The 144,179-nt window shown below is 41.5% G+C and overlaps 6 protein-coding genes and 1 long non-coding RNA gene across 12 annotated transcripts; 4 read left to right on the top strand and 3 right to left on the bottom strand.

The window, feature by feature from the left end:
- The first annotated feature begins 21,702 nt into the window (after positions 1-21,702).
- Positions 21,703-27,222, top strand: LOC119902435 (kidney mitochondrial carrier protein 1). The gene is made up of 9 exons (XM_038718619.1): positions 21,703-21,903; positions 22,016-22,163; positions 22,576-22,670; positions 22,957-23,042; positions 23,801-23,896; positions 24,029-24,153; positions 24,571-24,694; positions 25,284-25,364; positions 25,954-27,222. The coding sequence occupies exons 1-9, from the start codon at positions 21,840-21,842 to the stop codon at positions 25,993-25,995; spliced, it is 861 nt and encodes a 286-aa protein (XP_038574547.1). The 5' UTR covers positions 21,703-21,839; the 3' UTR covers positions 25,996-27,222.
- Positions 27,223-50,357: 23,135 nt separating this feature from the next.
- On the top strand, positions 50,358-56,785 carry ednrba (endothelin receptor Ba). Its single transcript, XM_038718620.1, has 8 exons — positions 50,358-50,612; positions 51,203-51,682; positions 52,488-52,600; positions 53,539-53,743; positions 54,328-54,477; positions 54,892-55,025; positions 55,156-55,264; positions 55,845-56,785. The coding sequence occupies exons 2-8, from the start codon at positions 51,269-51,271 to the stop codon at positions 55,974-55,976; spliced, it is 1,257 nt and encodes a 418-aa protein (XP_038574548.1). The 5' UTR covers positions 50,358-50,612; positions 51,203-51,268; the 3' UTR covers positions 55,977-56,785.
- A 10,699-nt stretch (positions 56,786-67,484) lies between these two features.
- Positions 67,485-69,006, bottom strand: LOC119902438. Its single transcript, XR_005444328.1, has 2 exons — positions 68,870-69,006; positions 67,485-67,898 (listed from the first exon to the last, which is right to left on the bottom strand). It is a non-coding gene; the product is annotated as an uncharacterized LOC119902438 (long non-coding RNA).
- On the top strand, positions 67,795-74,011 carry LOC119902437 (ETS-related transcription factor Elf-1-like). 2 transcript variants are annotated; one of them, XM_038718622.1, is made up of 7 exons: positions 67,795-68,067; positions 68,183-68,312; positions 69,464-69,568; positions 69,751-69,906; positions 70,012-70,086; positions 71,367-71,562; positions 71,677-74,011. In XM_038718622.1, exons 1-7 carry the CDS (start codon positions 68,008-68,010, stop codon positions 72,263-72,265), a joined length of 1,311 nt encoding a protein of 436 aa, XP_038574550.1. In that variant the 5' UTR covers positions 67,795-68,007; the 3' UTR covers positions 72,266-74,011. The 2 variants fall into 2 exon arrangements, with proteins under 2 accessions (XP_038574550.1, XP_038574551.1); XM_038718623.1 differs by lacking the exons at positions 67,795-68,067; positions 68,183-68,312 and adding an exon at positions 68,528-68,685.
- A 2,778-nt stretch (positions 74,012-76,789) lies between these two features.
- On the top strand, positions 76,790-99,268 carry sugt1 (SGT1 homolog, MIS12 kinetochore complex assembly cochaperone). Of its 5 annotated transcripts, none has more exons than XM_038718627.1 (13): positions 76,790-76,935; positions 77,033-77,081; positions 78,897-78,987; positions 79,333-79,402; positions 80,299-80,369; positions 81,944-81,997; positions 83,234-83,262; positions 83,485-83,510; positions 83,760-83,856; positions 85,243-85,350; positions 93,293-93,383; positions 94,347-94,519; positions 98,441-99,268. In XM_038718627.1, the coding sequence occupies exons 1-13, from the start codon at positions 76,922-76,924 to the stop codon at positions 98,540-98,542; spliced, it is 975 nt and encodes a 324-aa protein (XP_038574555.1). In that variant the 5' UTR covers positions 76,790-76,921; the 3' UTR covers positions 98,543-99,268. The 5 variants fall into 5 exon arrangements, with proteins under 5 accessions (XP_038574555.1, XP_038574556.1, XP_038574552.1 ...); XM_038718628.1 differs by having other exon boundaries at positions 76,791-76,935; positions 77,036-77,081; XM_038718624.1 differs by having other exon boundaries at positions 76,804-76,953.
- Positions 99,269-100,195: 927 nt separating this feature from the next.
- On the bottom strand, positions 100,196-109,895 carry LOC119902440 (leukocyte cell-derived chemotaxin 1-like). Its single transcript, XM_038718629.1, has 7 exons — positions 109,782-109,895; positions 109,296-109,436; positions 107,948-108,088; positions 107,329-107,442; positions 102,363-102,513; positions 101,852-101,958; positions 100,196-101,173 (listed from the first exon to the last, which is right to left on the bottom strand). The coding sequence occupies exons 1-7, from the start codon at positions 109,851-109,853 to the stop codon at positions 100,949-100,951; spliced, it is 951 nt and encodes a 316-aa protein (XP_038574557.1). The 5' UTR covers positions 109,854-109,895; the 3' UTR covers positions 100,196-100,948.
- Positions 109,896-111,216: 1,321 nt separating this feature from the next.
- LOC119902442 (protocadherin-8-like) lies at positions 111,217-115,283 on the bottom strand. The gene is made up of 3 exons (XM_038718630.1): positions 112,568-115,283; positions 112,202-112,427; positions 111,217-112,107 (listed from the first exon to the last, which is right to left on the bottom strand). Exons 1-3 carry the CDS (start codon positions 115,022-115,024, stop codon positions 111,755-111,757), a joined length of 3,036 nt encoding a protein of 1,011 aa, XP_038574558.1. The 5' UTR covers positions 115,025-115,283; the 3' UTR covers positions 111,217-111,754.
- Positions 115,284-144,179: the final 28,896 nt, after the last annotated feature.

Consider the following 144,179-nt stretch of genomic DNA (forward strand, 5'->3'; position numbering starts at 1 on the left):
ACCTCAAGATATCTGAGGGCAACTGACAACTCTACGAAATTGTTGCAGCACAAAAATATGCCGTATTGCACAGCAATGATCAAAATCTTTGATCAGATCTATATCTTTCATCAAGACCAGCAATATCCAGTTGCTGAGAGGTTGAGCAATCTACATATGAATGATCTGCCTTGGGGAATAATTCTCATGGCAAAGTTAAGATGGCCTAATAGAGACAGCAACCAAAGGTTAGTAGAAATATACACTTTATTTCACCATTTGATCTCAAAAAGGTGCCACTGCGACGGATGGAGCTGCATGACCTTGAAGGGGTCTGTTACATCAGCTTTACCTAGCCATGTGCCTTTCCTGGCAAGCTTGATGAACTGAATTGCATTATAAACAGTTGCATAGCATAGGGATAACGGCGCAAGAGGTGTGAGGCTATTAATACTTGAAGCACTATCATCATGAGGGGCTAACAAGAGTTGAGTTGCTATGCGGGCAGGATTTATGTGGAATATGAATAAGGAAGAATTATCATGAGGCCCAACCATGTACCCCTTCTCAACCTCGTTAGCCAGTAACTTGTCCACTGTTTCTGGTTCTGTCAGAGCAGATTTAAGGTTATTACAGAGATGGGATTCTTTTGGAAGAAAACTTAAGCAGGCAAGAAAATCTTGTACAAAACCTGTAATTATATAATTAACAAAGCAAAAACGATTTGGATGATCCTTCAAAGCATTGGCAAGCTCAGAGAAGTTGTCTCGCTGAGTAGATGACGTTGTGTAGAAGGGTTATTCACACAAGGACACACAGACCTTTGTTTCTCAGTTTTTTGAAAGAAGTGGAGAGACTGTCCAGGCCGAGATTGCTTCTGAGTCACAGTTTAATGAAACAAAAAAATGGGGGGGGTCTCCAGAGTGCACACTGTCCTACCAGGAGCTTTTTGACCCCTGAAGTCTGACAATTTGTTGCAAACGTGTAGCATTCATTAAATGTTGCTTATGTAAATTTGTTCTGCTTCATCCTGCCAAAATAAATGGCCATTAATTTATTTCATCATCATAGGTCTACTATACAAAGAGGTCAGACAAATATACAGGATACCTTTCATGCATGAAAGCAGAAATAAGCACACCCAGTTTGGACTTCAATGCTTGCAAAAGATGACAAGAACCTACATTTTGAGCCAGATATTTTTTCCATTTAGCACACAGACTGAGGCTGGGTTATTCTAACCCTGTAATTACTCATTACAAACTCACACTCTGCAGCAAGACATTGTTTAAAGCCGCAGAAATTAATTTTATATTCTAGTGGAGATCCCAGTTTCTAAAGACACACATTATGGTAGACTGTATTTTGAGTAAATGCGTAAAACAAGATTGAGAGATGTCTAGAATATTTTCATTTTGACTGAACGCTGTAAACATATGGAGCCTTGGATTTGAATGTTTCCTTTTTTCAAGACATTAGATTTACTCATTTGGCAGATGCCTTTATCCAAAACGACTTATATTTGAGTATCAACTTACGAGCATCAGTAAATTAAGAGATCTACGGGTAACAATTGATACTAGTAAGAGCAGCAATAATACTAGTAAGAGCTATAGACTCTAATGGCATCAATAGGATAGATACCTAGGGGAAGCAATGAGAGTTAGTGCAATCATGACAAGTGAGTTGGAAGGTGAGTTTTTAAGAAAAGCATAGGAAGTGCATGTAAGAGGTTAGAGGTTAGAGGTGTTATGAGAGAAATTGTTCTCAGAAGAGATGAGATTTCTTGAAGATTGAGAGGGACATCCCTGCTCTGATGACATGTGGCAGCTTGTTTTAACCATTGTGGTGTCACAAATGAGAACAGTAGTCATTCTGTATGCAAGCATTAGATTTGATTAGACTTGGATTTGATTCGGGAGGCCATGTGTAGGCATTGGAGCTCACTGAGTACTGGAGTGACATGAGTCTTTTGGGGGTGATCGAAAACCTACCATGCCGTTCTGGACTATTTGTAGGGGATTCATTTCACAAGCTGGAAGACCTGCTGGGAGGGTATTGCAAAAGTTGAGGCGAGAGATAACTATGGCCTGTTCCAGAGTTGGATATAGTGCCTGATTTTTCTTAGTTTGTAGTAATGATAGTTAGACTGCTTGGATGGGATGACCAAGAGTTCAGTCTCAGAGAAATTTAGTTGAAGAAGAGAAAATCCGTGATACACACTGAGACAGTCATCTGGCGGGAAGGACATGTAGAGAAACCATGCAAGCAAATTATCGGCACCAGTGTGGTGGTGTAAATTGAGAAGAGGGGGCCGTAGAGTGCATAGTGTGCAGATAACAGAATGCTGTGGTTGACTGTGTCAAAGGCAGCTGACAGGTCTAGCAGGATAAGGACCGAGCATTGTTGAGGATTACATTTTTGAAAGCTGTTTGGAAAATTCCCGAAGCCAGAGAATTATATATCACTGGAGTGATAGCACTACGGTCAGAGATATGACTTCGAGGAGATTGGTAGGAATCAGGTCCAGCGGGAATGTGGTAGGACGGCTGCAAGCCAGGAGTTTCGATGCCTCTCTCCCTGTGAGAGGAGTAAATGAGGAGAGTGAAGTGTACTTTGACCAGGGAAGACAGAGGAGGCGATGTAGTACGACTGCTACATGTTAGGCTTGCTCACAGAGCAGGAGCTGGCCGGGGAGAATGCAAAGCCAATGACCAGAGAAGACCAACTGTTTTTGAGTGGTTTAGAGAATTGGCTAGTCAAAGCCGCCACTTTGTCTGTCAAGAAGGAGGCAAAGATATCGGTAGGCAGGTTTGTGGCACGTGGAGGTCGGCAAAGGTCTTTGGTTTGGAAATAATTGCATTTTTAGATGTTATTAAAGCCCCTGGTTTTCAATCAATTAGTACTGTATGTTCTGTAACATTACATATTCATGATAAATAAGCAACAATTAGTATTAAAGTTTTGGTGGGGGGGGGGGTTACCAGTATTCATTATTTCTTGCTAAACTGATTGGTGCATGGAAATAAACCCTGCCCACTTCCAGCCAGTGAAAAGAGCACAGAGAAAACAAAAAATAAAGAAATGTCTCATATGAAATAACCAAAACCATTGTAACTTTGGCAGAAAAGCTTGTCTTCATTTAGGACCCCATTGCTCACGGTGAGGAGCTATTCAAGAAAATAGGTTTTCAGGACCTTTTAGAGCCTGTTAAGATTGATGAATTAACTTCCTTCATCTGAACCATGTTTCCCATCCAACCAGTTGTATCAGATCTGATTTTACAGCAATTTAGCAAATGAGTCTCTTGAAGTCAAATGACAAACACCAAGGTGGAACATGAGCTGCTAAAGCTGCTCTGACACTGTCACCTTGTTTTTTAATGGAGACCCCCTCTAACTCCTCCTGCACAAGAACACACACACACACACACACACACAGCACCAGCTGCCCAACAGGCACACACAAGCACACCTACCATATAAGCTTGATGGGAAAATATATTCCACACAGACAACATGATTACAGAATCATTTCACACTTCAGTGATCCTCGGCACAATCTACTTGTGTGTGTGTGTGTGTGTGTGTGTGTGAAAGCTTCAGCAGGAACATCTGCTAGTGTGCACGCGGGTTGTATGTACTGTACGCGCCTTGAGAGACTCTGAAAAGGGACAAGGAGACAATGCAATCCTTCAGGACATCACAATGTGGAATATGAAGAGTGTTTCTGTGATGAAACGGCACTGCACATACTGTTCCCACTGTAGCATCATTAACAGGGATCAACATTAACAATATCATGCTGTCATCTGTGGTGCATGTATGAGGGGGGGCAGTCCCTATTTGCCATAAGTTTATATGGATATCTGGCACACTAATCCTCGTGTTACTGTGTCCTCGGGCACACGTGTTCATGAAGCATCTGTGCAGGTCTGTCAATGTGATGTGGCGTATGACGAACCATCCTCATGCCTCACAGCCTCTGGCAGGCTGAAGGCTAATAATAAATGCAAATTACAATCAGAGGAGCAGATCGGAGCTAGAGAGGATAATTGCTCCATTATGGCTGTGTGTGTTAGTGTGTAGATGGATGTGTGCATCTTGTAATCCGGGGTGGGGGTGGGGTGGGGGTGCCAGGTGTTGACGTCACACAAACAGACTACATAACAGGGCATCTGAGGTGTTACAAGTATTGATTTATTTGTTGGACAAAGTTTGCTCTTCCAGTACGAGGGCCAAGTAAGGCTAATTAAAGTGTGTGATGTAACTGCAATTCGCACATGTATAATATCTAAATGACAAACCTGTGTGAATATTGTGTGAATTCAGTGTTATTTACAAAGAAAGCTTTTGTCTTTCTCATTGACATTCCATAATTTCCCAGTTCTTTTAATTTAATTTATATGGATATCCAGTAGCTTCATTAAAACAGAGGCTAGTAATATTCTTCTTGGGGTCCACACACCCCACACACTAAAATACAATACTCTACAAGTAAGGCCTAATATAACTCTCATGGGTCTTTGTTTTCTGTTTCCTGTTTTATTTTGAAAGTTTTTTCTCTGTTGTGTCTTGTCCCACTTAATTTCCTGTCTGTGTCTTCCCATTAATTACCTAATGTGTCTCACCTGTGTTTAATCACCCTGCCTGCTTGTGTGTGTGTGTGTGTGTGTCTGTGTTAGAATTTGTTTTCTTCATTCTTCGTGGTCTGTGTCTTGTGCACCTACCTATCTTTTCACATGTTATGAGTTTTGGATTTATGTTTCACTCTGGATTTTTCCCTTTTTCTTTTGTTTGATGGATTTCTGATTTGAACTGCTTTATTGGATTATTGCTTTGGTTTGACACTGCCACATTGACACCTTTCGTAAGTTTATACTTTTTGTGTTTTTCCTTTAATAAATTGTATCCTCGTGTTTCTGCGGTCCTAAAATTATTTCCCTGCCCTGGCACTCAGCACCATTACTGACAATAAAATTGTTAACTACATTTTATGTGACTGAAGGACATCTATAAATGAACCCAACTCCCTGTTACATAAATAATTAAAAAAAAACAGTTCGACTTTTAGATGCAAAGATTTATATCACTTTGGTGTCTGTATGGGAAATAGTGACCCAAGAGAAGGATAGCTTAATGTATCATAAAGGCTCTATGCAGGGGGAAACAGCCTAGCTCTGTACAATAACAAAATCCAGCTACCACAACCTCTAACATTATCTAATTTTTTATTTTTATTTTACATGAACCAATGTGTAAAAACAAAACTTTGTGTGTTAATTAATGAGGCTTCTATGTGAGCTAGCTGAGGTGGATTTTGTTACTTATGAATAGAGCCAGGCCAGCTCTTATTCCCTGTTTTCATTCTTTGTGCTAAGCTAACTGGCTGCTGGCAGTAGCTTAATACTTAATGATAATACCTAATTTTGTTTTGTTTCTATATAAAATTAAATGATGAGAAGGGAGAGTGTGCCAGGAGATGAGTTACATGCAAAAGCAAGCGAGTGCATTTGTTCCTGGTTTTGGTAATATGAATTTACTAGGGGTATGACGAGACAGGATATTGGGTTCACGAGAATGAGACAAGATGAGATTTTAACACTATTTTTAAGAAATCTTTCATGACAAATTATATGAAACTGTTGAGCATTAAACACTTAATTTCCTGAATTCTGATGAGTTTGTTTGCCCCAATTTCTGCCTTTTCTGCATCAATTTATGGTGGAATGTTTTTATTTATGTAATGAGAAACACCTGGAAGGTGACAATTCACAATAGAAAATAATATAATGCAGGAAGGCCCTCAAGGATCCTGTATTGCTTTCAGATATGTTTTCTCCTGTAGATCAACTTTTCTCATGTAATATCACACCTGCTGAGTCAACACACATGCAGGCATGATTTAGTCTGGTAATTTGTGTCCATAATATCACTTACATTTGTCATGTGTTTGCTCTCAAATAGTTTCCAAACTGAAACTGCTCCTACTGCAGAATATCATATTCATGTTTATCATTTAATTTCCTCCATTTGATGCCCAGAAGATCGTCCTCAGCTCTCTGTCTTCTTTCCTTCATTCATTCACAGCGTTGGTATGCACGCACACACACACACACACACACACAGTAGAAACACATGCTGGAGGGACACATCTGTTTATTGTATCAGTTCTATTAAATCACTCACTTGTTTCTGTCCTCGTAACACAAGCCAAGGGGTTTTACTGCTAATATTTATGTCATTACACATGCTTTGCTTTTTAATGAAATCTATTTAAGCGGATGGCTCCAGCCTCTGGGTGTGTGTGTGTGTCATCATCATAATCATCATCATCTTTGACTTTGTAAGCACTCACTCTTTCCATTTCTCTGCCACATGGCTCACTGATGGAGCTGGCCCATCTGTCTCTCTTTTAGCCCATTCATCATTCCCTCACTCATCAACTGTGTATTTCTTCATTTTCTTTCCTCACTCCATCTCTGTCTCTCCCTCACTCATCACCCATTTCAGGTTTTTTCTTCCATTCCACCTCTTCCGTTCCATCCATCTGCCTCCCACTTTTAAAGTATCCTTTTCCTCGCTTCATTTTCTGCCTCTGTCATTTCTGCCGGCCGTCCATCCATAGAGGGAGATATTTCCCTGAAAGAGCCTACACAGGCTCACCTTATGAGGGTTGCCTGATTACCAGAATTTTTTTTTATGTCAAAAAAGTTCAGTCCTGCACTCAGAAAGTGGAACTGATCAGTTAATCTGTAGTGCTGATTGTGCAAGAAGAGGCAGTCTGACATCCAGACCAAGATGCTCTGAGCTGGGAAATTAAACAGTAGTGCCTATGCTTTAAAAATGATCATAATAAAATTATATTAACCGTAAAAAAGACACACAGACACATATTCACACCATTTGAATGAGTGCGAGAGCCCCTTAAAAGTGGCAACATTTGGTTTAAGGGTATAAAGGTGTAGTGAAAAGATGATGCTCCATTAATCAGATCTAACAGAGATCCACAAGGATTTATACCTTAGGGGGATTTCTCAGAAAGAAGACTGAGAACTTGTGAAATTAAAAGTCCTTTCTTTCTCACACCTCTATGCCATAGCACCTCTATGTGTGTGTGTGTGTGTCTCTCTCACACACACACACACACACTGTTAAAAGCCTTTAAATCTTTTTGTACAGATAAGGATGTTTTATTTTTTTACTTTGATTTGATTCAATTGATGCTTATTTAATAAAAAATAACTTTAAAGCTGCCTGAATAGTTGGGTTTTTTTGTTGGCTGATTAGTGGAATAAGCTGACACACAACACTGACATATTATCACCTTTATAAAGTTGTTATGGCAATTGTGTTAGCAACAGTTTTATATTTACATATTCAGCAGGTATGGAGCAACATTAGCATTCATTTGGAATCTGTTCTGGCCACTGAGGATCCAACATTCACTTGGCTTTGGTATCAGCCAAATCCTGAGGGAGTTTACTCAGGAGCCTGTAGCTTGTAAGTGCTCCACTTTGTTTACCGGCTAGTTGCTAACTTGTGGGTTACCTGTACAGCGCCATGTGGCCATGTACAGGTAGCCCACAGTGTTTTTATGACAGCGTTTTTAATGAAAAAAAGCTGCCTGCTGTTGCTGGAAACACAGCTGATGGAAATCCAAAACAATGATCCAATAGAGGCTAAAACGGCTCTATGGAGCTGCTGATTCAGCTAGTTTTTCATCATGGGTGCATCACATGGTTATTTCATCAGTCGTTTCCATCAATTATGGATTATTGCAGCTTTAAAGGGAAAAACATTCATACCACCAATGCTTGAACGTGTTAACATTTGTCTTCAGAATGCCGTCACTCACCAGTTTCTGTAGTCTGACAGGTGAGGTGAATTGAGGAAGAACACCTTCTCCATCCTTTCTCTCCTCCTCCTCCTCCTCCTCCTCCTCCTCCTCCATGTCTTTCACTCTAACTCTTTCCGTCCATAACGCAGTTGAGCGATGAGGTCATTTGAGTGACAGCCGCGGTGGTCATTCAAAACTGCTTGAAGGAGACAGAGAGGCCTGAGCAGTGGCAACAGCTCAGCTGCACCTACCCTGGCGCGTCATGCAGTGGGGTGGAGATTATAAAGATTTATTCCTCTGGTGCTCCAGTGGCTCTGGCATGATTATGATACCATAACACAAGGGGCCATAAAGAAAATGCTGTCAGCTAAATGAAGAGCAGAGCACTGAAATGTGCTCCCCATTATGTGATCAATCACACCTGTCAAGCTAGTAGCTGTCCATCAAGAAAGCTGTCACTGTCATCTGTTGCCCCTTTCTCCCTTGTCGCCAGCGTTCTTTCTCATTCGTATGTGTTCTGGTCATCTGTAAGTGTGTGAGTGTGTTTCTAGGTCATTTTGCCTCTTTTCCCAGGTGGCCACAAGTCTCCCACCTACAATACCTCATGTGAGCGCTGATAAGAGGTGAGGAATTACCAAACATGTTGGCCACATGCTGGCTGAGATCACACACACAGGGCCCCCCTCTAATATTTCATAGCGAGGAAGAAAGGGAAGCATACATCATTCTGACAGAGCCAGAATGGAGAGAGACATCCCTCTGTTATCTCCACACACACACGCACTGTCAGAGATTTATAGTACAAGGCTTTAATGGTGGCCCTACACACCTCTCTCCCTCTCTCTCTCTGTATACCTCTCTCCTCGCTCGCACAGACACAAACACACATCCATCCATCATTCAGTCTCTTCTTCCTCTGTTTTCCTCCTCTTCTCCATGGTTCCACTATCAGCTGTCCATCTCACATCTTCCTTTACTTCTCATTTCTCTCTTCCATCTCTCTTCCATTTTCCCTTTTCTTCCTCACTTCTCCTCCTCCTCCTCCTCTCTCCGAAGGCAGCCCCCGGTTTCTCTCTTCCTTCGCTCAGTTAATTGAAAGTACAGTAAAAATAAAGATGTCAAAGTCTGTTTCGGTTCAAAGAGAAAAATAAGGTTCCCATTATCCAGGGGGTGAAGAGGAGTCTAGATGCTGGCAGGTGAAGAAGAGGGAAAAATACTCACACTGGAATACCAATGTGTTTTTATAAATAGCTTACTGTTTCCAATAAACACCATGCTGACAGACATACATGTCTCTCTAACAGAGAGTGGTTAAACCTTAAACACAGACCATTTACCCATGTGATTTATAGAGCAACGCTTGCAGCCACTAGGCAATGCTGATCTCCTGTTTATCCCCTGTTAAAATGCTTGTTGTGTTGCTCATATCATGCACACATGTAATGTCTCTGGTTTGCAGGTCTCCCACAAGTTTAAATCTGAGATGCAATGTATGCAGGCACTTTACATTAAGGTACTACAATCAATGAAATCGATTCATAGAGGTAAAACACAAGAAAGGCAGAATAGGTAATGTAGTTTAAAGGTCCATCTGCTATGATGATAGTTTACAGGAAAGCTGGCAAACCAAGTATGATGACAAAATTAGAGTAATAACTGTCTTGCTTGAACTGAAAACTTGATCTGGTCCACTCAAAGTGGTTGAAATACGAGAAGTCTCCACGTCTTGTTAGTGTCTCTTTGCATTGTATTGTGTTTCTGTAAATAGTCAATAGTAACTAAGTTATTGCATATAAGATATTGCATATCAGATTTTTATTTGACCTGTTGATCAAATGACAATGTGTCATGAATCCACAGAGAATTATCACACAACTTTGCAGTTAACTTTCACTCTGATAAGCATTTTAGTGTTTTAGCAGCAGGCAACTTTTTTCAGCCAAAAAGCTCTGATTTGATTAGCTCTCTGCTCAAGTTTATGTTGGATGGAGCTATGCAGAGAATTGTGCCACCATCAGTTTACCTATATGATGACATAATAATAATAATAACAATAATCTTTGTTTAAACCGCACCATTCAAAACAAAGTTACAAAGTGCTCTACACATGAAAATCAAGTTCAAAACATTTAAACAATTCTTTACGATTAAATAAAATTAGGCATATAAAAGTAGAGATGAATGAATGGAATGAATGTTATGCCCTAATAGGCTAAGAAAACAATGAGTGAAATAAAGAAATCAAAGAAGTAAGACATGCTACAAATGGAAACTTGAAAGGTTTATACTGTCTCATCTTGACATACTCACACAGTCTTGAGAAGAGGCCTAATTAGCCAATGAGTAAAAACACCTGTGAACAATTGGTGTCTAGGGAGAAATGCAACACCAACACAAATACCATCATATGAAGCAAACAACGACACAGAAAGTCATGTAACTACCATTAGTTAATTAGTTATTTTCAGTGCACACACAGAAAGGACAGCTAGCAGACAGTAAGGAGATATTCGATATTTGCTTACCCTCCCTTTAAGTCAAACTTTGGGTGTGACACTTCACTTGTAAAGGAGATCCTTCGTCCACCATACCCATGATTTTTACACTGAAAAATATTGTGACAAATAAATTCCTGTAAATTCTTGAAAATGAATGACAATATCCCTAAATGCCAAATATAACTATTTATTAAATGTGTGTTTTAAGTGTGTGTGTGTGTGTATAGGTACATGTACATTATGATAATGATTAAGTCCATCGCCCAGTGCTGCATGCTGCTAAAATGACTGGAAGGGAACAATCATTTCCTCTTGACCTTCTTTCACAGGGTTTATGTAACAGGGAAGGAGGAGTGTGTGTGTATTGAAAATCAATGTGATCCCCAACATCTCCACATGGGAACAGTATCATCTGAACCCCACTGCTCTCTCTGTTTCTCTTCATACCTGTACACCCTTCATCAGTGATGGAGATGAGAGGTTATTGCAAGGTCACCGGAGACATCATCTCTCTCGCTCTCTCGCTCTCTCTCCCTTTCTCTCTTTTCTGTCGCTGTCTCCTTTCATTCGTCCACAAAAAAAGTCATAAAACATCAGTATAGATAGCTGCCCTCTGGGAGGACAACATCTTGATGCACTCTGCGTTTTAGAGGCTAATAACTGGTAATAATGATCCAGGTTGTGTGTGTCTCTTTGTCTGCTGTGTGTGTGTGTGTGTGTGTGTGTGTGTGTGTGTGTGTGTGTGTGTATGTGTGGGTGTGTGTGCATGAGTGTGTGAGTGCTGTCATATCTGATGTCAATTGACTGCAAAAATCATAATCAATCATCCATTTCTGCTTTTCATTTTTACCTGAACATTAGTTTTTTGTATGCAGGAGAGGTTCGCACTCTCCTACAATCAAACATACACATATTGGCACACATACACACACACAGGCACACTCACGGCAAAACACTCTTTACACTCTCACGTACGCACACACTCTCGCCCTTCAATACAACCCTATAATTTGCCAGATGCAGCGAATCGCTGGTTACTATGGCAACTACAGCGAGGAGAGTTTTTCGTTTTTCTCAATTTTGGCAATAGGGCTGAACACAGACACACACACACACAAATACACACAGGCATCATGGGATCATTAGCTGAGGCGATGAATGGAGGAATGAATCAAACCAGCTCTGCATCTGCTGCCAATGGGTGTTGACTTTTGATTTTGATGTCAGTGGTGATTGGTCATGTGAAATCATCCCATAATGAAGTGGTGAAGGGTGATCATTTTCATGTGCAGGTGGACTGTTGTGATTTTGCTGAATGGAAACACACACACAAACACACACACTTATACCATGGAGGGTATCACGATACACATATGGATGAGGAAAGCAGATTCTCTGGAAGAGCAGGCTGGTAAAAACAGAATGAGCTGAACTGACACTAACACTCTTAGACAAGCTCAGTGAGTCACTGTATACCAATACAACACACACACACGCACACACACACACACACACACACACAAACACACATTGATGCTCTAATACAGTCAGCGGATATGAATACAAACTGATTAACCAAAAGTTAAGAGTTTATAATGAATTTTCTGAAATGCCACACTAAGATGTTTCATGCTGTAATTACTGCTGTGCCATTTAAAAGACACAACCTTTAAAATGCTAAATGAAACGCTGCTTTTTCAAAAATGAACCTCAAGTCATCAGCTACACCAAAAACGTGTTTGTGCTGAGCCAATAAAATCAAGGCAAGGGATTATCCTCACACACACACACACACACACACTCACACACACACGCACAGTGCTGCATCTGGTTGGGGCTGATAAGAGGAATTTTCCTCCCCTCAGGGAATCAAGCCAAAGGAAAACACAAGGGAAGGTGATGTGGAGTGAGAGGTTGGTACGCGGGGGAGGAAGAGAAGGAGGGGACTGGTAGGCGGTTGGAAGTTGAAGCGTGTACGTGAGTGGCGTCCCCGTCATCACCTACAGTAACACTAGGTCAAACGTGTTGTTGTGTTTTAAACCCCATGAGTGTATCAGTCTGTGTGAGTAGACGTGTGCTTGTGTGATCCCCGGCTGCTTCGAGCCATCTGTATACTTTATGCTTCAGGGAAATGGCGGCTAATCAATAAACAGCATGTAGACACACACATACAATGTAGCACCCTACAGCTGGTCAGTTTATTGAGGAGCTACAAGTTATCTACAGTGACCTGAGTTAAAAAAAACAAATTTTTTCCAAGTGGGTCTTGGTTTTAAAAAAAGGCCAGAATGGGGTCAAATCTAGAAAGATTTACAAAAATGTGCGTTGTGCTCAAGTGGAAACCAAAACAACATTTCATATAGCTTTGGATTTCACCTTGGGTGACTATTTTAAGGCTTTAGATGAGTCTTTAAACTAAACTATTCTATAATTTAAGACATTTCTTATTGTCTGCGGAAACACAACTGAAAAATTTAGGATGCTCTGAGGTCGTCCTTCATTTACCCTTCAGAAGCCATGTCAGGGACTCAAAGCTTATGCTGCCCATGCGTGTTTTTATCTGTATCATGTGTGGGTGTCTTACGTATGTCTACTGACTGCCGACCGGGTGATGTCAGCTGACAAAACCATTCCTTTCTGCCTCCCCTTTCACTTCCTGTCAAGCTATGCAAATTTGGATTTAAGCCCCGAGTGTGCTTTGCAGGGGTGTAAAGCTCTGGCCAATCAGAAGCAAAACTCTGTGACAGGAATTTACATAAATCTGCATGGCTAATGTACTGTGCAAATTGAAGGAGTGACACTGTGACTTCATCTTTTCTCTGCAATAATATAATACAACAACTGACCTTAAACTAAAAAGCGTAATTGCCTGCTAAATCCATTCATTTGCCTTCCAGTCGGACAGAGTGGAAAACAAACTGCATTTGTTTGTGTAATTGCCCATGAGCAGAAAGAGATGAAGGGAGAAAGAGATGGAGAGAAAGTGTGTGTGAGAGGGAAACTAGTGAATAAACAGAGGAGATGGATGAGTCTATTAAAGCAGTGGCTAATCCAGGCTATTAGGGAGCAGAGTGAAAGAGTGTGGGAGAAGAGGATACATACATTGGGTTAATGGCTCTAAATACAGACCTAAACGGAGTAGAGGAGTGTTAGAGATTATTATAAACGTACCCAGGGGTGTCACTTGGAATTATGGGATTTCTGCACTGGAGATGGCTCTGAACCGTCCCCTTCGTTCCTCTTAATCGTAGTCTTCCATATATGGACTACGCAACTTCACACATTCATTAGTGATCAGTTATAACACACACACATAATTGAAAATGCCCTGATCACATGAGTTGGCTTTTGGATCATCTTGGTTTAGTCAGTGACGGAAAATACAATCAACTGTTCTTCATTGCCGCATTTGCTGTATCGTATTTTTATTTTAGATACGTCGAGTCACTTTGAAACAGAACAACTGGCTTTGACTTCAATGAGAACACAAGAACAAAATCTGTCTCTGCAACATGCACACGAGTGATAAAACACAGATTTTCTCTCCTTTGCGTTGCCTTTAAAGCATTTCATTGCTTCTGTAAAAATGTCCACATTTTAATTCAAACAGTTTACAGAAAAATCAAAAATGTATGTATTACTAAATATATTTTATGTGTTATCTGCTATGTTCTTCTTCTGAGGCTTGAGCTTTTCATGTATCACTCCATAGACTATTTAGAAATGTCTCTGGTGCCTCTGGCCTTTTGCTTGCATTTCGCTCATAGAAAATAAAATGTTGTCTTTGGTCAACTGTCATTTTTAGCTGTTTTCAACTATATTGTGTATTTCATCTATAAAAATGGAAATTTTAAAAGTTATGTTAAGTTTTTCTTTCAAATTAAGTGAAGTAAAATATTTTTGCTTGTATTGCTGAGGATCTCTCGATCTCTCATCGAACATTTAATTCCTCAGAACTTCATCTGCAAAATTCAGCTGTATTAAATTGTGGCTATTTTTGGTTCTTTCACAATCAGAATTATTGATCACATGCACTTGTCTGTAAGATTTTCTAGTGTCCACAGTCTTTGTAGCAGTTGTTGCCCAGTGATAACCTTAGAATAATAAACCTCTTTATGTTTGTTATGTCACGATGTGTGGTGAGGCAGGTAGGTGGACCCAAATGAAGGACACATTGTGCGGAGCAGGTATAATTCAAAAGTTTAATTAAACAAACAAAAGGCGAGCGCACTTACAAGCAGTGGCTGAGTCCCAAGAAGAATCCAAAAGGGAAAACACAAAATCCAAAAACACCACAAGCAAACAGATCACAAATAAACACCAACAAGGAACACAGACTGAAGCAAGGATAAAACAAAACTCAGAGCAGACATGGGCAAAACACAGAAGTACACAGACCAGGAGTAAACACTAAAGACATGAACTAAGGTACAGGACTAAGAACTAAAGACACAAACTAGGAACTAAGATACGAGACAAGACAGATATGAAGTAACTAGAAAATGCGGGGGGGAATGAAATAATAAAGGCTAACCAGAGACTCAAGCCGAATGAACAAAATCATATTAATTAATGAAACTGGTAGAGAACATAAATGACACCTAACAAACAGACGGAACCCACACACAGAGAAACCAAAATCAAAACACAGAGGAGGCATGGCCAAAATAATATAACCCAGACCAGCTCAGGACAGGATCGTGACATGTTATCTTAATGTTCCCTTACCCAGAACATGTAAACTCAGCATGTTGTGACTCACAGTGCCTTTCTTGTGTTCCACATTTCAAATCCAGTCCACAGAATCATACTGCTGACCTCACTGTCACAAGTCCACTCCTCTTTCCTCTTGGCAACAACAAAAACTCTTTGTTACAGGCAGATCAAGGAAAAGTAAGTCAGCTGTTCTTACTAGTAATTAGTTGAGGGTTAAGGTCAACTTCAAAGTTGAGCTTCCATCTTTTCAACAGTTTCTCCAGTTTGAGAAATCTTAGAGAATTTTTTATCAGTTAGCATCCTTCCACCTTCAGCTCTTTGGCGGCCTTGATAGGGGAATCCTGCTGACAGGGCAGTAACCCTGAGGGCTGGTGCCTCGTGGACAACCAGGAAACTCAAACCAAAGTAATCACACACATACACACACACACACACACACTTGTATACTTCTGTAGGTGTTCAGGTGTTGTACTTTATATATGAAGAGCCACATATTAATGTAACCTCACAGAGGGGACATTAACAGGTGGCGTATCAGTGAATCATGGAGATTTGTGATGACGTCTTATGAGAATTCCTTGTATGGTGTGACTGTAAAAATTTAGGTCTGGAAAAACACTGTTATTTTTGCGTCATTCTAATGTCAGGGTTTTGTATAACTGAGGCTCACCTCTCACATCCAGTCTGGATGCAGATTGGAGGAGCGGGTAAGTCACAGCTCATGTCCAGCCAATCAGAATGCAGAATGTCACATTTATCGTCATAGTGATGAGTCCACACTCTCGGAGCTGGAGGGTGTGAGGAGCAGAGTGGGAGGGGGTATGGTAAACAACTAGGACACACACACACACACACACACTAACCATAGTGGACAAGCCTTCGCTTCCCATTAAGTTCAGTGCTGCCCTGAGGACGGGGTAAAAATACTTCACCACAAAGAGTGGGACCAAAACATCACACGTGTGTGTGTGTGTTTGAGGCTGTGTTCATCAGTGTAGTCTCACCTTGCACAGATTATCCCCTGCAAATAATTATTTTCATTGAGGAAACATCATTACTTTAATGTTGATGGTTCCAATTTAATGCTGTAAAAAAGGCTTAGGCTATTAATTTCTGCAAGAAATTAAAAATATAACACAAAACCTGAGATAAAACTGTAACCAGAATGATCAGTATGATTGGTGGGAAGCCTTTGAAAGCACACTGGTTTAGTCATGTAATCCCTTACAGTATATCAACAATTATTGGGTGCAATTAGGATTTCCAACCATCTCTGAGCCTATTTCCCATATATGGAGTTAAGTGTGTGTATTTCCTGGAGGAAAACGGGAGAAAGAAACAAAAGGAGAGATGGTGGTTTCCTCTATCTAGGACATGTGTGGGTGTTTAAACCCTTCAGCATGAAAAGATGAAAACTCGTGCCTTAACACTTGCCTTGACTTCTACAAGTGTCACACTATCGATGTATCATGTGCTTAAAGTAATAGCCTAGTTTGAAATTTTGTGAAATGAGAAGGTTGATACTACGCTCTTGTTTGAGCGGTAAATATTATTTTACTCCCAGCAGCCAGTTAGCATAGCTTATGCAGATGGAAGCAGGGGGAAATAGCAAGCCTTAGCATGTTATATCTCATAGTTAGGTTAGTGAAACCGCAACTTGTCAGTACGTCATTGGACAGTCATTGGACTGACATGACATTTTAAAACTTCATCTCTTTTTTATATGGATTAAACTATAAATAACATATATAACATGTTAATTAGTGAGCTTTAAAGGTGGTGGTAGATTTGACCTGTTTCCAGTCTTTGTGCTAAGCTGAGATGGCTATCAATCTTCTCTTCTAAATGGCAAGACAGTGAATGTGTATGTCCAAAAAACTATTACTTTAGGGTAGTTCATACAGGTCCAATGTTGCGTGTGTGTGTGTGTTGGCTATAGGGGTCTTGTGTTCAAAGCTCAGGGTTATGAAACTACATACTATCTAATTGACTCCACATACATCCTCGGTCACATATTGTACCGTGTTGTCTTGTGACCACCAGTCACCTACTTTTCTGTCATGTATCTTACATTAACACATGCACACACGTTTTTTCTGCAGAGAAATTTGCTAGTGTAAAACACCAGTCAAGTGATGCTCAGTGACATTAGTACGATGTTCCCGCAGTCACTCATGGTGAGAACAAAACATGCTATTTAGCTGACACAATAGCATCAGTACTGCAAACCGGTGTGGTTGTATAATACCATGAACAAATGAAATGCTGATTTTGGCAGCAGTCATACACATTTTCCCATGTATGCCTCACTTTAGTAAGCATCAAAGCTTTTTTCCCCACAATTATAAAACAAATATTTCTGAAGATCATCAGGAGATGATCAAGAGGGGACTGTGCAAACAGGTCAAACTAATGATGAATAGGGGGCTATGTACACTCACTTCCTTCTCCTATATAATACAACTGTATTCATCCTTATTTTGTTCTCCACCTAACACAGATATATCCCCTCCTCTTCTATCCCAGGTCTTTTCTCAATCTCCTTATGACAAATTACCACGTTAAAATGTGGCCATACCACACTATTGGTTTCAGATAAAACTGCAAAATTTCCATTCATCTATTTCCGGTTGTCATCATACACACACCTCTTTCTCCTTCAGTCATTAATAATACTGATGGCAATGCTGAGGTTACTGACCCATAGCCAACCCATTAATCAAACCATACAACTAGCATATGATCATAATAAACATGATCTAGACAAATGTCTTGCAGTCAGGACAATAGAACCAAAGCTCCCCAGAAGATGAGACCAGAAGGACAAATATGATAGAAAACAAATAAGACAAAGCTGAGGTATTTACACAAGCAATACATTCATTCTGTAGAAATCTGTATTGATAAGCAGAGCACACTTACATCCAGACAAGCATGTCATCCATTCAAAATCAAATCCTATACACAGTCTCACTGTATGTCGCTCACTATCTGTTGTACATGCATATTGTTATTCAAACATATCTGTATTTCATATTTTACTATGTATATAGTGTCCACTCATAAGTAGGAACTGACTGACCTATATGTAATATGTAAGAGGTTGAGTCTCCATCTCAAGAGACTGAACTGCTACTTAGTGCTGTCAATAATCTGTGCAATAGGCCTCGACGTTGGAGGAATATTACAATGGTGTAGTTCTGACCTCTAGTGGTATTATCATAGAACTACAGTACGATGCAGTCTAAATACATGTCTCCTCCTTGTGGCATTTATGTATAAAAGCTTTAACTTTGACTTTTTCACCATGTTTATATTCCACTTTTTTTAAATTGGAAACTGAAGCCACTTTTTCAAAACTCTTCATACAGTCTGCATTGCCAACATGCATCTTGGACAAACAATTAAACTCACCTTAAAAACTCATTCAAACCACCAAAAACACATCATACGTGTCTCAAAATAAACTTGTACACCCAAACGCTGGCAACAATTCTCACATTTAGAGAGCAAACATTGTCACTCATTATTCACTACCTTAAAAAACACTAACAGGAAGCATTACATAAATGATTAATTTTTATCTTTGAATTTCGATTGATTTTTCACATAAATTAGTATTTTTATTATCAAATAAGATATTTTCACTTTATCAACTGTACTAAAGAATATGTCACAAGAAATAATCAGAAATGCAGAAATTTCCTTCAGTATCCTTTATTTTTTCTATATCATTGCATATACTTGTTTACTTGTGAAAAATAAAAAGTTGAAACAAAAAACAAATTTCAGTGCTGCAATAGTTTTTCTTAATCGATTTGGCACATTTACTGAAACAAACATCCAATTGTTAAAACTTAAGTACCTAAAAGTACAATCCTCTCACCACGTTGTACATTCAGCACACCACTAGATGTGACCTGCAAAAGGTGATTACTCAATCAAAATAATTAAGTCGTGTTTCAAATATAAATAAATCAATGAATAAATATGATTTATGATTGCTCAGACCAAGTCAAATGCAAAGACATCTTGTCAAATGACTCTGGAAGTGTGACAGTTACCCGCTATATAATATTGTCCAAATGCTAACATTGTATATTTAGGCAGCAGAATAATATTGATGTCAGCCATGGCACATACTATACATTAAACAAAACACTTATTTGACGACACTGTGGACCGGCCCAGATTAGGCTGCACTCTCTGACTAGCCTCTGTCATACTTAGGCCATAGTTGATTATATGGTCTATAATAGTTGCCTGTATCTCATTTAAGATTTCTCTGTGCCTTTCTCCATCTCATCCTCTGTGCCCCCCTCTCCCTTTGCCTCTCCTCCTCACCATACCACCCTGCACTGTAATGCCCCTTCATCTTGCACGGGCAGACTCTTGCCCCTGTCTGTCTCCTGCATGCTCCATTTTCCAAAGCTGTAACACCGAGTCTTACCCTTGCAACATAAATGCATTTGAGATCTGATTAGTTAGAGTTTTTCTCAATCGCTTTGGCACAATTGTCGTGACAGACTAGCACTGGTACTTGAAAAACAATGAACCAAGTCTGCCAAAATACAAGCACATTGCCTGCTTTACACTCAGACTGTAGTTCTAAACCACACTTATTTTCAAAACACTGGGCACATAGACATAAACATAAAACTTACTGTAAATGTTCTGCTGAGATTTTCTTCATGTCTCAATCTGGTTAGTGCTGGTAAGTGTTTTTAACAGTTTTGGAGACAGCATTTGAAAAATGTTCTGCAAATATATAGTGTTTAGCAGGTGGTAAAGTAGTAATGAGAAAAGAGATTGTGGATTTTGGATAAAGTTGTCACTAAATGTATTTTGTGTGAAAGCAATGAAAAATGATTAACATTCGCTCACTGTGTGAAGAGTTTTGACAATGTGACTTCTGTTTTTACCTATATTGGTTAGCAATCGAAAAAAACTGTAATTCACAAGAGCAGTCACATATTGGCAAAATTACACATTGGTTTATTGGCATCATGTTACAATAGCATGAGGGCATATTGACATGATGGCTGTATAGTACAATAGCTTATTGGTATCATATTAACATAATAAACTATTGGCACATGATATTCTTATTAAGACACAATGACATATTGATTCAGTGACAGAACAAAGAGGCGAATGGGTGGACTGAAGAAGCATTGGGAGAGAAAAAAACAAAACAAAGTGTAGTTACTGTTTGGGGGACTGTATAGTCCTCAAATAATGCCTGAAATCTTTGTAATCATGATAGTAGCAATTAATGAAAACCTGGAATTCTCCTCTACACTGTGGTGGTATGAAGGTAATACTTGTCAACAGTTTTTCATTACAAGTAGTCTCATATTCAGCCCTTGAGAATAGTAATTTATACCTGTTAAAGAGCTTCTTGGCCTGCACTGAGTCCAGGTTAATCCTAATGAAAGTGCCTGCACACATAATCTGAATTAATCTTTCTCCACAGAACAAGGCATCAACATTGAATATGACAACATGACACTGACCATCGAGGCTTGTAGGCAAGAGTGCAAGAGGAGAATGAGGCTTGTTGAACATGCACACAGACATCTGCTTTTGGGACATTCCAGGTTCCCTCGTGGACTCAAGGCAAATACTGACTACAACACTTACAGCCCTAGACAAATGGTGTTAAGGGTCAGTGCCCTCAACGTCCACCCTCATATTCATCTTGCACTCTTGCCTGTGACTGAAGGAAAATACCCTGTGGTCATAACACACAATACACTTACTGGGAAGAGCAGGAAGCAGGTGACACAGGAGTCAGCCTCTACTAGGTGCCTCCGATCCAAGCACATCAAACCGGACTGGTGGGGGTTAGCAGGCATCATGGGCAAAGCTCAGTAGGTACACAGCTTGTTGGTAGTTGTTTATTCTTCAACTTATTTAATTCTTTACGTCTTACATTGATTAGAATTACACTTTTGTCAATAAGCAATAGGAGTTTATCTCAGTTTACTTTAACAAAGTTTCCTTTTGGACCTCTGCACTGCTAAAAGAGACTGAATCACTTGTGAACTCCATATGTTCTCTGACCTCTGACCTCTCTGCAGACTGGCCAAAAGAAAAATTCTATTTTCTCATTTGGATCAGATGTCATCTTAACCTATGGGAGACAGAGTCCTTAAAAACGTCACTTTCAGCGATATACTATACAACTTAAAGTCTACTGTATGACCTACAGAGTATGTTTGTAGACTTTTTTGTGTTTCTCCATACCACAGGGGGTGGTGATGGAACAGCAGATAAGACGCATGCCTTTGGTGTAAGAGACCCGGGTTCAACTCCCCCAATGTGTCCCTGAGCAAGACACTTAACCCCTAATTGCTCCAAAGGTATATGACCTCTGACATAAATAGCAATTGTAAGTTGCTTTGGATAAACACGTTAGCCAAATGTTAAACATTTTAGAGACCTAGTAAAAACAGTAGACTAGGCTGATCACATTAAACTAAAAATAAAATATGTAAAAAGTATTGGTTTTGGCATCGGCAATACCAGCTTGGGTTTTAGGCTACTTGGTATTGGATCATAAAGGAAGTAAGTGGTATCGCACATCACTACTAGCCTACTCACTGGCTCACTGAACAATCCTTGTTGCCAGGGGGGCGATGGGCGGAGTTTCGGCAGGAGAGGGCGAGCTGGGCTGGACTTCTCAAACGCCGGCAGGGATTGAAACGCGCCTGCACCTTTGGAAGTATTAGCTGCAGACTTTAATATCGGTTTACCTGCTTCGCCGGGAGGTTTTCACTGTGACTCGGTGTAAGGCTGGAGAAAATGTCTAACGTCAACTGGAAGCCCTTTGTTTTCGGCGGGCTGGCTTCTGTGACGGCGGAATGCGGTGAGTGATGAGTGGAGCGGCGGAGAGGCCGAGCTGCGTGGATTATTTAAATGTATGCTCTGATTTACTGTCTTGTAAGAAAGTAGCCTATATCACATTGTTTGTGTTGCAGGAACCTTCCCGATCGACCTGGCTAAGACCCGTCTTCAAGTACAAGGCCAGGTGGGCGACAGCAAATACCGAGAGATCCGCTACAGAGGCATGCTCCATGCTATAGTCAGGATATGCAGAGAGGAGGGGCTCCGGGCACTGTATTCAGGGTCAGTATGGTGGATTCATGAGCCTTGAGTGTTTTGTCTTTATGCATTTGTCTTCCAAACCCTGTGTTTACAACGTAGGCTAAGTATTGGACCTATTCTTTGATTATTGGTATTATTTTATAAACTTACACACTCATTTTATTTTGTACACTTCCTGTTTGTGTAACAGCAATTATCCCACTTACCTTTACCTAAACCCTTTTGCACCCAAAGACCCCCTTTGAATCTGGGGGTCTTTGAATCTCTTCAAATCATTAGATTTGTCTATGCCCCCCACCAAAAAAGTCTCTTTCTGAGGGGGTCCTTGTTTTCGTTTAGGGCATAGGGTGGATCAGGATGCACATTTGTGGGTCTGTAAAGCCCACTGAGATATTGTGGTGCTAAGTAATAAAAATAAACTTGACTTTTACAGAATAGCTCCTGCCATGCTGCGGCAGGCTTCCTATGGGACCATAAAAATTGGCACATACCAGAGCTTTAAACGACTGCTGGTTGATAGACCCGAGGGTGAGTCCCAGTTTCTCTTTTTCTCTCTGACACACACACAAACATATTTCGACAGGCAGTGACCTGCCCCCACTGACACATGAATATTCCTCTTGAAGGGAGAGGTGCAGGTGTGGGTGGGTGTATGTGTGTCCTATTTAAAAATGTCTCTCAGTTTCATACAGAGAGCTAATTAAAATTGTAACTACTTCTGTAAAATACTGTAAGGATAAAACTGTCTGAGGAATGCGATCAGATGCTGCTTGTTCACAGTTACAGTGTGCCTCCCACTCTTCTCCCCTTTCAGATGAGACATTGCTGACTAATGTGATGTGTGGTGTTCTCTCTGGAGTCATCTCCTCCTCCATCGCCAACCCCACTGATGTACTGAAGGTAGATATTTGCACACATGAAGACTGTGTTGATTCTCCTGGTCCTGTCTTAATTAATGTGCTGTCAGTTATTATCCAAAGCAATAGACCAGGTTTGACAATTTCTGCAGCAAAGCGTGCAGGAAAATTCCACTGACTTCTTTAATTGTGTATTGTTAAGTTATACAAATAGATATATGCCTTTTCTAGATGAGTCTGTAACAGCTCCAGGTTTTAGGTGTGCTCACTTGATAGCATGCCAAGTAGAGTGAAGTGCATCTTGGTGCTATCAATCCCAATCTTGTGGATTATTTATAGACTAAAGTTTCTGGGGTTTAACATACTGTCCTGTAAACGATATGGGTGGATTAATATGATGTGCTTGTGTGTGTGTGTGCACACATAATGTTTTACCCTGCCACTTATCGCCATGCCCTTTTTGGCACACTCCTGTCCACCGTGTGTGTTAAGAGTTAACAGAGTCATTAATATGGCTGCAGCTTTGGAACATTGCGTTTCATCACCGTGTTTTCTCGCTGGGCCCGCCAAATCTTCACAGAGCCAGGCAGTGAACCAAGGCTGATCTGTAAACAGCAGCCATTGTAAACGAAAACAAGTCAAGTAGGGACTGGAAAATACCTGGAAACAAGGACAGAAACCCTACTGTAGGACACCGTGGTTGACAAAAATCCCTACCACCATGTTTCCCCCCCTCTTTTTTTTTGTTTGCATTTTGACGGTAGCCGGGTTAATGCATCCATATTACGTCTGTCTATCCAGATCCGCATGCAGGCTCAGGGAAATGTGATCCAGGGCAGTATGATGGGCAACTTCATCAACATCTACCAGCAGGAAGGAACAAGAGGACTGTGGAAGGTACAGTAAGACTGAAAATGCTCCATTAGCTTTGATAAATGACCTCGGTCTCCACAGGTTTCAAGTAGCACAGCACTGTTCTATAATGCTCAAATGTTCAGTATTGTAATGTTCCCTCTCCTTCTGCATCAGGGTGTCTCTCTAACGGCTCAGCGGGCAGCCATCGTTGTCGGGGTTGAGCTACCAGTCTATGACATCACCAAGAAGCATCTGATCCTGTCGGGTTACATGGGGGACACCGTGTACACACACTTCTTGTGAGTTTGCCGAGTCATCTGGATATCTTGTTGCTGTCTCATGTGATGGGAGAAAATTTCTTGTCGGGGCAAGACATGTTAAGGTGGATCTATAAAATGATGAACTGCCCTGTTCAACAAATGGATGTGTTGACCCACATCATTATATTGCCCACTGATTCTTGAAATATGCTTGTTATATTCTCTCAATGTTCACTTGATATAACAATAGTTTTTCCCATAGACAATTATTTTTTAATAATTCTTCTAAACACTCAATGTGTAAGTTAAATTGTCAACCTTGTGTTTTTTCTTTTTTTACAGTTGTTATCAGCAGCACACGCACCACCACGGCAATGTTTATTAAATAATTAATTAATAGACGAAAATATAGAATCTACAGATTATCACTTGAACCTGTGTATTGTCATCCCCCAGGTCCAGCTTTGTGTGTGGTCTGGCGGGGGCTTTGGCCTCCAACCCTGTGGACGTAGTCCGGACACGCATGATGAACCAGAGAGGAGGAGCTCTCTACCAGGGAACACTGGACTGTGTATTGCAGGTCCGTCACAATCCCCAAAATGGAGAAAACAAACATCCTACACTTGTTCCAGTTCAGATTGTGTTTGTAGATGACTATGTTAAAGAAGCACTCCACCATCAGGTTACTCATTATGGGTGCTACGCAGCCCATGAAAACAGTTGCATAATGTTGTCTGTGGCTCTAGAGGGAGAAAATAACTCCCGATAAATATGTGTGCTAGGTAGGATGGTACTAACAAAGATACTATTGGTTGCATTCTGGGAAATGTAGGATCCAGTGTTTTGAAGCTTGAACCACTATGGACTAAAGGTCTGCATATTTCACCCCCAGCTACTTCAAATTTGACTTTTCTACTTTTTTATCTGTCTCTTGTGACTCCCACAGATTTTTAGAAGTGCAGTAGTACCTTACTGAAGTATTCCTTTAAGTACAGGCTTCTTCATGACTTATCTGTGAATGAGAAGAATCTGTGTGTGTACGTTTGATTTTTGCCTCCTGTGATAATGATTATTTAATGTAGTTATGTTGGACACACAGAGAACTTTAGAACGACCATCAGAGGATAACAAGATAAAATGGGTTTTAAACATGTTTGTTTTCTTTTCAGACGTGGCGCTCCGAGGGCTTTATGGCCCTCTACAAGGGTTTCTTTCCCAACTGGCTCCGCCTGGGCCCGTGGAACATCATTGTATCCTTTAACTATCTCATTAGTGCACCAGTCTGTTTACATATATCCTCTGTGATGCAATATCTTTTGAGCTGGAGAAATCAGCAGGAAAAATTTTTAAATTCTGTTATGCATTCAGTGACGTATGTATGTGATTCCAAGCCATGCTCCAGTGGAGGAAAACTTAGCTTAATGCTGGCTAACTCTCTTATGTAACTTTGTCAAACTACTGCCAGAGGAACCCCTGGTTAGAGAGGACGTATGGCCTTCAGGGGCCTCATTGGGGGGTGGGGGTGGGGGGGTAAGAGGAAGAGGGACAGGTGGGGAGAGAAAAGGAAAGAGTGAAAGACGAGGAAAATCTTTCTGCAAAGGCCAAAGAGTTACAGGGGGGAAGAGAAGCGCAGACGGTTTGTCATCGTGCTCCAACTAGGCCTCAACAATGCAATGAGATTATTGACTTGTTACAACAGTGTAGACTGAGGTAACAAGGAAACGTTAACAAGGGAAGCTTTGAGCTGAAATACAGACAGAGCCAAAATCTCTGAGTCTCACATTCTGCTAAACAAAAATGTCTACTCCTCTTGCCTGCGTTCCTTTACTCTCTATCCAGTTCTTCCTCACATATGAACAGCTGAAAAAGATCAACGTATGACTGACAGAATGAGACACAGAAGGACAGACAAGTATGTATCACACGCTCTGAGATGAGCTGATGGGACCAAAATCGGGAAAAGGCTGGATATGGAACCACCGAACGGGGGAAGACCCGTATAGGAGTGGCGGCATGATTGCCTGATTCCTGTTGGGGCTACATGTCTCCTAAAGCCTGTGGCAAGTGTGGAAGACACTCCTATCTGATGTTTTAGCTCATCCGAATGCTATGCTAAGCTTAACCGCTCATTTAATTTTAATATTGGCCCCATGGATTCACGTAAATGTCACCTAAATTATTGACAGGTAAATGGGAGAGAAGTGTCTAATACTGTTGTTTATGAAGCTTTATTGTCAGTCAGAAGCTGCTTTAAAAAGGACCCCAATGTCATGTGGAATACACATGAGGGGTTTTCTGCCTTCTACACTCCAAATTGAGTGCCTTAGTTTGTCATACAGACAGCCTGCACCAGAGTTGCATAAAGACTGTGACTGTCATATATAGCAAGCAGCGATCATTCCCTTTTGAAAAGAAAAATGCTTGTGTGTTGTGAGTCAACAATTTGGACTAGAATCTGGCAGGTTTTCTAATTTGGGAGGTGTGTGCATGTGAGGACAGGTGAAATTATTTATTCTCCCTGGAGTATTTACAGAGCCAAGAATACATCATGTTGTACTGTAATAAATAAGTCATTTAAACATCCTGAGGACCAGTGTGGGTGCTTAGACAGGGCGCGCACACACACGCACACACACACACACACACACATCACATGCCCATATGTGGCGAGACTAGTGGTCCCCCATGTAAGTGCAGACAGTAAATATAACCTGGGGCAGCTGCGGGTTGACTCTGCGTTCTTGTGTTATTCTATACGTTGCTGTAAAGATTATTTACATAAGTTATGTAAGCCTCGGTATTTTATCCCACACAGCTGTAGATTTAGACCACTGGGTCAGATTAGGCCATCCAAGGTGAGTCATTTGACAATGTTTATTGCTTGAAGGCAATAAAACCACTCCACATAATCCATAGTCAACTCTAGGTATATTTTCATGTACTGTATTTGCACACTGTATGCTTATCTGTGAGCTGTCTTTGTAAAGAATAAATATGTTGCTGGCTGTCGCATGTGTGCGATGCCACAGTGTAAGCCAGTGTATTTTTGTCATACATTTTGATGTTGATTTAAAGGCTGTATATTTGAAATAAAAGCGACAAACCTACTATGTGCTTTGCTTTGTTTTCACCACAGTGTGGTGCTGTGTAGCTACACAAACCAAACCAACTCAACCTGACCCAGTTGAAACCAATAACTGTTTGAGTCTTCTTATTCCCAACCCTCAACTTTGAGGCTATAAATCTAGCACAGTTGTGTTGTTTCTGAGGGATTGCCCAGTTTCTTTCAAACACATGTTCATGCAGCATCCCACAAACAATGACATGAATTATTCAGAGGAATCTAAGATGTAATTGCTCTTTTATTTCTGTGGGTAAATTCCCAGTTTTCCCTCATCAGAGCTGTTTTGAGGAGGTGGTGGGAGCTCGAGGGAGTGCAGCAGGAAACTTTGCAGTGAACTCGCAGTCTCTGTGTACAGGCATGCCTTGTTCCTTTATTTAGGGAGCATCACCATGGGACTTATTACTTGTGTGAGAACTGTTATTGTTGTATCTGCTTCATCTAAGCCACCATGGGTTGCACTGCCACATTATTGTTGGTGTGACAAGCATGGTTGTGTTGAATAACAATCAATTCTAAACAATGCCACAGAGCGTGATGGAGGAGACTAGGGTCTGTATGCTGGTTTAAACACTTGTGTACAGTATATACATTTTAGACCTTAAGGGCACCTTGTTTTCCAAGACAGGCTGACATCTATGTCAAATAAAGGCACATAAACACCCCGCCCTGTCCATAAGGCAAGATGAAGGAGAGAATAAGAATAATGTGTGGCTTGTGCCAGGAATTGGCATCTATAGATAGGCATTATAGGCTGCTGCCTGGCATCACGTCTCTGGCACAGTCCTCTAAAAGCTGGACAACTATGGCCACGGGGGATTCCGGCAGTCATAGACATGCTGCATTATGGGTATTATTTGCTGCCTGGCCCAAGGGTGCAGGGGGCTGGCTCTATTGTGTTCCAGGGATCAGAGTGAGCTTTTGTGTCAGAGGGATAAGGCTCTGCTCCAAACACCCTGCCCTTTTTCTCTCCTTTTTTTTTGTTCTTTCAGCCGTTTCTCAGATGAAAACGCTGCTCGCTGCAACACACGGGTGAATAAATGGACGAGCTGATGGAAATGTAGACGAGACAAATCTACCGTAGTCTGTTGATCCATTCGTAGTCTGATGATCCATTTGGAATAAGGACTGTGCTGCTTCTGGGCTGCACAGTGCTGACACAGAAAAGAAATTACAGGCTTATTGCCATTTTTTTTTGCTCAATATTGCCTTTGAGATATGGGCTGAAATACAACAGAATAGTTTTTGAAAGATGCTCAGAAAATGCCTGGGTGCTTAGTTTGAGTAAAATTAATGATTTTCCCTTCTGAAAATACATTGTTTACAGGCCACAGATTCTGCATAACATCAAACTACCTTGCTTAGAAAGCTGTCTGAAACATCTTTCTCCAGGAGAAAAAAAATTGCAGCCTTCTGCAATTTGAAATTGTGCCTGTAGTGAATATTGTGATAAATTGTACAGCTGGTGTGTGAACAAAAAGCTGACAAAGTGAGGATTTCAAACAAGGGGAGACAACAGATCCTGCAAATATGTAAATGATGCTTTAGGAACTCTTCCCTGACAAAGATTAGAGGTATTTCTATAGTGAATCTCAGAAAGAGACAAATATCACAGCAAGACTCTACAGGGATAATATTACAAAAATGACTAGAAGATAATACAAAAACAAGAAGTGTCACAAGATCAGTATTAAAGGAATAGTTTGACATTTTGGGAAATAGCCTAAATTTATTTGTTGTTTTGCAAAGAGTTATGATACCACTCTCCTGTCTGTACACTAAATGTGTCGTTGGAGCCAGCAGCTGGTTAGCTTAATATAAAGACTGGAAACAGTCAAATATGTACAAAAATGAAGTGAACTGGGAGTTAAGCAGCTTTGACTTGTTTTGGCCGGGAAAATAAAAGCCAAGACACAGTCCAGCATTGGTTGTTTTACAGGGTGTTATGCCCCCTGTAAAACCCTACTTCTCACTTGATTTATTACCACAGTCAACATTTGGGTAATGAGTTTATGGTCTCAATTGCTAGTTTCAAGTCTTCTTCAATCCAGCATGATGTTCATTCTGTAAATTATGGTCTAGTTTAGAGGAAAATAGATGATAAAGCAGGGTATGCATTAGGGCTTGGTGACTTTGTGAATGACAAGTCACTATCACAGCAACCTACACCTATCCACTGCACTGTGTAACCTCAATGATGGATGGAAACTTTAGGAGTCCCCACTATACACTGTAGCATCTGAACTTTGTCAGCTGGCTGTCTATCATCATCAATAAGAGAATATGAGAAAGTTGCCTTCAGTTCTTATCTGTTACACCCATAAAAATGCTCAATTGCCTAAGTCGATGATTCATCTCGACTAAAACTCTTCATCCAAACAAACAACAGGCCCTCTAAATCACAGCGCAGTCGACCTACATTTATACACCACTGGAAGGGGACTGGGACCCCGGGGAGACAGGATCACAAGGATGAGCCGCTGGTAATGCTGCTCCATTGTTCCATTAAGACGGGAATAGGCCAACAGAGTGAATGTTAAAGGAGATAAAGGGAGGGGAGATTTGTTCCACATGTTGGCTTCTTTGACTCTGTGACACCGAGAGTCAGGGAAAGTGAAGTTGTGTCACTTATGAAGACACTTTAATGTTCCTGTGACATCTATGTATAGTTTAAATGATATTTTAGTGTTTTTTAAAAGAAAGTCAGACATTTTGGCAATTAAATAAAATAAAATAATTTCTTGCCAAAAGCTAGATGAGACGATTGCCACTCATTGTGTTTGTCAATTAATTATGAGGCCATAGCAAGGAAATGGTTAGCTTACCTTAGCTTAGTTTAAATGCTGGACACAGGGGGAAGCAGCTAACATTAGTCTGGCTCTGTCTAAAGGTTGAGAAAAATCCACCTTCCATCACATTTAAAGCTCACTAATTAACACACATTACACCTCATTTGTTTAATCTGTATAAAAACTAAAGTGTACAAATAATGTTGTGGTTTTACTTAGCTGGGCTAACCATCTCCTGGCTGTAGCTTTATATACGAGAGTGGTGTCACATTTCCCAAAATGTGGTTATACTGTAAGTCCACACACATTTAAAGTATGTCTCTGGTGCTTAGTAGTGACTTTACAGTAACTTTTTTCTACTCATGGTTGGGGGGGGGGGGTTCACCTCTGTAACATAGCAATATTTTCATAGCTCTTTCTAAACATTGTTGTAAGAAAGCAGGTTTTCCCTTCTTGTTCTTGTTTTATCTTCCTTATTGCTCGAGACTACATCCCAAAAATTAATACACAGCAGATGAGCGAGGAATACTGCCATCATAACATTATGTCCCGGTTAGACATATTCACTCTTATGTAATTCCAGAGGACAAACACTAGGCAGAGCTCATGTGCTTTCTTACAGCTATAAAACATCAAAACCGAGGAGTAAACACACCATCTGCCTGTCTCCAACCGCCAGACTCTGTCTTGCTCTCTATGACCCGCTCAGTCACAGCTCGCTCATTAATATCCCAGCTTCTGATAAGGAATAAATATTCAAATATTCAGCAGTATCAGTTTCCTTGGACGCCTAATTTAAAATTCCCTGCCCTCAGGCACAGCATGCACAGCATGCACAATCCATACAAACACACACACACACACACACACATACACACAGGCCTCTCATGTGTGTTGGTGGCGTTAGTGGGATTGCTCACTGACACTGGAGTCCTCCCACATACACACTACAGTCTGAAGCTGCTGTTCTCCACTTCTGTTTATCTCTCGCTCTCACCCTTTTTTTTTTTGAAAAGAGGGAGAGGCATGGAGGTGGGAAAGAGAGGTGAAAGACTGAGGTGTGGAGCCAGGATAAAAATTAGGTGAAGGAATGAGATGTTAGATGGAGTCAACGGGGAGATATGAGAAAACTTTATTGGAAGTCAGCTGCCGTTAAGCCAAGGATGAGTGCCCGGAGAAAGAGAATAGAAGATGACAAGAAAAGAAAGGATTGGTGGAAGAGAGGGTAGGATGCAACACACGTCCTGATACTCTGCTGCGCTCCAATTAGCATCCATATGATGCCTCTACGACAGTGGTTGTCAACGACTCAAGACACAAATGGGCTGCGAGACATAGGGTTACTGGCCCTGACTTTATATCACTTGAGAACAGTCTAAGAACTAGGTAAAAATGGAAAATGTTTTTTTGTGATGCCAGATGCCAGCAAATACTAACCAGTGCAAATCCAAATCTCCAAATCTGAAAAACCCTGAAGGTACAGAGAAAAAAGGTGAACTGATCTTCATTTTACTAATGAAGGAAATTTTACCTAGCACACCTCATTAGGGTCATTTTGGCTTAAGACTGGAGATATATCTATCACTGAGCCTGCGTTGCAAACTGGGGGTTTAGAGTGTATAAAACCTGGGGTTCACCAGGTCAGACAAAGACAAGTTGTTGGTTATATTATGGGAAATGTAGGATCAAGGATTTTGTTTGGAGCTTAACTCACAGTAGGAACTACAAGAACAGTCAGGATATCTCCACCTCTACCTGCTGCTTTAATATTGATCATTCTGCTTTTAATCTGCCTCTGGAGTACCACTTTAAACATGAAATGATTTACTGACCTTGGAAATAGCAGATTGACACAACAATCCCAACACAAGAGCCACTTACAAGCTTTTTCCAGATCTTTCAACAAGGTCCTCATCAACAGACTTGGCTCAGTTGGCTCAGATGCAATGGAGATGGAATTGCTGACATGCAAGCAAACTGAATGTTATGGAAAAAGCTAGTATATGGACCTTGAGTTGTGTTGTCAAGGAAGAAAGTTTTTGAATTGGTGAAACCTAATCAATACAGATACTTCCATTCAGGGAGGTTGCTAAATGGTCTGGGAGAATATACAAATAATGCAAATCACATGCCTTGGCCTTGTGTTAGACAGTGTTTTCCACCATCATCAACAAAACACCAAATTGGATAAAATCTTTTTTCAAGAATGGTATTATCTCTCTGGTAGATTTCCACAGACTAGGCAGAGAATCTAGGTGGCTGAACACTTCACAGCACTTAGTTACGTTTACTTTTCCTTTCCTATATTTCTCCTGTTTTATCTTCTCCGCACTGGCTCAACAAAATTTAAAATTCTTGTCCTCACCTACAAAGCCCTTAATGGTCAGGCACCATCTTATCTTAAAGAGCTTATAGTACCTTACTGCCCCACCAGAGCACTGCACTCCCAGAATGCAGGGTTACTTGTGGTTCCTAGAGTCTCCAAAAGTAGAATGGGAGTCAGAGCGTTCAGCTATCAAGCTCCTCTCCTGTGGAACCAGGTCCCAGGTGCGACTCGACACCAACTCCTTGCCTGTGTTGCCAAGTGCTTGCTCATGGTGGGAATTTTTGTCTCTGTTAATAATATTACAAAGAATTAAGTCTAGACAAGATCAATATGTAAAGTGTAATGATATCTTTGTTATGAAATGGCGCTATATAAATAAAGTTGAACTGAATTTGTCACCCAGGTGTAATTCCACAACTTCTTATAGTATTTTAGAAAGAGATAGATTGATGATTGAAAGGAAATTTAACTGTTGAATCCAAACATTTGGTGATCCAAGTTTGCTGCTGATTGTCTTCATCTGTGTGCTACTGCTTGTACAGCCTTAATACCTAGAGTGAGAGTTAGATTCTGCACTGTACTTGATGCATTTAAGAATTTCTCACTAAATCTGTCTGAGCTCCATGTCATCTGTGAGTTAAAAGGAAAAAAATGTCTGTGAGGACTCACCGCTTCTGTGTGGATAAGCAGCCACCTGACTGCCACCAGTGGAGTTAGTACGCCTCTCGAACACTCTTAAATAATGTAGGAGTTGAGAACACATTCTCAAGAAACATTTCATGCAGAAGTCTCAGTCTCACTGCTAAAATTAGCAGTATATTTGTGTCACTTTCACAATTTTCTTGCAGTCAAGAAGACATTTTCACACTAAGTGGCTTCACAGGTTCAACCATGAGTTCACCTCACCGTGGCAAATTAGCCAAGTAGGCCAGGCAACTTAGGGATTTACAGATCAATAATAACACACACCACACATTTGTTCCTCTATCCCTGTAGGGACATCTAATTGGCATAATGCATTCCCTAGCTCCTTACCCTCATCTTAACCATCACAACTACATGCCTAACCTTAAACTTACTGTAATCTGAGCCCTAAAACTAAGTCTTAACCCTCACAAAGCAGTCCCGATCGCTTAATGTGCATTCAGGTTAAAGCTGCCACCAGGATATAAAAACATGAAACACACACACACATAGTGTACACGTTGAAAGAGAAAGAGAGAGAAACACAGTAAAACTCTTCTCCTATCTCAACCAAATAAGAGTCACATGTCTTCTGGAGGCATGAGGCTTCATATCACACAGTAATCTGCTGAGGGAACAATCGTACCACTGTTGCTGCAGACTGTCAGAGGTGAGAAGCCTATCTCTCTTCCTCACACTCTCTCTAATGAGATACACACCCCGCCACACAGGTGCAGTCTGACACGATCACTGGCAGTGTGGCAAGAAACTCACATTTCAAAGAACATAACAATGTGTAATCTTTGCAAACTATCTTCTGATCACATCCCAGATAACCTACTTATTCTACACAGATTTTGTGTGTTATGTAGACATAGTAGACATCTGAGTAAATACCAGCATTACCAATAATGTGACAATAGAGGAAAATCAGATTTGGGCTATTAATAGGGAACATTAAGAAGACTGATCTTTTCTTTTGTAAAATGGTGATCAACAAAGAAGACAAGCCCCTGCCCTCAGGACTTCGCAGCTCTAAGAAAAAAAGTCCATTCATTTATTTATTAGTACCTTTCAAGACAGAGTTACAAAGTGCTTTCCAAACAAGGTATACAGTTAAAGGAGTAAAAGACAGCAGTGTACACAGTGCAGTTATATAGCAATAGGGGAATCAAGGGGACCTTAAATATATACCAATACATTGAGAGCAATTGGATTTATTTGAACTATTTTCCAATAAGGTTGCATAACCAGTTAAAGTCAAACAATTACTGTCCTTACCAAGCTTAAGTATTTGACCTCTGCTTATAACCAGGGGTCAGTGTATATTTTAAAGAGGATGAATGCTTGCTCTTTTACTGTTGAGACACACACACAAAGATCCATCTGTCATGCACGCTACATGTGATATGTTAAAATTTATGAAGGCTGCAGAAGTCAAATTAAGGTCTTATTTCTGTTATTAGGTCATTAGGCTACTTGTGTGTTTTGTGATTTTGTGACAGTGTATGTATGACAGGTTTCCTACAACTTCTTTATTTCAAATAGTTTTACCCCCCAAATTTTAAAGAGTTAGATTTGTTGTATGTTTGATAAGTTAATGCCTTCGTTAAGACAGCACAATCCTAACTGACTTTGAAATTTGGTTGTGTAACGCACATATGAATAAACTTCACTGATGTTCTCTCTAATCTCAAACATGCACACAACAAGATTTGAAAAATAATGGCGCATCACACACTACAGGATAATATTAAAATTATCGTGCCAGAGAAAGCAATGGCACCACATCACGTGATCTCGGGTGATCATGGGGAAGCAGATGTTTTTGTAGAAAAAAAACAAAGCAGCAGGCATGAGTCTCTATAAGAAAATGGTTGTGTAGACACGGTCAACGCGGTTTGAATTTCTTCAGCAAGAAGTGGAGGTGAAATTCAGCTTTAACATCTGCAACAATACATCCCAGTACAGCACTGGAAAGCAATCAACAACAAATATGTGCAACGTGCCAGGTCTGTGCACGACACGAGATGAAACAGTATTTACATGTGCAGAGACATTTGTATGATTTACAAGGGGGGAGTGTCAGTGGGGGGCCCGGCCTTGTTAATGAGGCTAGCTGCAGACAGGTAGAAGCTGCTTTTGTGGAGAAAGGTTTTGGTCCTGATGGACCACAACCTCCTGCCAGAGGGGAGTCTGAAACAGTTTGTGTCCGGCGTGGGAGGAGTCAGCTGCAATCTTGCCTGCACGCCTCAGAGTCCTCGAGGAGTACAGGTCCAGAAGAAAAGGAAGATTGCAGCCAATCAATCACCTTCTCTGCAGAGCGAATGATGCGCTGCAGTCTGCCCTTGTCCCTGGCAGTGGCAGCAGCGTACCAGATGGTGATGGAGGAGGTGAGGATGGACTCAATGATGGCGGTGTAGAAGTGCACCATCATTGTCTTTGGCAGGCTGAACTTCTTCAGCTGCCGCAGGAAGTACATCCTCTGCTGGGCCTTCTTGGTGAGGGAGGTGATGTTCAGCTCCCACTTGAGGTCCTGGGAGATGATGGTGCCCAGGAAGCGGAAGAACGCAGGGGAATTGGTGCTGATGGTCCTGGAATCAGAGACATGTTTTCCCAGCTTCACGTGCTGCTTCCTGTCCATCAGGAAGTCTGTGATCCACCTGCAGGTGGAGTCAGGCACGCTCAGCTGGGAGAGCTTGTCTTGCAGCAGGGCCGGGATGATGGTGTTAAAAGCAGAGCTGAAATCCACAAACAGGATCCTGGCCTAGGTTCCTGGGGAGTCCAGGTGCTGGAGGATGTAGTGAAGGGCCATGTTTACTGCATTGTCTACAGACCTGTTGGCTCTGTAGGCAAACTGCAGGGGGTTCAGGAGAGTTTCTGTGATTGATTTTAGGTGGGACAACACAAGGAGTTCAAAAGACTTCATAACCACAGAGGTCAGGGCAACGGGTCTGTAGTCGTTTAGTCCTGTGGTCCTTGGTTTCTTGGGGACAGGGATGATGGTGGAGGCTTTGAAGCAGGCTGGCACATGGCATGTCTCCAGTGACGTGTTAAAAATGTCTGTGAACACCGGAGACAGCTGATCAGCACAGTGCTTCACGGTGGATGGGGAGACAGAGTCTTGCCCAGCTGCTTTGCGGGGTTTCTGCCTCCTGAAAAGACCGTTGACTTCCCTCTCTGTGATGGAGAGAGGAGGGGAGAGGGTGGAGCTGGCCAGCTCTGAGGAGGGGTGGGGGAGAAGTGGTGGACTGAGGCTGAAGCTGAGCAGAGGAGTCCCATGGGATGGTTCCCGATTGACTCTCAAAGCGGCAGTAGAACTGGTTCAGCTCATTTGCCAGGCGGGAATCATTTATGGAGTGGGGGACTTTGGGTTTATAGTTTGTGATCTGTCTGAACCCCCTCTAGACAGAAGTGGCGTCGTTTGCAGAGAATTGGTTCTTTAGTCTTTCTCAGTACAGTCTTTTAGCTTCTCGCACCTCCTTGCTAAACCTGTACTTTAACGCCCTGCACCCAGCCCTGTCACCACTCCTAAATGCCTCCTCCTTTTCCAACCTTAGCTGTCCGAGTTTAGCTGTAAACCAGGGTTTGTCATTGTTATAACTCACCCTGGTGTGTGTTGGTATACATGTGTCCTCACAGAAGCTGATGTAGGACGTCACAGCCTCTGTAAACTCATTCAGATTATTGGTAGCCTTCTTGAAAACGTCCCAGTCAGTGCAGTCCAAATGTTATGTTGTTTGCTCTCCCTCCTATTGGATTCAGCACACAGAGATACAAACACATGTAGATTGGTGAACTAATACTGATGAATACTTGTTGTATTTCTGTGTCTCTCTTCTTCTCACTAGTCCTCCAGATATGCACTGCACATGTGTTTTATCCTGGTGTTAATTTAGAGTGGCATTTCAGTACAGACACACACACACACACACACACAAGCACACACAGAGCCACTCCCCTGGTAGATTTTTGTCCTCATGGAGAGAAGCAGTAATAGAAGGAATGCATCAACATTCTTGATGTTGCACATAGTGTGTCTGTCTTTCTCTCTGTCTTGTCAATCACTCTCTCCTTCAGATCAGACACTGAACTTTAAAAGTTATGTCTCTTACAATATGTAATAAGAGCACAGACAGTCAGGAATTAACTGAAAAAGGACTGGCTAGCTAAGCAAGAGCAGCATTAAGGACATGCAATATTTCAGTAAAAGTAACCACTTTAGATGTGCTCACTGCATTAAAATGTAAGGTCTTTGTACACCAAGTCTGTATTTTTCTTATGCGTTTTGTTAATCCAACCAAAAACCTTGCACACTGAATCCGATGTGTTTTATTAGTCTTTATTTAGTATTTGTTGCAAAAATTCCCAATAAGAGACAAAATGGAGTCCTCAAGCAGTGAGGATGATTTTGTGGACACCTCGTCTTTCTCCACCTCCTGCAAGTCCTGACGCTGCTGTCGCCCTGTCTCTCACTCCTTCTCTCTCATTTCCTCCCGTGCTTCTTTCCACTGGAGGAATCTCCTGAGGCTGATTCCACTGCCCTCATCTTGCATCTGGCACTGGGGCTACCTGAAGGGCTCATTCTCAATTTCATCCGCCTCCAATTTAACATCATACACCTGAATATTACTATCTGTAATGTTGAAAGTAGGCTATCAGTTATGAAATGATACTGTGCTTTTAATAGATGCGAAAAATACAGAGAATGAAACCTAAGGCCTGCAGTGATGCTTTAAATCGTTTTTCTAACATTGGCATGCTAATGTGCTCACAATTACAATGTTAACATGCTAGCAGGTCTAATGTTTACCATGTTTACCATTTTCCGTGTTAGCATGCTAGTATTTGCTAATTAGCACTAAACACAAAGTAGAGCGGAAGTTGAAGGTAATGTCAGTTGTTTCACAGATATTTGGGAAAAAGTTTAACATCATGATGGATGAAAAGTTAAGGGATACCAAATTATTACAATTCATCCTGAGGGGAGCATCGCTGTCAAATGTCTTGGCAGTCCATCCAATAGTTGTTGAGACATTGCGCTTAAAACCACAATTGTCAACCTCAAGGTTGCACTAGAGGAAAGGTCAGGGAATCACTAAGTGTTTTATTGGAAACCATAAATGTACAACATGTTGTGCCATTACATCCTCTGGATGTTAAGACATTTACAACACTTTGACATGCTGGTTGTGTGAGATGACAAGTCAGAGATCACCAAAGTCAGTAAGTCAGCCAATAGTTGTTGAGTTATGTAGTTCTGCACCAAAGTGATTAACTGAATGACTGATTAACATTACCATACCTACAACCATGACGCTAGTGTAGCTATTAAAACATTTTGAATCCTCTCCAGCATCCAGCAAACTAGAACTGCCAACAAACAAAAGGTATTTGTCCAATGTAACTATCTACTCCCTTCATCTTAGGGAAATGTAGGACATTAGGCTACCGTGTAATGTAATTTATAACATTAGAATTTTTTAAATCATCGTATGAATATACTGAAATTGGTTTTCATGTAGACTATTTTGGACCACTAACCTGATTGTTTTGGATTGACAAGTCAACTAGATTCATAATGGCAAAACAACTTGGGTCATTCCCATCCCATCTGAAACATGTTACACTTGTAGTAATTACCCTAAATACTTAGCCGGTCCAGTACAGGCCACAATCCCAAATGTTTCCAACTGTATCGTTTACCCTGTGGGCCTCCCTTCAGCTAAAACTTGGGAGACAGCTGAGATGCAGCTGCTTTTGCACAAACAAATCAATATCAGAAGGATGTTCCTGATACTTTATGCATTCGGCATATTGAACTCCCCCAAAAGGAATGCAGAACAGTGTAAGACTACCAACATTTGGTTTCTATTTCTTGTTTGTCTCAGTCACCATCTCTGCTCTTCACCCAGGCTTAAAATTGTGCCCAAAGGATGAATCTTAATGACCTTGATGATCCCCTGAATTTTCCTCTTGTGCCACCATGAGTTAAGAATTAAATTAAATGTCAAACTGTTGTTTGGATTATCATGAAATTTGGTACAACTTTATGTCCTTCTCATAATTAATTATATCATAATAATCACTTTGATAATCCCTTAACTTTTCCTCAGGACAAACTTTGAACCTGTCTAGTACTTTGGTTGATGACCAAATACCTGCACAACCAGTGACATTCCCATCGGCCTCAGCTGTACTTTGCATTTAGCGCTAATTAGCAAACGTTATGCTAATAGACTAAGATGGTGAACACGGTAAGCAATATATCTGCTTAGCATGTTAGCATTACAGACATTAAAATTTAGCTCAAAGCACCACTGTGCCAAAGTACAGCCACTAGCATGCCTGTCACTCTTGTTTATTACCTAAAGTTTTGAGTAAAAAATACAAAGGCTATCTGCTTTCTGGCATCTCTGAGCATAAGCTAATTTTTTTCTAAATTAATGTGTGTTGGTTCTGCTTTGGGTGGGTTTCACTTGAGATTAAAAGCAAGCAATGGCAATATGACATTTAGCCACGTTAGTAGCCTGCTCTAGGGATGGCAATGTTTGTTGTTCGGTCCACCTCTTTGGTCAAGACTGAAACATATTAGCTACTACTGGATGGACTGCAATGAAACTGTTGCGCTTACAGACTGCTCTGGTCCCACAGTCACACAGACCACTGCAGCCAACTCAGCATAGACTCCAGCAACAACAGCAGACGAAAGACAGCTGTAAAGCTGATGATACACAGAGCAACTTTTAGAGCAATCGTGCAGGGCAACGTTATCAATGGTCATGAATAAAGATTACTACCGTAATCCCCTTCGCCGCTATCTGTTCAAAACATAGTCGGACTTGCCCCTAGCAAGATTGCCCAGCAACATTGCTCAAAAAGTTGCCCCGTGTATCATCAGCTTTAGATTTTCGTACAGCTATTCTGTCTTAACATTCGGAGTAATGTTGAAATGTTTGCATCAGCCACTATTCTGCTTTTAATGTGAGGTCTCCGGGTCGGATTCAGCTCTGTGCGCGCTCCTCTCTCGTACTACAGCGACAACACGGCAGCTAACAACATGCAGTCCACTAACACCATAAAACAACCGGCTCACAGCAAAACAGAGGCTCCATATGAGGATACAAAACTACAATAAAGGTTTATGTTCTGAAGCCAATCAGACCAAACATGTTCAGATGATGTCGAGTAAGAACAAAGTGAGCATTAGTAAAGCTGGAGAAACACAGACAAAGTCCGGTGCAAAGTTATCCACATTAATTTACCAACTAACACGACCCATATTACTATCCTGTGTACCAAAGATATTATGTCAAAGTGTCAAAGCCTGCAAGAAATAATGTAACGATAAAAAGCAAAACAGCAAAAAAGGAACGATTTGTTTACTATCCTATAGTGACGCAGCCAGGTAACGCTACATTAGCTCGGACCTGCTGCTGTTTGCTTCGTAACGTTCAATTTAGATGTATTGCCTTTACCAATACTCAGGTACACAGCTTCTCCACCTCTCAGTCGCTGTAACTAAAATGACCCACATAATATACAACCCAGAGGAAGAGCCATCCACTGACACTACAGTAAATTTACTTACTGCAGTCTAACTGTTATAAAGTGTGACACACTCTTATTATAATATTCAGCCCAGCTCACTACCCGTTTCGTTATCATCCAAAACATTTAGCTGTGCTGACATTGCTGAGCCTCCGGTGAATGATACACAGATAATAAAGATAGTTACTGAAAGCAGCAGGCGAGCTAATGATGTAGCACGTAGGCTAAATGCAGTAAATGTACCGTGATCATGTATGATCATGGGTCAACCTGCAGCTGATTAAACTATTACTGTAAAGTTGCAGTAGGGGTTTACCTGAGTTTCCAGCATGTTGTGTGAAGCTGTCTCCCTGCCTGTCTATAGCCGCTGTTGCTCTGCCTTTTTTCCAGGAGGATTATGCCGATATGCGGCTGGCTGCGCTGAATTAAGTAATGTTCCAGAGCCGGTGTTGAGCATGCTGGTGTTTCTGCATTTATTGCAGGATTTCTGTATGAAAGCGGTTGTGTTTCGGATTATGCTCGCTCATGAGTTCAAGCGAGCACGCATACGAGTACACGCCTGGTTGCAATCTTAAAACCGCACCGCTAGTGGCCGCTGGAAACTCCATAATGCCCCTTTAACTTTTCCACTTGTGCCATCATCAGGTCACATTTTTTTGCTCAGTGCATTGATTTAGAATCAGAATCAGAAGGAGCTTTATTGCCAAATAGTGTTTTACACATACGAGGAATTTGCTGTGGTGATAAGGTGCTACATGTAGACAAACATACAGTCAACATAAATAAATGTAGAAATATATAAATATGGAATGGAAGAACAATGTTGCAGATATATACATGTGCATTATTCTGGGTCTGTGCCTTGCAGAAGTAACGCAACGGAAGAGAATATTATAATGTAATAATATAATATAATGTACATATAAATATATAAAATGACAACATAAAAATATACAACAACAAAGATCAACAATCCACAACAAATATGTGCGACGTGCCAGGTCTGAGCCCGACACGAGATACCGAAATACCTGCAAATGTAATAGGATCATCAGCTGTCCTTCACATTTAATGCTATTTAGCAAATGTTAGCATGCTAACACACAAGAATAAGATGGTAAACATGGTAAACAACTCCTAATAAACACAAGTATGTTAGATTTGTCCTTGTGAGCGTGTTAGCATACTGACATTAGCATTTAGCTCAAAGCACGCCTGTGCCTTAATACAGCCTCACAGAGCTGCTAGCATGGCTGTTGGTCTTGTTTATTACATGTTTACTGTTTATTTAGCTACAGTGAGCAAACTAGTTTATTTCACTCTAACTACCCATCTCTAGAACATGGTAGCAAGTAGAATTTGGCTTGGTTTTGCTATGGGTCGGTTTAATTTAAGAGTAGAAGCAAATAATGGAGCATGTTGTTTGATGATTTGATGAATAAAAGCAACACAAATAACTTAAAGTTGAATAAGTCTGTCACGAGAAGCTTTGCTGTTTGTGTGGAAAGATTAGCAAATATGTTCTGTTTTTTCAAATGCATTTTACATGCACTAAGCTGCTCTATTGCTGCTTACACCATATGAAGACTATCATGCGGTAAGTTTTGATGCTAGGGGGATGAAAAGTGTAATAATTATTTTTGAATTGGTTTAATTACTTTGAGGTTTTTGCTAAAGAACAAGAGACAGAGGGGGAGAGAGGGGGGAAAATTGAATTAGGAAAAGTCACATTCCTTCATAGCGAATCCTTTATTGCTCTCTTCCTTGCAGTCTCTCAAAGTCCAGAACATTGACACTGAAGCAAAATTTCTGTTCCACTGCATTCTCCCACCGGATGAGACTACATTATTATATAAGCACGGTGGCGATCCTGACCCCATCCAAGGTGAAAATGTGTCTTCAATCGATTTACACGCTGGTGGTGCTGTGTGTGTGTGTGTGTGTGTGTGTGTGTGTGTGTGTGTGTGTGAGGCCACATGTCAAAAAAACACAGCAGCCTTCCGGGGAGGAGGAAGGAGAGCAACAGAGACAGTAAAGATTAATCTTTCCTTTCAGAAGGGAGGAGGTGTAGAAGAAATAATATACACATAAGGGAGGTATTTATACTTCATGTTGAGAGTCCAAAGGATGGTCGAAACATGGAGTGGAGGAGAGAAGCGAAAGAAGGAGAACGTTTGTGCAAAAAAGTTTTAATCACTGCAGACAGGTTCTGTTTCAATGGTCACATGGACATTTAACATCTGTTAAATGTTTATCAAAGCATATATACAGTACACATGCACGCATAGCACACATGATGTGAGAGATGGCAACGTGTTATTATAGCTTTCTATCATAGTCCACATTATGTCTCTATTCTGCATACATGTGTGTTTGTGCATGGTACTCATAGCAGATGTGTATACCAACCAGCATGTACAATATGTGGAATATTTCAGCTTGACGCCCTAATATCTGCTGGAAAAATACACATGTATCCAAGCAACAGCACAATATTTCAGATACATACCAGACTTGTTAGAGAAATTTCCTCTCCGCCTTTTCTTCTCTCTTTGTGGTGCTTGTGAAAAATCTGCAGGTTTTCTCATATTAGCTGTGTGTGTTCTGTTACTCCTGCATATTTGCTCTTTTGAAGAATTGAGAAGTACCTTTAGACAATAAACACACACAAGAGTGTATTGTGTTGATGTCATGAAGGGCTCAGTGTTAATGGACCATTATCACAAGAGCACAACCAGAGAGGGAAAGAGAGAAAAGAAGATGGCCTAAGGGGGGATAAACATACACACACACGAGCCCATGCAGCGCTGCATCCTGGGTGCAGGGGTAGCCCGAGGGCTGCAGTTTAGTCATTTCATCAGTGTGTAATGTTGATGTGAGGAACGAGGGGCACAACCTCTCCTTTCTGTCTCTCAGTAAAAGGGAAAATCAAACCCCGGAGATGGCTAGAGGGGGTAAAGGACATAGATGGGGGCTGTAGAAAAGACTGAGGGAAGAATGATGAGAGAAAGGGTGCCAAGATAAAAGGGGAATGGAAGAAGTAGAAAAGAAGGAGATAGACAGACGGCACATTTTACAACAGGCGCCTGTGAAACAAGGCTTTCTGTATGACAACTGTAACAGCAGTGAGTCCTATCATTGCGGAAGACCCTTGTCATTACAATATGTCTGCTCGCCTTTCCAGTTAAAACATTTAGAGAGGAAGGGATGGGCTCTGGTTCTGACTGTGATTGTGACATATTTATCACATGGAAGAATGTACCAAAAGTTGGTTGAGCATTCCTGTGGAAGTACTAAAGGTCTCAGTGCCATATTTGCCAACTCCTGATTTCCCCAGGAGACTCCCATTTTTCAACTGTAAACAAGAAGTTCACATTGTGTATTCAAAATATGTATTTGCTCCTGCCTCATAACTGCCTAAAATGATGACTCTTTTGTGAAGCAGTTTACTCGAACAGTAAAAGGAGTATATTTCACCCCAAGATTTAATTTGGATAAATCATGGTGATTTTAGCCACTTTCTGTCAGTGCTGGCACTGTGCTAGCTTAGTATGTTAGTCAGAAACCTTTATAAGACCAGATATTTTTTCCTTAGCCTGTCTTGAAATATGAAATACATGTAAATGTAAGAGTGCAAGCAAGTACAGTATACAGGGCCATCGGGTGGCCTCCCACCTACTTGTTTGAGAAGTAGTACACTGTAGTACACTCTGTACAATATGTACTTATTTGCCCAGTGCATGAATTTTGACAGGGTTGTGTTGTCAAACACGGTCATTTTCATTTGAGCGCTTCTCTTTTCTTTTTAATGGCAAATTATCTGCCAGCTTGTTTGCTTACTTGACTTCAATTAAATTTTATTTAAAAAATCACACACTTTCACTTGCTTGTGTGTGCAATCGCAACCGCTGCAGCATCCTCTGCCACCATCTTCAAAAGTTCGAAAATAGGTTGGTGGTCCCTCCCTTTCCGCATTGTAGTCAAAGCCGTTGAGGGTGTTATGAGTACACAATCCAGGTACTCATAGTGCACTGCATTTTGCCATATTTGTCAGTGTGAACACAATTATGCACTCAATTTATGGAAGGGGGTGAATTGGGACAGCGTCAGACAACCTCTATCTATGCTAAAGGCCTCTCCATGCCGGTCATTATAAGCATAACCAGTAAATGATGGAGGCATAGTAAACACTACCAAGTACATATTACTCAGTGACTAAGCACTCAAACATTATTCTCAATGAGATTACCTGATAAAATCCTTTTTAAAAGTTTAGAATTTACATACTAAGCTAAGATAAAATATCACAACAAATTATCTACAAAAAAACCTCTTTACTAGTATGTTTATGTTGAAGGAATGGAACCAGGACCAGGGCACTTAAGGAAAAAACAGAGAGGACAAATAATTGATAGAGGGAAGAAATTACTCAACCAAGAGATGCTGATATTTTATAGATCAAATAAAGTAAGAGCAAATTACTATCTATTAACCTACTAGCCAGTTCACAAGGCTGCAGGACAAAGGCCAGTCAGCCTGATCTGACTCTTAGACATACTCGAGAGATATGTGTAACAACACGACAGTGGGCATAATTCAGCTGTAATGTCAGTATGTCCTGCTTCTACCAGAGTGTGATCTGAGGGTGTATTGTGTGTTAGGTAAGGTGTCCTCTTATTGACACCGAAGGCAATAAATCTCTGTTTGTTCAAAACAAGTCAGGGCTTTGTTCTGCTCTGGTATATCTGAAGACAATTTTCTGCTTTTAAAGGAACCGTCTTTGAGAGATGGGGGGGGCTCTCTACATATTAACCAGTGCAGGATGCTCCTATAAATAACACAGACAATGCTGAGAGGAAAGAGCAAGCCCCTCTTTGCTTTAAATTGTAAATCTGTTTATTGGGACATCAGTCACTGTCAGACAAGAGTGGTAAAAGTCTGTTAATATGGGAGATAGTAAAACATGAGCTTGACTGACTCATTTTTTTAATCATTGATGTCAGGGCGTCTTTCAAAGTAAAAGGCCATACACTAGTGGAGTCACGCAGACTATGTAAGCACTTGAAAGATTCCTGCGCAGTAACTTGGGCAAGTCACTTGAAAAGTATAATCACATATTATTAAAATGTAAAAGTAATTACATTATTAATTAGTCTATAACAGTTAGTTAGCAGTTCTCGTTACATTACTTTCTCTACTCAGCCCAGTTCCATCAGAAGTGCCTTAACTTCAAAGCTTCTATTTAACACATGGCTTAATAAGTAGCCAGCTGATGGTTTGGAGGTATTTACTGACCATCAACAGATAGCTTAGCATTAGCCCCAGTGACTGCATGAAGTCCCATCCCCCACCTTTCAAATATAAATTAAACCAGGTGATTACCAGATATGTCCATCCATCCATCGTCAACATCGTCTTATCCTGCATACAGGGTCGCGGGGGGGCTGGAGCCAATCCCAGCTGACATCGGGCGCAAGGCGGGGTACACCCTGGACAGGTCGCCAGTCCATCGCAGGGCCACACATAGACTGTACGCTCACACTCACACCTAAGGACAATTTAGGGTAACCAATCAACCTAGCCTGCATGTCTTTGGATGGTGGGAGGAAGCCGGCGCACCCGGAGAGAACTCACGCAGACACAGGGAGAACATGCAAACTCCACACAGAAAGGCCGGGGCAACCGGGGTTTAAACCCACGACCTTCTTGCTGTGAGGTGCCCCTACCAGATATGTGTTTATCAAATATTTTAAAAAGCCTTTGAGGAGATTTTTTGTGCTAGATGTCTTTCTGTATTTACAGTATGGGGTTATATATATATATTTTTTTGTTCCCATTGTACTGTTAAGTTTACCCAAACTATGAAATTCCTCTAAACCCAGATTTTTCTAAACCCTTTTTTTCCTTTGGATTTTGGTGGTGGTGGTTAATGTGATAAAATTCATGTTAATTATTCCCAAGAACATTTCTCTCTTCGTTAGAGACCCAAGTTATTGAGTCATATAGAGTTTCAGTGTTCGGTGCTTGTTGCCTCGGGGTCTTGAATCGGAGCCAGATGACTGTCTCCCTACTCACAAGGCTCACTTACTGCTCCTCGCATCATAGGCATGATAATGTGATTGCCATCACATGGCATGTTGTACATTTCACTGTTTGAAACGGGAACAGGAGCACACATTCTAGATTCTCCAAATCTTAAAAACTGGATGGATAAATAAACAGAACATAATTAATATGTGAATGAGTGGAAAATCTGATAGCACTACATTACTGCTTGATAATAATAGTCTGGTAATAGATTCATAATAAAGTGTTAATAATTAAGTAAGCAATGACATGTAATTACCAAAGTAATAACCAGGTAATAGCTTGGTATTAACAAAAGGTATAGGTGGGTAATATTAGACTGAAATGTATGTAAAAGGGTAATAAGAGGGAAACACATTTAAATATAGCGAAACACATTTAAATATAGCGATGAGGCAAAACTATTAAGTAATATATGAATATTTTGGTAACAATATGGTAACTACAAATACTACATATACCAATAATATGGTTATATCAATGCAATATTTGGATTAAAAATGGGTATATGGTGACATTATTGACAATATTATAGGTTACTAATAGTGTAATACTTTCAAAATCACATGAAAAGTCTTCAAGGAATTCAAAATTGGTAATTCACTGATTCTTGAGATTTTGGCAAAAACATGTCCCACTAAGAAAACTGCTAATTCCGTTGAAAATTTATTTTCTTATTTAAAACAACCAGGGTTGATCATCTGCACAAATGTAGTTTATTTTCATATACTTGTTTTAAAAATGATAAATTGTATGCTTGCGGCGCGTTGGTGCAGTGGTTAGCACTGGCACCTCTCAGCAAGACGGTTGTGGTTCAAACCCCGGTTGCCCCGGCCTTTCTGTGTGGAGTTTGCATGTTCTCCCCGTGTCCACGTGGGTTCTCTCTCTCCCACGACATGCAGGTTAGGTTAATTGGTGTCTCCCAAATTGCCCTTAGGTGTGAATGTGAGTGTGAGTGGTTGTTTGTCTATGTGTGGTCCTGCGATTGACTGGCGACCTGTCCAGGGTGTACCCCGCCTTTCGCCCAATGTCAGCTGGGATTGGCTCCAGCCCCCCCCTGTACGCAGGATAAGCGGTTGACAATGGATGGAAATTGTATGCTTTTTTGACAGCCCAGTACCCACAACATCCATTGTCCTCAGACAAGAGATTTCATTTCAATTTGATAAAAAAAAGGATGAAAATAATATTTTAAATGTATATTATATAGGCCAAAACTCTTTAAACCTAGAAGCAGTGAATTTTCAACAATATTTACTCTTATTTTTTGATTGCTCAAAATGTGTCCCAAGTTTTTGTCAACACCGTCAGATACTTATTAAAGAGTAATAAAATCAGGCAACTATATGGTCAACTATATCCCCGAGGACCCCCTTTCCAACCTCCACATTTACTAAATGCAATGGTCGAACAAGCTCCTGTAATTTGCATTTTTTAATATTTATATAACAAATTTACTGATGTTGCTTGTGTCAACCATAATGTGTCAACACCATCTCTTTTGTATAGAAACACCGTCAGACGTCAACACCGTCAGGCTTTATGTCAGACGGTGGTAACACATAGTTTGAAGGTGTTGACAAAAACATCCAAATCATCCTCAAAGGAGGCTTAAATACGATTTATGATCATAATAAATAGTAACATGGCGTGAAATGTTTCATTGACCTCTATTTATAATATACATCATTTCCCCTTTTGTTTCTTCAACACAGACTGTAGTTCTACAGTATTTTCTTACTGTATGTATCCCCAATGTCTAAAAATATAAATTCTTCTTCTTAAGAAATGTCTCCTAACACACCAGACAAAACAGTTTGGGCTGACATACAATTCAACTAAAAAAGGAACAATTAATAGGCTACTACCACCACCATCATCAGATGGATCTTTCTTTGTTTTAAATTTATATGGTCATATGGTTATACAGTCTGTTTCTACAATGCAGTTGATTTATTAAATTCATGGTCACTTTGAAATTAAAAATGTGTTTTTTATGCCCCAAATTGTTATTTTGTATACTTAATGCTAATGATGAACTTGCATGATGTATAAGTTTTCAAAAAAGCACACGTGAAATAGTACAAAAAATGAACAAAAGTTAATATTCAACAATTAATAACGTATATGGTGTAGACACAATGATTTTAAAGCTCTAAATCATTATAAGACTAAATAAATAAGATTAACTTTTTATTGTGTCTGACAGTGTTGACAAAAACTAAGTAAAGACAGGCAAAACACATATTTTATGAAAACATTATAAAATCAGGAAGTTGCACCAAAATACTGCTAGATTGGTGAGATCTTGTGCAATAACAACACACACACACATGCAGTGGGTGGAGTTCTGTGACCACTCAACATAATCCTCTAAGATCTGGTAGTACAGCAGACTACGCCATTTTAGTGAGTAGAAAACTACCTTTACAAAGATAACCATCTCTTTCTCTTGAACTCTCTTGCTGGGTTGCACATGCAGCAGGCAAAAAGTAGAAAAACACAGTGTCTACCTAATATAACTTCTTACGGCTCCACTGAGATGGTAATCTATCAAGAGAGACACACATCTGGTGCTGATGGCCGTCTGGCCTGAGTGTAACTCTTCTTACAAAAATCTGAACCTCACATGGGGGGATCAACACTGGGCCAATACAGGTGTGGTCTAGACAGCACAAGAGAAAATGCAGATAAATGTGGCATAAAGCACCTTCAACATACATACAGTACAGGAGTTTTCTTGCTTTAGGAAAGCTCATATAGTGTGTGGTAAATGCTAAATTAGTATTAATAGCATTATTATGATTTGTGACCCACAAAAGAAATACTGGCACATAGGGAGATATCATTGTATGTTTTTAGCTATGCTAGCAGCGTGGCTCTAGAGATAGCAATGCTGGTCTGTCGGTCCACCACTTTGGTCCAGACATGCAGTATTCAGAACCGCCTACTACATACTACCAGTGACTGCAGTATGCTTTATGTAGTATGTACCACATACTGCATACTGGTTTTCATAGTAGTGTGCAGTATAAAACTGTTAAATCAATTTATTTTGCAATATGCTAGGCCAGGCGTAGCAGGTTTCTGTTTTTTGAAAGAAGAAGTACACAATAGGAAGAATATGAATGTAAGAAATGTAAAAAAAAATTATTTAATCTTCTGTAACAAACATAACATTAGAGCTAGCTGCACTTGTCCTGCTACCCATAAAAAAGCCATAACACTTATTTAGCTAAGCTAATGTTTGATATCACAAAGACAGCAGCGTTAACCCCAGCGAGCTGTCAATAAGAAAACAACACAACATACATATCTTAAAACTAAAGTTGAGTCATATTTCTTGTTTTCAGGGCACTGACGCAGTGAAGGTGCTGTTCGCAGTTTCAACAATGACCAGTTGTTGAGACTACAAATGTAAGGTCAAACTAAAAACATTTCAATAGGACAAACCTAATAGTAATAATTAAATCTGTAGGAAAATTAATTGTTGATGCTATTAGGGGATGAAATATACCATAATACAAATTGATTATGAGTTTACTCTGTTCTGTTAAAATAGGGGAACTCTGTTGAACATTGAATAACTTGTGAACATCCTGCCTTTCTCCACCCCCTCCTCTACTTAAGAAGAGGAGGGGGTGGAGGGCAGGGATCAACTCAGACTCTTCAGACTGTGCATACTCAGACTGAGCAGTGAGTACTAGAGAGGAGTGAATTACCAGAGGAGCAGACTGGAGCCTCTGGATCACAGATCTTTTTCACTTTGGCTCCAGTTACAGAAGAAGATAGCTGCAGTTGGAGATGACTGGACTGTCTCTGCAGGACCACCAACCATCCGCTTTGGGGACATTTCTCAGTCCCGAGAGCTTGAGTTACTGGGGAAGTTTGATCTAAGAGGCACAAATATTGAAGAATTTCTACCTCAGATAGAAGTTAGGTAAGTAGAAGCTTAAACAGCAGGGACTGGAGAAAATTAATTGACTGATTTTGGGACTGTATGAAAATAATTGGGGTGGTGGGGGGCTGAACCTTATGTTTCTCCCCGCAAAACGTCAAAATAATATAACAGTGTTAATAAGTGTTGGCTGAACTAGGGTAAATAAACCTTATTATATAAATCATATAACTTCTAATGTGCATCACAAAACCCTAATACAGAAACAGAACTGTTCTCCTCTGCATATGAAAACTATTAACTTTGTTTCAAGGGATGGCTAAAATAAATTGATCTCTCAAACAAAAATGTCAGACTACACTATCTTCAGCCAAAAAGGCCCTATCCCTTTTCTGACACACTTGTTCCCTATATTAATTTTGTACAGTCCCTAAATTAAAAAGTACTATAATGTTTCTGCAGGTTGTGTTTATATATAGATGACAGCTGAGTGAGCTAAGGTTACATAATAAATCCTGGATCCTGGAGCCCATTAGAACCTGAGGTTGTTTTTTTTTTTCATATGAAATAATAATGCCCCTGTAGTAAAATAACAGGCTTGAGTACAGTACTTTCTTGTATTTGTGTTCTAGGCGCACTCAAAGAGGATCAGTTGCAGCCTTGTTGGATAAAAGCCATATTAACAACCAAACTCCAGGATGAAGACTCATCTCCTCTGCTTGGAGTTACTCCTCCTGGCTGGTCACATCCTTGTGGCCAGTGGGCAGCTGGAGCCAAAGAAACAAGTGCCACAGGACCCTCTTACTGTTACCCAGAGACTTGGACTCGTAGAAAGAGACGTGCAGGGTCCGATGAGGCCCAATATCACCATGCCCCGCCGCCGGCTACCTCCCATGTGCACTGGGCCCACAGAAATACGAGACACCTTCAAGTACATCAATACGGTGGTGTCCTGCCTGGTGTTTGTTGTGGGTATTATTGGTAATTCCACTCTGCTGAGAATTATCTATAAGAATAGGTGCATGCGTAACGGGCCGAACATCCTGATTGGCAGCCTGGCACTCGGAGACCTGCTGCACATCATCATCGGCATTCCCATTAATGTTTACAAGGTGAGCTATACCATATAAGTTTATGGTGATCTTTTTGGCAGTAGTTCTATTTACAGTCAATTCAAAAGTCCCTTAACTTATCAATGATTTTTTGTTGCACTATTGTTGTGTATAATTCAATTTTGCTGCATATTGGACTTTAAATCCCTCCCAAACACACACTTTCCTCACACGCACTCACACCTGAGTGTGCACATACACACTCTTAAAAAGGGGCTTTCAAGTAGTTCCTACATGTTATTACTTTTGAGGATTCTGAGCCCCTCAATATCCCTTCGTCTCTGACATATTATTATATTTTGGGCTCATTGTGTGTGTGTGTGTGTGTGTGTGTGTGAGTGTGTGAGAGAGAGAGAGAGAGAGGGGGCCAAAGTATCTGTATATTTAGGTAAGGGGGGAAAGCATGTCAAAACAGCAGGGACACAGTTGCACATACCAGAGCAGAGACAAGAGAGATAGGGTGGTATGAGGAGATACAGGGCCATATGATTTCAATTGATCTAAACTCAAATTCCAGACATGAAAAGTCCCTTATTGTGAAGGTTTAGCAGAGTTTTGCTGAGCTACTGTAACTACTTGGGTTACGATGCCTTGAGGTCAAAAAGAGGACTCACTATGTTTTCAAGAAAATATCAAAAGCATTAAACCTGACAAGGAGAAAACAACTCTGGATGTTCACAGAAACCGATAAGTTCAGATTCACGCATTTCTGGTCAACACTGGATGCCTGAGCCTGGGAAAACAATAATTTGCTTCATTCTTTCTCATGGTTTAACTCAGTCATCAACTCTCTCTCTCTCTCTAGCTCCTGGCGGAGGACTGGCCTTTTGGGGTGACTCTGTGCAAGCTGGTGCCTTTTGTCCAAAAAGCCTCAGTGGGGATCACAGTGCTGAGTCTGTGTGCTTTGAGTATTGACAGGTAAACCAGGCCACAACCAACCCAAACTCACACTTCCTCTCACATTAGCGCCTCTTTCCATTTTCTAACGCTACATCAACAGTCAGGAATTACTGAACCATTGTGGGAGCAAGGATTTTTGACCTCCTTGCTTCTGGTTGCTTTTAGCATTGCTGATCAATAGTATACATTGACACACATGACTGTCAACCAAACTGAGCTTAGGATAAGGAATTTACATCTGATATTTTTATTAAAATGTATTATTTTCATATTCATAATCTTCAGATACATAGTTTTCAAAAAAGCCTTAATGGCTAAAAAAGCTAGAATGTAGATTTCAGTTTTGTCATTTGAGATATGTGATAATCAATATCTCAGAATAAAACCAAATAGATCCTGTGAAGGTTTTTGACAGTTAGACAGCATATAGGTTAAACTTCCACTAAAAAATTAAATTCCATTAAAAATAAAATTAACTTCTATTAAATTATTAAAAGAATATAGTGAAAAATGGTGGGAAACATGCTTATTTGTTTTCTTGCTGAGTTAAATGTAAAGATTGATACCACTCTCATGTCTGTATGGCATGTACTAAGCTACAGTCAGGAGACGGTTAGCTAGCTTAACACAGAGACATGGGAGCTAGTCTGGTTCTGTCCAAAGGTAATTTAGAGCACTCATTCACACATTTTATCTTGTTAGTTTAATCAGTACAAAAACACAGAAAGTAAAAACAGCACATTGTGGTTTTGGTGAGCTTTAGAGTGGCGGTGAGCTAATTTATGCAAACTGGGTGATGGCTCTACACACATTTACCGTACAAACATGACAGTAATATTGATCTTCTCAGCAAATTCTCAGCAATAAAGTGAATAAGAGTATTTCCCAAAATGTTGATATTCCTTTAACTAATGTTCATTTGTTGGTTAGCAGAATGCACATGTTTGATCTTCCAGGTATCGTGCCGTGGCCTCGTGGAGCCGTATCAAAGGAATCGGAGTTCCAAAGTGGATGGCTATTGAGATAGCGCTCATCTGGTTATTATCCATCATCCTGGCTGTGCCAGAGGCAATAGCCTTCGACATGATCACCATGGACTACAAAGGAGAACACCTGAGAATCTGTTTGCTGCACCCCATGCAGAAATCTGGCTTTATGAGGGTGAGCTGTGACACATAGACCTTCAGAGACATATAATTCAGCGTGGAGAAAAATAGTGCGTGTTGACACAGCTGTGCACACTGCAAACCTGCACATGCACATTTATAGTACAGACACACACGGAGATGCAGATGTGCATGTTGGCACACATCCTGACTTGTGTATGAATGGATGTGAATACTTCCCATAATAGAGCGTATACTCACCATCATACTGTGAAAGCTTCCTGGTTAGATCGGGGTCAGACAGAGTTTACAGAAAATGAAATAAACTGTATATCACAATTATCACTCTCTTGGCTGACAGAAAATACTGCAGCACCTGCATGTATGTGTATATGTGTGTGTTCACAGGTCTTCCATCAACCTTAAAATAACAACAAAGATCAGTTTTAATTTCACTGAGGTTCTTTGATGAATTGATTTTTAAATGCAAGTCAACAATTCAACAATTGAATTTGAGTCAAACCCTTGAGTCCCCTTGAGATACGTTCCATTAAATTGACTTCTGACATGTTTCACCTTTAAACTCTCTTGTACAGATGTTTATAATAGTCTAGTGCTGTTCTCCCTTTTTCTGTTTAGTTTTATAAATCAGCGAAGGACTGGTGGCTGTTCAGTGTATATTTCTGCCTGCCGTTGGCCTGCACTGCTATTTTCTACACCCTGATGACCTGTGAGATGCTCAGGAAGAAGAATGGTGTCCAGATCACTCTCAGTGACCACCTCAAACAGGTTCAGTGATGGCTTTCATCTTATTTAGACCCTTTTGTTAGTGATTTCTGGCTGTCTTCATATTGAGTGTTTAGAGTTAAAATGACATGTTTAGTGGAAGAGCAAACACAAAACTGGAATATTTTATATTCAAAGCTTGACACAAAACCAGTCATACCTTCACAAGTGTGTCCTATTAAGGCTATAAAACATACAGTTATATCTTTTGACCACCGACTTTAGTCAAGCCTAACTTAACATTTCAACTTAATTTGTTTTGATTTACAAAAAACAATCTTTTAGACAAAATATTTCAAAGCAAAGTTTCACTATTGCTTTTTCTGGGTCAAAACTGTCAGCACAATCTTTTACTATACAATGATTTATGTGTGTGTGTGTGTGTGTGTGTGTGTGTGTGTGTGTGTGCGTGTTCAGCGAAGGGAGGTGGCTAAGACTGTGTTCTGTCTGGTTCTGGTCTTCGCTCTGTGCTGGCTGCCTCTCCACCTCAGCCGTATCCTGAAGCTCACCATCTACGATGAGAAAGATCCAAATCGCTGTGAACTGCTCAGGTGTGGAATAAAATATGTGTCGCACAGTGCACACAAAATTTTTTTTACTTAGACTTGATAATTTAGTAGAAAAATGAATTATCCAGGAAGGGAGAGGTAGAAGACTAATGTGTCTCTTTGACCGTTTCAGTTTCTTTTTGGTGTTGGACTACATTGGCATCAACATGGCATCTGTCAACTCCTGCATCAACCCAATTGCCCTCTACATGGTCAGCAAGCGCTTCAAGAACTGCTTCAGGGTAAGGATCAACACAGTTGTAAAAATAGTAAAGAAAGTGTCATTTTGGGAAATACACATTTGCTTTCTTGTCAAGATTGATACCACTCTCAATACCATACTATTCATATAAAGCTCGACCACCAGCAGCTTAGCTGTAGTTAGCACAGAGATTGGAAAAAGAGGGAAACAGCTAGCCTTGCTCGGTCAGAAAGTAACAATATTTGTCTACTCCTCTAAAGATTATTAACATGTTATATCTCATTTGGATAGTCCCTATAAAAAATAAAGATAACAGATTGTGGTTTTCCTGGGGTTATGTGACTGTTTCAGACGTAGTTACTTGTGGTAAGCTAAGCTAATTGACTGCTGACTGCAGCTTCAAACTGAACGGACAAGCATGTGTGTGGGATCAATCTTCTTATCTGACTCTCAGCAAGAAAGCACATAATGTCAAACTATTTCAAACTACCTACTAGGCAATAAAAAAGAATCACTTACTTCTTTGTTTTACCAAGCTGTGAATACTGTCTGCACACTTGCACGTTTCTCTTAGCCTAGGCCTTGCAATCACAATCTGACCACTTTTCTTCCTGTTCAAGTCCTGCCTGTGCTGCTGGTGCCTACCGGCAGAGATGCTGATGGATGAGAAGCAGTTGTGCATGAAGCTGAAAGTCACAGAACGAGCCTCCGACCAAAGCTCCCGTATGACCAACAAATCTACTACAGCCTAAACCAGCCAACAACTAAAAACTAGAATTGAAGTTTGGATGACTGAATGAGGATAAGGGCCCATCATGGCCTCATCGACAACATCATGCTTTTGGAAATAAACTCTCACTGAGACAAAACTCCCTCTACCTTAAAACTCTGAACACTTTTATTGACACCATTATGAAACACTGTGCACTCTCCCTGTCCAAGAAGAAATAAACATCAACGCACTTAAAAAGCTGTATTCTTGGATAGCTGGTTTTAACACCAAATATCGAAAATCAAGCAGAGGCGTGTCAGCAGTGTTATGTAAAATTGGTGGGGGTCAAGGGTCGATTAGCAAAAGGTCAGGCTTGCAGCCTGGATAGTGAATGTTACTTTGAATCTTTCAGTTCTGCATTTATCGGACCACATTTCAGTGTGACACTGTGTTTAGTGTTGCTACCATACACTGCAGCTGCTTGGAAGGGTTTAAACCCTAAAGCAAATCTAAAGTTCTTATTTGAGATTGTTTTATTTTGTTATATATTTCCTTTAATATGTATGTACTGAGCATTTTGGCTACTTAATCACTTATTACATTATAGCCTTTAAATGCATTGTCTCTGTGTCATTTCCCCACTAGTTATTGAACTACTGATGTTGTGCAATTTCAGCCTTGTGACCATTCAGCTATTGTATTATACTGTTCAATACTGGGCCTGTTCTTTATTCGTTTTGTGACTGTATTTACTCCACATTATCTTAATCTGACTCCTTACCTTAGCTGGTATGACAAGAGGTAAGGGTTTCTTTTTGCAATAAATAATATGACGAATATAAAAAATAAGAAACTAGTCAGTTGTGTACTTTTTTAAAGAAAAGCATAATTTTTCAAGCCATTATCTGTTCAGACACATCTTTTATGGCTGTCATAGCTTTGCCTGTTATTGTGGCCTGACTCTGTGCGTGTTTGTGTGTTTGCGCATGTGTTTGATTTAAGTGTGACGACAGGCGGCATCATGTGATGGTGAATGCTAACACAGTGCATTACTGTGATCTTTTTTCACTCCAAACACACACACACACACAAAGCTCTGACCTGGGAATGTTCCTTCAGGCTAAACCAGTGTCACGCATGTCACATTATCAGTCAAAGAAGCTCTCTGTCCTGTGATCGCTCACCCTCTCCTCAACTCATCTCTTCATCCACTCTCCTTGAATTTACTCCTTCTTCTTTTGCCTGTTTTTTCTATTTTTTTTACCTCTTCCATGTCCTCTACCCTTGTTTCCCTTTGCTTTCTCTCTGCATTCCTGTCTCCACTCCAATAACCCCCCTGCCTCTGTTTTTCCATTAAAGTTTCAAACGTAGTTTCAATGTGGTTTGACAGTAAATGAAACCCACCGGTGCTGTAAGCAGCCCTAAGTGAAAGAAATCACATTCAGTACATTCCTCCCTAAATTATCTCCTTTTCTGCTCCCAACAGAGGTTAAACTGATGTATCTGTATTGTGGATACTGGCACTGGCCCCTAACATCACTGCTACAAAAAAGAAATCTGTCATGGAAAGTTGCAAAGAAAGTTAATGTTGTTTGTGGAGCTGAACAGTCAATAAATCAAAGTGTAATTAGCTCAGGGTCAATTTAGCATCTCATAAAATGTGTGTGAGAAATTAAAATCATTTATTTGCCCAGGCAGCCTTGATTTATGGTAATTTAGGATGCAGTAAGAACTTCTGTAATCTATCATAGAGTTTATGTCAACACTTAACAGATTCAGTAGATCAACTTGCATTAAATTAATAGTTCGACACTTTGGGAAATGTGCGTATCTGCTTTCTAGCTGGTGTGAAGAGCATGTGAAGATTGATAGCACACTCATGTATGTACAATAAATACGCTACAGACAGCAGTCGGTTGGCCATGCACTGGAAAAACGGGGGGGGGGGGGGGGGGGGACAGCTAGCCTGGCTCTGTTGAGAGGTAACAAAATCTGCACCTCATAAGCTCATATTCAAGTATATTACCATTTTTTGGATGGGCACAGTAACTTCCTGTGCTAAGTTAACCAATTACTCGCTAGTGGTGCTGTCAAGACTGCCCAAACCGAGACCAAGTCAAGACCAAGACCGGAATTCATCGAGACCGAGACAAGACCAAGACCGCGTCGGGCCAGCAACCCCCTTAACTGTGATATAATAAGCATATCTCACGGCCTGAAGTGAGCTATTGCTTTTATAAAACGGTTAGTATAGCAAAAAGAAAGTAGGCTAACAGACGCACTACAATGTGACAGACATTTCTTCATGAATACAAAAAGTACTTCCACCAGGCTGCCAGAGGGCTACATAACGCATGGCGGTTGCTAATCAACATACATAAAAGGCTAGAATTATTAGAAAATATTTATTTATATCCATTTGCACGTTGCTGTTTGTTGTGCAGCCACTAAAAAAAACTGTCCAGCAAGTAGATTGACTTTGGTAACTTGAACTTGGCCATATGATAATATGCTTGATCCTGTGTGCCCGCGGCCAGCAGTGCGTAAAATAATAAGACGGAATTGCGTCTCTTCTTGAGCAATAGCCTACTATTTTTATTGAAACTTGAAACTTTGTTGCAATATTGCAGACATCTGGGGCAAGTAGTGGACTGCTGTGTGTGTGTTTGTGCATTTGCGTGTGAATGAGAGAGGGGAATGTTGAACACCTAATAAGCAATGATTTCTCTCTGTCTTTCTCTTACTCTCTCATTATTTATTTATCTCCGCCAGTAAAATGCGATCTGTAGCCTATCAGATCGGTTTCAGGTCGCATTTTAATACCAGGTGTAAATGGTGCGTGAGAATCCCACGAAGCTCAGATTAAAGCTTTATTGGATAGTCAGGGTTTGTCCGATACGGATGTGTGCGAAGGAATTCGACGTCATATCCATTGTATGCGCTCATTATATCACCATGAACTAATCAGATTGCTTGATTTGACTTACCCGTTTTATAAAGGGAGAGTAAGTGATTCTGTAGAAGGATTGTTGATATTTGAGCTCAACTTTGAAACAAGCACACCTCTCCCTTCAGTGTCCCCTCAGAAGCTCTGCCCCCAACTTTCAAGTCTCTGAGGTTTTTCCAGCGTTGAAACGCATTCGCCCTTGCCTGATCATCTGATACTTTTCAGACCTTTTCCTCCTGGCTGTTTCTCAGCCATCTCACAGTCTTCACAGCGCCTGGAGTCCAGCATGTTTGAATGTGCTGGTGTATAGAACTCCCCTATCACTCCTGTGCACGAGCACTAACACCACCTGTAGTTGTTGTAGTTGAAAAATGTTGCGTGGCAAGGTCCACACAACTTACAGAGCCGTGGGTTGTGTAGGAAGACCGGATATTTCTTTCGGAGCACATAAAATGGAGACCTAGCAATCCGTGGGGAAGTATTTGCTTACTTGGATTAGCCTACAATCAATTTGGAAGCTTTTGAGGTGCTGGGAGGCAGATTTTGTTAGCTTTGGACAGAGACAAGCTTTTTCCCCTGCCTCCGGTCTTTATGGTAAGCTAAGCTTATAGCCTCCTGGCTGTATGTTTTATTGCCCAGCCTTAGCATACAGACATGTGAGTGGTATCAATCTTCTCATCATATTGTTGGTGAAAGAAATTAAATGTATTTCCCCAAATGAGAAACTATTCCTTTACAGGAGTAAGAGAGACTCTCACTGCTCCTGCATACATAAACAACATTCAATACAGTCGTTCATTCTTTTCTTCTTACGCAGCTGTTGAGACTTCAGCATAATTAAAGCTGGAGTGTGGGACTTTTACATATAAATGAACTACTGTTACTCAAGCCCTTGCCAAACAAGTTCACACAATGCTGATTAAGCCTATCGCCGCCAAGTAAATCTCTCTGTATTTCACAGTATTTGTTTTTAAAGTTTTTAAATCTGGTGTCTGTGGCGACATTCCCACGCTGGTGCACCGGCAATGATGTGTTATATGCCAACCAGCAATGATTCATTTGCTGCAAGGGGGAGCCACCCATTTAAGAATTCCACGATTCGCCATTGCTGTAAAAACCAATGGTCCATTGGACAGAACGTCAATATTTGAGAAATGTTTGTTTATTTTTGATTTTTATGATAGTATAGTTTGTGTTAATATTGTTAATATTTGGCAACACTGTACTGTAAAGCCATCATGCCAATAAAGCCATTTGAATTGAAACTGAATGGCAATGACGCAACTCTGTCGCTACATGGCTCTGGAAAAACAATAGTGACAGAGTAGGCTACAGCAATGAGGAGTATGGCAGAGCCTGTGGCAGGAAAAACCTAAGAAACATCTAAGAAAAGTTTCTGATGTTCCAGATAAAAAAAAGAAAGTCAGTGTTCAAAGGAGGGATTACGGTCAAAAAAAGAAATCAATATACGGTGAGGACAAACAAGGATAACCAGTGATGTAGCTTTTCCACTTTGGACAGCACTGAGAGAAGGGACTGATGGCAGACACGGATGTCGCGTTTCTGCTCTTGGACATGTTGGTATCTGTAAAATATTTGGAGTAGGGTATGTAACTATAACATTTGTTCTACCTAAATAATGGATTATTGTCTCTGTATTTCTGTAACTAACACAAACCTGGGGCTAGGCATACATCATAAGCATGCTTCCAGAGTGTTTGTGTAATTACTCTCACTGCCAGAAGGGGAGACAAAAAATCTTCTTCTTCTTAATGGAGGACAACTCCACTGTAAAGCTACAGCTGTAGTCTATTGTAAAGACTCACGTTTATTGCTATTAGGAGGAAGAAAATAGTGATGAAAACCTGCAGCAGACCTGCAACAAAAACTTGTCAAACTTTGATAGACTTATCATGTTGGCTTGGCTGAGAACTTCATCTTTATACTTAACAGACTTTGTGGACTTTTCCTTCATTAAATGCATTGACCCACAGTTTTAGAAGCCAGCATAAAGTGTGTGAAAAAAGGCTGGAATAAAGTTTTGTGTTCTGTGTCTCAAGGGGTTTAAGTGTGAACAGAGCTGGTTTGGCCGGTCTCTGCCCTCTCTTTCTCCAAAAATTCTTTCTCCAAAGATTTGCAATCCACCATTTTGCATATTTACACAGCATGTTCGGCAGACTTGTGCCAGCAAATTGCATTTAAAAACAATTAGCAGCAATTGTATAAAAATTATGTTTGACTGAACTTTCCAATATTTGAGAGGCAGTACTTGCTCGTATGTCTTAACCTTTTGGTGCATACTGAGTAGGCCTATTCCTGCGTGCCAAACAACACCATTTGACACCTTCTTCTACCTCCTTTGGCTTTCAAGGTTGCCTTTTGATCTCACACTGCGCCTGACATAAATGTAATAATTTAAAAGCATATGCACAGTTCTTGATGTATAAGACTTGCTGGCTTCCTTCTTAGTTTTAGAATATTTATTCTGGATTGACAGCACAAGGAGGAGAGCTTTCAGTCTGGCATTGCTTCCACTAACATTTGGGAAGAACAAAGAAAACATGCTTTCATTATTAGTGTGAAAGTGTGTGTCTGTGTGTAGTTAAGCCATGGAAATACTTCAAGGGAAAAATGTTGAACCAAGCTCAAACTAAGACCCTCACTCTGCCTAGGAGAAAACAAAACAAAAGGTATGTGAGCTGGAGTCTCTGAATTAGTGCATGTGTGAGTGTCAGTCAACATCAAGGTCCATATGCAATGAGTGTGTATGAAAATGCTTTCTGCATATTTGTTAATTTGATGTGCAGTTTTTGGTCTCACATCATTGATTTCACATTTGGTGTGAATGGTTGATAAATGACACTACGACGCAACTCATCACTCACTTTCACAGATGTACAAATGTCACACATTTGAACACATGCATAGATAACACACACACACACACACACACACACACACACTGTGCAGCACTACAAGCAGCAGAAGGTGAGCAGACGTGGCCAGCAGAAGGAATTAATCAGACTGATGTACCATGGACATGGAAGTATCTATTTCCCCCTCAGTTCTACATCAGGGGATAGTCTAACTTTGTGTCACAGTCCTACACTATTAATGCACATCCATTTTATTGCTTGTCTGAAAATGTGATGACATATCTATGGGCCAGAGAACAAGACATCCAATGATTTATCAGCCACATGTACAGATGCTGAGCAGGTCGGTCAGATCAAAATACCACAAATGTGACAACTGTCAGCATCTAGTTTATGTCAGGTAAATGTGCAAATGTTTGCAGTTTGTCATTGAGGTCAAATGTGTGAAAATAAAGTCATACTCATTACAATCATAGAAGACTAAGGAAACAACCAATTATTTACATTTGATAAGCTAGAAGCAGAAACTTTTAAAGCATTTTTGCTAATACAAAATGACAATTAATAGCTTATCAGTATTGTTGCAGATCAATGTTCTGTCAATCAACAAATCAATGAATTGATTAATGGACTGTACAAAAAAATATTAGAATGGTGAAAAGGGACTGAACCATCTGTTTCACATTGTAAAAAAGCAAAGCCCTACACTGGGATATTAATTAAAGTTAATTATTTTCTTTAAAGTGGTCATAATATGCGCATTCTCTGGTTCATAATTGTATTTAGAGGTTGTACCAGAATAGGATTACATGGTTTAATTTTCAAAAAATATCATATTTTTGCTGCACCTCTTTTAACTCTGTGTGTTTACCACTCCATTTTAGCTACTGAGTGAAGCATGTCACTTCTATTTGTTTTTTGTTGGGAGATGCACGTGCGCAGTACCTAGGTAAGGACTACTAGCCAATCAGAAGCAGAGTAGAATGGGTCCTGACAAGCCGGTAATCATGGCTTGGGTTCAGCTGTATATGTTTCCGAACCAGCTTCGCAACCTAGACTGGAGCAATAGTTAGAGTGTAAAATTAATAATTTATAACAATTTTATCTTTCATACATAAAGTTTTAACTGTGCACTGTCTCTTCATCACAGTAACAACTTTATGTCCTCTGACTGCCTGGAGGTTATCTAACGTTTGGTAGTGAGGGTGGGGGTGAGGGGAGGCAGCGGGCAGCTCAGTGTGTTTTTGAGGGCGTACCACACTAGCCGTTGGCTAGCAATATGACACGTGCCGCAGATAGGTTATGGAGGCTGGACTACAATCAAGCTGTTTTCAGGCAGTTCAGGAGCAGTGTTTTCTGTGGGAAATGGTAACTTGCTTTCAGGTAGACCTTTTCCCTTTGCAAATCTATTACATACACAAAAAAGAGATATAACACAATAAAGAAATGGGAAAAAGCCAAAAAGCATAACATGACCTCTTTATGGCCTTCCTCTTTACTTAGAAAATCTGCAACCCCCTCGACACAACATGTCAAAATAATATAGCAGAGTTAACCTAGGACAACATGTTTGATTGTGTACCTCAGTATAAACTTTAATTTCTTAATGGAATTCCTAATGATACAGAGACATAACTGTTGTCCACTGCACATGGCAAAGTGCACCTTTAAGAACCGTGTCGCAAGTGAAAGTTGTCTTTTTGGCTATTAACCATATTGCAAAGGGAGGCTGAAACAAAAGATACATTTAGGACAAGAACAAGCTCTCCCAAAAAAGTAGACTACCCCCACCTAATAATTTTTGTACAGTCCCAAACTGTTTCAGCTTTACACAATTTGAAATAATGAATAAAAACAGAATTATGGCTTGTTTGTGATTATTACATAAACTGAAAATAATGCTTGTATTTTTGTTTTACTTGGAGGTATTCAGTAATCTCTCAGTAACAATACCACCTTCCCTCTCTCACCCACACATACACATATTGCAATAATAAAACTCTGCCCTCTGCTACTTTATATAAACATTACGGGCGTTAACCTTATTTTTGAGCCAAACCAGCACATTCTTGAAGCTGCCTGCTGTTGCAGAAGAGAGAAAAAAAGAGAAAAAGAAATGAAGGAATGGGGGGGGGCTTGATTTATTCTGCCTTATCAGCCAACTCCACCCACTGATATGGGATGTATATGGATCAGATGAAAGGCAGACAAATAATAAAAAAATCCTCTTCCTTGCACATGTCTGAAAGATGTTAAAATCCTAAAAACCTAATTTTGTGACAAAGAAGTGACTATAGCATTTATAAGTACAACACATATTATTTTCTTCTCGTCTATTCAGCATCAGCATCAGTTTCTGCTCTGAATAGGTCATCTCACGCTCACTCTTGAGTGTGGCTTAATAAAGCTCTTACAACAGAAAAGAACATATTGTGAATTTCACTACATGTTCCCTTTTTCACTTGTGAGTATATGACAGTTATGCACAAAAAGACTCACAGAAAGGGTAATTATGCAGCCATTACAGCAGTGATAGTGTCACAGCAATGAGAGAGCCGATGATTACCAAGAAACAGTGGCGTCATTGATCACATAGTCTGTACCAGACCTCTGAGTATCACCACACTCTGAGTTGGACAGTCATGTAAGATTCCTCCATTTGTTGTTTATTAAAAAAAGAAAGGAATTGCAAACATTGCTCACAACTGTTGTTAAGGGTGTAGGTGTAGAGTTTTGCCACTAGAGAGCACCAGGGACTGTATAAAGACAGACTTCTGTCTAGTGTCTTTCTTCCTGACTGTCTGTCTGCAAGCCACTTTTTTTGTCTTTATGTCCATATTTTTTATCAGTAATGTTCAGCCTATATCTACATTTGCCTTAGAAGTTAACATTAACTGTACAAGGCATCAAATAGAATTTCACAATATTAAAAATCCTTATCTGTTTAGTTGAAACTGACTTATCATTTAATATGATATTTACTGAGATCATCACACACATCCATTAGCTGTCCACCCTCAGCTGTTTGCAGATCGGTTGCCTGTCTCTCTGCTGCTTTACATTGCAAATACACCCGTGTTTACATTTGCTCCATAAAGACAATGGTCACTATGGGTTACCTTGACTCACAACACAGGTAACCAATCAGAACTCACAGGGGGGCAGTTCTCTGGGGAAAAAGAGGAAGCAATAACTGACAAAAGCTGAAGAGAGGAAGAAAAAAAAAAAACACAATCTACACTGATGTAAAGTCTGTGTGGCACTATCCTTGGTGAGTGGAAATTCGCAAAAGGAAACAGATCTCACGTCTGTAAGCAGATGAAGGTAATGTGTTTGCCAAAAGAGATGAGAACAATTTCCGTTTCTCTTTTGGATCCTCCAGGCAGCTGCTGCTTTGCCACATATAGACACAATCTATAACACAAGGTAAGCCCACTGATTCTTTTTCCACGTGACAGGCCTACTACTCTGTATAAAATACTAAATACAACAAAAGAAAGTAAATGCTAGTAGCTCTTTGGGTGACTGTATATCGCATGACATGTTCTGAAGGGAAAGTGAAAGTATTTTTCAGTGAGTGTGTGTGTGTGTGTGTGAGAGAGAGAGTCTCTGAGCATGGCTGTTTGACGCAGTTTAATCTCCCTGCCAGAAATGTTTGTTAAAAAATGCCGGTATATGATTTACTTTAAATGACAGCCCAACCACACACACACACATACGCACAACAGGAGGGTCGTTAAAACAGAGGTGTGTTGTGACCATCTCCACCATTCCCCGATTCCACACATACACACACACACACATCATATTTCACTGTGTTCATTTAACAAGGCCGGGTTACCCTAAGCAACAAGAGGGGCTTATCAGCTGCTCCCTCACTTGCCATACTGTTATCAGCCTGGCCTAGTTCACACATACACACTCTCTGCCCCTTTCTGTCAAACACACCCGCACTCTATCTCGGTCTCTGACTCTCTCACACACACAAGCGCACACTCGCGCGCAAACTGGGGAATGAATGTTATGGGGGCTTATCAGTGTCCTTAGGGGCCTGGCAGCCACTTCACAGACTCAGATCCCAGTGCAGAGGCCACAGAGACAAACCTATGTGACCAGACTACAGATGAACACTGGCTCTGTAATGCTAGAGATGTTCTCTATAGAAGTGGCAGGCTGCAGGGCGCACTGACAATGAACATATACACATGGCACAATGGCAGTCAGTGGCGGCTGCCGCTCGAAGAACGAAAAACAGCACACATACAGATGTTTTTTTAGGCTGTGACATCAGCGCAGTGAACTCTCATTGTCTTGCTCACTTCTACAAAACACAAAATGCAAGCTACACTCTTCATGTTTTGTACACATTCACTGACTTGCCATACTGTACATCTAGAGCCTGATTTTCAAGAAAGTAGCGATTAGTTAATTAAGTTTACCCTGCACTACAACAAAAAATACAGTTCATTTAAAAACATCAGTTATGTAGATGAAATATACCTCTAATTGGGCTACTGATTATTTTCTTAGAAAATAGAGAAGAAATGTGAGAAATTCATGAAAATGCCCATCACATTTTGCCACAGCCTGGGGTAATGACTTGTTTTGTCTGCCCAACAGTCTCAAACTTAAATATTATATTATATATTCAACTTACTATCATAGACCAAGCTTCAGCTCTAATCTCTCCTATAATCAAGCTTTGCAAACTAAGGACCATTGCTGCTCACTAATTCGAAAAGCGTACACTGCTTTGAGAAGAAAATGATCCTCCATGTCCTAAGCAAATCATTGAGCACCAAACAACTGCTCACATCAGAGGAAGTCGAAAATGAGCAGGCCATTTTGCTGGCACAGATGTTGGCAGCGGTCTGGCACAGGAACTCAGGAAGCGGTGCCTCCTAACTGAGCTGTGCTTCCTGTGTGATAACTGACCCAAACATGTTGTGCGTCTATCACGCACACACAACGACAAAGAAGCGCACTCCCACTCTCCCTCTCTTTGGCAGCTGGGGTATAAAAAACTCAGGGACTGTGAGACTACCAAGACTGTTTCAACCAAACTGGGGATTAATTGGATTTCAAATGTAGGAGCTCAGTGATTATTATTTAATTCCTTGGAAGCGATTTGTTCACAGTGGGAGATCTATTGTACACAAAACCTAAATGCTGCTGTATACACCACATGATCTTCAACGGAAAGGAGCTGAAGGTGAGTGCAGGTGTGCCAACAGTGTTTACAACATAAATCTGACAGTTGTGAGGGGGAGGCCGCTGTACAGCAGCAACAGAAGAGACTAAATTCATTATGAAGGACTGAAGAGCAGGGATGGTCAGGGCACTGATGCAGGAAAATAAGAGAAAGGACTGGAACCGAGCGATTAAAAGGAATTAACAGTGATATGATGGCAAGAGAGGAGGCAAAGAGGAGAGAATAAGGGGGAGTAGAGAAAAGGAGTAGATTTTGCAGTTTTGTTCTGAATGTCCTCTTCACAGTCATGTTGTACGTGGACATAACACCCCTGAAACCTTGAACATTGTGCAAAGACGTGAGATGTCTCAAGTTCAACACCAGCTGCCTCCCTCTATCACACACAGCCAAGGCACACATTGCAGTGCAAACGCTTCCTTCCTGTTGCTGGTTTAGCCTCTTTCAGAAGCAAGATAAGAACCTAAAAACGAGATACCGGTATATGAAAGAGAGAAGCAAACTGAGCTGCTCAGATCAGAGTGACCACATTTCTTTATTTGGACAATCTATGAAAAAGTCTAACTGGTCACCACTCGATATTTGCTGCAGGTGTGGCACTCTCACTGTGTGTTTTGCCTCTAACGGCTCTCCAACCACCACCACCAACCCCCCTCTCTCTGTTCTTCTCTGGCAGGTTCAGTCAGACCACAGGACAATTTAGCAGCCCCCACTTCCTCATCGAGAGTCGAAGCAGAGCGAGAGAACATGAGTTTCCTGTGACGCCTCTGTGTCTCTGGTCAATTAGTAGACTCACATCACTCTTCCACTATTGAACTGTGCTGCATGGAAAGAGACGGGCCTCGTCGTATCCTGAGGGAAGCACTCTGGTAGATCTACACTGACAGTCAATCGCTGTTCATCGGAAGATTCTCCCCAGAAACACTGGATCTGTCGGGACACGAAAACACATCCGTGCAGTTACTAATAGTCTTCGGAGGAAAGCTGTCATGCTGTTTTCACACAGTTAAGGTTGTGTGTGGGTTTGGGATATTCAGCCATGCTACAGCAGTCTGAGCTCATCTTTGACTTCGCCAGTGACCATGTTACCATGTCACAGGTAAGTAAATGTTACGCAGGGATTAACTTCTTGTTGAAACAAATCATGCAGCAAACATATCAGACGAATCTGACAAAAATTTTGTCTAACCTAATATTTTTTCTGTGCTTTGCAGTTGGGGGTTTACTCAGATTACCCTGCCGTGATTGTAGAACAGGTTCCCCACCCACACCTGCTTTCATATGCAGGTCTGGCGTGTGAACAGTCACATACAGAGGATCACCATCACCAGCAGCTGCTCAAAGGTCAGTGCAAACAACACACACACACACACACACACACACACACACACACACACACACACACACACGATCCAGCCTTTCTTTACCTGTCACAATAGTATTTCATGATTGAAGCTCACCTCTATTACCATGGTTTTGCAACGGTCTACCTTTGCTATGATTTTATTAAAGTCTTACTTGAGTTTAGGACCGCACATGCGCAGTCGCTACCCTCGCACATGGACCACCCTCTGAAAAATTCAGGAAGTGAAACAAAACATTCCTGGCTTGTGCCTGAGAAAGACAGTTAATAAATCAAAAAAGGATGTAGACGTGGTCAACTAGGGCTACAGCACACATGCTATAGCTTCTTCCTCACCAGTGCTGGCACTTAAAAGTAAGTTATATCACCGTATTGGGTTATTTTTCCGACATTAGTCCAGTTGGAGCGAGCGGTTGTCGTGGGGCAGTGGCGTGGCGAGGCTCGGTTATCTAGCTAACGGGACTGCAGCAAAGCAACAGTCGCAGACAGCTACGGACTACTTACTGAAAAATTGCAACCGCTTGGGACAGCAACTTACCTGCTGTGTTTCTTTTAAACATGGTCACTTGTTTTGGCAGGTCGTTTGATGGTTTTCTCGGCGGAAGAAAGTGTTTGAGTCCACAACAAACAGCTGTTAGCTAGCAGATGTTGTGTAGCTCACTGCTTCTCGGTCTGTTGACATCACACAAATACATGCGCACAAAACTAATAGCCTTATATTTTGCTGTTTGGAGCCAAGGACAAATAGGCAGTAAAGTTGCTGCACACCTTCATTTGTGGCGCGCGCAAGTAACGTTAGGGTAATATGGATCAAATCCTCTAATCACAACATCTATATTTTTATATCATGATTAATATACGTCATGATAAAATAAATTATCTAGAAAATCCACTGAGAAATGGATAAATAAATGGTTAAAGCTTTAAGCAGCATAAACTTAAGAGGCATATGTCTTGTTTAATATAGCCAGAACCATCTACATGGCTAGATATTTCTAGTGTTGAGAGATCTGGCTCAACCGGCTCTTGAAAGTCAAGCTTAATCATCCTTTATGTTCCTCCAATCTAAATGCCCCTGACTGCTAAAAATTGTTCTTGTTCGTTACACCTTTTATTTCTCTGTGGTCTGTAGTGGAGCCATGTGAAAGTGGAGAGGAAGAGACCATGGAGACACTTGTTGCAGCTGACTCGCTTCTCAACATGGACTGCCCTGACACCCTCTCCCTGGAACAATACTGTAAGCACACGCACACCTGAGCGAACACCATTCACATGCACACTAACAGAGTGAAGTCCTAATAAAACCGCGCACCCTCTGCTTTTTTGATGTAAGACATGTTTGACTGCAAGATGTTATTTTTAGACGTGGTGGTCACAGTGCTGTTCACTTTCATTAAATCTGTTTATGCCCCCCTGCAGCCCAGACCTTCTTACCATCACTGGGCGATGTCATCACTACTCCTGTTACCCAGGTGACTGTGTCAGCGGAGGGGATAGTGGGAGCTGTTGACCAGCCACGTTGGCACTCATTGCACACAAAGAAGCCTGCGGCACAGCTGCAGTCCAAAAAAAGAGGTCAGTCACTTTCTGGGTTATCAGCTTATCTGAAACTTAATTATGGCTTCTGTGATTATATTAAATCTCTTGTAAGTAACCTGCTTTTATTCTTCGACTCCTCAGGAAGAAAACCTCGACATAGAAGGGCTGAGTCTCCCACACCAGACATTATAGTGAAGAAGGACAAATACAACAAAGGTACTGTAGCAAAATTTGCTAGCTATGGACCTCATTACATTACAGACTTGCACCTCATTATGTCAATGTGGTGGCAGTTTCACATATTGATATCAAGTCTGAATAAGTGCCAGAGTCACCTTTACATAAAGGTTTCAACAGACGTTTCAGCAGGTCAGACCTAGTAACGTTTCCGTAACACCTTTAGTACGGCGCAAGTCTGAATTAAATGTCATCAGAGTTACGGAAAGGCTGCAGAGAGACATCAAGTGCATGTCTTGTTTGCCTTCTGAATACCAGCTGTAATTAATTATTACATAAAATCAGTCAGAAAATCAGGTGGATGGTAGCTGACAGATAGTTTACAAAACCCACAAACATCGTGAATGAGTGAAATTTGACATATTTTGAGTATTTGACCTGTGATCAATTTATAAAAATATGTTTGCTCCTCGTGGTGTGGAAGAGTTAAAAATGTATAGTATAGTATAACACTGCAATAATAATCAGAGCAACAGCACTCCCCCAATATATTTTTATGGATAATGAATGAATTTCCAGCAGCAGTGCTAAACTGATTGCATGTTAGCTATCAGGAATTAAACCTCCCATCTTAAAGCTGGTGAAGGCAATTTATTTCTGAAGCATGTATTGTGATATTTGTTGAAAATTCTTTACATTCTGACAGCAATCAAGAAATCCAGTGCTCTGACACAAAAATTAAAATAATCTGTGGCTGTCACGGGACTGTAAGAAGCACGGCCAATCATTTCATTTGGATTGTTAATTTTTTCCGTCGGATACTTTCCTCAAAATCTATCTGTCTCTTACAAGTTTTTCCAACGTGGCCTACCCCAACTTTAACGTCTTGTCAGTCTATGCTTGTAGTGTGTCAGATTTTAGAAATTAGTCAGCGGAATTTGCAAAAATTATTAGTCATTGATTAAGGCTTCTAAAGCATAATACGTTTTACAATCACTGAGAACACTTCCATGAAATCCTAACTTTTAAACTCAGAGCTCTTCTGTAACAGTGAGCTAGTGAGCTCTAGCTAAATACAAGCAAATGGGTCATTCTTTAAATGTCCTGTCATATCTGAATAAGCTATGTTGGAAGTATTTACATAAGTGGCCCCCATGTCTGAATGACAAAAAGGCATTGGACTGCAATGTTACGTTTTTCAGGTCTGAAAAGGTCCTTGAATGGATGAATCGCAAGGAATTCATCACTTTTGCGACACAGCTTTTACAAAAGTTATTTTACAGGTTGTAACTCTTTCTACTTCCATGTTTTTGCTTCAGGAGGAAACACACTGTACCTCTGGCAGTTCCTGATGGAGTTGTTGCAGGACCGACAGGTCTGCCCCCGCTACATTAAATGGACTAATCCCCACGCAGGAATCTTCAAGTTGGTCAACTCTAAAGCTGTGGCCAGACTCTGGGGCAAACACAAAAACAAGCCAGATATGAATTATGAGACAATGGGCAGAGCACTCAGGTATACTAGAAAAAGGCCGCTCAAAAACATCATCATAACATGGTAATTTCTTTATTTGAGTAAAATATGTGTGTGGTTTTGTTTTGTTAATTCTGAACCTTTGTGTTCATGAAGGTACTACTACCAGAGAGGCATACTGAACAAGGTTGAAGGCCAGCGCCTCGTCTACCAGTTCACTTCTCTGCCCAAAGACATGATTTATATCACAGATGGAGATTGCACCAAAGAGGAAGAAGAATACGACGACAATAGTGGCAATGATGAGGGTGTGAGTGACGACTCTGATGACAGCACAATACCTTCTAGTGACCAATCGGTGGCGGAGGAAGATTTACACCCACCACAGAAGAAAACGTTGACCAGCTCTGTCCGAGCCCCGGCTGCCCAGCGGAGCAGACCAGCTCCCAGGCCCTCAGGCCAGCGTGACACCGTCCTGCGGCCTGCCAGCACCAGCTTGATCCAGGAGCAGCATTTGCCTATTGTGTCTGCTGAGATGCTGCGGACTCTCCAGAACCTGCCGAAGGTCCAGAGCCTGCAGCCCGCGGGTCACGCGTCGGTCTTCAGAACGGCTCAGCTGCTGGGGAGTCTGTGTGAGCAACAGGCTGCTGCTGAGGAGATACCTGATGAAAGGTCACACTCAGGACAGAAAACTTCACAAGTGGAGACTCCTCAGCTGGTACCCCTAAGTGGCTCTGACCAATAGAAGAGACCGATGCCCAGTCAATCCCAAACACACACATGCACATACACTCCACTGACTCAGGACCAGTTACAGAGCTGCACTTTGCTGTGGCAATGTCTGCACACCAGGGCTTTTGTTACTGAAGTGTGTAAGAGCAGGAGTAATTGCTCTGGGATTATTTTTGTGTTTTAGACTATTATGAATTGGTAACAAAAGTAATTCTAAATCAGTACTTCTTCTCTGACATCTGAGTTGGCAGGAACTAAATTCTCACAGCATTCAGCAGGTTACTTTCTTAGAAGACAAAAGCTCACTTCCTTTATCTCAGCCTTCTGTCCGTCTCTGTAGCTGTTAACTATACAAGACACCAAAGACAGACATGCACTGGAATCTACAGCCCTTCTGCACCTCCTGCAGACACACCCTCTGCTTGCACTTAACCTCCTGCATCATGGAGCAAATGGCCTGATCAGCACACACTGTGCCCTCCTTCTCTGCCTTTACTCTCGCGCTTTCCCACTCCACATCTTTTGTTGTTCTGTCACATGCTGAATCATTCCTCTGCCTTGAAAATGGCTTTGCACTAATGTTTACCTCTGCTGTATGTTTCTTCTCTAAAGTGCCTGAAGACCTCAGTCTACCCTGTTCCTGCTTCCTCTGTTCCTGGTAATCATGAGGTTATTGAGGGAAAACATTCCATGTTATTATTTTTTAAGATCACTGAATTAAGATTTTTATTGTGAAAATGTTGAAAACAAGGGATCACTGTTATTTGTAGAATATTAATTTAGCACTGCTGCTGTTTATAGTGGATGTATCTACACAGCGGGCCTTCCTTTTGTTGACAATCACCAGTGAAATGGCCTTGTAGCCTTTTATTTAGTTAAAATGGCCTCCTGCAGAGTCATACTGCTACTATTTAGCCTTTCTGCTATGCACACACTCTGTTTTGTTGTCACACATATATAGATGCATATATGGACCTAAAGCCTTGAAATCTTTCATTGTGATATATACTGTAGGCTATGTCTGTGAACATGCTTGACTTTGTGCCTTGTTGCCATTTTCTCCCTCAGGTTTGTAAAAATGTGTTTTCTGCACAGTGTACTCAATGCAGTAAAACGGCTGGCCCTGTATAATGAAGTAATGCGAAGTTCAGTGTTTATTCTCTTCAATTCTTAGTTTAGCCTTACAAAGGTCAACTCACTCCAGTTTGAGATTTGAAAAATTGAGCTTGTAAGATTAAGGCAGACTTCTGTCAGGGCTGTAACTAACGATTATTTTCACTGTCGATAAATCTTATTTTCTCAAATAATCGATTAGTTGTTTGGTCTATAAAATGCCAGAAAATTCTGAAAAATGTCAAGATGACATCCTCAAATATCTTGTTTACTGTCATAAAGGAGTAAAGAAACTAGAAAATATTACATTAAAGAAGCTGGAGTCAAACCGATTAATCCTTTAGTATAAATAGTTAGTGATTAATGTGATCAATTAACCGTTGCAGCCCTACTTATAACTGTGCCTTTCTCCAGGGAGCCCTATGCAAAGCTGTTTTCACTTTATTAGTGAGTAAACCATTTAATCATTTTGCTTTATCTGTCTGTTGATACTGTAATTTTTTACTGATGTGGATTTGTGGGCTTGTAGCAGAGGGAGAGGTGGAGTTTCTGTTTCTTTATTTCTGTGTGTTTGCTTTCGTGCAGTCCAGATGTGTTGAAAAGATAATGGTCTATTATATGAAATAAACTTAATTTTATCATTGTCTGTGTGAAATTTATCTTCACTCATTTATTCACCAACATCTAGTTTACTGGCATCAGTGGATATACAAATAACTGCTAACTAAGTACATTTATGCAAGTACTGTACTTAAGTATAATTTTGAGATACTGGTGTGCAAAAATGTGATACCATTTTCTTCAACTTTATTCTTGTACTCCGCTTAAATTCAGATGTAAATATTGTACTTTTTACTGCACTACATACATTTTTACAGCCTTAGTTGCTTAATTAGTTAGTTGCTTAGTATTTTGGAGATTAAGATAAATAATCAACAAATAAATGTAATGTTTTATTAGGATAAGACTGTATTAATCCCTTTTGGGAAATTCAAATGTTACCCAGTAGTATATTAAGTAATTAAAATGAGCTCCACATTTACCAGCTGCAAGATTAAAATGTTGCATCAGTAATTATAATTCATTTATATAAATTATTCTGAATTTGGCCATTGTCCCTAATGAGTATGTTTACTTGTACTATATTTTGATGCTATACCTAATAACATTTTCGAATGCAGGAATTTCTAAACTGTGTTATTGCTACTTTTGAGTACATGATCTGAGAACTTCTACAACCACTGTTCCTGCATAACCCACTACATTTCAGGGACATATGCACAGCTATGGTAACTAATTGCAGATTAACATTTTACTTACAAAACAAGAATCAGCTCATAAAATAATGTGAAATATAGGTGAAACTGTTTGGGTAAAAAAGTAGGTCAAATTTGCTTCCTCAAGCTACAATAAAATGCTGCCTATCTACAGTGTTGGGAAGGTTAATTTAGAAATGTAATAGGTTACCGATTACAAGATACCCTATATAAAATGCAATAGTAGTGTAACTATTTAAGTTACTTTATTAAAGTAATGTAACTTACTACATTTAACTACTTCTTGAATACTTTTCTAAATCTCTGATGAATGTTTTCAACTGTTAACCATTTTTTCAAGACAGCTTGAAAGAGAAATTTAACTGGTGGGGCTCAACGGGTGGTGCTTTAAATTCAAATATGAGAACCAATCAAAAGCATCAGAATAGCATCAAACTTTATTAAACAGCTGTGGCTGGAAATGGCAAAAGAAGACATTGTGCACAATAGTTAATACTATATAGTTTAATACTATAAGAATATAATTGAGGAGTATTTTGTTGTGATGTATTTCTACTTACTCCACCACTCACTTGTTTTGAGGTTAATAATAAAGTGAATTTTGAAGCTCAGTGTGTAAGTTTTAGTGGCATCTAGTGGTGATGGTTGCAAATTGCAACCAGAGGCTCACTGTGCATTCACACATGCTCCTCGGGTGAAATAAGTTCTTTATAAGAATATATTAATTATTCAATTCTGACCTGTTATTCAGCAGTAAAAACTTAACTTTGTACTTTTTCTCCATGATGTTTTACATTATATCAATTTAATTTATAAATCCAACCACAAAAAGGCTTTGAAAACTGTCAACAAATGGACTCTTTTAATATTGTTATTTAAGGCAGGAAAAGCAATCTGATTATTCCGACACAACATGAATGAACCATCAGTCACTGCCTGTATATAAGAAGTGGACGTAGTCATCGTGACATCAACCGTTGGTTTTTGGACTGCTGTTTTGTAGCCTCGAGTTTGGCCGATAGGTTGTCACCATGTTGATTTTTAGCAACCGGGAAGTGACCAGAAGTGACCATATTTGGACGAGACGCGGAGCTAACGGCCGCATGTGTAGCTAGCTAGCTTGCTTCGCTAGGTGCATCTGTAATTCACGTTATTGTCATTTTAACAGGGCTGATAACTTTGTCTAGCGAACAACTGTCTTAAAACTAAATGTTCTCACCAGAGAAAGTGAACTCCTAATAAGCTTTTGCGCTGGTTAAATTTACACAGTGCCATGGCTACGAATCATCGCTAGCCTGATTGACAGGTCGCCATGGTAACGACTTGTCAATCATAGATACTCCCATCCTGAAACATAATCTGCTTTATGGTCAATTTTAAAGTAAATGGGACTATTATTTACTAAGTGAACATCATTCTGTATTGAAGAAGACTTGAAACTAGCGACTGAGACCATAAACTCATCAGGAAAGTGTTTACTGAGGTAATTATTCAGCTGAGAAGTGGGGTCATTTTCACATTATTTCTAATGGAGCCAGACTTGTTTTTGCAACCAGAAGAGTCGCCCCCTGCTGGCCGTTCAATAGAATAAAGGTTTCAGGGACTCTCTGACCTGAAGTTTCCCACTTGGTCACTGCTCACTAAGCGTGGAGGAGAAGCTCCTCTATTTGTCCAAGTTTTTCTTCTTTTCTTACTTATAATAAATCAGACGACTACCACTACTTCTACTACTACTACTACTACTACTAATGTTACTTGCTCTTGTTCTTCTCCTTTTCTTCTTCTTTGTGAGTACCAAGTACTCAGCATACTGACAAAACGCGCTCTGTAGAGCAGTTTGTCCATTTGGGTCACTGTAGAAAAGAAACATGGCGGCGCAACATGGTGACTTCCATGTAAGAGGACCCACGGTACATGCAGATGGCTCATTCTATGGTTATAAAAACATAACGGTTTATTAAGTAAGGTGTTTATACACCACTGAAAACATAGTTATGTATATTATATTGCATTTCTGTCAATAGAGCCTCCTAAATATTATACACTGGACCTTTAATGTCAGAGATCAGAGATGTGTTGCCTTTCAGGACGCTGTCATGTCATGCGTCCTCCAGGCCTTTAGGTGACGCAGTGGCAGTGTGAGCGGCGGTCGGATCGGATGTTGACAGGCCCTGCTGCTAGGCTCAAGCTGCTGCTCCTATCACGTTTCCAGCAGTTTCCACATCTTGCTAGAAGTTTCCTGCTACTCTAGAAACACTGTCCACATCCACAGCAAGCCCATGGCAACCGCACGGCAAGTGCAACATATAATGTGAATGAGCTTTTTTTATATTTTCAATATATTTGTTTATACGCAGCCGGCTAACTGTCGGTCTCTCCTTTCGTTTTAGCAGCTTCCCCGATAGCTTCATTGACGAAGATCCACAGAAAGCTCTGGAGGTAAACATTGGCGTTAGCTAGCCGTAAACAAATAGCATGACGGTTTTAATAAATTTCCGGTTATCACGTTAGCATTAACTTCTTCTGACCAGCTGTATATAAAGGAAGTTGAGTGCAGTGTCGGTGGTGTTAATGTTTCTGATGTTAGCGCTGACTTTGACACTAGCTAACAAAGTTAGCTGACGTTTCCTGTTAGCACACTTTACAGTAACAGTACAATTTCTAAATTAGCAGGACATTTATTTTATTCTGCTTTACCAACACATAAAATGCAACCTTTCTCAGTCATAAGGAGTTATTACGAGCTAGATAACGTGCATGATAAATAGTGTTTGTCATGCTGTCAGCGTGTTCAACAGATTCAAGTATAAGTTAAGTCGGTAACGAAATGCTTTTCTACTTTGATTGACTTGTTAAGATTTAAAACACACTTTCAATGTAGTAGTTCCTTCCAGTTCGTTATTAATGGAATAATAATGGAATAATGGAAACTGCTCTATGATCACTACTACGGCTGCCATTCCAGTTCGGGTTAAACATACAGTACTCAGTTAGTATTAATGCTAACGTTACTCATAATCAGCACATTAATGACTTTATTTGCCAAATAGAGCCCAGAATAATTTCAGTGTTTTCTCGCCGCTGCTGAATCACGACCGCCACTACTAAAATTTCCCACGATCATTAAACTATGCGCTACAAATGTTTTGACTCGCACACTGTGCGAGCTCGGCAGCACTCAATGCTCGGCTCGCTTCCTCTCCTCGTTCTGTGCAGAACATACGTGACAGATGGTTTTATAAGAGCAGCGGCAGAAAGTGACGGTGAGCGGAGGAAAATATTCTGGCAGTAAATGTGCGGTGTCTGTTACAGTGTGTTAGCTTCTCAAGACCAAGAAAAGTCTATTGTTTCGCACCTGCTGGAAAAGTTAGCCCCTTCAGACTGCGCAGCTGAGCAGCAGCTACATAGCTGCTATGTAACTTAACATTAGCTCAATTTATAGAAAGCTGTAGTTTATTACTACCAAACGTTACTTGTCCAATGTTGAGAACATCAGGTACAAACTTAGACTAAACTGGTGTAGCCTGCAGCTCTGTCCTGTACAGACTGATTAAATTATTTTTCAGTTTTCAGTCCGAAAAGGTGGTTTTGGAAAAGAAAGGAAGGAGGTGACTGGAGGAGCTGAGGTTAGTAAGGCTAATTAGTGATGCAAACTAGTCCTTTTAAGCTAATGAGGAGATGTTTCTTTTTGGATTTTAATGTGCAAATAAAATGCACCTCAGAAGGGAGGATGTTTCTCATGTTGCCTATTTTTTATATTAATGTCTACAGATAAATGTCAGAAGCTGTAAAATGAAGACACAAAAGGCAAACATGAACAGTCGTATCTATAATGATTCTGAGGTCATATTAACAGGGTTTTCCGGCCTTTAAGGCTTAGGGGTGACTGTAAAATCACTGTGGAGCAACAGAACCAACCAAATTACTTTCTCCAGATCTAAAGGTTGTAGTTCCTCCAGTAGACGGATCTTTGGGTGTTGGTTATTCTGCTCTAGCTTTTCTAACTATTTGTTCAGAGTTCTGGTGAAAATAATGGCCCAATATGATGTGAAATTACATATTTTCCATTGGAAAACAATGAAAAAAATCCTAGAGGAAACACTGATAATACAGTACCAAAAATGCTTTGTGGTGACAGGGTAGTAAACAGAGGAACAAACCAGTCACCTTTTGTTTAGTGTTACTTTTTCTTTGTTGTAACTGTATCAAAACAGTACTGTAGACTGCCCATTTCTGCCATCCCTTTCCCTCTAGGCTCTTAATGAGGCCTTACAAGGAGACCCTGACAACGCTGAGTGGTTTTGCCAGCGTGCCTATGCCCACATACTTATGAAAAATTACAGTGGTAAGTCTACATACGTGTGTTGACAGACATGTTGGTTATCACACAGTCTTTTTCAAGAATGAATATGCATTAGCGTAGTTGCTTGCAGGAAATATAAATGTCCTCCAGTTTTACTGGAAACTGTTTTGTTGTGGGTTTTTTTTTGATAACTGCTCACAGTATATAATAATATAACTGGGTATGGTTCCTCAAACACTGGAGTAACTGTTGTGGTCCAGATTGAGATCCTTGAATTAATATTATGGTAGTAGTAGTAGAGGAAATTAGAGTGGCATGAGTATTCAAGTGATACAGTCTGAACGAATGTTTGTGTATGATAAACATTGTATTGTCTTTTCTCTGCAGGTGCTGTTGATGATGCCAAAAAAGCACAGCAGCTACAACCCAGCCTTCCCCTTGCTTTCATGCGAACAGGGTGTGTACTTTAATATGATAAAGAAAAATATGGAAAATCACACAAACAAATACAAATGCGGGACAAATTAAAGGAACCTCCTGAATAATAGAGGGGAGAAACATATCAAATGAAGTTTCTTCCGTGCATCATGGCACACTGAATGTTTGATGAGGTTGAAAATGAAGTGAATGAAATGCTACAGCCTTTACAGTCACCACATCTCAACCCAGTTTTACACCTATGAAAGATTTTGGACCAGTGTGAAAGACAATGCTCACCACCACCATCTCCATGTCTGGCTATGCTTGGTTTTCATTCTATCGGCTGTACTCTGGCAAAAGAGATCTTGATCTCAATGATAATATCTGGTTAAATAATACCTTTTTTATATAAATGATGGAATATCTTGTTGAAGAATGGTGTTCATTCCCCAATAGAGTTCCACAGACTTGGCAAGGCTGTTGTGGAGGCTCATGGTGGCCTCACTCCATACTAAGACACTTCATGTTGGTTTTTCCTTTAATTTGTCACCCATCTGTAGATGTTTGGTGTGTGTTAAAGCTTCAGTGATGATGATGGATCCTGTGTTATTTTTTGCACAAGCTGTAATAAAAAGTTTATTGGTAAATCATGAGCTATGCTATGCGTGAAAGTGAAACACATGATTCCAGCTGCTAAAGTTTTGAGTTTCGTTAAAACTGACACATTTACTTTCAAAATGTACAGCGTTTTATATTAACAGTTCATCTTTTATCTCCAGATAGCCATAAAGTTTATGTTCAAGAATTATTTTCGTCATTTAACTTTTTTAAGTACATGATCCAAATTTTGTCACAAGTCACAGGTCACTTTCATTTTTCTGTGATAATCCGATGTAAGCGTGTGTGACATGTTTTTCCTTTCCCCAACTGCAGAATAGCAGAATACCACCTGAACCGCTATGAGTCAGCACATGCAGCTCTCACTAAGGGACAGCAACTTGATGGTGAGTACAGCCTATTTTGGCCTCGAGTACAAACTTTCCATCATCCCACTCTCTACCCAACCACTGTTCGCAGCAGTAGCCTGTCTGCCTCACTCTTCTTTTTGTCACTCTCTTAAGTGCAAAATCTGTCTCCTTGAATGTTGGTTATATTACTTTAATAGAGTTCACAAACCTTGAGCTTCACTTGGTCTTTTACACTGTATTAAGGATATAACTAACAATTATTTTCATTATCAATTAATCTGCTTATTATTTTGGTAAGTAATTAATTAAACAGCTGGTCAAAGTAATGAATATAATAATTGATTCTCAGATTAGTAGCAAGTTAAAATGAGGATCAACTAATCGATAAATGAATCAGTTCAGCTCTATACCATATAACCTACATTTGCACCAGAATGTTGATTTAACCTTTGCCAGAAGTTGTCATTATTTTCCTTTATCTTCCAATTTTGATTTCACTGTTTTGCATCACCTCAACCATAAACAAGTAAATTATTCTTTTTACTTACTTTGAACAGTAAAAAACAACTGGAAAAATGCCATAAATGAGCTGACCGAATTATACATTTTACTTTTATAATTATTGGGAATTTGTTTGGTAAAAACTTGTACAAAATGTACATAAAATCAACATACAATCTATAAAAATGTAGTAAAAATAAATGGACCTGCAAGACTCCAAGAAGAGAAGTTAGTAGCAGATTGCAAATATCTTCTAGGCTGGGTTCAGTACAGCCGTATTAAAATAATTATAAAAGGACGCTTTTTTTCCGATTGCATCATTGATTTCTTTGTTTGTTTTCATCTAAGTAAGATCAAGCCTACAATAGAGCATTTGTGCATTTTTGGCCAAAAACCCAGTAACTACAAGCGTTGGTACAAGTCCAGATCACGCGAGCTTGTGAAGCCCAGTGTCTGTCCACATTGTTCCCAACTCTGTTCGTCAAACTGAAGGTCACCCAAAACCACAGAACACATGTTCAACAACACATGGATTCTGACTTTGTTATATTTATATGAAGTAGCTTTGTTATTTAAAAGATAGCTGGAGTGATCAGCAACAGGTGAACAAGGAAATGTTAAAGCAATGGCTATAACAGCATCGCTGTCACCAAGGCATGAATTATATATATTATTTATTTATATATTTTTATAGCTGCATATCATTACATAACAAACTGTTGAATTTGGCCCTATAATGCTGCATTGGCAACTGAATAAGTGGTGGAAAAGATAAAGAAATAGGCTCAGGGTTTCAAAATCATTTGTTTGTCAAAATTTGTTTGGAAAATTTGCACCTCCTTTGTCCAGCTTTCCCACAGTAATGTATTAAACACATACAGTATATATGCCCACTTCATTTCTGCTTTAGAAACAAACCTATTAAATGAATGCCTTCAACCTTCTCCTGCACTTAGTCAAACTACATTAGACTTCATTAACGCCTCACTGATGTCCTCAATGGGTTTTTCCTAATACTTTTATTGAGTCTTTTGTTTTTCGTATCAACATTTCTTACTTAGTAGCAAAGCAAGACAAAACATTTCTGTTCATTTTTGTGATTTCCACAGTTTCTGACAAATCCTTTGAGAACTGGATCAAACGGTGTGAGGAGATGATGGGGGGTAAGTTGCTGAACTGAAACTTCTCTAATGTCGGTGTTTTAATTTTTTTCAGTATTTAGAACTTGTGTTCTATTTTAGGTTTATTAGGATAATTAACCGTCTTTTTTAATTTCATTGCAAATTGTTTGTTTTAGTTATGGTGGTTTTAATTTTAAAAAAGGTTTCAGACTACAAAATCCATTACTAGTTGCACTCTAACATCTATATACTATTTACTCCCTGCTATCAAACACTGAGCTAAATGGCACAGTCAGGGAGCTGATGAGCCCATCTGATCAAACAAATGAGCTTGCACACATCCATAAATCTGCAGTATATGTTCACAGTAGTGGAGGGTTGAGGCAGAGCTGCTTCTTCCAATAAAAGATGCATGCCATGTCTGGGCGGTATGTTTCTGTTTGCTGGTGATGCCTGGGCCCTCTGGATCATCTCAAGTAAACAAGAGCATGAGTTTTGACAAACACGCTTCACACCCGCGTGCACACACGCTCCCAGGAGCGGTATGATTCATCAGAGTTAACGTTACTGATGTTTGAAAGCCCCCGATGAGACCCAACCCCTTCATAGGCCTGCTCACAGACAGCTTGCACACACACAAACACATGCACACCAGGGTGTACATCACCCCCTCCCCTAAAACTTGAAAGTACCCTACTTGCGTTTGCTCACGCTCACACCAGGAGCAGTCGTCATTTCTTCTGGTGACAGTGTGTTTACCGCCAGCGAACACACACACACACGGCACCTGGTTATTCCATCACATGAGGCATCCTGCTGACACAGTCAGTCTTTTTTTTTTTCTTCTTCCCCAAACAGCCCCCCTTCTTACCATTTCAAACGCGACCTCATTAAGACAACATTACCACGCCTCCTATCATCTCATCACTCTCTTCCCTCTCTATGCCCTCTCTCTCTGTAATGAAGTCAGTGAATAATGTATGATAGCATGCTGGTAAACGGTGATCAGGCTTACTTGGGCTCACAGGGCTTTTAATGGGCGTGGACGGACCAGTAAACAAACTGGTGGCAAGGATGGGCTTGTGTGTGTGTGGGGGTGGGGGGGGTGGGGCAGCAGCACATCTGCCTGCTGTTGTTTATCTGTAGACAAGTGTATGTTAGGCTAAAAGTTGTGTTCTTATAGCTGTGCAAGCATTCTATTTTAGAGACTAGAGTTTGATTTCGGCAGCTTAAGGGGGTGTATTAAATGTTTCCCAAATTTGCCTTCTCTCTTTCCAGAGGAGACACGGCTCGGCAGCGTCAACAGGGTGAGTTTCTCTGCACGGCCACCTGGGGGCATTGTTGCTCTCGGCGTCAGTAGAGAGCATCAGGCTTGTCTATGCTCCTGCTTCAAAGAAGGAAGTCTTGCTAAGCTTCCTTTGTTGTTGTCATGTTTTTTTCTCATTTTTGTCCTTTTCTTTCATCACTCTGCCTCATCGCCAAATCCTCCCCTCTAATTGTCATTGCGTCTCGGGGGCTTAATGACCCAGCAGACACCGGCAGTTCCACCTGTGAAGTAAGTGCGTAAATGTAAACACACCTTATCTAGACATCTGTTTATGTTTTTTTTTTAATGTTTATTTTATTTATTGTACTAGCGTAATGATTAACCAAGCCTCAGTGCGTCAGTAGGCCTGTTCTGTGTTTGAGAATACAATGTACAGAGAAATGCATGTTAATGATGAGCTTCTTTATATTATTCTTTTTAAGCTCTTCTCATGAAGTTTATTTTTATTATGGTTCTCTGTGTGTGTGTTTCTTGCAGACATGACTGGTACCAAACAGAATCTCAAGTCATTGTCACAGTCATGGCAAAAAATTTACCCAAGGATGGTGTGTGTGTCAGCTTCATGGAAAAAGAGGTATAAACACACACTTAAATGCAGTGTTGAAGTAACGAGTCTGTTTTCTCCGGTGTGTGTGTGTGTGAGAGACAGGGATGGGTTAGCTCTTGGGTGTTTCCTCAGGGGGGCCCATTAGATGGGTCTCATCCACACACACACAAACACACACCCTCTCCCCATGGACCCAACTATGCCTCCAGTGGTGCCTTGTTAACATTGCCCCCAAAGTACAGATCTAAGAACAATTTACCCTCCCCAGCTTCTCCAACCTCTTAATTGTCTGTAGATAGAAGGCATAACTGATCTAGGATCAGCTACAGAGCCCTCCAGGGACCACCATCTTTCTTTATCTTTTTCTCCTTTCCTTTGTCTCTTTCCACCTCTTTTTCCTTCTCTCTGAGGGGTAACTGCAGGGCACCCCAGGGAACAGCTCTGTCTTTCCTTATAGAATAACAAACGGAGTTTACCCATTTCAAGAGAAATAGTTCACTCCCTCCCTATCAGACCGTCACTTGTTAGGCTCTTTCTCTGGTGTGAAGTACAGATAAGTTCATATATTTTTTACTGGGTCAGTATATACAAAAGAAATTAAAGATGAAAGGCAGTGGCTCCAGTTATTTTCCCCGGTGACTGAGTATGCTGCAGCTGTATACCTACAGTCAGCGCAGGAATTCAACTGGAAATGAATATTAAATCTTTGATAGTTTTGTGGAATCGCCCAAAAGCTACTTTAGTTAACTTTCTAAGCTTTTATCCCCGATGAACTACTTCTTACATGTATTTGGTTCCAAAGCAGAAAAGTCCACCTCTAGAGAAATGCTAGGTGGCGATTTTTAAAAGATTGCAAGTTGAAGCGAGGTACTGTTCAACAGCAAAAACAGGCAAGTTATTCCTCTAGTGGCCATGTTTCAGTGCTTTTCCTTTTGAGAGCAGGATTTTCCAAATGACGAGTGTGAGGATTTGGGGCACAGCCAGGGCCATGTCCCTCTTAACCAACAAGCCACCCAGTCTAAGTGAGTGACAGGCTGTTAGGAGCTGATTCCCCCCCCCCCAACCCCACCCCCACCCCCCGGCTGAAGGGGACAGGGCGAGGATACTCCTGGCCGTCACGCCAGCCACATCAGATGATTATTTTAAAGGACAAGCTGACACTTTCATCCTCACCCCCAGCTCCTTGTCTTTCTTTTTGTTGTTGTGTGTTTTCTAAAGACTGCTGCTGAATAAAATGAAATATTGATACTACAGTTTGAACATGGGGATTGTTAAAATGTAAAAATGACTGGTCTGAAAGGATGATTTACTTCATGGTCACAGCACTACCTTGAAAAAGGCTTTGTAGCTGTTTACTGCCAAACTCAATGAAAGCCAATGAGGGGTGGTGCCTAATTTGTGGTTTCTCTTCAGCTCTCTGCCTCGATACAACTGGCGTCAGGAGAGAACTACAACCTCCACCTCCAGCTCCTGCACCCCATCGTCCCTCAACAGAGCAACTTCAAGATCCTCACCACCAAGGTATCACAGTCACTTCATGTTTAGTTAGTGCAGTTTGTGTGCTGTTGAAATCAACAGGGAGTCCACTTTTTAGGATGAACGTGTTGATTTTAACATGAGCAGCTATGCATTATTTACACTGTGGCATCCATTTTCGATTGTTTGACAAGTTTTTAACAGGTTTAACGGAGATTTTACGGTGGCAGATGACATGAAGCAGAAACAAACTGTGTGTCTGACCTGCATTCTGTTAAATTGTCCATTATGCACGTCAAAGCACTGTGATGTGCGTTCTCTGATGTTTGAGCAGACAGGGCAAACAACTGCGGGTTCTGTCCTTTCTGGGGTCACAGTGACCTCAACTGACAAACACTCAGTAACTGGAGATTATAAAATGGCCTCAGACTAAGCAGGTGACGTAGCTACCAGGATGCTTATGGTCATGTCATATCTGGTAAATATCTTGAGATTTCAGAGGTGTATTCAACTCAAGGGAAAGTCAGGAAAATTTATTCTTCCTCTCTGGGAAGTCATGAAATAACAAGGAATTTAACAAATAAGTAATTTAACACATCATCCTATATATCTTGTTTCATAATTACACACAGTATGTAACAGATGGTGTTTTTTTCTCCACAGCAAGCCTAGCTGTATTCGAAAATAAAACTGTTTACCACTTTCAAGTTTTTCCGAACTGAAAAACATAAACAAACAAGGAAGGACCAACATTTTAAGCTCACAGAAACGCTCTTAAGTTTTTGAAAGTCAATGAAAAGTCATTGAATTTCGCCCAGAATCATTGAGAACACTGTGTGTAGCCTTGCCAACCTATTAGTTACTATCATCAATAAAGAAGCAGACTATTAAACATGTCGGGGAACAATTTTTATGTCGCTATAAAGAAAATATGTAGTAATGTCTCACACTGGAGAAATGCGAGCACTTCTCTGACAATGCTTCAAATCTCTGAACTGCAATTTTGCTTGAGCACTTCACATGACATGTTCTGTGTGTTCAGGCTTTTACTCTCTTAATAGCTGATGTCAATAAAAAAGTTCTAGAAGAAACCCATGCCAATGCGAGTTTAAGCAGCTAACTGAAATTGTGACTGATCATTACTTAGGTTACCGCTGAGATTAACATCATAATCTCTTCAATAATTTAAAGCACTATAAAGTAGGCTGTCACTACCTATAATTCCTTAATGCTGGCAAAAGCTTATTGTAGGAGAAAAAAAATCCACTCTCGCTGTATACAGTGCAGCTCCTGTGGAGACGTTAGCGCAGTTCATCTTAGCCGCTAACAGGAGATTCACGCATATGCACAATCCTCCCTCCTACTCACACACACAGTTCACACACATTTAGAAGGGCTGTACTCGCTGAGAGTTCCTCAGCTCTGTTTAAGGTGATTATGGGCCTAATGAGTAGGAAGGGCATTTTTTACTATAGACTAATTAGTGTGTATTCTAGAGGATGTGGGCTAATGAGTGTGCTGGCTGAGTGTGTGCTGATTCAGGGTTTAGACCACTGTCAGTTTGTAGCCTGCGTATCAAGAGGCAGGTTGTTTTGCTTAATTATTTTTTAATCATTAAGGAGGAGGAATTTGTTTTTTTTAGGGCATTGATCAATCCGGCCAAAGTTTTTGGAAAATGTCACAGCATCTTCCAAAGCATCTTTAGTAGTATTCTGTTATAAGTAACTCAACAAAAGCTCATTAGATATTAGTAATTTATAATTGGTAAAAGGATAATTGTCACGTTAACTACTTGTGTCGCTTCACACAGGTGGTCCACACATAACTAAGACATATTTATGACATTATTATGAGTCTAGAAAATAAATGACAATTTAATGATCTTTACTCAACAAGGTTTACTTTGATTAAATTAAACTCTACATGAGGGAAAGAAAAGTTTATTACTGATAAAATTGTAATCATCTTGAATAGTTATGTAATGTAGGAGACAGATGACCTTTATGGGAAATGAAAGAGTTGTAATAAGATGCACAAAATGTACACAGCCACCTACGTGAGTCGAGTGGAGTGAAGATGATATTAATGCAGCTAATGGTAGATTACTGAGGTAAACAGAGTCAAATACATTATGTAAATGTCTTATGAAAAGACAAAACTGTGCAGCCTGTAGTGATTTTAAAGTGTCGCAAAAAGCTTTGGTGAAGCCAGATATTTGATTGCGTAATTTAAAAACAACAATATTACAATACACATTAGTACAATATTATGAATATTGTTGAATAATAGGGTTCAAGCTGAAACAACATTGACGTGTATATTTAGCAAACTTGTTAGCAAACAGCTTATTTACATTTCCAGCACTTTCGGAGCCACATTATCAGTCATTTGGAGTCGTGTTTCTGGCTTTTACTTTCTTTTAGCTCTGTTTTTGGTCTCTACCAACCACGAGGAAAGTGTTTTTTAGCTGCTAAATGCTCCACTGTGTGCTCCCGCTAGTCATGTACAGTAGGTTTTTATAAAACGACAATTGAGAGAACAGTGAGAGTCAACCTATCAACCCGTTATCTTAGTTTGTGAAATGGAAAAAAGGTCAACATCTTTGTATTTCTAAGTAATATGAGTACCAAAACTCCATATTGTATCAGCACTTATATCAAAACATTGCAGACTATACCCAGGGCCAGTCCTATTTATGTTTCTGTTAGATCTATATTTGTGTATCATCGATGAACAAGCATAAACAAAAAACAAGGGCCTGAAAAGATATGCTATGGTATTAACATCAAAAAACATGCAAGCCAAGCCACATAGTTTCTGAAGGCAATTATGATATTTATTTTAATTTATTTTACAGCAAGGCCACAGGGGGAATGAAAGGGCAGTACATGATCACAGGCGCTGGAATCACTGTATGGTGCCACGGTAGCAAAAAGATGTTTGATTAGTAGCGTTACATAACCTGACGACTATATTGTGTGCGTTATATCCAGTGGCTCCACTGTGCAAAGTGGAGGCTGACCTGCACAGAAACTGCCCCTTCTCAAAAAAAAAAAACTCTTGCTCACTTTCTCACTTTTCCATGGCAACAGCAGAAACTGCATACCAGAGGTGCACGTGGGTTGCAGCTTAAACAAGGGCTCAGTCTTAGAGAGACCGCAGCTGAACATGGTCTCTGACTCTCTCTGTCCTCTCTCTACAGTCTGTCTTTTTTATCCCTCTTTTTTTTTTCCTCATTTACCTACTTTGTCTTTATTTTGTCAGTCTCTCTGTCAATCAGACCGACGTGCACCTTCTATCTCTCGCTCTGTCTTGGACTCACAAACACACACATACACGCACACACTCACACACACACCTACCTCTAAGATAACGAGAGGGAGTATGTGAGTGTACAAACCCTCCTCCTCTCCCACAAAGCCCTGACTGTTCCCTGGTCCACTGGGCTCCTCCGGTACACATGGCCCCTACACACACACACACACACACACACCAGGGAACTCATAAGCCCTCGTTGGTAATTGCAGCATTCAAAGGTTTGAGACGGCATAAGAGCACCTAACTCTTTTTGAAATCTCCAGGTGAAATGTATGCGCACATGCACAACAGTGTGAGAGACCCAAACGAACTGAGCAGCTTTCTCAATTCTCATTTAAATATTTTGGAGCCGTTTCCGAAGCCAAGGAGCCACTGGGGGAAAAAAACATTCAAATGAACAACGGCATCAGCAAATCAAGTTTCTCCAGATTGGCATGCATCCCAAATGAGCGTTTAAAAAAAAAAAATGCATTGCCCTCGGAGCTGTTGATTCCCAACTAATGTCGGTCTGTCTGTCTCTGTAATAGGCTGCCCTGCACTCTTCGCTCCACAATGTTTACGCTCCATCTCCCCGCTGTCTTTAAAGACAACTTAGCAGGGGGAGGCTAAGCCGGGCATGAGTGTGCAAGCACATACACACACACACACACACAAATACAGAGGCTGAACCGTAATCTTTCGACACACTTGTGCCACTTACACAAAGTATTTGCTCTGTGTGTGTGTGTGTGTCATCTGTAGCACATTATTGTCACTGCGACCTCCTCCTGTCCTCCACCACGACAGACATTCCAACCACAGGGGTCACCGCGACAACGGGGAGCCAATTACACACCAGTGTGTTTGATCAGAACAGACGGCTGACGCACACACACTTGGGCGTGTGCGCGCAAACACACTCAACGCAATTTCGCATCCACAATCGTTCATTCAGTCCCAAACTCATCTCTTTCTGGCAAATAGCTAAAGTGGCGTCTCCCCTCTTTAATTTGCATGCCTGTCAACGTCTAAGGATGTTTATATTTATTTCATTTCTAGCCGAGCTTGTTTTGAAATCCGTGGGGATCTGGAAAAAGAAGATGCTGGGTGAGGAGTCGTGGCAGGGGCGGGGGGTGGTAGTTACAAACACATGTGACAAGCGACACGGGACCCCAGTGCCCCTCTGTAAATAGCATGTGTGTGTGTGTGTGTGTGTGTGTGGGTGTTATGCTGTATTGTATTGTCCAGCCATGGGTTCCTGTGGGTGGTGGCCCCTGTATGTGACTCTGCTGTCACATCCCTTTATGAGCAATTGCATTGCCTGTCACACACACAGAGACGCACACACACACACACACACACATGGCGCCTGACCTGCCATGTCCCTTAACAGCCAGGAAACACAGATGTGGCAGCAGATTAATGTTGTATGGCCCAAGAGCACGCATAGAAGCGCACACACAGAGCGTCGGCTCAAGCTCCGCTGCAAAAACATTCAAGACAATTAATGGCACCCGCAACACTGGCTGGCAATTTTAAGACGATAACATTTAATTTGCTTGATGTCCAGTCTTTGGTCCTGTAGACGTTGTCTCTGCCTTTGACTTTCTATGGTCATTTACTATTTTTAACACAAAAGTCAGACTGTCTATTGAGTTGCTTTCAAAACTGAATACGTAAACTCTACTGGCCAGATAGCTGGTCTAAGATTTAAGGTCAAAATATGTAACTTCACCCACAGGAGTTCAAAAATCTAAACACATAAAAAAATTATGTAAGAAATAGGCGTGTGCGATATGTATCGTCTGCAAATATATCTTCATTGTTGTTTTAACAATGTGTGAGGAGACAATATCAAGTAGGCTACGTCACTGACAAACACCTCATCTGCGCAGTCACTGCCAATCTATGTTGTTAGATTAAAAACAACCTCACTCACATGGAGGTGGTTTGGCTTTATAAAGACAGATGTTGCTCAAAAGACGTCAATCTCGGTTGCCGTTAAAGACCACTAACTAACCACCGCACAGATTCTCAAGAATATGAAATGCTTCGGGAGTCCGCTGTCCACTACAGGACAAAACCAGCCAAGGTACCAAACACCGCTACAGTGATGATGACAGAATCAAAGCTACTAAGACAACAGCTACGACAGAACTTAATATAGTTAATATAGTGACAGATGAAATGTTTGCACAGTTTGATACTTGCCCTGGTGATTTCAGTGTTTTTATATTGTTTTCACTTAAATACTTAAGTTTGAAATACATTAATAAGACCTGTTTCCATTAATATCATTAGTAAGCAACAATTAATATCCTATAGTTATCCATTCCTGTTTGGCTCCCAGACTGTAGTTGGTAGAATTTGTCTTTTTCCCGGGTCATAGTTGATAATAACTTCGGGGCTAACCCCCTTCAATCTTTCTTTAACAGTTTGCAAGCAGCACACTGGAGTTCCGCTTTAGTCTTGAGAAGCTGCAGTCTTTATTCGCCGGCCACTGTAACTTACACTGTACATTACTGCTTAACTAAGGACGTATTGCTGAACCTTTGCTCTGCCACACACGCTACGCTCACACTTGACTTTTTGACACGCACATTTTTGAAGGATGCCAAATGTTGTCTAATTATCATTATTGACAAAATCCCAGAAAATATCTAGATATTGTTTTTTGTCAGTATTGCACACCCCTCATAAGAAATTAAATTTAACTTAATCAGAATTACAAGCACTGCTACAAAGGCCATATGAGCCTGAATGTCAATTAGCCGTATTTATCAGCCATTAGACCGGGTCTGTCAGATCAGTATTTTTATATAAAGTTTTTTTATATTTCTATATAAGTCCTCAAAGCACCGTGAGACCCCCAACAGAGCCCAAAAAACTAAATCTGTTACCCGATTTCAGGTGCATCTGTCAATACAGAAATTATTATATATTCAAAGACAAGCTGTCTCAAAAATGGATTAAAATCAGCTTGTCAAACACACACAGTCACAACTGATGAACAGGGTTTAATAAATCAACATAGAAACACTGATGTATACTGTATAATTTACAATACTAATAGGTTTATGTTTGAGCCATCAGTGTTTATTATTTCAGTCTACACTAGATTTTGGACAGTAAAAACAGCTGCATTGGCCTCTGTGGTTTGGAAATGATTACACCCAACATCAGAGCTGCATATGGTCAGATGTGATGCACTGTACTTGGAACCACACCAGTGGTCATGTAGAATGGTACTATAGCGCCAAGATACTAGGACTGCAGCTAACCATTTTTTTCATTCGCGATTAATCTGCAGATTATTAACGCCAGAACACAGATCATTTAAAAATGCCTGTTATAATATCTGAAAGCTTCTAATATCCTTATTTTATACAGCCAGCTGTCTAAAACATTAGATATTTGGTTTACTTTCATATATGAAAAAAAAAGCATTAAATACTAAGAAGCTGAAACCAGAGAATGTTTTTTGCTTAAAAATAATGACAAAGATCACTTAAATAGTTAAAAATAGTTGCCAATTAATTTTATTTTGATCGACTAATTGATTAATGAACTGTGAGTGTGAATGGCAGACTGCTGTTTTCGGAGAATTGCACCGGACACAGCCCCCAGTCCTGATGTTGAAAAGCTGTGGAAGAGTGTCTGAATTTAAATCAACACAGAATCAGACTGTGTGCACAAACCTGCAAAAAAGTAATTTTTGAAGGATAACTGTGATTTTTTTTTTTTTTTTGGGCAGTAGCCTGTATTCTCAGCAGAGATCTTTTTTTAGTCTCTCAGCCCCTTCGCAGGTGAGCCACAAAGTTAATTTCGGACACTGTACAGATGACTCGCTGTGCACAAGGCCCTTTTGTGGGGCAGAAAGCGCTGACACGCACCAAAGTGATCTATCAGTGTACCGCCACTCGCACTAGCTCATCGCCTCGGTGGAGAAGGTAGCAGCGATCATACTGTCTTATTTCCCTCAATCTGCTCCCCTCACTCACTCTCTGCCTCCTCGTCTCTAACCTTCGTCTACCTCTTGGTTCCCTCTTCTCCTCTGGCACCCTTATAAATGAATCATCACATCGCCCAGCAGAGCAGAAATGTTCCTTAATTGCACCGACACAACCAGCCCTGTCTTTCACATGCACACATATCAAACACACACACACCGTTAATAGGCGGTAGGGGGTGGGTGGGGCGTGGATAGCGCGACAGCTCGCGTGTCTCGCTGGTATGTGCCCTGTCAATGCAGCTCAGCGTTAAAAAGCGCGTGTCCACGTTCTCCCTCTCTCTCTCCTCATTGTTTTCCTCCTCTCCCATGTTCCGCTGGTGTAATGATTTGGATCAGATGCTGCTGTGTGGAATTAGGATCCCATCCTCCCCCTCTCCCTCCCGCTCGCTCTGTGCCTCACACTGGCCCTCTGGCTGACAGGCATCTCGTTAGTGCAGTATGTCTGTCAGTGAGGTTCGAGATTGAGCTGTGCCCCCGCATATCCCTGATGTCTCTCTCTCTCTCTCACAGACACACAGACACACAGACAGCCTCTCTGGCCTCAATAATGATCTGATGTCCTGTACTTTTAAGATGTCACTCTAATGGAAGCGTTATTTTTGTCCCGCGCACCAAAGAAGTGCATTTTGTTAAACATTGTTATCCCCCCTCTCCCTTATCACCCTTCTCTTCTGTCAGGTGGAGTTCAAGATGAAGAAGACCGATGCCATCAGATGGGAGAAGCTGGAGGGAGAAGGACAGGAGTCCAACATCAAACACTTCAATCCGAGTCAGTCTACAGCTTCTACATTTACGCTCTTTTCCCTCCTATTCCCCCCTCAACCATCCTCCTGTCTCTGCTCTCATCTCTCCCCTTTTCCCTCACCCTCCTCTTATTTCTCTCTCTCTGCAAAGATCAATATAAGCTTCTGTGTTTGTCTGTTCTGCACTAAAATGAGAGTGGGCAGTCAAGCCCTGCTAGAGCCTTTCATTAGTCTGACGGCAAAAGTAGGCAGGGAGAGAGGGAAAGGTATGACAGCAAGATGTGACTCAGTATTTTAGCCCACACATTCCTATTACTGACAGGATTAATTACTTATGTAAGTGTGTGTGAGTGGAAGGGGGAGTAAAAGTTAAGTGGGCAGCCAAACTACCCTTTCCATGCAACCAGCTCAGCCTCCAGGACACCCTGTTTGTTAAGAGCCTGCTTATATCTTGGACTACTGTTACATTTAAACACGATAGATGACATCTGATTTTATGGGATCACATTGCTGTATGTCCACACTTGGCCTGAATATGTCCACACTTGGCCTGAATCTGTCTACTGTGCGTCTGGTGCTGTATTTATGCAAATCTGCGTCTGGATTACATTTCCCGCTCTCCCTCTCCATCTCTTGTTGGGATTATAGTGGGCGTATTTCATCCTGAAAATATAGAAATCAAATCACAATGCGATCCTTCAGCGACTGAGTTGGATGATTCAGTAGCAAAGTGAGCAGAATTATTTTAGTGTAATACATATTGGTTAGATGATTAGATGATAAAGTCAAGGTATTAAATTGCATTTATTTCAAATGTCAAAAACATTATTGTAAAAATATGTAAAATGCTATTTGTTTCAGTTTTTTTACAGGAATTGAAGAGCTCTTCTTAGCGTCTTACCAATGTCTCTGCGCTGCTTTAAAATCTCATTTCTCTGATTTAACTGTATGAACTTGTAGTGTTTTTAACACAGTCCCTTCTACATCAGATCAGTACCCATCATCGTCCCACTATTCCTGCAAATGGGACAAGATGGTGGTGGACATCAACGAGGAGGAGAAAAGTGAGAAGCTGGAGGGAGATGCAGCGCTTAACAAGCTCTTCCAGCAGATCTACTGCGATGGCTCAGATGAGGTCAAGCGAGCTATGAACAAATCCTTTGTAAGTATTATACTTAAGTTACTTTAGTCTTTAATGCTGGTAATCACTTAAACCGCAATGCCATAGTAGCCAGCTATTTTTTGCACACAAAGATCCCTGGTCTTATTCTCATAATTGTGGATGCTCTGACTTGGGGTCATGCTAACTTTGCACTCTCCACCTCTGTTAGAGATTCAGGAAGCTCAACTCCAGCAAAACAACATATGGAAGCAGCGCTAGCATCCGAAAGCTCTCAAAATTAACATACATTTAACACAACACAGTGGGAATCGAACCCGGGTCTCTCACACCAAAGGCATGTATCTTATCCATTGCGCCATCTCCTTCTACCTCTTCCTCCTCCTCCTCCTATCTGCGGTTCTGTTATTCACTGCCTGCAGGTAACGTTAACTGGTTGAAAAAGGAGCACCTAGTTTGTCTCAGCCAGCAGCTTTTCTCCCAATAAGTTAATATACAGCAGGATTTTCGGATAATTTATCGCCGTTGATGAACCACACAAACAATATTTTATCGTTTTTAAATAGCCGGCTACTTGAAATAGACCCGCAAGGTACTGCGACGTGCATGTAGTTGTCGGCAGCTGTAACGCAAAACTCACACAAGACCAGTGAATGACAGGCGAGAGAGAGAAAAGGGTCTTCAAAAAGCCTCAGTTTAGCTGGAAATTTACAGTGTAAGTTCAATGAGAGACTGTAGCTCTGCAGCTTCTCAAGAATAAAGCGGAGCTTACCGTGTGTAACACCCCCCCCCCCCCCCCCCCCCCGCTCGCGCAATTCGCCACACACAAAAAGACATGATTCGACTATTAGTCGACTATAGGCAGGACTTGACGATTCCGATTCGACTATGTAAATCCTTAGTCGGGGACAGCCCTACAAGAGACATAACGTTACATTGTAGGACCCGCTAGTCTTGATGGCAGTATCGATAAGTTCGGACCTTATTGATTTTCAGGTTTTGAGAAAGTTTGGAACCGGGTCCTTTTAGAACCGGCTATCGATCCCTATCCCTACTCTGAGCTCTTAAGTTTGGTTTTCGCCACAAATTGCAGGAAGTGTTGCTTTGGAACAGACAGTCTTTATCATCGTCTAATGATATTGCTATTAAAATATAGATTTTATACCAGGCGAGGATGAAAATATCATCTTTTCCTTTATTGCATCTCCGTTTACTCTTTAATAGCTAAATAAATATTAGAATATTATATATAATAATAATAATAGAATATTAGATTATAATATTCATATAAATTTATATTCCTTAGCTTCTTACCTATCAAAGGACACCAGAATTATGCATCTAGACCTAATGGTTGAGGAGTTATTCCTGATGCATTCTGGGTATGTTAATTTAGGCTTTTTTCCTGGAAATGGGTGTCTGTGTTTAAGAGGTTAGAATGAGGTATGGTCAGGCGCATTGTTGGCGCATTGCTATCTTGAGGCAGCAGAAAGTGATTGTGCCATTCACCAACAAAAACCTGACCCTGTCTAAAGTCAATGACGCACTATTTTCCTGCTATTCAAAGAGTGCATTATTCTAAAAGTGAGATGCTCCCCAGAGAGACGCTGTGCGCATTTACGCACAAAGCACAGCAACATAACGTCATTGCTTGTTTAAATGTCCCACTCCGACAGGATCGGTAGGGATGCACTGACAGCAGCCTTTCTAATCATTAATGTAAATCGTTAAATAAAACACTCATACATCAGTACAACACACAATAAAGAAATCACCTGGAAGATAATAATGCAGCGCAGTGAGGATACAAATGTTTCATAGAGGAGATGAGCATCTGCAGTGTAGTTCATACACTTCACTGATAAACCACAGAACTGAAGAGGAACTTTAGGCTTCATGATCAAAGAAAGTCTTTATATTACGTCGACATTGTTATCCATATTCACACACCATCTCTCACTCGTCCACATGAGCTCACTCTCTCTCTGCTGCAAAAAACCTTTATTTATATATTATTACGTTGTTTATAATGTGCCGTTATTCTAACAATCTAATAGCAATGCGCCAAGGTACAAGCACACCTGGCATTAAAAGGGAATGGGCGATTTATTGCATGTTATGCGCAAAACACACCCATGATTAATTAAGACACCACAGCCCTTTTGAACCATGCGCCTGGCGCACCGACCATTTGTTCTGTCGGTAAACTAGCAAAAGTGGTTTCGGACACTTCACACTGTGCACTTTGATTGTAAAAATAGGTCCCTTACAGTCAGGTGCATTTCAAAAATCTTGATGATAATGTCTTACAGCTCCATTTGAGTTAGATCCTTGTCTGTGTACTCCTGTTAAAATACTTGTGGTCAACCATCAAAGGAAAATCAGTCATAATCGTCCTGGTAATAGTCCACTGGATAACCAACCATTGCTCTTAGTTTCTTTGAATTTCCTTTAGAAAATATTCGGCCACTGAAATTAATCGGCCGAAAATAGCAAAAAAAGCACTTTCGGTGTTCGGCCTAGTAAGTCAAAAGGCCAATTAAATTTTACAGATCAATTACGTTGACATGTCGGCAGTGTGGAAGCATCTTAAAGTGACCGAGAACGACGCGAAAATTGTACTGCTGAATTGGCTCCTAGCACATCCGCTCCATCTGTGGCTGGCTTCTTAGAAAAGGCAACAAACGGTCTGACCAGCTTTGAGTGTTTCTGTCACTCGTTTGTGAGAAGGCAATTAAGCTAACCGCACCTAAATTTGGAGTGCACACATATTCAAGCATTTATGGTAACTGAAACGGACCAGAGCGAGCTGACAGGCAGTTTAGCGACTTTATCTTGTCAGTTTCTCTCTTTACAGAGACGAGTGTTGCAGTATGAGAGTCCTACCTGAAGAGAGTCTTTATGTTAAGCGATATGAGGATACACATGTGACAAAGTCTGGTTTTCAAAATAAGGTGTCTATACAGTATGGAAATAAGATTAATTTAATTATATTCATAGAACGTATAAAACATGTGTACATTAAAAGTAAATGGAGACATGTAATTTACTTTACTGGATCCTCTTGGGCCTCAGACCCACCCACCATAGTCTCTCCAAATCCTGTGGGAAACACGGAGTAGAAAGCACATTTTGACTATTTAATTTATGCAATGGTGTAAAAAAGAAAAATAGGCCAAAATGTGAATGTAATTGTACAGTAATCTGGGTTTCGGCTAAGGCCAAGAATTTTCATTTCGTTGCATCCCTGTTGTAAACAGTCCTTCTCCAGCGTGCACACACCCTGAATTGACAGGGACCCCAGCCTCACACATGTATCCAAACATCCATTCGGGACAGTCGTCCCAACATTTATGTTAATTGTCAAAAATGTCCTTTTAATTAAAGCAAGAAACTAAAACGTACAGCCTAAAGCTGATACATTAGTTGTTGTTGATAAACACATATTTATGAGGAATACAACACATGGAGAAAGGAACGATGCAGCAAGACATTGTCTGGTTACTGAGCTTCAGTAAGACCTCATTTATGTGCATGTAAGGATGTGTGTAAGGGTGTGTGATTGATGCTAATTGATGATTGGCATTTTGTGTTATTGATCTAATAGTGCCGGAGTACCACGGTACACTTGAAAAAAAGATTTGCTGTCATTTCCAACGTACAGCCTAAAGCTGATGGTGTTCCTAACATCCATGTGGAGTAGTAATTTCTGCATTTGACAGACCGGACCTTCAGGAGAACAAAGGTCCCTCCTGACCCTGTTTTAATTATTTTATGAAATAACAAGAAAATTCAAAATTAGTTACTGGTCAAACACAATCCACCTTGTTAATCAATACTTATGCAGTCAGTGATGCTGCAGTGGACTTGTCAAAGCCCTAAGCACTTATAAGCAGAGAAGAGCAGTAATGAAATGACAGATCTTTCCACTGAAGTGATTTCTCTCCTCTCCTCCCTTTGCAGATGGAGTCAGGTGGTACAGTCCTGAGCACCAACTGGAAAGATGTGGGCAAGAGAAAAGTGGAAATAAGCCCACCGGACGACACAGAGTTCAAGAAGTTCTGAGCACACCCCCCCCCCCCTTTCTTTCTCCTTTCTGTCCTCTGCTTGACATCATCTTTCTTCACATTTGTCCATCCGAATTCCAGCAGGAGTCCTCGTTGCCCTACAGACTTCGTGGCCACTCTTCTTCCTCCTCTTCCCAACCTCTCAGTTGTGCCGTTGCTCTGGTGTTTTCACTAAGTGCAGGGAGGCTTGGTGGTCCCACTTTCACTGGACCAAATCACTCACAGCCTACTCTCTGCTATAACTTACTACCAGACAGGGTCAGTTCATTTGAATAATCTGATTTAGTTACAGTACCAGATTTGTAACGGCCCATGGACTCAAAAGGGTACTACGGTCTGGATTAAAATGTGACTGACACACCTGAAATGCTTCAGTTCAACTTTCAGATCTGGTTTTAGAGCATCCATCTTCTTTTCTCTCCTCTGCCTCTCCTGGTTTTTCTCAAAACGCCCACAGCCTTTCTATTTGGGAGCCTTTTATGACAACCTATTTTCAGCAGTTGTATAAAAATGTTACACAAAAAGTAAGAATAAGAACCAATTGAGATGTTTAAATTAGAACTATGATTGCACTTCTTCTTCTTCTGTACTCACACAAAAGTCAACAGCGAAACCGACTTCTGGAATGTGTGTGACATGTCAGCCAGTGGCTTAGCACCGTCCGGTCCCTCAGTGTGATTCAAGCTTCAGTGTAAATAAAAAGATTTGTTGTTTGGCTCACAAACTTTGTTTCGTGTGTTACGGTTTGTTGTCTCTGGAAGCTGTGTTGGACAGGTTTGAAAGTCTCAGAAGGTGCGAAAAACGGCAATATATCATGACGTGGAGGCCATGCTCTGTGATTGTGTGCTGGGAGGAATGAAATGTGGCATCACTGATAGGAGTGCAGGCAGCTCAGATATGGCTGACAGCCTGAGGATACAGTTTACGTATCGCAGTTCGATTGGTATCAAGATGGAGAGCCTTGCAGCCTCTTGGCCAGCAGGCAAGGATGCAGCCCTGAGGTGTAGTGGTGATTTACAGTCACAGATGTGGGAGAGCAGGCGCCTCCCCTGTTCTCCAACCACATATATGTGGCAGCTGTAGCTGTGAGGAGGCGTCCTGCTGCTGCAAGAGAGCATTAATATGGATCAGCCTCCTAACCGCATCATCAAGCCTCTCGCACTGAGTTAAGTGTTAAATTCATCACACATCGTTTCATCTCTCGTGATGATCAAACGCCCGTTTGTGGCTCTGGATGAAACTCTTAGCTTCACAACACACACAAACACACACTCCTCCACTATCCTTGACACACACAAACACACCGCCCCCATCCTTACCCCCTACCCCTGCCTGAGGCGGCTCTGTGACATCAAAAAGAGCTAAGCGCTTTGCATCGTGGGTAAGATCTGGGAGCGTGACGGCTACAGAGTCTTTAGTCTCATTAAAGAGTTCTAGAGCTGCAACTCCCAACATTAAAGAACTCTGGAAACTTCATTCTGCTCATCCCTTTGGAGCAGCTACTAGATGTGACACATCTCAGAGCTGAAAAGTGTCTTTTGAGTGTGCAATAGAGAAAGAAGAGGGGGGGTTCCCAAATAAACTCAGTGTTTACAAATAGGATATAAAGTCATTGGGTCATTAACAAAAAAAGAGGGGTGACACCTTAAAGTTTACTTAAAAAAGTTTATTCAGTGATATTGCACTTTGAGATAGCTTCTTCACTGCAGATGAAAATACATTTAGATGAAAGTTTCTGAGAGAACAGTACATTGTTTTAATGAGAGCTACTCTTGAGGACGAAATAGGGAAAGGAAAGAAAAGAAAATTAAAAACACAGGAGTCAAAAATATTTCTCACTGAAGTGATGCCAAGTTAAACAATGGATGCTGTTTTAGCCAGCTGACTGCTATTAACATACTTTGCATCCTATACATTTATTTACATCAGCAAAACGCGAAGAATGAAAGCAAAGGAATGATTACGAGCTCTATAAAACAAGCTTACTTTTCCTATAGATAAACAGGTGGCGTTATATTTGTGTGATATGAATCTTGGTGTCAATAGATGTCGATGCTTTTATTTGAAAGCAGGTTTGTTGGATGTTTCATAAAATAACTTCTGTTATAAATCTAAATCGTCTGTCTAAATCAAAAACAAGACAAGCTGTGCAGTGAGCAGCTACTGCATACCTTTACATGTGAGATCGTGTCTGTCCTAGATTCTGTGCGATGCATTTATAATGTGTGGACACGGTTTTCTGATGCTGTTCATTCCCTGCGAATCTGCTCAGACCAACAGGTAACTACAGGAGATGACGATAAGCAACCCCCATCTCACTTTCCTAAACGTTTTCCTTCCCTTGGATCCCCATCCCTCCCTAGTTTCTTCCCTCTTGACCCATCTCCCAGATGGGCGGGGGTGTCTACACAAGACCCAGAATGCGTGCCACCCACCAGTTGCAGGGCATGATAACTCTACAGACCACCCTGCAGCCTCTGTAGTGGTACGGCCACGGTTCATACCCTCCCAGCGGCTCGCAGATCCTCTGGCAATGGGTATAGCTGCGACGGCACTCCGTGCAGCACACACCCTGGTGGTCCAGCATGGGGTTGATGTTCATGGTGTCCTCCTCGCCCTCGAGACCTCTCTGAGGTGAGACAAAGAGGACAATGGTCAGAGTGTAGGCCTACACAGTGTTTGTGTGACGCTCTGTGTCTTTAGCGGCAGAGAGCCCTCATTTCAAACCAATTAAAAATGGATTTCCGACAAGCTAGATGGGGAGGAGGGGATCTTGTCAGATGTGGGTTTTTTGTTGTCAAATATTTTCTTTTTCATCGCCGTACTTGCTGTTTAGCCCCCTCTGTGGTTGTCAGGAGTGTGTAGCAGGGGTTGGGGGATGCTCGGAGTGAGAAGGGAGAGGGATTAGGAAAAATGGGGCCCAAAATAAGGGGTGAGGATGGAGGGCATTGGGGTGTGTATGTATGGCAGTCTGTGTGTGCTCAGCAGGGGAAAGGGAGGGGGGGTGTTGTGGAATTATTCATACAGCCTCAATGCTGAAAGGAAAGCTTTGGACAGGCTCAGACAGCCTCGCATAGAAAACGTGTGCACAGAAAACACCCACGCATACACTCAGATTTGCAGTGACAATTCGGGTCCCTCCGCCGTGACCCCGGCATCTGCTGCCGCTCGCACAGCTGTGAGAAACTCTCCTCAGCAGAAGCCCTCTCAGGTAGCCCTCAGATGTGAACGGACAGTCGCGGACGCTGTGGCGGGACATAAACACAACAGAAGAAGAAGAACGTGTGAGTTTGTATGCGTGACTCACCATATAGGGGTTCTCCGGGTTGAACTCTGCCTCCACGCCCTCCTGCTCTCCCTCCACGGCTGCCTGGCGGCGCTGGCGGAGGGCGGCCCTCCTCTTCCTCTGTCCGCCTGCACACATCACAGTCTCAGTATCTGACAGCAGACCAAATTTAGGAGCGGAGTGGCACTAATGTGGCTCGGCTCCTGATTGCACAGCCGTTTCTCTGGCAGCATTTTGAAGTCCTCAGATGAAGTAGAATAAAAATTGTGTTTTGAGAACTTTTGACCTCCCAGCTTGCTAAAAATTGTACACTCGGGAGCTCAGGAACTTCAAAAGGACTCCTGCTTTTCTTTTAAGCCTGTTTTTCTTTCTGTGGCTTAAACAACTGCGATGTTAAATGGAAATTATTGAGACCGTTTGACCCATATCCTCTTTGTTTTGTGAAAAGAACTCGCATAGCCTTACAAAAATTGAGGGTTTTACTTTGGATCCACATTTTCATATCTTTACCACTAGCTGTCTGATTGCTTACTGGTTGAGTAGGTGGGACGGAGCCAGAAGATTGGCAGGTCTCCGCACAGATCCTTGATCTTGTTGCTGAGGAAGGCGGAGTCCGAGAGGGGAGTGTCAGCCGCCACCCAGATCAGATCATCCTCAAATTTGGCTGGCATCACCTCGTCCTCCTTAAAGAAGGTGAAGAAGGTGAGTAGACGTGAGCTGACACCCAGTGCAGAAGCAAACACACCTTGTAACAGAACATCTGAAGACATCCCTTGCTGCTGAAGGCATGATATCATACTTGTTTATATATCTTGTTACTAGCCTTCCCCTTTAAATAGCCCACAGTCTTTGCATCCTGTCCGAATCTAATCTACATTAATGTTGCGCTGTTAATGCTCCTTATAACAACATAAAATCAAGTAGTAAAAATAAAGCCCTTGAGGCTTTAGTATACAGATTCCGTTTGCGCAAACATTTAGCTGTATACACAATGTCAGGACTCATCAAGATCTGAAGGGAAGGAGAGATTGGATGGCCTAAATTTGCAGGTTTCTGCAGATAAACTAATGAGATTTTCAGAGGAGAGACTGTGTAAACATGCATACTCTGTATCCACAGCCTGCCGGTAAAAGACGAATTCTGTGGGGATGATTTTGCCCAGAGGCATTTGTTCCTGGGGGCTGCACTGCACTAGTCACAGCCATGTTTAGGGAATGTTATCCTCCAACCTTCCACAAATGCCGTTTTCTTTTTTTTTTCTCCTGCTCAAATGATTTGCTGGAGGGACAAATAAAAGCAGGGGTCCTTCTCAACTGCTCGACTGATAAGACTTTATCTGACCCGCTCTCTGGATGGCAGCGCGTGTGTGTGTGTGTGTGTGTGTGTGTGTGTGTGCGTGCTTATCTAACCCATATTTGGCATCACTCTATATTATAGCAAATGACCAGCCTGCAGCAACCATTATAACAACATCTCCCATCCCCACACACACACGCACTCACGCACACAAACATGAACCAAACGATCATTTATGAGGCAATGAGAGGCAGTAACACAAACACACACAAAAGCACAAACGTGAAATAAATGATCTTTTATGGGGCAGAGAGAGGCAATAAGAGCAGCCCTGCGTGATAATTAATTGTGCAATTGCGTGTGTTTATGTGCGTGTGCGTTCACGAGGGCAAATCTTGTGATGTGGATTTATCTGGATGTGAGGCTTATGCAGAGCTAAATGATCTTAATCATCAGCAGTCACAGGAGCTGGTGTATTGAGATCACAGTCCACACATGCACATATGGTATTTTCAGTGTAGTCGTCTGTTGTTTTTTTGTTCAATTTTTTAATTTAATTTAATAAAATCCACCAATCTGTTAAGTGATGGGAACCCACACATGGAAATTACCCATGTGTTTCTGGTAGATCATTAACTCGGGAGATTCATGCTAATACCTCAGCATAAACTAGCTGTACATCCAAAGTGAGAGCTTGTAGTGTATCTCTAAAGCTCAGCAAAGAATAACCAATGCAGTAATACAACTTTTAGTATTGGTAATAAATACTTAAGGGTTTATACAGGCTTTATAAATGGGCTAATTAAACTGTTATTATTGCCTTTTAGTAATCAGTAATCAGCTTTTTTTAAGAGCAATGTTTTGGGTTAGCCAGGTTTGACAAATCCCTTGATGTATATACTCCTCTGGCATAACTTGAATTGTCTTTTTAGCTGTCTTGTTATTGTGTCTGTCTATTATAACTATTATTATTACTGAAAAACCCTTGGCCCTTTATTAATGACCTAGTAACATTTGTATCTTTAGATTTGATAGTTTGATTAGAAAGTCAGGAAGCCGTTCATAAAGGGGGATGAGTCATCAATTCTGCAGTTTTAAATGTCAGTAAGTCATTAATATAAGTTTCTCCAGCTGCAAAATCTGCAGCCGTAAATGTTACAAGTTGTAATACATCTTGGTACAGATTCTCTGCAGCACTTTTTGAGAAGGTTAATGGAGAAACTGTTCAAACTCATTTCTGATTAATCAGCTAAACAACTATACTTGGCCAAGGCGGTGCACTGACCTAAATGCTGACAGCACCATGCTAATGTGCTCACAGTGACGATGCAACATGTTGATGTTTAACAGGTTTAATGTTCACCCTCTTCATCAACTTAGTTTAGAGTGTTACTAATTAGCACTAAAGTTCAGCTGATGCCTGAAAGTTTTGCAGGTATTTGGTCACAAAGTATCAGACAAGCAGAAATTTAGACTTGATGATGGTGCTAGAGGAAAAATGGAGGGATCACTGAAGTGAACACAGTTCATCCTGTGGGTGACATGAATGTGCGTACCGTATTTTGGGCCAATGCATCTAGTAGATGAGATATTTCACTGGAGAAGTGAAAATGTTTGACCTGCTGGTGGTGCTAGAGAAAAGGTGTCAGGATCACCAAAGTCAATAGGATTCATCCTCTGGGGAGCATGAAAGTCTGAAGACAACATGATATCATGGAATGGCGTATAAATAGCACCCCACTTTTAAGGACATTTTGGACATTTTGAGCTTTTCGTGTGTCATTTTACGCTGTTCAGGCCCTATAGACGGACGATCGGCACAGCTGTATGGTTAACCGGTCGACATATAATTAATGATGGTTGAGGTTAGTATGTCGTTATTTGTGTGTCACATTCCTGAAAGGACAGAGGGACATTAGTGCGCACACAGTTTCACTTTTGTGAGCACACAACTATAGATACATACATACAATACATTTGAGCGAACATAAATCTGTTTATGCAAGCTCAACTCTGCATGCGCGCTCGCTCAACTCTGTCTCCTTGCTTGCAATCTCTGCTCTGCGCTCGCAGTCTCTGCTCTGCACTCGCTCAACTTGGCACAGCGTTACAATGTGCCACAAAACCAGCCAATCACAGGCTTAGAGAAAGTTACCCTGATTGGCTGTTTTGTATCCAATTGGGATGCTAGAATCCACTAGAGGAAAGGGAGGGATTTTCGCTTGGATGGTGAATTGCATTCTAGGTGATAGTATCAAGTAGGCCTTCCTCTAAGATATTACATCATATATATCCGGTAAAAAAAGACATTTGAGAGATTTAGATTGAATATTGAGTATTCTTGCACTTTCTGTCAATTACATGAAGAATCATATAATATTTGTCGTTTGTTTTATCAATGTTTAGAATTTTTTTGGTTGGATGTTGAACTTTTTATGATAAGGAAAACTGGACAAACGTTTCAACTTCAGGAAAAAGACATTCTTATATGTTTTGAAAGAAAGTTTTGTAGGAAAAAGTTGGTATTATTGGATATAATCCACATCCACAAGAAAAAATGGACTGACTCCAAACCACACTTTGGACACTTTCTCCAAGAACTGCATCAATATAGCACCACAATTAAAAACATTAAGAACAAGAAGGCAATCAAGACTAACTGTGTGTTTGACAAATTTCTTTTGGACAGATGATATATTACTTTGAATCCACGTTACCCTTTTTATTTATTTTGCTATGTCATTTCTTTGTTATTATTTATGTGTTTCCTCTTCTTATACAGCTACCTCTGATAAATAAATAAATAACAGAAGGAGGAAGGCCTACTTGATAATAAAACCCAGAATGCAATTTGCCATCCAAGCAAAAATCCTTCCCTTTCCTCTCGTGGATTCTAGCTGCCAATCAGGGTAACTTTCTCTAAGCCTGTGATTGCCTGGTTTTGTGGCACATTGTAACGCTGTGCCAAGTTGAGTGAGGGCAGAGTGGAGTGCAGAGCAGAGACTGCGAACGCGCAGGCAGAGTTGAGCTTGCACAAACAGATTTTTGTTCACTCAAATGTGTATTTTCTCTTCAAAGTATAACTTGTGTGCTCACTAAAGTGAAGCTGTGCACGCATGAATGTCGCTCTGTGCTCTCAGGAATGTGACACACACATAACGCCATAGGTTAGCAGTAAAGTACATCGGGGGTGGGGGGTGGATGTTAATACTAGAATCGTTAGCTAACTAGCTCGCTAGTTACTTAAACTTTAACCCAGCTAACGTAACGTAGCAAACATAACGTAGCTTACATGAGCAACGATGTAGCATGCTAAGCTACATAACTTTAATGAATGTTATGACCGTCGATCTCCTGGGTCAGGGATCAACTTACTATCCACCCGAACACCCCTCCACCACCTTAGTGTCGGACTTTCATGGCTATTTATATCCCACATATGCTGATTTTACCTGTGACAGTAGGCGTGTGAATAAAGCCGTTTAGACTGCATTGACTTCTACTGTGCAGAAACGGCGTGAAATGACACGCGAAAGTGACACCAAAGTGGTGGACAGTCAGACATTGCCATAGAGCATAGCTAAAAATATAAATTGTTGAGTGTGGGACTCCCAGGCACAGAGTCTGTTTCCACTGTTCTCCTAGCGCTGTGGGAACAAGTTTCTGGAACTCAAGCTCAGCAGTGCTCAGGAGGCGATACTAAACACAAGTTCCAGGTACTTTAACAGGCATTACTGTTGACCATTTTACCTCTAATCAGGACAACCAATACTACATCAAGACACAGAGACGTTCAAACCCCCTTCAGTGTTTTGGGAGAGGAGACTGTTCAGAGGGAGCTCAGTGGTTAGAAATGAAGAGGATTACCATACAAATTCTTAGCATTTGCCCAGCTAAGAACTAGTCCAGCATATAACCCCCTATAAACCCACAAATTGTCATTTTTACACTTTGGTTTTTGTATAAAACATACAAGATATTATGTGTATTAATTAGTGAGCTTTAGAGGTGCAGGTAGGTGGATTTTTGTTTGCCTTTTGACAGAGAAACGTTAGTGGTATCCCACCATTTCCTGTCTTTATGCCAAGGTAAGCTGACCTGCTGCTGGCTGTAGCTATATTTATCATAAAGCCATGAGAGTTGTGTCACTCGTCTCATATAACATGCTTTCACAGGACATAAGACAGACAGGACCAACCCACCAGGTCGAATGTCATCGAGTCCTTGTTGAGAGCCTCCACATCAGGCAGGCGAGCCTTCACTTGGGTCTTGATGTAGCATTTTTCTCCTCCTGAGAACCGGATCCCTGTGATCCCCTAGTGAGGTCAGGAAGGAGAAGGGGTCACAAACAAAAAGCTGAAGCGGGTATCTTGGACTATAGAGCTGTACATAAAATGTAAATAAATAAAACAGCTGAGGCAAAGCAGCTTTTTTTGCGCTATGTTCTATAAAAAAAAGTTACACTCACAGGGACACTATGATTAAAGGTCAAAATTTTAATAGTTAAAAGGTCAAAACTGCTGCTTCACTTGTCTGATTGGCCTGATTGGGGTGTTTTAATTAAAGGTCAAAAACCACCAGTCCGCATTTAATGAAAATTGCAGAGACGATGCATCTTGACACTGATTGGCCCAAAGGAAGATAACATGGCTACTTGTTCTTAATTTCTCTGCTGCTGCAATGAGCCAATCTTCACAAGGGTCTTTAACAAATTTGATCGCCTGTTGCTCAGCGAATGCTGATCACTGTGTTGTTGGATCTGGTTTTCTGCCTTTACCTGAAACCTCCTGATATTTTTGATTATTTTTAGATCCAACTCACAATCTCAAAGTCATGGACCTCCACGGCCTCGTCCGCCCCGCTGCCGGTGCTGAATCTCTCCATGTTGTTGGCTGTATCGATCTCCATTGTACCCTCCTCCACTTTGCCATTGATGCTCATGCTGTAGTGGACATTGTAGACCTACACACACACACACACACACACACACACACACACACACACACACACACACACACACACACACACACACACACACACACACACACACAAGGTTTCAGACTGGCATGTAAGGTATGAGAGTCCTGAGAGTCACCCCACCCCCAGCGCTCTCTCTTTCAACACTCTTCTTCACCCTCCTTGTCCAATCTTACCCTATGATTTTTCGCTCACACGACTTCTCTTTTCAGGATTTCTCTTTCAGACACACACGCTCATTCAGACTTGGTCAGAAAAACACAGTCCGCACATCTCTGGGTGATGATGATCCTTCTACAGAGCCGTTTCATCACAGCTTAATAGCATTTTCTGACTTCATATTGGGGAAAGAAAAACACTCAGAAAGCTACATGTTCCCTGTCCTCTTTTCCACCTCTTGCCCCTGGAGCATCAGCCGGACCAAAGAGGCCCCTCATCCCCACCCCTCTCCACCGTGCCAGGATCCTCCAACACACACCACACATACACATATACACACACAACGCCTCTATTCACCAATCAGACCCATAGAACTGCAGTGTTTAATTTACATTTTACTGTTTGCCTACACTGCAAAAAGAAAAAAAAATCCACATGGGGAAAAACTACTTTACTCCAGTATTGAGTCTCCTTTCAATTCAAACAAGTTAAAAATGCTCCACTGGCAAATTAATTTCACTTCACAAGAATTTCTTAGTCATGTTATTTTTATAGGTTCTGATAATGAGAGCAGTTTTCTTCTATGGCAGTGGCACTTATTTTAGGAAAGTTTTTAAGTACAGTGAAACTACGCTGGACCAAAAGGAATTATCTAGCAGATCAAATGGAGTTTGATTTGAATTTTGATGAAAAGTCATAGGGACTTTGAAAATGATTGGGATGGTTAGAGGAGGCTGATCCTTGTGTTTCACATTGTAAAAAAGAAAAGCCTTCCCTGTGGTAATGCTTTCTTTAAACTGACAAAACAGTGTTGAATTGGCACAACTTGTTTAAATGTGTGCCTCAATTAGCCTAAACCTTAATATCTCAGTGGAACTTAATGTGCACCACCAGTGTACACACTGATAAAATCCTGAAAGTCTTTTTGTAGTATAAATTTAGAATGAATATTTTGATCCCCCTCCCCACAATAACTGTCCCTTAGACTATTTTTTGCAGTGTAAGTAACAGAAACGATAAATATTAGTTTTACGTGTTTTTCATTGTTGTTCCAGAAGTAGAAAGCTCCCACTGCGCCCAGTAGCAGTAGGAGGGCCCCGGCGATGAGCACCGCGATGCCGGCCTTCAGGAGGCGGCCGGTGGCGGTGGGCTTCACAGCCACGGCTGAGTAGGCCTATGGTAAAACAAACCAACCAAAACAATGACAACATGTCCACATACACAGTATCACCCTGGTAGATTAAAAATGTAGGCTACATGCTTAAAACGAGTTCTGACAACCCAATGATAGGTTACCTTTCTGAAATAGATTGCTGCCAAAGGTAACTCCCGTCACTGCACTGACAGCTACAGGGTAGTTTTATGGTCATCTATCCAGCATTATGAAAAGTCAATAACCGAATAAAGGTTGGCCTGTGACTGGCCCCACAGATGCACCAACAATAACCTGTATTATAATCCTCCGTATCCCGGTTTAATCCGACCACATTGAGGAGCAGTGGTATGTTTGAAAACTCACCGGAGGCATGAACTGCTGCAGGTCCTCTGGTCCCGCCGAGGCGATCGGTACTTTCTCTGAGCTCCCGGCCATGACTGGAGCCAAACACCTGAGAAAACCCCAGTCCACTAAGTCCTCTCTCTCTCCCTCCCTCCCTCCCTCCCTCTCTCTCTCTCTCTCTCTCTCTCTCTCTCTCTCTCTCTCTCTCTCTCTCTCTCTCTCTCTCTCAGAAAGGGGAGGATGGGCACTTCTGCGTATTCATACTGCCAGGCCGTGTTTCATGCTGTAGTGCTGTTCTGTGGCTTCAGATAAAAAAAAAAGAAGGTAAAACATAACCCCACCGCAGTCTGAGCAACCACTCATTTAAGCGAAATGTTATGCTTTCTTCCAGGGAAAAAAAAGCATTCATCAGTTTTTCCCTTTGAAGATCATATAGGCTGCTCATGTAACTTACATGAGTTTGATCCCTGCTATGATCCTCGGAATTTCATATCATTAAGCTTTATGACAGACTCTGTGGGTAGACTAAGATCCATTCCGCAATTAAGATGATGAAGAAAGGGTGAGGTTGTCTCCTCAAATCACCTTTGCACACACCCCTTCACTTCCTCCCGTCTCTCTCTCAGCGCCTTTTCAGACGGTTGCAGGTCAAAGGTGACTGGCGGAATGTCGCATGTTTTCGCCAGCTTGGAAACAGTATGCTTACATTACAGCGTGAAAAAGCGGCTGCTTGTTGTACAGACTTGAGTCATATTTCCCTATACCTTCTATATCAGAGTCCAGAACTGCGTTGCTCTTATGAAAAATGCCCTGAACGCATGAATGATAATGTGGGGGGGATTACGTAAGGGGCGCATCGCGCGCTTTTGGCAGATAGACAAAAAACATCCTCACAGGATAGCAGGAGGATTTGCTCACAAAGATGCCATGTTCTTTGACAGAAATCACCTATGTTTGAATGCCTTTCAACTCTCCTTAGTTAGACTTCCTCTCATGTATGAAAGCTTTTTTTTTTTGGAGACCAACAGTGGTTGCGCCTTAACACATAGTCAGTGTCATTATGTAGCATATGTGGCAAGTGCAATTTATGTAATGGAAACCTGAGCATAGCTTTAATTCTCATATTAACATGCAGGCCTCAGGCAGTAAAATGTAGTTATTACGTCCGTGAAAATGAGAAAGAGTAACCTCGCTCTTGATATGCATGAGGTGACAGAGTGATTTGCTAGAAAACCTTGGCGTCTGCTCTGGCATCTCACCAGCAAAATAGTACTCACAAAAGAAAAAACTAAACTGACCTTCTTCGGTGGGCTGCAAGGACAGAGGCTCGCTACTGCAATAACAGCGACGCCTGTTGGCTTTTACTAGCGAGTGGCCAGACTGTTGTTCCTGCAAGGCATTCACACACATCCTGTTCACCTCCACCTGCATCATGAGCTTTCTGAACAAACACACATTTTTAGAACAGTATTTCAAAGTTTATTTTCTCTCAGAATAGTGTGATGATTAAAAAAACTGTACAATTTACTTATTATTGCATTCAAATAATTTCAGACATAGTTATCAACTTGATACATTGTGGGTCTCAGGCCCTCAAACTGCACAGTTTCTGGGGCCATTTTAAATATTCAGCGTGCGTAAAGGTCAATAATTACAATTCATATTTACATATCTTTGCTTAATTATTAGTTTTATAAAAAATAAAATCTCTGTATGTACAAAACTTGCATATGATACACTTCATGTCCAACAAAATGTCGTAAAGTGATTGAATGGACATCAAATGTGGCTTTTACAATAAAACAAAAACACACAAATATTAGGCTTTTAACTTATATATGCACACTCTCCACAGCAACAAATAACTTCTAAAAGTTACATTATTCTCAATGAATCATAAATTAAAACTTTGAATACACTGTACATTTCTTTGAGAGTGAGCTTAGGTATGTGTGTGTGTGTGGTTGGGGGTGTGTGTGTGTGTAGTGTCTGTTTTAGACGTCATTGTTGGGACAGTGTGTTGGGGTGGGGGTGTAAGCAGGGATGGTTATATCACTGATCTCCTGCACCCTCACAGGCCTGGGTGGGGTGACCAGGACGTAATCGTACTCTCTGTGCAGCACCTTCTCATACACACTCTGCAGCCCCACTGTTTTGGGGATCTGGGCCTGGTAGTAGTTGTCCCGGCGGTGGGGGTCCCGGGGTAGGGAGGCTGTCTTGGAGAGGTTGGTGAAGGAAGAGAGGGTTGGGGCTGGAGAGGGTGCTGCGTTGGCTCTTACTGCTGAGGGGCTCCAGCAGCGATCTGAGTGACCCAGGACCTTGCATTCACTGGTGCAAGCCCACAGACCTAAAGGAGAGAGAGAAAGTTGAGTTAGACTTAGAAAAAAAACACATGGTAGACATTATTTTATGTAGCCATTTTTATGTGTCATTGTTCTTACCATTTTGGCCTCCCATGGGAGCAACCACCGCCACGTCTTTCTTCAGGCCTGTGTCTCCACTGACATCACTGTCACTGTCATTGAAGTCACTGTCGCCCTTGCCACTGTCTTTGCCACTGAAGGCCGGGTCCCTGGCAGAGATGGTGGTGTAAGAATTCCCCTTCCAGATAGTGATGGGCCTCACAGCCTCTTTGCCATTCCCATAGCCAGGCAGAGTGGAGTAGCCCTGCAGAAGGAGAGAAGAGAAAGAAACCAGAGGTTAGTGTCTGCTGGATGAACACATTGCAGATTGCTCATTGTTGTGTGCCACCCTATGCATCCCCTCCCCGCCCCTCTTGAACACGGTGTCCCAAAGGTGCCTCTCACCTCGTGTTTATTCCCTCGGAGCTTGTTGTTGCTGTCTGAGTCATACACACAGGGCACCTCGCTGCCGTCCTCTGAGGCTGAGCACATGTCGCTGCCCCCGGGGTGAGCCGAGTTGAACCCACCGGGCTGGCTGCTGTAGGAGTGTCCGTCAAAGCCCGCTCCACCCCCGGCCCCGTGGAGAGGCAGGAGTGGGTTGTCCGCCACATGGTTCCGGCCCCGCTCCAGCGTGCCCTTCTCCCCGTACGAGTCGCTGTCCTCTCCGCTTTTGTCCCGCTTTCGCCGGTTGCAGGTGGTGGCGATGAGGATGATGGCGAGCAGCAGGAGCGTGCAGCTCCCCGCCAGGACAACGATAATCACCACCGACAGGTCCCACTGCGCGTGCACCTCGTCCCCGCTTCCTGGCTGGTACACTGTCCTGTCACTCGGCGGGGAGCCTGCGATGATGAGGAAGTGGAGCGTGGCGGTGGAGGTGAGCGCGGGCCTCCCGTTGTCACTCACAGTGACTGTCAAGCTCAGGGTTTCGTCCACGTCGTGGCTGAGCACCTGGTTGAGGTAGATCTCCCCTGTGGCTTTGTTAACAGAGAACACGGAGGGTTCACCTGTGGCCAGCCCATAGGACAGCTCAGAGTTCACGCCCTCATCCGCATCCCGCGCCTCCACCCGGGTGATGACGTAGCCGGTCGGTGCGTCCCGGGGCAGGAGGACTTCAGCGGAGCCGTTATTGAGAGCCGGCTGAGTGATGACCGGTGCATTATCATTCTGGTCCACTATCCTCACATAGACATTAGCGCTGCCGGACAGGGGCGGGGAGCCGCCGTCGCTGGCCGTGATACGGAGCTCCAGCTGTTTCATCACCTCATAGTTGAAGCTCCGGAGCGCGTAAAGCGACCCGCTGGCGGGATCCAGTGACACGAAGGTGGAAATGGGGGAGCCCATGAAGTATGTGTCCGCCAGTTTGTAGCTGACCTTCCCGTTTGACCCCATGTCCATGTCGCGCGCCACCACCGTGGTGATGTATGCGCCAGGTGCGTTGTTCTCCACCACGGCCACCTCATACACCGGTTTACTGAACACCGGAGCATTGTCGTTCTCGTCTGTAAGTCTGATTGTGTACTGAGTGATGGTCCTGAAGGGAGGGGAGCCCAGATCCTCCGCCACCACTGTGAGATTATATTCGGGGATTTTCTCCCGGTCTAACGGACTGGTACTCACAATCATGAAGCTGTCCTCGTAGGCCTGCTGCAGTCTGAAGTGATCGTGTCCATAGAGCGTGCAGTGCACCTGCCCGTTAGCGCCGGAGTCTCGGTCCGAGGTGCTGACCAGAGCAACGAAACTCTCTCTGGCCGCCGCCTCGGTGATGTACGCTATCCCCGCCGTGATGGATGTCATGGGGGTGATGGAGATCTCCGGTGCGTTGTCGTTAACGTCTTGCACCTGCACTACAATTTTGCAAATGGCCGGGCTCGGGTTCGGACCCAGGTCCGTGGCCTGGACGTCAAACTCGTACGTGTTCTTACTTTCAAAGTCAATCGGGCTCTCCAGGGTAAGCCGTCCGGTCTTCCTGTCCACTCTGAAGAGTTGTCGTATTTCTGTGGGCACCTGGTGACCGAACCCGTACACCACCTCGCCATTCAGCCCCTCGTCCGGGTCCTCCGCGTTCAGGTCCAGCAAGAGGGAGCCCGCCGGTGCGTCCTCGGGCAGATCCACGGAGAAGCTGTTCCTGTCGAACACCGGGCTGTTGTCATTGTAGTCTTTCACCTTGACGTTGATGCGCGTTGTTCCGGTGCGGGACGGGTTGCCGCCGTCCATTGCGACCAGCTCCAGCGCGTAAGAAGCCTGCGTCTCCCGGTCCAGCTCCTTCATGAGCACCAGCTCCGCATATTTAACCCCGTCGGCCCTGCTGAGCACGTCGATTGAAAAGTGGCTGTTGACAGAGATCTGGTAGCTTTGGATGTAGTTCACCCCAACATCGTCATCCACGGCAAAGTCCAGCGGGATCCGTGTGCCCACCGCTGTGTTCTCGGAGATCTCCAGACTCGACTCTTTCCGGGGGAACTCGGGGGAGTTGTCGTTGATGTCCTTGACCTCCACCTCCACGTGGATGAGTTTGAACTGCTCTTTGGAGAAGCTGACCACGTCGAAAGCGATGAGGCAGTGCAGGGTGTGTTTGCAAATCCGCTCCCTGTCTATCCTCTCCCCTATGGTCAGCTGCCCGTCGCTCTCCCTCAGACGGATAAAAGAGGAGTTGAACTGTTTCATCATCCTGAAATTGGTCCTGGAACCCCCCGAGGAAGAGGGAGTGGAAGAGATGTCCTTGGCCAAGTTTCCAATCACTGTCCCTGGTGCGTCTTCCTCAAATGTCTGATATTTCACCGTCTTTCCTTGTGTGACAGCAGCCAGGCTTGCCAGAGAGACGCACACTAGCACCAACAGCCCGTTCCACCCTATTCCTCCCATCTTGACACCTTCGCTCCAAAATAATCTGAAATTCAGCAAACTGTCCGCACTGTGTTCGGTTTAAAGTTTAAACCAAACGCACCTGCAAAAAGCTATTCCTCTCCCGCTCTTGTCGACTTTCTGGGACTGATTATTTTTTTTGTATAAAGCCTGTAATAAATATTCCATATGTCTTTCAATGCGCACTGTGGATGCGCTCCGCTCTCTCTCTCTACTGGAGGTGTGCTGCTCTCTCAGCGCAAGAGGGCTGCAGTGTCTGCAGGAGGGTTTATACGGCGAGGCATGCAAATGAGCCGCACTGTGACCAATCCGGGCTTTGAGAGGGAAAAAAATGGGGGACTTCTGAAAGACCTCTAAACCCTGTTTAGAGATTCCTGGGCTGTGCGGAGAAACTTGGCACCCAATATGTGGGCTAAATGCGGGGCTTGATTTAATACAGCTATAGTTTCCGTAGCTTGTTTATGTTCCTCGGGCTGTTAAATGAGTCTGCGCACCGACACATGGGGGGAGCACAGAGATGCGCAGTGTCCCTGAGCTAGAGGACAAAGCATTTGAATAGGAGTATCTGTTCAGGATGCTAGGCGCACTTTCAGTGTAAGGAGATTTATGCTTAAACACTGTTCGGTTGGTTCCCCACGCACGTGTCTCTGTAACCCACTGAAGGAACAGCAGTCACTGGCAGGCTGAGCTGCCCCTCTGACCTTTCCACCTCTGATAGGAAAATAACTTCATGTAGGCTATGCAAGAATATGACGTGATTTGTCCTTTTCTCCAACCCCAGAGTGCCCTGATCCACTCACCCAGACAGATACGATTTCACGTAATGGATTTATGATGGACCCATAATGCTGAGACGGCTTAGCATGCAGAATAATGCCAGGGCCAGACATTCAAAAGAATGTGGTGTAACTGGTGGTAACAGCATCATTTTAGTTCTCATTTTATTCTCATTAATAAATTCCATAAATTTGCTCTGCCTTCTATTATTCATCCCCCTAGTGTGTTGTAATCCAGTAATTGTTTGCCTATCTGATCATATCTGAGACTAGAAAATGACTATATCCACTTAAACATTGATTTAATTCTAATTCGGGCTCAGCTCAGATCGGCTCACGAGATGTCTTGTGCGCGAGAGAGGGGATTTTTTAAATTAAAGCCATTGTAACGGCCCGGTTTAACATGCGACTCTCCTTGGCCTCGCCTGCCAGAACAGAGAAACGCAGGTGAAGACGGCATATACACACACACACACACAGATAGATACAGACGGTCACGCACGCACACACAGATAGACACAAACGGTCACGCACGCACTCACACAGTCTTCCACGAACCCGTTACAAATGGGATTTGGCTGTAAACGCAGGGGGGGATTTATCAGGATTTCAATAGTGAGATTATATCAAAGGCGTATGAAGCCCTCGTTAGTAGTGGCGGGATAATGGCCTGGCAGGGTCTCCCTTTGCAGCCGTCCATGCCGGTATTGTGGCCCCTGAGCTCGTCTGTGGGGACCTTAACCCCCGCTGCCTCCATGCAGCCCTCAGCCTAACTGCAGCATAATGAGGCAAAGCCACATGCAGCCTTTGTACCGTCTCTCCATCCCCATGCTCCCCTGCTCCCCCAGATCTGCCCCGGTCCCGGACACGACTCCTTTCATTACAAGGAGATGGGAGATGAATTGGCCTGGACATCAGGGTCCCTCCTATTAAAATACATTTAGAAAGCGACCAGGGCCCCGTCACGGCTCTTTAAGAGATTTTCTCATTCTTCCCGTTGGACTCAGTCTCTCTTTCTCTCTCTTTCGTAGGCTACCCCCCCCCCCCCCCCCCCCCCCCCCCCCCCCTCACACACGCACAGCTTTTTCAGGGGCAACACTTGCCTTGCAGTAGAAGCTAATATCAGTTGGCATGCTCTATAAAGAACCCATCTGCCACAGAAAGTCAAATAGGAGACACCTGAATGGACAACATCTAGTGAAGCAGCTTGCATAGTTAGACACAGTCAGGCCTGTCCTTAATGATAAGGAGACTCCATTCTGTGAATTAAGGACACCACAGCAAAACTATCTGCCCTTTTTGGGCTGTTACATACATATTGGTACCACACTTTCCAATCATCATTATAAGGAGTTAAGAAGTAGTATAGCTAATGGGGTTATTAATTATTATAAGCAATTTACTTATAGGGCATATTCTTTATATGTCAGTCATAGGCTAATCCATAATAAGAACAATGTTTGGGTTGGCAGGAAATATTTTATAGATTGGACTGTATGAGGTACAAAATGATGGAGTGGAAGTGGAGGTCTGACTTTTTTGGGCCTGGGGAGGGTCTTTTTTTCTCTCATCCTAAATTTACGTTTTATTTCAGCCTTCTTTTGCAATATAGTTAGTATTTACAGAAATAGTTAAGTCAAAAAGACAACTTTCACTTGCAACATGGTTCATTGAGGTGCACAGCTGTCTCTGTACCAGGGTGAGTTGGGCTTTCTTTTTAGAGAGATTAGAGATAAAGTTAATTTCTTAAAAATCTTATAGTCCCTTTAAAAAGTTTCGCAACCTGAAAAAGATTCATCAACCTGAAAGGTACTACCTTCTAAGGGTTGCAGACCATTTGCATGGACAAAAATGTATTTATTAACAATTTATTAAGCTTTTGTTAATGCACTGCCAACATTCATAACTGCATTATTACCAAATGAAAATGATAAACACCAGCCAAAGGCATCTCCAACCCTTCAAATATGTTCTTACTAATGGTTATAGCTGACATATAAAGCATTAGGAAATGATTTACAGCCAAGGGTGCAAAGTAGCCTCTGAAGAGCACTGATAATGATAAAAGATAAGGTAGCCTAACTCTGATGAATTGGATGCTGCAACAATAAGTAATTTTACCATTTAAGTCTGACCCAAAATATATTTTTTTGTACTCTAAAGCTTTTTGAAGAGCCCATTCTGTCCAAATTGAAGAGAGGGAGGATCTGCTGAACCACAGTAATGATGTGCTCACTGCGGGGCAGTTTTTATTCCGCCAATCGTCGTGTTTATTGTCGTTTCTCTATGTGTTTAGAGTAGACAGGACTCTGATGGTATTCTAATACCGCTCAACATTCTCTCACACACACAGAAAGACAGAGCAATCAAAAGCAAATTACACTATGTTGAGTCTCGCCTCGCGGATTAAACTGTCCGCACGTGCATGTGCGCGTGCATTATGAAGACAGGGAGAATTTCTTACAATGTTTGTCGGGCTTTTGCCCCCCCCCAAAGCAAAGCTGTCATCTGAAGGGCACACACCTAAAAGAAAAAAATAATTCTCTCACGTGATCACCGTGTCAATCTCGCCCGTCTGCACGCGAGTTCAACAATAGCAGAATTAGAGAGAGTCTCCGAAATCCCCTCTATTCTTCACGGGGCATATTAGCATTTTCTTTTACATATATAAATATGTCCTTAGAGGATCCCCCTCCTCTCCCCTCCTCTCCCTGCCTCTCCTCCTTTCTTTCTTTTCTTCAGCATTGTGGTCCCATTTGCTCTAGTGATCGCCGGGTATTTGCGGTCTGAAGCTGGTCGCCCGATCCCTGCCTCTTGTTAGGGCTTAACTCATTGAGATGGAAATAAGCGTTTTGGTCTCTTTTGTCCAGCAGATAAGCGGTAGAAGGAGAAAGTGGGGAGAGGAGAGCAGGAGGGTGAGAAAGGAGAGATGTGTGTGTGTGTGTGTGTGTGGGGGGGGGGGGGGGGGGGGGGGGTCTAAAGTAATCGATCAGCGTTGAACCCCGTTCACCCCATCCCTCTTCCCTCTCAGCTAACCTTTGCTTAACTCGCGTGCCATCACAAGCACAGAGTCCTAATTGGTTCCCAGCACTAATTATCCAATTATCGCCTATCCACCGGAGAAGCGCACTCCAGGGCTCGTCTGGCCTCCTCATCTATGCACTATTAATGAAAACGATTAGGAGTGAGTGCGTCCATCAGCTCCAGAGTGCAACACTTGAGAAACTTATGTCACTGCCCCTGTTTATAGGTCCTAAAGAGAGGATCGCACTTCACTGTGTGAGTGTTGATGCACCCATTCAGCCTGTATTATTCCTAAACTCTTGTCCAAAATTGAATACATGATAAAGTGGTGTGCAGGTTAATTAGGTCCTTTTGTGTGGTCCTTACAAGGTAAAAAAAATCGAGGCAGTAGACTGAGACTTAGAGTCTGCACTCTGTGAAGGTCACAACAATTCACAGTGAAATATCCACATGCAATAGAAAATGGTTACAAGTAGGCTAATGTTATTTCTCAAAGGCAAAACGTGAGTTGAAACTTGTTTGAAAGTTGTTTCAATAAGTGTCTTGATGGACTGTTTGTAAAAAAAGAAAGATGATTAATTAGCTGATCCACTATTTGACAATGAATTCATATTTTGAGTCATTCTCTAACAAATATCTGGTTCCAGCTTCTCCAGAATGATCATTTTATGCTTTTCTTAGTTTTATATGATAGTTACTGTTATAGATTTGGATGTCGTGCTGTTTGTAAGACAGGCAAGGCATTTGTAGATGTCACCTTGCTCTGAGAAGTTGGGATGAGCATTTTTAGATTTCTGACATTTTATATTTTGTATGGTTAATCGATGAATCCATAAAACAGATTAATTGATAAAAAATGTTTTCTTCAAACTTTTCTCTTGACCGACAAAGTGTGAAAATAATACGGCCAACACTTGTACCAGTTGACTGCAGTAGTGTTAAAGTGTTATAATAATGTACACCAATCAAGAGGAAAATAAAACTCTCCCCTGCCCTAGGGGGTCAGACTAGCATACCTTAAGCCAATAGAAAAATTACAAAACTCTCCCCTAATCATTTTCTCACAGTTCCTTAATCAATGACATAAACTTGTTAAAATAATGAATGCATTTCAATTAAAAATTGCTAGATGAATCTGCGCCAAACTGCTGTGTAAATATGCTTGTTCTAAGGAAAACAACACAACTGATAATACTAGAATAAATAGGCATGCTGGTAGACCATTTTGCATTCTGATTGTGCCAACAGGGGTCCAATAGTCTGCATGTAATGTTGCAACAGGCAGTGAATTGCATGGCCCAGATCTGAATGGAGCAGCAGGCATGGACATGCCACAGAATGCCACCAGATTGATAACGTCCATTTACATTAAACATTTATTCTCTTTTCTCCATCTCTTTTTCTTTTAGTTAACTTCTACTCCGATCCATCACCTTCCATCCCATCTGTCGCTGATAGCTGCAACACTTTGAATAAATTCCTCCCGACAAACAAAGCATTTAACATCTCATGAATGCAGCTTTTTACACGCCAACACACAGATTGTGGGGAAACTTTAGGGCCAGTGAAGTAAGTAGTGCAAAGAAATCTGTGCAGGGACACTCCCTCTTAGCTTCCACTTCATTACCTGTATTGTGCTCGGGAGCGCGCAATCTGTGCGGCAGTCTCCGCCCGGCCCCGCCAGCTTTCTAATGAGTTTGCAATGATGATTTAAAGTCTCGCACGGCCCCTTTTTCCTCCAAACTCCTCCCACCTCCCTTCTTATTCTTCTTTCCCTGCTTTTGAATCTCATCCGCTTTTGTCTTGAGCTGTTTTTCTCACTGGCATTCTGGAGCGCGATTCAGGGGAGGTCAGGAGGAGCGCACATAAAGATTCACACATCAGGCCTGAATAAAGGAACGATATATGGAGGAGTTACACACTTTAGCACTGGGAGAATCGGTGGGGGGGGGATCTTTTCACAATACAAGTTTCTCTAAATGTCTTATTTCCTTATTTTAAAGACAAAAATTAACTAAAAGTTAGTGCGTAAGGTAATGAAATGCTCGGGGGCGGTGTGTGTGTGTGTGTGTGTGTGTGTGTGTGTGCGCACCTGATGGTTGCAGTGCGCCAGATTGTGGCGTGCTTTGGATGAACAGATGGGGGTGGATGAGTTAAGAGAAGCATAGAGGGAGGGAATGGCAGACGTCTGCATATCACTCATGTGAAGTTATGACTCCTTTTTTCTCTCCTCTTGCTTGGTCCACATGCATTAAAAAAATAGGCACCAGTTTGCACATGAGCTGCATTTGATGTGTGGAGGTTGATGTAATCAAAAGCAGGTTGGTAGCCATAAGTGCCTGTGATGATTCATCACTCAATGGGATATTGTCTGAGGCTTACATGGATCTATAAGGAGGACTTTTACTGGCCAAATGGTTCACTTAACTGATGAGAAATTAGTGATCTTGTGGACCAGTGGTGGAAGAAGTACTACTCAGTTTTTTTGACTTAAGTAAAAGTAGCAAGGCTACAGTGTAAAAATACTTTGTTCCAAGTTAAAACCCCACATTTAAAATCTTACTCAAGTCAAAGAACAAATGTCTTAGCATCAAAATATAACGTGCCAAAACTCATTATGCAGCATGGCACATTTATGAATCATGTGCATTAGATTATAATTAGTGATGCATGAATGTGTTTATCATGTTAATGTTGCAGCATGTACATTGTTTGTATTAATAACCTAAACCTGTAACTAGTTACTAAAGCTGTCAAATAGTAGTGGAGTATATAAAATGTTTTTAAGTATAAAATGAAATTACTCAAAGTAAAAGTACCTCAGAATTGTACTTAAGTAGGTTAAATTCCAAGTTAAATTTAAATACCACCACTGTTGTAGAAACAGCAGTAACAGAGACATCACACACAGCATCACTGCATGAAAGATTAATAAGCATTAGACTGACGTTTACGTAAGAGCATTAAAGTGACATTTTTTAACTTTTTAACATATTTTGTGAAACATCTGTTGGATTGGCAGAAGTGTTTTTTACATTCAGGTTTCCTACCAACTTTTATGATCCTCCTATTTTTTCTCTATAGCAACACCATGAGGTTCATATTTATGGTTAAGACTGAAATGTCGCAACAACTAAATGGATGCACTGCTATTGAATTTAGACATTCACATACCTCTCAGGATTTCATATAATCACTTAGGTGATTCCTTAACTTTCCATGTAAAGCCATTATTAGGCCAAATATCACATACCTGCAAAGCTAATGACATTCCCATCAGCCTCAGCTATACTTTGAGTTGAGTGCTAATTACCAGGCATGACAGCTCATTTTCTAGATCAAAATTAAGGCCAAGTTCAAAGATAGGTGTGCTCCAAGCAAGGGCGCCAGAAGTAGGGGGCCCGCCGACTTTACACCACACTCACTTCTTTCATGTCAGTTCCATCGCACCATGGTGTGATCCCATTGCATGATAGTCTCTATCAAATGTCAGCGTGCTAAAATGCGGCACTTAGAAGGGTCATAATAGTAAATATTATACCTGTTTAGAGTCATTTGCTGTGTCTCAATTTGCACCCTGCCATGCTTACAATTGCTATTTTAAGTGCACAAGTAAGTAAGTTCGGTGTGGAACGTTGGCCACTTCTCACCATCAATGGTTGCCATTTTGGCTACCTAGCAGGAGGGGACCACTAGACATGGGAGCGGAAGAACCTGCAGTTGCACACATAAACAAGTAAAAGTATGTTCATTTAAACTGAACTGAAGTCAAGTGGGGGTCAAGTGGGTGACAATCGTGGTCAGATGTTGCTGATAATGATCTGCCTGGTTACAATTAACCATTAAAAAGAAGAAAAAGTGGTCAAATGTTGCAATCGTCATTTCTGCTAAGTGCACAATGGTGTGTTTGATTTTACACACCGTACTACATGTAAGTGTTCTACTGGAAGTATCCGAATTGAGACACAGCAATTGTGTGAATGTTAGCATGTTAACGTTAGCATTTGGCTTAAAACACCAATGTTGCTAAACAGGGGTGCGTTTCCCGTAAAACCACGGAAGGTAGCATTGAACTATCTTGGTACAATGCATCTTTAAACTAACCAGCATCTGAAGTATGGCCGTTTCCCAAAACTGTCGTACCTTGTTGGTACCACCGTGGTTTGAACTAACTTACTTTGAACCAACATAGTTCTAACTAACATGTTTCAGGATGTGTTTGTCTGTTTTCCCCGGCAGGAAACTCACAAAATGTTGTCATATTCTGCCTAAATATGTCAGTTGTGACCGACATTAAGTAACATTAATTGCTTATGTTATATAATGAGACAGACATGGGTTCGAATCCTGTGAGTTCTCTGTTTATCTTATTATTGTTTATCTGGTTATAATGGCAACAAAAGCTTTCAGGGATTTATTCATTACAGTACTTTAATGAATTTTATGCTGTCCCTTTTCTTACTATGTTTGTAATGAAGACTAGTGAACACCCATCGTCCTCATAGACCTAGAAATGTATACATTTTTTTTTACTTTTACAACTGTATTTACAAAAACTTCACCTGAAATATCTTTGTACAGTAAGATTATCTAATATTCCCTGCTTAAAACACATTACATCCACCTACTAAGACTGCATTTTCTGCTATCTGTGACATCACCATGAACTAAGCTTCTAACCACAGGTCAGGAGCTGTAGTTTGAACTATGCAACTTAACAACAGTGGTTGCGAATGTTCATTGGAACTATGGTTTTGGAGAACACCTGCATCGCTTAACGATGGTTTGTACCATGTAAGTTAGTTACCAACTTAGTTACCTCAATAGTTCGAACTAGGATTTTGGGAAATAGTTGCATCGCAATTGTATAGTTCCAACCAAGGAAGTTGCTACCATAGTTAACAACGATGCTTTTGGGAAACGCACCCTAGCATGGCTGTGGACTCTGTTTTGATGGGTGATTACTGATCTCAATATGTCTGAGCATGGAAGTGTATTCTTAACTACTGGCAACAGGATGTAACAAAATAATCCACTTACTAGCTTGTGGGGCTTTCAGCCACCTCTCACGGCCGTCATTCAGCGAATGGAGCCGGTGTAACACCAAAATCTGTGACCTATCAGATTCTGTGACTACACCCAAACGAGAATGTTTTCCTAACCATAACCAAGTACTTTTGGTGCCTAAACCCAACCAAGTACTTTTGGTGCCTAAACCCAACCAAACTAAAACCGCTTCACATCGCCAACAAAGCCTCTGGCGCTTAACTTGGCATTTGGGTCACAGAATCTGATAGGTCACACATTTTGGTGTCACACCGACTCAGGTGTCATCACATGAACTAAGTCTGCTCTAACTTTGGTTACATGAACGGTATGTGTGTTTTATGTTCACTCCTTACTGGATAGCTTTACTGGTCTTGTGTCAGATACTCCATTTTAAAAGGCTGTGAACTGCTACTATTGTCAAAATATAAGTAAGGCTACTCTGCTCAGCTGTCTTCTTTATACTGATCAGAGACATAAAACGCTCCTGATGAGATCAAAGATTTTCGTCTGCAGTCATTGTTTTGTTTTGTGGGCTTAAAGCATTTTATCTTTAATGATACATTTCATTATCATAGACAAACTTTCTTTGCTGCCAAATGATTCCCATCATGAATAAAAACATTTGGAGGCTTATTAGCTCTTTAACTTTAAGCAATAACCCACTAACCTACTTTATAGACTCTATGAGTCACACAAGACAATCACCGAGTGCATTAGCAGCCAAGGTGGAAACGCTTCTTAAACATGCCTATTTGATAGGCAACAGAACTCCCACTCTCACTTACTTTGTAATTCCTCTCTCTTATCTCTTCTCCCACTCCTCTTCCATCTTACCTTTTCTTATTTCTCTCTCTGTGTCTACTTTTTTTTTTGCTGTTTCAAGTTCCCGCAGCGCTATTTAGAGCAAGGCACAGGACTATATGTGACGAAAGAGGATTGTACAGGTAACACAAGTCCAGCTGGCAGTAAACTCTGCGATGCAGTTCCTCTCTCACAGAGCATTGAAGCTCCCTAGTTTATGTTGGCCTCCATAAACAATACTATATAATTCTCTTTGAACGTTACAGCACATGCCTCATCTAAAACAGGGGACACCACGCACACCCCCACATTACCTCCACACACGCACACACACACACACCAGAAGGCAGGCTGCAGCGCGCGTGCACACGGCATTATACGATCAGTGTGTCCTCTCTGCATGTGCCAGCAAGACTTTGAAGGGAAAGTATTGTTTTCCCTTGGGAGTCAACAACAACCAAAGACAAATAACTATATTCAACACACAGTCTATATGCACCAAAACGCCCCACACCAACCCCCCCCCCCGAAATATCTCTTCTCTCACTATAGAGCTAATCAATATTTCAGCAGCCCAGCCCTGATTGTTCATGCAGACCATGAGATGGCTAATGAGGCGAAGTTGCGAAGACAATGTGCTCACCAAAGTAGGCTATCTACTAAAGGACAAAATTATCTTTCAGATCTCCTGGATCAGGCGTACTCTGCCCAGGATGAGGTGCTACTGAAGTGAACCACTGGAGACCTTCCGCTGCACGACAGCCTATGAGTAGGAATATCTGCCGCAGAGAGCACAGATGTGGTTCCCTCTGATCTGGTGTGTCAAAGTCCTGACGCCTCATATGCTGTTTGTTGTCAGCGCGCTTTGAATAGCACTTTATGTGGGAAATGTGGTGTGCAAATAAATGACACTTGATGGATTGACAACCAGCTTGTGAGCTTGGAGTTATGAGGTTTTAACAAAGTTTAGTTAAAAACAAATAGGTCTCTGAATGGTGCATTTTAGTCAAAACGTTCATACCAGATTTGCTAAGGGACTGTACAAAAATTATTAGTGTTCAGTAAATGTTTGAGGGCCTTTTGTTTTTTTCTAGTTCTAAATTTATGGTTTAGGTAGCTCTGAGATTCAGGTGTGTTTTGCTAATAGCGGCTAATGATGACTCAAGCAGAAGCAAGAAGCGGACTACAGAGGTCTGGTAAGCTCACTTCTTTCTAATTCCACACCCCCAGATGTTGTCTTCAGCCCCAACCAATGTCTCTTGAGGCAGCGTCAGTTGACTACAGTTATTAATCAGATTTTATGCAGCTTTCTCTGGAGCCTCAGAAGGCTTTTTACTCAACATTTTTCACATATGCAGTAGTATTCCCCAAGACCTGTAAACACTCTTTGATGTGTAAAATGGAGTTCCCTTTTAAGATATTAAGGTTTAAATTGTGTTACAGGATTAAACAAGTGCTACAAATTTAACACCGCTACATTATTTTGACATGCCATGTTGCAGTTCCAAGTCAAGAGGAAGATTCAAAGAAAACATTAATAACTCTAGGGAAGGCCTTTCTTTTTTCTCAGCCCTCCTCACCACCAAACAAATTTTTGTATGGTCCCCAAATATGATGTTAAATATTTAATCCCAAATCTACAATTCACCCAGAAAGAACCTTTTGACTTCACACATGTTATGAAATGCTGAAATAAGAAGTGTTATGGTTGCAGGACAATAAATTCAAGTGATAAAGTTATGAAATGCTGTTAGCATGCTTTATTTTGGGTCTCAATTGCCATCAAAGAGAAAAAAACAAACTATGTAAACACAGAGATCCTTGCAGGCACACTAACAAACACAGCAGGCAACACCCAATTATCTTTGCTCACAATAAATGAGAAATAGTCAAATTAGTATAGGGGTCTAGGAAGCATCTTCATAGATTAAAATGTAAAAAGTGTTGGAAAACATCCTCACTCACAATTCCTCACAGACCCTCGACACAAAGCCAAATGTAGGCTATTTCATAAAACTACAACCCCGTGTCATCAAAGCTCTCCCTGCGGAGGCGTTATTCTTGATCGCTCCACCCGTCTAAGCGCCCTATTTCTCCACATAGTCATCTTTGTTTGCAACACTTGTCTCGCGTCACCGAGAGGAAAAAACCCGCGTTCGATTCATCTTAACAGTTTGTGTGTCACTGGGGAAAAAAATGGGTGAAACTTTAAAAATTTCAGGCTTTGTTGCCAGAGAACAGAAGGCTGACAAAGTTTTATAGAGGCAGCCATGAAGTTCTGCCTCATTAGATAGAATGGCTGTTCTATATTCAGGGTCTCTATGGGGCTAACAAACGCAATGAGCGGGCCAAACTCGGTTCGTTCCGCCAGAGCAAGGGCCCTTTTGTTTGTGTTTGGTGGGTGGGGTTGGCTGGGGTACTGGGGCCAGGCGGGCCCTTCAAAACCTGGATTTCACCACAGCTGAGCAGTCTATATTAGGAGGAGAGATTATGAAATGGACTACATAAGAAACCCTGTAGGATTTGAAGTTCCACAGCTTGTCCTTAAATGATTTAATCCAGTTGGTTACATCACAGCAGAGACCCAGATTAATATCATGAAGTGAAAAGAACTTCAGGTGAATTATCTTCCCACACTGTAGCACAAAGGAACTATAATACTTCAGATGGAGTAAAGCAATGACTGAATGATATCTATGTCAGTGCTGAGGTTTCATGGTGGTATTTCAAAAGATTATTTTGGTTTATTTCAATTTTGGCTGGTTGGTTATGAGAACGTTGTACTCATCAAAGTAATTGCTGTGATTACATTAAAAAATAATAATCAGTCACTGCACAGGAAAACCATTTGGCCCACAACTTTAATAATTATGTCAGGTCAAAAGTCTATAAACTGTGATGAATGTTTGCACTGGACATTTTGGGTCATAATTTTACCGTTCACCTTTGTGTTCTCTTTCTAATAAGTTTGGACTTCTTTTATGTTGCCTCATTCCCAAATCTCAGCAGTTAACTTGATCAGCACAGTGTTATCAGAACTGACAGAACAGCTCAACTTTACTATTTTGGTATTCTTGCTTAGTATTTTAAGGACCTCGGCAGGCAGGTTGGCCCAGACATCTTTGAGACCTACAGTCCTTCTGTGGCTTTAGGAAGCCTCATTTGGTTCTCTCTGTTTGTGTAATCCCAGACAGACTTAATGATGTTGAGATCAGGGCTCTGTGAGGGCCACACCACCACTTCCAAGACTCCTTGTTCTTCTTTACGTTGAAGATAGTTCTCAATGACTTTTGCTGTATGTTTGGGGTTGTTGTCATAATGCAGAATACATTTAGGGCCAATCAGATGCCTCCCTGATAGTACTGCGTGATGGAATTATCTGCCTGTACTTCTCAGCATTAAAAATACCATTCATTTTGACCTAACTCCATCTATAGAAATGCACCTCCAAACTTGCAAGGAGACCTTCACCATGCTTCAGCGTTTGCCTGCAGACACTCGTTCTTGTCGCTCTCCAGCCCTTCACTGCATAGTTGAGTCGCTTGTCCTTGTTTCCATGTCAGAGGAATGGCTTTTTGGCCATGAGTCTTCCATGAAAGCCACTTCTGATCAGACCTCTCCAGACAGTGGATTGGACTGCCAGGGTCCCACTGTTTTCTGCCAGTTCTGAGCTGATGCTGGACATCTTCCAGTTTGCGAAAGGGAAGTAAGCATGATGTCTCTTTCATCTGCTGCAGTAAGTTTCTTTGGCCGACCACTGTGACTACTAGGGACCTCAGCGTTGCCAGTTTCTTTGTGCTTCTTCAAAAGAGTTTGGACAGCACATCTGGAAATCCCTGTCTGCCTTGTATTTTCTGCCTGGGAGAGACCTTGCTGAAGCAGTATAACTACCTTGTGTTGCTGCGCTCAGTCCATGGTGTATGACTTTTGACAGTAAACTGTCCTCAGCAACTTCACCTTGTTAGCGGAGTTTGGCTGTTCCCATTGACTCTATGGCTGTTCCTCACCCAGTTGTATTCCTCCTACACAGCTGTTTCTGCATCAGTTAATGATTGTGTTTCAACCTACATATTGAATTGGTGATCTTTAGTATGTGTTTGGTATAATTGTAAATCATACACCTGATGACATGCCTAAAAATCCCTGACTTTGTGATAATGTACCTTGAAGAATTGATGCTGTTTTGAAGGCAAAGGGTGGTTACATCTAATATTGATTTGTTTTAGATTTTTCTTCTGTTCACTCACTTTGTATTTTGTTTATTGATAAATATAATCTTTTAACATGTTTATTTTTGGAAGCATTCATACTTTACACAATTTCTTCTTTCTACATTTATATATAAACCTATTTTTGTTTACATAATTGTTCTGTGTTTATTTTTATCTGTCTTTGTTGAGCTTTGTCATCCTTGTTTTTAGCTTTATATCTTTTTCCATCTTCCTGCAAATTGTTATTGCGATTACTCCAACTGACTGCTAATGTTGCTCTCTGCTGGATGTGTAAATAGGCAACGGTTTACTTGAATACCAGCTATATCAACTTGATAATAGGCTGTCATATATAATAGCTGCAGTGTTTACAGCTTTCTTTCACACAAATGGCCAACAAATCTGTTAATGCAGATTTAACTTCTGCTTTAAATGTTTACTGTTAGATCTCTGCTTAAATTCATTGGAACATTTGTTTTGATAATAAAAATATGATGTATTTTTTTGTCATTTGTGAGTATTTGTGATGTTATTTATTTCCAAAGGTCTGTGCCCTTTAACAGCGCCACAGTGCAGCAGTAAAAACACATCGCATACTGCAAGTTTGAGACCATCTTAAAAATGAATGACATGCTATCCTCGTATTTATTCTTATCAAGGTAACATCATCTTAAATCTAAAACGTAGAACCCACTGTATGACGAGAGGCTCTGTAAGAGATGTCTTATCATTTGCATGTGCTTCAGATGTAACAGCTTGAATTAGGGTACTTGAATTTTAATTATTTTCAACATTTTGAAATCACACCTTCAACTAGGTCACTCATATTCATAGAGCTATAACAATATAACTTGTTGGATTTAGAGAGGAGTTTATAAAGTGGAGCCAGTGTGTTTTATTTTCACATGCATTTATATTTTTAAGAGCAGCACTAATTCCAGAAGGCATTGCCCCTGAATATGTTTTTAAAAATCCACTGACTGAGTTTAAGGACACATCTCAGAGTTGTCCTTCTAAAAAAGATTAGAGGATTAGGAAACCATCTTGAAGTTGCTGTTTCATGTCTGTGTCCTAGATTCAGCTTGATATCCTTTGATTGCACAAAGAGAGCCACACAGGCTGCACAGCTTTGGGCCAGGATAATAGAGAGACATTTGCACTGTGTCATTATTTTCATCTCACTCTGTATAGCAATCATTTATTATAGGCAGTATTTCACTGATAACTTAATAGGAATATTCTCTCTTCACATTGGCTCCCTCATTAGGAGCTAATAATGCAAATGTAATAAAGGCTATTAGAGGTGTTTAGCAGGCTTGTGTCTGAAGACGTGGGTATTTGTTGGGCAGATGGATGCAGCTCCGGGGCTGCCTTCACCTCTGACCCCCCACAGATGTCCCAAACCCAGGCAGAGCTCCGTCACGAAGCGGTGGAAAATCTGTAATACACCGGAACCGACCTGTCAATACGTAGGACATTTAGGCGTTTATGAGTGCCAGCTCCGGCTGCGCAGCGGCGCTCGTTGCTGCGTGAAACACGCAGTGATTACAGCGGAGATGAAAGGGGGAAAGAGGCCATGCGGTGCCTTTCTGTGAAAGACTTGACCGATGGTTCTCTCCTGAATAGGACTCTGGTGGTCATACATAAATTAAGAGGTTAAGTGAGCCATCAGGAACAAATGTTTGCATTTATTAACTAAGAATAATAGCTCAGCAGTGAACCCACAGTCTGGGGTTTCCCCTCGTGTTGGATTCTTAAAGGCAGGCCCATTTGAAAGTACCTTCAGTTTAGGCTAGTTTAAGGTATTTATAGGTCAGTCTATATCTAGATATCTAGTATAATTAACCTCCACAAAACAGGCTCTACTATCTTGCATATGCTGCAGGTCAATAATATCCCGAAAAAGACCTATAATACACTAATACTGCTGTTAAATAATAATATCAGAAGCCACCACGGGGATATTTGCATTATTAAGGCACACACAGTGTTCCAAATGTACAACCAGGAATCACATGTAGGCTATGCAACAATGTTAAAAACCAATAAACTACAACTTCATTAAAACATCAGAGACTGAAATCTTCACGAGGTTCGTTATACAGAACAAACATTCCCATTCACATGTGAGGAGGGATCCCGCAGGAATGCATGAGGCAGGTGTAAATTTAAACTGTTAATGAGGCGCATCAAAAGCATCAAAGGCGCGTCGTGCTGAGCCATTCTACCATTAGTCCAAACTAGACAAAAGCCATCAGAGAATTTTCCTTGCTAAACGGTGCAGAATGGGTCCAAGCAGCGGGAGTTATATTGTAGCCGTAAACCCCCGCGGACCGCACCGGGCTAACCAGCCAAGTCTTATAAGTTTAGACTATAACGAGACAGATGAAACGTCTATTATTGGCGGGAGTGCAATCCATGATCTGCATCGATCCTCTGGAGAGACTGTGGAAATCCAGCGTGGACATGAATAGGAATGATAGAAATAAACATCTCATGAGTTTCATGTATGATTCCACACTGTAAGCCATAATTATGAGTTGTAAATTCGGCTGTCTCACAGTAGGCTATTAACTTTAATATAACAAACAAGATATAGCCCAGTAGGCCACATGTGTGACCCCAGGTGACCCAAAGTCATAAATACCAGGAAAAAAGTTATGTGGCAATTTTAAAAACAAGTGACAGAAAGGTGGTTTTCCCAGCAAAAGTGCACAGCTGCTGATTTATTGTGGATGCCCAAATACATACATTTCTTAAGTAAAAGTAGTAATAGGCCACCACAATATTCCCAGGTTGAGCTTACCTTAAAGGAACACTTTGACATTTTGGGATATGCTTATTCTTCATCTCCTGAGATTAGAAGAGAGGACTAAGGCCCCCTCCTCACTAGTTTTTCTTTAAAAAACATTTTACAGTTGATCTCTCTCTAAATTCAAACAACATCCAGCGGCCGTTCACGTACACTGGGCATGCACGTGCCAGTGTAAACATAAAGCAGACGGTCTCTCTCTTCCTTAGTTATAGAAGATTTGGTGAAAGAATAAAGTAATGCGGACAAAGAACCGCACCAGATATATTTTTTTGCACGGATCAATAATGAGCTGGGACTGTTACTGAATGTAACACGGGACTGTGGCATCGGAAAACAGATTGGGAGTCGTCGCAAAGTAATTACGGCGACATACACAGTAGTAGCCTACAAGTGTGGGCTATAGCCTAATTGTTATTTGTATGGTACAAAATATTTTAATAAAAATACCAAATCAAAAACTCTGTCAGTAGCATTGTGTTTCTGCTTTGCATGACTTATAACACCCAATCAGAGAGCCAAACGTGAGTGTCTGCGTCATCGTTTCTAAAGTCCTCCAAAATGAAAAACGAGGCTGGCAGCATTTTCAAACTTCTCCGTTTTAGGTCTTCGTTTTCGCCGTTTTAGTCTGGACGGGAGGTGCAAACTGTAGCAAAGGGTCTATGTTTTAAAACGAAAACGCAGTAGTGTGGATGGGGCCTAATACCACTCTCATGCCTGTACAGTAAATATGAAGCTGGTTAGCTTACCTTAGCATGAAGAGCAGAGACTCCAGGAAGTTTCAGTAACTGACCAAGAAATAGTCCAGCACATAACCCATCTAAGAAGTCAAATTATTATTTTTACACTTCAGTTTTTCTGTGGACTAAACTAACTAGATGCTGGATTGTGTTACCTTTGGAAGGGCCAATGCTAGCCTTTCCCCCTTCCTTTATGCAAAGCTAAGCTAACTGCCGGTAGCTTCGTATTTATATGAGTGATACCAATCTTCTCATTTAACTCTTGGCAAGAAAGCAAATAAGCATATTTCCCCAAATTCCAAACTATTCCTTTATCTACCTTTGGGTAGTTTAATCATCACAATGCATATTTAAAACGCTTGTGATCTTTATTTGTGAAATAACTATAGCCGCCAGATAAAAGTAGTGGAGTAAAAATAATGGAGTATCTTTTCATCTGAATGAAATTTTCCTCATCTATCACAAATGAACCAGAAAACACACTGTTATCTGCAGGAAAATCCTTTCATATTGCCAGAGTGACCTTTTACCACTTTATTTTCTTACATCAGCGTGTATTCACAAATACATGGGAGCGGAAAACTTTTTTATCTTGTTCCTGGCAATGGAAACGAGTAGTGATTTCTCACTAATACACGGCAAATTGTCCTGAGGCGTAGGAATAACATATTTGAATGATGAAATCCAGCTTGATTCCCTTTGGCAGACAAATTCTTGCATCTCAGCAGGCATGTAGGGGTGGGTTTTGGGAAATTAGGTGTGTGTGTGTCTGTGTGTAAATCTCCCAGAGGGCTGATGGGAGGCTTGCCTGTGCATATGAGCGCTTGCTGTAGGTGGTTACATGTGTGCATGTCGTTTAAATAAAAGGCAGCTTATGTAAATTAGCTTGCGTGACCAACTCGAGGGACAGCGATGGCGCCTCATGGAGTGTTTTAATGCGCAGCTCTACCAGTGTTTTACCCAAGACTAGCAAGGCACAGGGCTGAGCATCAGCGTTCATAGCCATTAGACAAGTCAATGGGCAACACAGAGGGCACTGCTGAGCCTGAGGATGAGGTGCAGTGGGAAGAATTAGCAACAGTCAAGTCTGTGGCCCACTTCTGGCCTGTCGAGGGTTGATAGGTGACAACAGGAGTGTGTGACACATTGGCAAGGCAGTCTGCTGTTTGTGTGGATTGTCAGGGGGGATAACAAACATGGGGGGGTCATCTCCTTCTCCTTCTCCTCACCTGTCCTCTCCTCTCCCGGCTTGTCAGTCATTTCTCATCCGTATAGGACAGCGAAGGTGGCGCCTCCAAAGCGTGGCCTACTTTCCTGCTCTCACACAGAATGGAAATGAGCTCAACTTCTTTCTCTGCGAACGTCTGTCTGATTTTAATTAACATCGCAGTCGTTGTGATAAAACAACTCTCTGTCTATATCTTTCAGCAACGGGCTCCCACATCCGCCTTCTGTGTGTGTGTGTGTGTGTGTGTGTGTGTGTGTGTGTGAGGAAGTGACAGACACAGTGAGCTCAAATCCATAATTTAACCAAATGCCCACAAGCTGCGTACAGCAACACTGATTTCAACACATTTCTCTCAGGTCTCACATGAACACACACACACACACATACACACACATACACACTCAACTCAACCCAACCCACCACTGTATTTTTAATTGTTGTTCATGTTTTCCCTCCCCCAAACATATACCATCACAGAGTTCAGTGTTTGCAGTGCGGCACTCTCTCTTTCTCTGTGCATGTTTGTCATACGGCACACACGGGGTATTTATAGCATTTTCTGTCAGACGATGTAGTGCATTTGTGTGTATTCATTTGGAAATAATAACATTGACAACTGCTTGAGAGATGGAGCTGTTGAGAGAGGGAGAGGGACTCGTTTTGAACATGTACCCACTAACGAGCTGTATTGTGCTCCAGGCGATGTGTATGATAGCTTGAAGCCGCTGTCTGTGTGTGTTAAAGTGTGTGTGCGTGCGCGTTCGTGCCTACTTATTGGCAGCTGAGGGATCTTAACAGTTTCTCATTTTCTAATTTTCATGTACTACTCTTCTCTCTCCCTATCTTCTCCCACTCCTTTCCTCTCCTCTTGTTTCCTCTCCTCTCCTCTCTTCTCTCCTCCTATCCCCTCTCCTCACTTCCTGTCTCCTTTCCTCTCTTAATTTTTGCTCTAACCCTTTTGTCACTTGCCATCTTGCTTCTCCCATCTCTTCCTGTCTTTTCTTGTCCCCTCTTCTCATCTCCTCACCTCCTTTCTCCCCTCCTCTCCTTTCTTCCTATCTCCTCCCCTCTCCACTCTTCTCATCTCCCTGCCTCCTATTTCTTCTCCTCTCCTCACTCCTCTCCTTTCTTCCTGTCTCCTTGTTTTTCACACTTAGAAGTAGGTGTTGTTTTATTACAGCCCAAATTCTCTCTTCCGTGCCACTGTTTAGAGTGTAATGCATTATCCATCTCCATTCCACTTTGTTCACTCCACTTCACTTCAAGTAGCTGCAACTTATGAGCAACACACTCTCACGCTGACACACGCAAACACACACTCATATGCAGGCACGCAGCGCAACGGTCCCATTACCTTTAATATTTCAGCAGCGTCATAGCATTCACCAATGGCCTTGTCACCGCCTGCTCCTCAGGGACACAGATCCTAGATCAACCCTTACCCTCTAACATCACCACCAGGATGGAGAAAGCACTCAGCTGACCTCGGAGCTGAGCTTTCGCTGTGCCCAGCATTCCCAGGAGTACCCCCTCCCCTCACCATTACCATCGCCACTGCTGCCGCTGCCATCTCGAGGGAGGAGCAGAAAGAAGGGGAGAGAAAGAGGGCTGGAAGGAGGGGAGAGCGGAAGAATGCAGAGGCAAGTCTGTGGGAGGGGGAGAGGGAATGAAAATAAGATGAGCAGAAGAGAGAGAGAGATACAGAGAGAGGTTGTGTGGGTGGGCTATGGGGTGCTGATTAGGCCCTTGGTTTGAAGTGCTCAGCGGTTTACCCTTGTGGATGTGCACATACGCGCTCACATACACACACACAATGTACACACATTGTTTCAAACTGTCTTTATAACTCATTCAGTGTTACAAAGGCTTTAGAAGTATATGGTGAGGACAGTGCGCCACGTTTATGCATTCTGTTAGAAACTCTCTGCTCTTTGAGGTGGAATATTTCCCTTTTGTTCTGAAATTCATGCCTGTGATCAATTGGATGGAGGGCTACTGCATAATAGAGTTCTGTATGTGTGTGTGTGTGTGTGTGTGTGTGTGTTTTCGTGCGTGTATCTGTGTTTTATCTGTCCATCTATGTGTGAAGAAGAGCGCTGAATGTGAAGAATCGGACAGAGCTCTGTGATACGCAGGGCAGAAATTTGTCTTTGTGCTTACCTGAAGCATAAAAAACCTCATCACAGTACGCAGAGCTCTTTTGTACTCACCCTACACAATGGTCTAATGCTCCATTCATTTCGCCAGGGTCTGACCACTCGTTAGCTATATGGAGGCTGTGAGGACACACAAATCCAGACATACACACACCCAAAAAGCATAAGCTATGTCCTGTGAGTTATAACTCATGCATGATCACTAAATGGAAACATTTGTTATCTTAACAACAATACAGCCAGAGGAGCTGAATCTTTTATGGTTCCCTTGCACCCCCCCCCCCCCCCCCACACACACACACACACACACACACACACACACACACACACACACAACACTCTAAGACACACACACACACACACATGCCTTCCACACGTTGTAGCTCATAGGTCATCCTCCTGTGAATAAACCCAAAGAGGACGCAACGAGGCATAAACAACCACACAACACCACCTTCCTCAAACCTCAAACCTTCATCAAACATTAAAACTGGGGCGGGTGTGCACACACCTTTGTGCACACTCATACACAAACACACATGGGGGCATTCACGCCTTGACAAATGTGCAGTTATGAAACATTAACACAAATATATCCCCCTTGTCTTGCTATGAAATATTCAGGTTCTTGTTCAGACTGATACACGCTCATCCTCTATTCACACGGACTAAGCATTCACTTTATGGCGGAAGCTTTGGCGGCTGGGCTGGGCTGGTCCTCAACAAATGTCTTGCTGACTCTCTAAGTTGTCTTGCTGTTTGTTAAAAAACCTCAAAGTTTTGACCTACTTAACAGAACCACGGAGATCTCCACTGTCAATTCATGCATTCCAATAAAGGGCTGTTGCAGTTTTTGCATGTTTTATTCTGTTAACTACAAATGGCACGAATCTTTCATTGCTTCTGACCATTTTCCAAATGAAACGCAAGTTTTCTGATTGATTTTCTGCCTTCCAGGCAGCTGCTGGCTTCCACTCATTTCACTCCTGTATGCAAATCAACTTTCAAAGACTTCTTTGAGATAGGTAATCCATCGCAATCAACATTTTGTCTCTTTTTGTGAAAGTTAACAGCACTGTTAAATTGTAAAGTATTGGCCACTAGGGGCTTTTTGAAACAAGACAAGGAGTCTACAGCCACACCAGCTTCATGGCAATCTATCCAGTAGATGTTAAGACATCTGAGACCGACGTTCAGATTCACTTTATCCTTTTTGCAATGTCCAAGGCTGCTTATTGTTTATCCCAGGTTTGATGTTCCAACAATGTGAATGCACTGGTTTTTCCTTGGTGATGTTCGCACTTTGGTGTAACCTTGAAAGAGCCACCAAAGAAAGTTTTCAAATTATCCAGAAAGGAAAGGGTGACAAAATGATAACTTGCCTATTTCAAGCTGGTAAGCCTCTGCAAGCTGAATTTCATTTGAATTGAATGGAAAACAACAGCAGGTGGGAAGGTAGGAAATGAATCTCAAATCTTACAGTAAACTTTGGGAAATGATCAGTAGGAACACAAAGTGTATACACAATTTGTAGTTAGTGGGCTTTGGTATTTAAGATCTAATCTTGACTGCCATCACTTTATAGCAAGCTGAAAATGAATAAACTTTTAGTTTTATTCAGATAGACAGATATGGTTTTGTCCACTGTTGCTAAGTCACGTGGTACTAGAACTGGTGTTGTAGAGAGACTCACACCACAAAGCAGCAACTGTGAAGAATAGCAAGGCGGAGAATGGAGAGAGAAAGGTTGAGTGAGCCCTTGGACACACACACTCAAAATCTAAATCATCATTGGAAAATCATTAGAAATCTGGCAAAGTATAGGGGCACAGATTGAGGGACAAACCCCCATTCAAGTGCACACAAAGACAGGCCTGCAGACACACACTAACACACTCACAGAGAGGCAGCCGGGTGAAAGGGAAGAGGGGCGGTTCCAACGATACACTTCTGCGCACACACATACACACACACACAGCTTGAACCTCACAAACAACCCTCCGTACTTCCCACCCAGCACGCCCACCTCTGTCGACATTTATTGCTCCTTCTGTGTGAATGTCGCTGAGTTTCATTCACATGTTGGCCATTGTGTGCGTGTGTGCACGCATGAGTGTGCGTGTGTCTATGGGTTTGTCACTGCGAATGAGAGCTCCATTAGTGATTCATTTGTGTGTAGTTAACCATTGTGGAGAGAAGGCAACATTTTATTTGTCTGAACCCAACCCTGACCATATGGCAACACCTTCCCCTGCTCACTCCTCTTCCTCCCCACCACTTTCTTCTCAGCTCTCCTCCCTCTCTGCTTCTCCCTCTGGACTTTACACTCCTTCTTCTCCTCCTCTTTCTTCCCTTGTCCTCCTTCACCCACAGTTCTGTTCGCCCCCTCTCGTCTGCACTTTCTGTTTCTTCAGAAGTTGCCTCCCTGCCTTCTTTCTTTAGCTGACTTTTGGAAAGCTATGGAGCAGCATGTGTGCACATCTGTATGTGTGTGTGTGTGTGCGTGTTGTAGGTCGATGGGGACAGGCCTCTTTGGCTGTCAGCTACAATCAGCCCTCACGTGTGCCAGTAATGTTGTGTATTGTCCGAACACATCACTAGAGGAGCATCTGAGACGTCCATTAAAGTTCAAAGCAATTTATCACTATCTCCCTCCTCCTCCTCTTTACGTCTCCCATCATCCCTCACTCCCTCCTCCTTCTCCCCATGCTGTCACTATCTCCTCCTTCTCCTCTCCTCCTTCCAGTCTCACTCCTCTGTCTCTATCCATCACATCCATCCGCTCTATCCCTTGTGCTTGAATTAAAATTCAAATAGGATTAATCGGTAGGACTTTATTATTTTTTTGCTGAAGCAGGTTGTGCAAGGTGCAAAATGTAAATATAATTCAAAATTAAGATAAAGATATTCTCCCTCTCTCTGCCTCTGACTGTCACACTTGCTAATGCACAATGCCCTTGACATCTTGAGTGTGATTTGTGACAAGCTGAAGGTCCTGAAGGCTTTGCAAGTCTGCGTCCGAGTGTGTGTGTGTGTGTGTGTGTGTGTGTGTGTGTGTGTGTGTGTGTGTGTGTTTCCGATGTGACAGGAGCCACCCTGGGGAATGATAACTTTAGACGGCGAGTTTAAATATTAAACTGGCCTGAACAACTGACAGCACTCTAACACCCGTTCAACATGGATGTGCGAGCTCTGTTTCGCAAACACTCGCCCACACTTGTTCTAGCCTTGACAGTAAGTAGCTTTCCTCAGCATACATGGCTATGTGAATGTGTGAGTGCAAATTGTATATCTGTGTCTCTGTGTGTCTCCAAGTGTGTGTATGTGTGCGCCCGCATATGCGACACAAGGTTGGATTTGGACTTGTTTTTAATCAGTGGGATTTTGCAAATGGCCTCAGGCTTCTCCCAGGGACTAATTAGTGATGTGACTTCGGCATAATAAATAAACACACGCACACGCACACGCACACCAATGCAGCATCAAAACACAAAAAAAAAGAAACCCAGAAGAGAGAGTTAGAGTAGAGTCAGGATTTACAGATCAGATGGAGAAAGTGTACATTTGCAAGGGAAGTAAACAAATGCGCTTATGCTGCCTGATCCACACTGTAGCTGTTCTGTCTCGACCCTAATTTCTTCCATTTCTCTTCCATTGTCGAGTTTTCACTTTCTATTTCTCACCCTCTGTCTCTCTCTCTCTCTCTCACACACACACACACACACACACACACACATTCCAGTATTTAATGTGTTGACAGCCTGCGCCCAAGTGAGAGCAGAAGGTTGACGGCCTAAGAGAATTCCTCCGGCTTTTCTACACTACAACCTTACTACGCACACACAAACACACACAAACATTCTGGCTGTGTAAACCAGAGAGATTAGCAGCTTATTACCATACCACAGGGGGGCTACACACAGGGGACTGTGTGTTTCTGTGTAGCCTATGTATGTGTGCAAGTGTGTTGCGTGTGTGCCAGTGCACCTCAGAGCATTGTCTTCTGGTCATAACAACAACTGTTCCATTATTTGTGTGTATGTCTGTGTGTGTGCCAGAATGAAAGTGTCTTTAATCATGAGTACAGAAAAACAGAGGCCACAGAGAATTACTGAATATGTTTTCATCACCAAGACAATTATCAGATTAAACAAATATACCTCGTTAAGCAGCTAATCCATCCGTCCAATCAGCAGGCAGGACAGAGGCAGCAACACCTGCTCCCCAGCGATGACCTTGGACAGATGTGGAGAAGTGGAGATGATCCACTTTCCAGAGTCACGGCTCAAATTCGAGGGAGGATTGTGTCATCCTTTTGAAGTCTCGCATTTGGCATGAAAAGGGAAATGCAACCCAGTTTACAAATTTTACATTTATTTGGAAAGTTGATTGAGCTCTGCACATTTTGCAAGCAAAGTCCTGCCTCATATTCATACAGTACAGCCCTACATGCACTGTTTGGTGCTGTAATGAAACCACGGTTGACAAAATACCCAAGTGACCCTAATTGAAAGGTTAGCTTTCATTCAAGAACTAAATTTCTCTGTCCACGGCAGGGAATTGAACCAGCAACCCTCTAGCTATATGGCCACTATTCTGACTTTTTGTATCGCAATAGTTTAAACAACAGTCTAAAGCCAGCAGGTCTGTGAAGGTGTACTTAGGCACAGCGGTGCTTTGTGCTAAATGCTAATATAAGTATGCTAACATGGAAGCAGGAGTAATGTTTACCGTGTTCACCATTTTAGTTTATCATGTTTGTACACTAAAAGTCAGAGGATCGCCAATTCATCTTGCGGGGGACAAGAATGTGTGTACAAAATGGTAATCCATTTATTGGCTCAAGTCAATAAGATGCACACTCTAAACTCCCTGGATATTTGTACCAAAGTTCGCAGCAATCCATCGATTAGTTGTCAAAATATTTTGCTAAAAGCCAAAAATATCAGCCTTATGGTGGTGCTAGATAAAAAGTCAGGGGATCACCAAAATCCATACTTGTCTGCACAAAATTGTATGATAATCCATCCAATAGTTAGCCTACTGAGATAGGCTATTTCAATCTGAACAGTTAAATCATTTAGCCTTGGTTGTTTAAAACTAGCAACTACTCAATTATAAAAAATCTAGATGGTTCCCTATGAATTCTTTAAAATATAAAACAGATTTGATTTGGGTAGACTGAACTTTTTTATGCAAATGAAAAGGTGGTTTTGTCTAGCTACCTGTTAGCTAGCATATAGAGGTGTTCAGTACATGTGGAATCTTTAACAACAAACCTTTAAACTGAACTGACCACAGTGAATCACCATTGTTAGTCACCGAATCAGTAGCGTTTTAGCAGCGGAGCTCCACACTGGTGACTGAGAACGCTTTCAGCTCAGCTGTAATACATAATACTTTACTTCCTTATTAAAAGCTTATTAAAAGCCTTGAAAGCCACAGAATCAAAAAAAATCCTAATCTGATAATGCTGTCATAAATGATTGGCTGCTGAGCTTTTAAAATTATGTACAGTGCTTGCAGGCTAGTTTTGTACTCAACTAAACGTGATAGCTTGGACTAGCAACAGACTGAACTTACTATTAAACTGAAGACAGAAGCTGTGATGATTGTTGTGGCCGTAACAACAGTGATGTATTCACATTATTTATGCATACTGTTGTACATGCATTTGAACAGTGATGTGACCTCTTAGCTTAGGGAAAAAAGACTACCAATCTTTAAACTGAACTAAATGAACTCATTGGAATTAGCCAAGTGATTAGAGATTTGTACCTCTTATCTGATATCATCCAGTTTGGCCATCAAATTTAGCTACAGCCACAAGTCAAAATAATTCATACTGCAGACAAACCCAAACAAACTGGCATCAGCCACTCTGCTACAGGTGAAGCCAGCTGAACCCAGTACAGTACAGACAGCTAGCTATAACGACATGTATGGCAGATCACAGCAGCAAGACAATGTGTAATGCGCTACTTTACACTGCCAAATCTGACAACTCTCCTCCACATGGTACTCTCATACTGACATAAAGCATGCTATGACTGCTTTACTGGCACCAAATGGTACACTGACACATGTAAGACACCTGTATGAAAACTTCTCAACCAAATAACCATTTATTATTTGAACAATACAGAATTGTGTCAGCTAAACATCATCCAGGGTTTGTCTAAGACACTTTTCAGTCATTTACTGTTTTTCTATGTCCCTGTGCATTAGTAGACATCACAGGCAGAGGACAAAACAGACTCTTGACTCATGTTTCTGGCTGCAGGAGACAGCAGGTAGTGTTCACAACAACAGACACATCCCAGGGCAAATCTATTTTAAAGCTGACAGTTGGCGACTTTCTCCTTAAAGAAAGAGGAAGTGCAACCCGAAGCCTTGATCGGGATAAAGGCCGAGATTTATTTAGACTGATGAAATGATCACAGTCATGGCCATGAATGTGAGTAGGTAAAATACATGTGTGTGTGACACACACTCACAACACCATGTACACACCTCTTCACAATCACAAATCAGTGCCTGGCTGCAGAGAGAAAAGAGAATTCATTAAACTCAGCCACCCACGCTGGGCCACAAAATAGACGGGGGTAGAGAAGGAAGGAAGGCGGGGAGGATGATGATGAGAGAGAGAGTGCAAAGACGGTGAGAAAAGAGGGAGGAAGATGAGGGAAAGGGAGAAACAGAGAGGGGATAGAGTCCTCTTAGCGGGGGCCCATCAAATGAAGTGGATAGGAGGTCAGTTGAAGAAAAGCTCTTTAGGAGCAAAGGGATGAGAGAGAAAGAAGAGTAAAGAAATAACATAACACTGGAGGAAAGAGGAGAGCATGACTATGTGTGAGAGAGGTGTTAGATAGGCTCTGTTGCTGTGGAATTGAAGAGTTTGTCTTGTGTCACCATGTGTCATTGAACTGCCTTGCCTCTGTTGGCCCTGCTCAGTAGCCAATAGGCCGTCCCAATACCCTTCACCAAAAATGACAGCCAATCAAATAATGCTTTCCTGGTCAGCATGGCTGTGACCTGAGGCCAAACATGTCAACCTTTCCCTCTCTAATCTCCACTGCTCTGTCCTCATCCCTGCCTAATCCACACTGCGCTAATCTGGTTAACTAGAGCTGTTTCTGAAATGAACTAAAGCCTAATCTAATTCCCACTTAGCACTAATTAAGAGATTATTGACCTCACATCCAATTATCATAATCATTGAGCTTTGGCAAATGGTCAAACAAAAACAAAACGGAGTCAATAAAACAAGCAGCCGTCCAGAATCAGACGTCATCACCGAATAAGATGCAGAGATACACTGAGGGAAGAACTGTGAAGTTCCTCTATCCGCCTTTGAGACACACACACACACATTCCACCTTAAGCCTTTTACTGTCCAGAATGTCAGCAGCCATCTCCAGCACCGTTGCCTGTCACAAAGAGTGAGAGAGAGAAAGTGCAAGTGAAGTGTGTAGATGTGCATATATGTGTGTGTGTGTGTGTCTGTTTGAGAGAGAGAGAGAGAGGGAAAGAGAGACAGAGACAGAGGCTAAGGGACGGAGACATACAGGAGGGAGGGGTGTCCTTGAAAGAGGACGGAGGTGTTCAGCTGGATCTAATGTGATGGAGGAAACAACTGGAGCATATACACACTCACACACACAAGCACACAAAAACACACACCACTGCTGCATCAATAACATTCTTTCCAGGAAGAAAAAAAACATTTGTCGGGATAAATTCACATGAATCCACAATCGGCCGACTAAATCCATTTGTCCCGTTCAACCCTCCGCAGGCCAGCCCTTTATATCGCTAGTATAGGAATGGGAGTGAGAGCAGGGCCGAGCCCCAGCCTGGCTCTCTGCAATGGGCCTCAGCATCATTATCATCAGCAGCGGGCCCTCTCAGATGCGCCAGCACAAGATCAAAGGAAAGCCTCTCAATCTTCTCCCCTCACTGAGGCAGCACAGAGCTGCTCTATAACTGGCATCTTGGTCCTGCGATAATCCTCCCATTGATCTACTTCACAGAGTTCAGCCTGCACGGAGGCTTCTGGGTTGAGGGTTAAAGATGCTGAGGAATGTCTGTCAGAGTTTGCAGCACTGGGTGCCAGATCTTATTAAAGCCATACGCTGGCCGAGCGGTGCTTTACAGTGTCCTTTTATTCTTGCAACTTGTTTTCAAGGTGCTTTGCTTATATGAGCTAATGTTAATGTTTCATGAGGGCATTTGCATAGATTCTACCCAGATCATCATTTAGGCTTTCATAAAGGATACAAAAATAGGTTATGTATTTAGCACAAGCAATTAAAAAGCATATCCGCTGCAACATGTAGGCATGAGATGGGGGGGCAC

Source organism: Micropterus salmoides, unplaced genomic scaffold (genome assembly GCF_014851395.1).
Source record: "Micropterus salmoides isolate LMB-PRFRI ecotype aquatic unplaced genomic scaffold, ASM1485139v1 Ms_hic_scaffold_14, whole genome shotgun sequence".
Classification (NCBI taxonomy): domain Eukaryota; kingdom Metazoa; phylum Chordata; class Actinopteri; order Centrarchiformes; family Centrarchidae; genus Micropterus; species Micropterus salmoides.

What these genes read in the sequence shown, in the direction of transcription:
- LOC119902435 (XM_038718619.1), top strand. Translation starts at nt 21,840, where the DNA reads ATGTCTAACGTCAACTGGAAGCCCTTTGTTTTCGGCGGGCTGGCTTCT. An exon ending in GAACAAGAGGACTGTGGAAG is followed by an intron (nt 23,897 to 24,028) that starts GTACAGTAAGAC and finishes CTTCTGCATCAG; the next exon opens with GGTGTCTCTCTAACGGCTCA. An exon ending in ACCGTGTACACACACTTCTT is followed by an intron (nt 24,154 to 24,570) that starts GTGAGTTTGCCG and finishes GTCATCCCCCAG; the next exon opens with GTCCAGCTTTGTGTGTGGTC.
- ednrba (XM_038718620.1), top strand. Translation starts at nt 51,269, where the DNA reads ATGAAGACTCATCTCCTCTGCTTGGAGTTACTCCTCCTGGCTGGTCAC. An exon ending in TTCCCATTAATGTTTACAAG is followed by an intron (nt 51,683 to 52,487) that starts GTGAGCTATACC and finishes CTCTCTCTCTAG; the next exon opens with CTCCTGGCGGAGGACTGGCC. An exon ending in TCAGTGACCACCTCAAACAG is followed by an intron (nt 54,478 to 54,891) that starts GTTCAGTGATGG and finishes GTGCGTGTTCAG; the next exon opens with CGAAGGGAGGTGGCTAAGAC.
- LOC119902437 (XM_038718622.1), top strand. Translation starts at nt 68,008, where the DNA reads ATGCTACAGCAGTCTGAGCTCATCTTTGACTTCGCCAGTGACCATGTT. An exon ending in TCACCAGCAGCTGCTCAAAG is followed by an intron (nt 68,313 to 69,463) that starts GTCAGTGCAAAC and finishes TGTGGTCTGTAG; the next exon opens with TGGAGCCATGTGAAAGTGGA. An exon ending in CCTCTCCCTGGAACAATACT is followed by an intron (nt 69,569 to 69,750) that starts GTAAGCACACGC and finishes GCCCCCCTGCAG; the next exon opens with CCCAGACCTTCTTACCATCA.
- sugt1 (XM_038718624.1), top strand. Translation starts at nt 76,922, where the DNA reads ATGGCAACCGCACGGCAAGTGCAACATATAAT. An exon ending in TCAGCTTCATGGAAAAAGAG is followed by an intron (nt 83,857 to 85,242) that starts GTATAAACACAC and finishes GTTTCTCTTCAG; the next exon opens with CTCTCTGCCTCGATACAACT. An exon ending in CATCAAACACTTCAATCCGA is followed by an intron (nt 93,384 to 94,346) that starts GTCAGTCTACAG and finishes CTTCTACATCAG; the next exon opens with ATCAGTACCCATCATCGTCC.
- LOC119902440 (XM_038718629.1), bottom strand. Translation starts at nt 109,853, where the DNA reads ATGGCCGGGAGCTCAGAGAAAGTACCGATCGCCTCGGCGGGACCAGAG. An exon ending in GGAACAACAATGAAAAACAC is followed by an intron (nt 108,089 to 109,295) that starts GTAAAACTAATA and finishes GTGTGTGTGTAG; the next exon opens with GTCTACAATGTCCACTACAG. An exon ending in ACTCGATGACATTCGACCTG is followed by an intron (nt 102,514 to 107,328) that starts GTGGGTTGGTCC and finishes ACCTTCTTTAAG; the next exon opens with GAGGACGAGGTGATGCCAGC.
- LOC119902442 (XM_038718630.1), bottom strand. Translation starts at nt 115,024, where the DNA reads ATGGGAGGAATAGGGTGGAACGGGCTGTTGGTGCTAGTGTGCGTCTCT. An exon ending in TCCGAGGGAATAAACACGAG is followed by an intron (nt 112,428 to 112,567) that starts GTGAGAGGCACC and finishes CTCCTTCTGCAG; the next exon opens with GGCTACTCCACTCTGCCTGG. An exon ending in TCCCATGGGAGGCCAAAATG is followed by an intron (nt 112,108 to 112,201) that starts GTAAGAACAATG and finishes TCTCTCCTTTAG; the next exon opens with GTCTGTGGGCTTGCACCAGT.